Source organism: Gossypium hirsutum, chromosome A06 (genome assembly GCF_007990345.1).
Source record: "Gossypium hirsutum isolate 1008001.06 chromosome A06, Gossypium_hirsutum_v2.1, whole genome shotgun sequence".
Classification (NCBI taxonomy): Eukaryota; Viridiplantae; Streptophyta; class Magnoliopsida; order Malvales; family Malvaceae; genus Gossypium; species Gossypium hirsutum.
Window position 1 is genome coordinate 11,223,356 of NC_053429.1, and position 138,004 is coordinate 11,361,359.

Below are 138,004 nucleotides of genomic sequence, written 5' to 3' on the forward strand. Positions count from 1 at the left end.
GTTACGTGCGATGAAGGATTAGCACCCTCGACACGCCCAAAAAATTGGTACCGAATTGATTAGTTAGTGTCTTAATGTCGAAAATTAAAAATCAGGAAGGGACTTGAAATACGATCTTTTCTATTAATACTAATTTTAAAATTCTTGAATTAGCTTAAATCGATTTGTTTAAAGATTTCCTTATCTCGAGATATCGGAGTATCACATCCCGTAAGTTAGGACACAATACCATGAATTCTCGAGCACAAGGTCGTCTTTTAATTTAAATTGGAAATCCGTGCATTTCAAAACTCAAAAGGATATTTAGCTATTTAGAACCAACAAGAGAACCGAAACCCCGTAAGTTAGGGCACAATTCTTCGATGTTCCAAAATGCGAAACATTGCCTTATTTATTGAAATTAGTAAAAACATGAATAAAAATCTTTAAAGTAATGAACAACAGAATGATATAAAATAGGCGGGAGACAAAAATAAACGAGTTGGAAATACATTGAAACAAATAATAAATATGCCAACAATATTAAAACAATAACAATGCATGCGATATATTAAACGTAATAATAGTATCCAATGTGAAATAAAAACAACGAATATATACATAATAAAGATATTAAGAGTATGTACGTAAAATATATATATTTATAAATAGTAATAGTGTTAGAAATATACTATATATAGTGTTTGAAGTATATACATAAAATAGTGAAAATATAACTAGTAATGTTAAGATATATATAATATATACATATGTATGAAATAGATATAAAAAAAATATGTACATAATATAGTGTAAGAAATACATACATAATATAATTAAAATATATACATAAGATAACATGTAGAAAAAAATATATATATAAATAATATAGTATTAAAAATATATACATAAAATAGTATAATATATATATACGTAATATAGAATTTAGAATATACCTAATATATTAAAAGAATATATATAATATAATATTAAAAAATATAATAATAACAAAAAAAGGGAGAGAGTGGGTGATTTCCGGCCACCGTCGGTGCCACCGTACACGGCAGCCGGACCTCAAAAAAAACTTTTTCGGTAAAAATGGGAAAGCTTCCTCCTTTTATTTTTACTTTCGTATAAAAGAAACAAAATAAAACTGAAAGGAAAACAATAAGCAAACAAAGAACTTAAAACGAGAATAGACCAAGAAACCTCTTTTGCTTTGATATTTGATTAATCTCCAAAAAAAAAACTAGCCTCTCCAAAAACTAGCCTTTACAATAACTCTTCTCCTTGATTACTCTCAAAAATCCTTTACAATCACTTTTTCCCCCAAAACTTCTTCCTCCTTTTAAATACAAAATATGAGAAGGCTTATATAGCCATTTACCAAATATTTTTTATTGTTTATGTCTTCATTTGTAGGTACAAGTGGTGGTGGAGCAAATGTGGCTAATAGAGTAGGTGGTGGAGCAAGTGTAGCTAGTGGAGTAGGTGGTGGAGCAAGTGTAGCTAATAGAGTAGGTGGTGGAGCAAGTGTGGCTAGTGGAGTAGGTGGTGGAGCAAGTGTGGCTAGTGGAGTTGGTGGTGGCAAAGGCTAGGATTTAGTTGAGAAAAGTTTAGGTTGTAGGCTAGGGTTTTTTTATTTTGATTTGGGCTTAGGGTTTGGGCCATTGGGGTTTTGATGTAAATTGGGCTTTGGGTAGTTAAGATTTTGGGTTTTGGGTTTAATTTTGGTGGGTTAGGTAAGGTTAAATTGGGTTTTGATGTAAATGGATTAAAATTGGCCTACAACAACAGGCGTGTGTCTCAGCCGTGTGTGATACAAGGCCAAGTGACATGGTCGTGTGTCCACTGTATCTTTAATTTGCACAAGACAGAATGCTCACATGGCCTAGCACACAGGCGTGTGGCTTGGCCGTGTGACCTAAGTCAGAGAGTTACACGAGTATGGACACGGGTTAGGACACGGTCGTGTGCTCTTATTTCGAATACCCACACAGCCTGGTCACACGAGCGTGTGTCCTCTGTACTTTTGAAAATTTTAAATATTTTCTGAAAAATTCTTTGAGTACCTGATTTATTCCCAATTTGTTTCTAATGTGTATTTTGGGCCCCGAGGGCTCATATATAGAACAGTATGTATGATTTTGATTGATTTCTGATATGAATATAATATGATGTGAAATTTCTGTCTGTTTGTTCTGTAAACTCTAGTAACGCTCTGTAACCCTGTTCTGGCGACAGATTCGGGTTAGGAGTGTTACAAGAAGTGATTTCCAAACACCCAGTTCAACCGACTCTCTAATTAGATGCCCAAGTATTTCCATGCAAATAACGAAAAGATAAGGAGATAATAAATCGCCTTGTCTTAATCCACGAGTAGGCTGAAAAAAATCTATAATAGCACCATTCCAAAGAACATGAAATATCGATGTAAACACATTATTCAAAATCAAAATGACTAGTAATGAAGGAAAATCGACCTCCAATAGGGATTCATTTAAAAAGTCCCACCTGATTCTATCATATGCTTTCTTAAGATCAATTTTCAGCATCATCCCATACTTAGTACCTCAAAAACCTTTCATTGAGTGCACCATTTCTTGCTCAACCACTATATTATCAGTTATATATCTATGCAAAATAAAGCTTGCTTGGTTCTGACTAGACAGTTTCACCATTAGAGACCTCAATCTATTAACTAAAATCTTCGTAATAATTTTATACATCACCGTTCATAAGCTTATCGGTCTAAATTGAGAAAGCTTTTCAGGATTTTGAGACTTGGATAACAAAACTAGTAAAGTCCTGTTAAGTTTAGGATCCATATCTTGTCCTGCCAACACCTACTTAACAAGATAACAAACTAACGGCTTAACAACATCTCATTGGGACTGAAATTTTTTTCCTGAAAACCATCCACCCCAAGGGCTTTTAACGGAGCCATACTAAAAACCGCCCTTATTACTTCATCATCAGAAACCGTCAATAATAAATTATCCAACTCAATAGAAGAGATTTGGCGAAATTTACCATGACATGGAAATACACCAATAACCGAAGAGTCTTTAGTGTAAAGATCTTTAAAAAAATCAATATGATTCTTCAACGCCTCATAATCGAAACACCAATCATTTTCAGTCATAAGACCCTCGATTCTATTTTTTCTCCACCTAGTCAATGTTTGACTATGAAAATAGCTCATATTTCTGTCACCATTCATAAGCCACATAGATCGAGATTTCTGAAACCACAATAACTCCTCGTGCTTTATAACTTCCTCTATTTCTTGACGGAGTACCAATTCTCGACAACGGGGTCTAAAAGAAATTCTCCAATCCAAAATTCTTTATACCCAACTTAACTAAAAAATCAGCTTCCGTTTACACACAAAATATTTCCATATACTTGTTTATTCCGCTCCTGAATTATCTCCTGAAAATGCTCCAAATTTGTACTAATATCCCCCTCATTACTCCAACTATCCCTTACCAGGTGTCTAAAATCAACATGTAACAACCAACTAGCAAGACAACGGAATGGCCTATGACTTCTGTTGAACAACATTCGTAAAGAGACTAGAATTGGCCTGTAATCAGATTTTTTGTCTATGGAGGTTTCAACAGAATAATCAAGTACAAAGGAAAACCACTTTTCATTACAAATAGCTCTATCCAACCATTAAGATAAATTTCCTTAACACCAAGTAAATTGATATCTGATGGCACCCAAATTCTGCAACCCATTATCAAACAAAAATTCACAAAACCTTTTACATCCAACCCTTAATATAGTAGCACCACCTACTCTTTCGGAACTATCAATGATCAAATTAAAATCCCCAGCTAAAATCCAAGGACTAACCAACAAAATTGCCAAAGACTCTAAAAATTGCCAAAGTTTTCATCGCTGTGTTGGTTGTAGACTAGCATACACAGCTGAACAAAAGAAATTATCTGAACCTTGTTTACCACTGACCTTCAGATGTATAACCTGTGAGTGAATATCGAACACGTTGACAAGAAAATTATCATTCCAACAAATCCAAATACCACCAGCAAACCCATTAGCTTCAACCTGAAACGAATTAAGATACCCAATTTTAGAAATAGTACCATCCACTCTAGCTCTACTAATGCAAGTTTCAAACAAGCAACCTATATCAGGAGAAAAGTCTTTTCTATATTCATTCACTACACTATGGAAACGGGGATGTTCAACTTCTTAACAGTTCCAACAAAAAATCTTTGTATCCATAAAATCAATAAAGACAGCAATAGAACAAACCCTGCAAACAAGCAACTAACTCAACTGTTGACCTTGTCATAACAGTCGCTCTCGTCTTCCATAACCTCCTCTCCTGATAGTTTGTCTTCCTCTATCGGTGTTTTGTTGGCTCTTTATTCCAAATTATGAACTAAGTCCTTCATTTCTATTGACAGTTCCACTGTATCCTGAAAAAAGCCACCAAATCCATCATCCGGTGGTTTATCTCGCGACCTATCCCCTACATTATTAACCTCTAGAAACATATTCAAATTTAGCCTTGCTTGATTCCTCAAAATTAGAAATTCCATTCTCTTTCCTGTTAAGTGAGTCTGAACTTTGATTTTCAACTATTCTAACCATCTTATGTTTCCCCTTGTCCATTTTAGCCGAGACATTTATAGATTAAATAACAAAATTCTCCAAATTGTTGACTACTAGTTTAAGCCCTATATTGGCCCCATCATCAAAGATTCCATTACCAAACATGGGCCTAAAACCTTTGCCACTATTTGATGGTCTTAAAGGCCTAAACCTTTTTTTCAACCCAATTTCAACAACTACTTTTTTACCCTTGGCATGTCGATTAGTCTTACCCATATTAATTAACCCTAATGGCCTTTTAGAATCTTGCATACCAGCAGCCCTTATCAACTTAACGTTACCATTTCTCTGATTTCCATATTCTCCTTCATTGTTTCCACCAATTTTGGCTGAATCCTCTCTCTCAATCTCCACTAATGTTGAAAATTTAGAACCCCCACCATTTTCGCCTGAAATGTCATTCTTTCCCTCCCCCGAAAATCATCATTTACCTTTTTTCCTCCTCTCTACAATATGCACAGCCCGAATGGTTCGTCTTCAATCTTCCGATAAAACCCATATATTTTTTATATTGGTTCAGGATAGTTTGCTCTTTTTTCCATCATCAGTGCTTCAGCCCCCGTACAAGCATTCGAACTATGTTCGAAACGGCCACACTTGAAGCAAATATTCTGTAGAGATTCGTATTCCACATGTTGTAACCTTCCATTGATTCACACTTTTGACACCAAAGGCTTCCTCAGATCTACACTCATCGCTAGCCAAGCGAACCATCCCCGACGAGCACTGACAATATGAGCATCTAATTTGACCACTATTCCAATCGACTACCCAATTGCTCAAAGATGACAATCTGAATAATATCCTTTAGGTAAACCTAGAATCCTAATCCAAACGACTTGATAATCAGCTTCATTTTGGGCTGTTGAGAAATCCGATTACCATGGACGAACAACTAGGTAATGTCTATAAATTACCCACAACCCCCAACTAAAACCCTATTAAAATCCTCCTCATCATAGAATTTGATCAGAAAGAAGTCATTTTCCTGACCCATCATTTGGATCGGATATTTAGGATTCTACAGTGGAGAAATCATATTTAACAATGTGTTAAAACCCTATTCTTCTGCCCAATAGCTTCACAATAGTTGTCCTTGCCATTTTATAACCAATATACTCCTGAACCCTGTTTGAGAACATTATCGATGAAACACCCTCAACTACCTCCGTAACCATATCCCCGTCCAATAGTGCAAATTCCTCCTCCATGAAAACATTCTGTGACAAAGTCAATAAAGCCCCTATTAACATTGATTTATACAATACCTTAATATTATCCGAATTTTGAACTTTCTGTCCATTCTTGTTCGTTGTTGGATCATTCGTATCTGGCAAAAAATCCAATCTTGTACGAACTTTTTTAGTCGCCCAACCTACACCGCTGCTTGAGCCCGAAGGATTTGCACACACCACAAAATATTTAAAATACTATTTTTGTCACTCAAATATTTTACAATTAACTCTTTCTTTTTTAAAAAAAATTATTTTCAATAAAAATTTTAACTCTTTATTTCTTTAAGGTGTTAATTATTTAAATTTTGAAAAAAAAAGTATCAATCTTTATTTTTTTGCTATATCATTATATTTTAGATTTTTATCGCTTTATTTCTTTTTGATTTCTAATAATCTTATTTTTAATTTCTATTTTTTAGATGACTAGGAGTATTTAATTTTAAATTTTTTGGATATATTTTTTGAAGTATTAGATCTTAATATTTTTACTTTATTATTAGATTATTATTGGTTTATATTTTAAATTTGTAGTAACCTTTTTCTTTTTCTTTTTCTTTTTTTGTTACATCACTAGGGGTATAGGAACATTTTTTTTACTTGGTGAAATAAGCTTGTTTTAAACAAATATATGATATATTATTGGTTAAGACTTTAATTATGATTTTATGTAGAATATTGGTATTTTTTGTATAACTTTTGATTTAATTTAATTTAATTTTTATTATAAATTATTTATGTAAAGACAAATTAGAAAATACATGTAAAATAATTAATTTCATTTCCTTACCACATAATTTAATTAAACAAGAGATAATAGATTTTCTCTCCAAACAAGAGATACTTTCTTTTTCTTTAATTATATTTATCCAAACATAGATTTAAATTAAGTTCATGTTTTAAAGTAAATTCATGTTATACTGTTAAAATTACAATTAAAAGAGTAGGAAATTAATCTAATTACAGCGATTCAATATTTTTCTCATACTTATTTAAATATATTAATGTATTCTACTGTTAAATATTTTTTACATAAAACAAATTAGAATCTTATAATTAAAGTACGTACATCCTGGAAAATACAAATATTACAAAAATAAAAAATTAATTGCTAGTGAAGTTTTAAAGAATACTGCACAAGTACAAGGAGTAGTAAAAAAATTTACATAAATCACATTTTCAACCCTTGTTAAGTCATGTATCAAAAAACAGATAACCAACATGGAGTTTAACTAAAGGTTTTCATTCAAACCCCATCATAGGCCTCTCACAGCATTTCAAAGTAACTTACGTACGAAGTTTAAATGAGAAGGGAGCCTTCAATATAAGAACCTAATGAAAAAGAGAACAAAGGGGAAATCCAATATTCTTGTCAAGAATTTCATATTCAAAAACATATAGAATAACTATCACACAAGGATTTTACTCAAGGCAGCAAAATCCATAGACATAATAAGCAAAAGTCGAAAACACCACCAAAGATCCACCATAACAATTATATTCGAAAATTCCTACACTACAAATTCGTCCTCTGTCACTCCTCCCTACTTGCTATTTAAATACGAAAATTTTTTTAAAGATAGCACAGATCCAAATGGGAGTGAATGAAAAAGCAACAGAAATTGTTGATAGCTCTGTGGCAAGGGAAACCCCTCTATTCAAATGCATCATCGTCATCATCTGGAAGGGGCTGACTGGCTGCCGCTGCAAGCTCAGCCTCATGCCTAACAACAAACCAACCAGTTTTTCAATAGAATGCGGATGCAAATAAAAGATAAATGCAAATTCAGTTTGCTGGGTTATCTTACTGTTGCTGTGCAGCCAAGTCAATGTGTACTTCCGGAGGAGCAAGTGCAGGAGACTCCACGAAGTGGAGATTAGGATCACTAGAATCATCAAAACAACACCAATTTTAGACATTGATCGAGGCATCAGCATTAAAACATTAATTGCACAACAAATACAATGTTATATATTACCCTGCAAGCTTCCTAGCAAGGTACAAGAAAGGTTTCTCGAAATTGTAGTTACTCTTGGCCGAAATTTCATAGTATTGCAGATTCTTCTTCCTGTGGAATGTGACTTGCTTTGCCTTGACCTGCCTGTTCTTTACATCAACCTTGTTTCCACATAGAACAATAGGAATATTCTCACACACTCTGCATTACCAAAAAAACATTGTTACACAAAGCTGTTACACAAAAACATCAATAATAGGTAAAGACCGTCATTTTTAACACACCTGCAAAGATCCCGATGCCATGTTGGAACATTCTTGTATGTCAACCGGGCAGTTACATCAAACATAATTATGGCGCATTGCCCATGGATACTGCAACACATAAATAAGAAAAAGTCAGAAAAACAATCAAGTAAAACTCAATATGATGTTTCTGCAATACCTGTCAAAAATAAAACAATAAACAAGAAGGAATAATATGAATGATATTTGGTACACTGCAGTAGAGTTTTTTAACTTACAGAAGCAAGATCAAAGGGTTCACAAGTGTCTTACAAGGATATAGTAAAATATTAAAAAAGACAAGTAGCAATTTTTTAAGAATGCTTGTGGAATAAAAAAAAATACACTGCAAGTGCACCAAATACTAACACGAACAAGAATACATAGCTACAACATCTTAGGTTCGTTCATAAAAGAAAAGGACATGTAAAAGTTGAGGTATAAGCCATTGGGTACAAAGAATCGAAAATGCATCCCAAAGCCTTAGCTAAAAGGAATTACTTCACCACGTTTATACAAAAAGGTGCAAGTAATAGAATCACTCACTAGTAACCATCTCTGAGACCACCGAACTTCTCCTGTCCAGCAGTATCCCAGCAGTAGAAACGGATTTTGCCACAGTTAGTGAAGAAGTCCAAGGGATGAACCTCCACACCAATGGTTGCTGTACAAAGATAAAAACACTTAAGTAACCACTCAATCAAGCACCTCATGCATCAAACAGGACTAGCGCCAGAAAACAGTGCTTGTTAAAACACTTACGCTCGTATTTCTTTTCAAACTCTCCAGTTAGATGCCTCTTCACGAAGGTAGTTTTTCCTGCAACCGTCACAGAAAGTTCAAGCAAAGTCCCAAACAATGTGCTCACTTAAACAAAATAAATTACTTTTTTAATACTAAAACAAAAGCAAAAGGCTAAAACATATACATCTAAGAGATCACAAACCTCGGAAATGAAAGCGTATTAAATACTCTTTTTTTACTTTATTTTATAAAATTCAAAATATGAAATTATCAGCGTCAAATAATAACGATTTGAAAAGAACATAAAGTTCGAATTTCCGACAATTTCATAAACAATCAAAATCAAACGTATTGAATTAAAACCTTACAAATCGAATCTACGAGTAAAGAAAATGGAAATTACCAGTTCCTCCATCGCCGACGATAACGAGCTTGAAGCTTGGATAATCAACTGTTTGCTGGTTCGGCAAAGCCTGCACCACGAATCAAGGGGAAAAAATAAAGATCTATCTTGACACTAAAACCCTAGATTATAGTTGAGATATAGAAAACAACCAAAAAATTAAAAAAGAAGAGAAAGAGCGAGGGGCTCACCATTGATTCGGAGGTGGATAGACAATAGAAATGAATCTACAAATCTTGCGTTTCTTTGGCGAAAGTAGAGCGAATCGGAGTAGTGTGATTTGGGAGACGGCGATAGCCAAAGCGTTTATAAGAGCGAGGGATTTTGGGAGTCTAAGCTCGGCTTTAAAATGACGCAACTCTCTCTGCCGTTGGATTCGATTACTTACCCATCTTTCCTCATCTCGTATCGACCGCTGGATCATGTTTCCCTTGGGGTCCACTTGTAGTATGCCGCGTTACTGCCCTTTTCCGGTTTTTGAGGGAGTGGATGGTAATTTGGTAAATATTATGTAGTTTTCTTCTTTCTTTTGTTTTTTTTTTTTTTTGGTTGAGAAGAAAACAAAAACAAATTACGTAGCGGTGCCATCTAAAGGACACCCAGCTTCATCTCCATGCAGTAGCCGGCGAGGGAAAAACTTGTAACCCAATTTCGCGTCCTTTAAACATTGCCTCAATACCATCATCAGCGACACAGTTACCTTCTCTATACTATATATATGTTGAATCTTCACTTCTCCGCCTCGTTTGAGGAAAGTCGCCAGCGATGGAAGAACAGCATTATGATGCAATGCTTTACCATGGCCATTCAACAAATGCCTACAGTAACATTATGAAGCTCCAAGATCACCTGTGTAGCACCCAACTCGAATGCAAGCGCTAAGCCATCATACACACGCCATAGTTCTGCCTCCACAACCCAACACATCCCGATACTCCTCGAGAAGCCTATCATCCATCGGCCAAGACAGTCACGAATTACCCCTCCAGCCGCTGCATGTTATCCTCAATTCGGACTGCTCCACCAGTTTTCACCTTGCACCGTCTCACCACTGGTCTGTCCCACATAATTGATCATTCATTGTGTTGACAATAGGGATTTAAATTATAATTACGGTGGTATTTTCAGTCAAATCACGTTTATTGCGATTACGGACATACTGCTGGCTATCGCAACCATTGCGAGCATAGCGGTAGTTTTTTTTGTTTCAAATCTGCACACCTTACTGTAAAAAGTAAACAATTTGTTATGAACTAAGGCTCCTTTTGTTTCAATCAAAATAATTTTCAAAAAATAATTTATTTTTTTTAAAAATTAATATTTTCTAGTGTTTAGATAAATCTGTATAAAATATTTTCTATTGTTTGGTAGATTTCTTAAAAATATTTCATAAAAGTTGTTTTCAATTAAACAAACATACATATGAGATTTTTTTTATTTTTTTATTGTTTAATTGAATTTATTTTTATCTATAATTTTATTTTTTACATTGTTTTTGCATATATTAAAAATATTATGTTAAATTCAGATTCATTATAACGTCATTTTTTAATTACATGACTACTAAGTAAGTATTTTTTTATTTAAAAATGTGGCATCAACAAAATTGACAAAAAAAATTAAAGATGTCAACAATTGGACTTGATTTTCAAATTTGAAAAGTAAAGGGACTAAATTCTTGAAAATAAAAGTACAAATACTAAATTACAAATCTGTGAAGTGTACATAGACTTATGACATATTTTAACCTTTATACTACAAAACATTTATTATTAATATATTTATAATTGTAATAAATATTTATTATTAAAATATTAATATTGAATATTTTCAATAATATGTGAATAATATTATTTAAATTTATTATTTTTAAAATTTATTATTAAAATAAAATTTAAATATTAAATAATTTATTAAAATAATAAATTATATTTATTATATTAATAATTTATTATATGACTAAATTTAAATAATTAAATATTTATATTTAATAATATTGAAAAATATAATATTTTAAATATTTTTAAAAATAATCACTATAATAATATTAAGCTTGATTTAAGTTAATTTTTATATAAAAATAAAATTATCTATAGATGAGCTCTTTTTTGGGAAAATAACTTACGCTTTTCAAAATGGTAAGTCATTTTACAGGAAAAAGGGTTTATTTTACCTTGACCTGTAAGTTATTTTCCGTTAACCAAACTATTTTCTGTGAAACAAACATAGGAAAATGCAGAAAATATTTTCTGCAAAACATTTTACATGTAAACAAATGGACCCTAAGAGAATTATAAATTTAACAAGAGAAGAATAAAAAAAATAAAGAAAGAATGTTCAATTTTCACCTTCTTTTTTTGGATATCATAATAAGTTTGTACATGCATTTTATTTATAATGCTTCGAGTAGACAACATTAAGGTACCATATAAATAATTTAGATGTTACAAAATAATGAATTTAGGGGTTATGAATACTCATTCTTTAGGAGTTACAATATGATAAATTTGGGGGTATGGATATCCTATTTATAGGGCTTCAAGTACCATAAGTTACAAAGTATTAAGGACCATGTAATGACTCAAAATTCATGGGCATCGAAAAAGTACAATATCGGGCCTCGGTCTTAGTAAACTGAGTTCGTAAAAAATTATTAGAAATATTTATGAGTCTAGTAGTGAGCTTAATTAAGTTTTAATCAGATGAATTTAGCTTAATTAAGAGTAATTATGAAAAAAGATTAAATTGAATAAAAGGTAAAAGTTTAATTATAGATTAAAGAAAAACTTAAGGGGCTAAATAAGAAATTAGACTAATTGCTTAGAATGAGGCGGGTTTTTTTTTGACTATTTTTTTTAGGGGTGCAACACGAGGACTTCCCAGGAGGTCACCCATCCTAGTACTACTCTCGCCCAAGCATGCTTAACTGCGGAGTTCTAATAGGATCCGGTGCATTAGTGCTGGTATGATCACACCCAGAATGAGGCGGTTAATGAGTATAAAAATCTTAAGGTTTTGTTATTAATCTTTTATTATAATAATTATTATTAATTATTGTAGAGACGTAAAAATTTTAGCTTGGTCGCTAATTGTGGCGATTTAGTGAAAACTTGACAAACTAAAATTTGATTTTAAAATGAAGAGGGGAGTCGCCACCGATCTTTTTTCGAGGTGTGATCGGACACCTAGTGAATCATCTTCTTTTGAAAAGACATTCATTTTTTAAATAAAAAGAAGGCCGAGTTTAGGTCTACGTCAAAAGCCAGAGAAAAATTAAGGTTCAGGAGTCGGTTACGCGCGAGGAAGGTATTAGCACCCTCGCGACGCCCAAAATTGGTATCTCGTAAAACACGCGTTGTCTTGATTTTCAAAAATACAAGCTCAATGTAAGATCTAATCGTGATCCGTTTGAAACATAAGAAATTTTTAATCTTTTGGTTTTTTGAGAAGGACATACCGTTTTAACACGAGTCGATTGATGTTCACCCAACATAGCGATGAAATCGGCGACATAGTGTTTAAATCGGTACGTTGCCTTGCTTATAGAAATAAATAAAAAAACATGAATAAACATTTTAAAATAGTGAACAACGAGATGATATATAAAAATGGGCGGGAAACGAAAGATAATAGTTAGAAATACGTCAAGGCACGTAATATATATGACAATAATATTAAAGACAATGAAAATGCATGCGATACTAAATGTAATAATAGTATCAAATACGAGAAAACAATGAATATACATATGCAATAATGATATTAAGAGCATGTACGCCAAAATACATATATATATATAAATAGTAATAGTGTTAGAAATATACTATATATAGTATTTGAAATATATACATAAAATAGAAAATATATATAACTTGTACTATTAAAATATATACATATATATTGAAAAATGTATGTACATAGCGTATATGAAAAAATATATATACATGATATAATATGTAAAAATATAACATAATATTCGAAATATATACATGACATAAAAATACAATATTAAAAAGTATATACACGTAAAAAATGCATATGTAATATAACATTTAAATATTTACATAATGTATACATATTGGGAATAATGATATATATAAAAAAATCCTATTACTAAGATTAATGACAATAAATAAGGATAAAAATATATAAATGAAGTAGTGTAAAAAAATATATGGCTAATAAAAATAAAAATAGAAATAAAAATATACATGATAATATATAAACATATACTATATATAAATATATACTAGAAATGATAATAATGTATATAAAAAAAGCTATTCATACGCTATATAGATACATACACATATACAAATAATGATGAGGTTATAAATATATAATGGTAATAGAATTATACGTAAAATAGTATAAAAGATAAATAACTAATAATATTAGAATATAAATATAACAATACATGTACATTGTATTCATAATATAGTTATAAAAGTATATATGTATATACGCAATATAAAACTTTTAAAATATGCCTAATATATCCAAAGAATATATACAAATATATGATATAGTATTAGGAAGAATATATAAAAAAAGAAAAACTATTAATAACGATATATAATATGTATACGTATTAGTATTAAGTAAAAATAATAATAATGAAATACTGATAAATAAAAACAATAATAATAACAATAATAATAGATAAATAATATTAAAATTAAAGTAGAATAACGAGAAAAGGTGAAAAGGGACGAAATTGAATTTAAAAACTAAATTTCGGGGCCAATTTACAAGAAAATGATGAGGAAGGGATTTATTTGAGCGCGCATAAAAATGTGGGGGGCCAAAAGGGCAATTTGCCCAAAGTATTTAAAGCGATGCACATGGCCAGGGGCTAAATTGAAAGGCTCAACAGAATCCAGGGCCGAATTAAAAGAAAAAAAACCTGATTGTAAATGCATGAAAAAGCGGAAGGGCTAAATGCGCAAATAGCCCTTCTGTTTAAAAAACACGCGGATCCTGATCGGAGCGGGCGGGTCGGCCCGACCCGGGGTCAAAACAACGTCGTTTTTATGTTAAACAGGGGGGACCAAAACGCACCGTTTTGGTCCCCTATAAAAGATAATTTTTTTAAATTTCATTTAAGAGGGGAGAAGAGAGAAAAAAAAGAGAGAAAAGGATTGGGAGAGGGAACCCGGCCCCAGGGCCAGTCACCGGCCGATCGTCGGCCACCGTCCGTCGCCGGCCACCGCGGAAGTTCAAAAGGTATTGTTTTTTTTTAGTTTTTTTTTTAGTTTTAAAATATATATATTATGTTTATATTAACAGAAAAAATAAAGAAATATGTGTATATATATATGCGAAAATCGGAAAAAAAAATAGAAGAAAAATTAAAAAATTAACCTTTTTTCCGTTTGCTTTTGTTTTCCTTCGAATACTCACTATTGCTTCTGTATTTTTAGATTGTTTAAGTCTCAATCTATGCTGCTTGTGAATATTGATGGTCACTATTTTTTTATTTTTGATTGCCGAATCCCTTTTACATTGATTTTCATGGCTTTTTATAGCCTTACAATTCCATTTTCTATTAGTTTCTGTCTTGTCTGATTGCAGGGGATGGGCAAACGGTGGAGACATGACCGGTTGGTGATCGGTGTTGCAGTGCTGTCAGAGGGCAGATGGGCAAGTGGCTGAGTCGGCTAGGGTTTGTTAGGGTTTCGGTTGAGAGCTAGTTAGGGTTAGGGGTAATTAGGCTAATGGGGTTTGGGGCTTCTATAATTGGGTTTTGGGTTTTATGGGTTTGGGTAGGTTTTAGTTATTGGGTTTGTTGTATTGGGTCTTGGGTTTAGGGGTTTAATTGTAATGTATTTGGGCTGAGTAGTTTATGAATGGCCCAAAATTGGCCTATAACAATTATTATTATAGTTTTCTATTTAAATATTATTATTATATTATGAAATAAAATAAATTAAGACAAGTGTATGGTGGTAAGATCGTACAAGTGTAATAATGTATATATATACATTTGTATATAATTATTTATTTACTTAAAATTTAAGTTAAAATATATTTATTAATTAAATAATTATATAATAAGATCTTTGTATGATAAATAAATAAAAGAAAGACAGATGGATGATCATGATAATATACAAATGTAAAAAAAATATTTCTATGTACAATTGTGATATATATATTTGTTATTAAATAGATATTTATTATAATTATTATAGTTTTATATTAAATTATTATTATTATTATTATTATTATTAAAATGAAGACAATTGTATAATGATTAATGGTACATGTGTAAAATATATATAAATACACTTGTTATAAAATAAAATATTTTCTTATAATTTAAGTAAAAAATATTTATGAATTAAATATTATTATATTATATTATTATTATAATGTATTATTATTAAAACTATTAACTAATATATATATATATGAAATAAAGTAAAATAACAAAAGAAACAAAAGGAGAAAAGAAACACAAGCTTTCGAAATAGGGAGAAAGGAAAGAAGAAAAGAAAAATAAAAGGAAAAACTAGGGTTTGAAGGTTTAAAGCTTTAATTGGTAAGTTAATTAAGTCCTTTTTACTTAAATTTGATGTTTTAGAAGTTTTAGAACAAAGTTTTGTTGAAATTAAGTTGAGGTTTTGGAAGTTTTTAGGTTTTTGAACATAGTTCATGTTGAACAAAATAATGAACTAGGGGTTTAATTGAATGAATTTTAAGTTAGAATTGATTAAAGGATTAAATTGTAAACTAGATTATAAGTTTCGTGTTGTAGGGATTAAATTGAAAGAAGTTTTAAATTAGGGTTTTATAATGAACATTAGATAGTTAAGTAGAATATGGAAGGAAATTGAATAGAAATAAAGTATGAATTGAGTTAGAAAAGTAAATGAGTTAATTAGGATTAAATTGGAATTAAGGTATAAATGAGATAGAAATTCAATTATTATTATTAATTAGTGCTGTAATTGATAGTGTAAATTATTATTTTCGTAGCTAACAAGGAATTCGAGGCATCGGCACACAAAGGAAAGGAGAAAGCTATCGATGACTAAAACAAGAAATTCACGGTTTGTATTACTATAATTCAAACTACTATTTATTAAATGTTATATTTAAATTTATGTGTATGGTAGTAAAATTATAGGGTAAGTGTCAATATTGAATTAAATGAAATTGAGATGCAGTATGATTATGCATGAATATTTGATAGTATATTGTTGGAAAGTGGAAAATTATATCGAATTGAATTGTACATTGAAAGTGAAATTGAAATTGAGAAATGATTTGAATATCCTATTAACTAGTCAGGCTGAGTCGGTTATTGTTGGCATGCCATAGGTGTAATGACCCAAATTTTATTATTATCGAAAAGTGAATTTTCTGGTCTCCATTTCTGAAAAATGGATAATAGATATTTACGAAGTAAAATGAGTGGTTAATTAGAGTTTAATTAAATGAATTTAACTTAATTAAGAGTGATTAGAAAAAAGGAGTAAATTGAATGAAGTGTGAAAGTTTAATTATAGACTAGAAGAAAATAAAAAGGACCAAAAAGGTAATTATGCCTAATGTATTAATTGAGGCGACAATGAATGAAAAAATCTAAGATTTTCTTAGATTAATTGATTAATTTATTATTATGATTTTTATTATTAAATTTATATTATATGATGAATAAATTAAATAAAGACAAGTGTATGGCAATGATTTGATACAAGTTTATAAATAAAAATACATACATTTGTAATACATGTATTTAATTATTAATAGATATTTATTATTAAACAAAAGATATTTATTAATTAAATAATTATATTATAAGATTTTATATGATAAATAAATTAAAAGTTGACAAATGTATAGTATATATGGTGACATTTGTAATATTAATATATATACATTTGTAAAATATATGTATGTTTACTTATTATATAAGTATATTATTAAGTTATTATATATATATATATAGTAAATGTTATTATATATATATATATAGTAAATGAAATAAAAGAAAGAAAGGAAACAAAAGAGAAAGAAACAGAATAGCAATAGGGAAAAGAAGGAAGAAAAGGGGAAAGAAAAAGAAAAGGGAGAATTAGGATTTGGAAGCTTCAAACTTTAATAGGTAAGTCAATTTATCCCTTTTTTTACTTAATTCTGATGTTTTGGAAGCCTTGGAACAAGGTTTTGATGAAAATTAAGTGGATATTTTGAAAATTATTAGATTTCTAGATATTGTTCATGATGAATAAAATGATGAATTAAGGGCTAAATTGATAGAAATTCAAGTTAGAAGTGAAATAAAGAATTGAATTGTAAAGTAAATCATAAGTTTTGAATAGTAAGTACTAAATTGAAAGAACTTCAAAATTATAGATTTATGATGAAATTAAAGAATTGAAATTAGTTTAAAGTGGAAATTGAATGAAAATATTGAGTTAAATGTGAAGAATAAAGTTAGTCTTGGTTTACAGACTAAATTGGAATTTAGGCAAAAGTTGGATAGAAATTGAAATATTCACTATGAAAATTGAATGGTAATGTATTGATAATATTTAATTGATTTCCGTAGCTAGTGTTGTGCCAAAAAATAAGCCGACAAGGGATAGCTCGAAAATTACGGTTTGTATTTCTATAATCCAAACTTAATACTTAATTGTTGAATTTATTACTTGATAAGTATAGTAAGTATTTAAAGGTAAATATTTGAATAGGAATAAATATTGACTGGAATTAAAGAGTGAATTTTATTATTAATTGTTATATTTTGAATGAATGTTATGGTAAATAATTAAAGTGTGAATTATTGGTATTGTGTTTATTATTGAAATGAATTGATTTGAAATTGTGGTGAAATAATTATGAATAAGTGTTTATTGTGGAATTTGATTATATGTTAATAAAAAGTGAATTGAATTATATTGAATTGTATTGATTTATTAAATTATGTGATTAATTGAAATATATACATATTGATTGAAAACCGAAAATTGGTTAAATACCCTATTAACAGTATCAGGCTAAGTCGGGTATAGTTGTCATGCCATAGGATTGAAAGTGTTCAGGGATATTCCGACTTTGTGTCGATGAGACACTATAAGTGTCACCTTACTGTTACTGTTCCAGATTTGTTCTGATGAGGTACTCTGTGTACCGTAATGCTATTGTTGCTGTTACTGTTACTGTTACCATTACCGTTACTGACGCGGTGTATTCTGGCTTCGACTGATGAAACACTGTGTGTTATCCCGGTGTGTGCATTGGATCCACGTATCCGTCCATGTCCGAGTCATGTTAATAGGGGTAAATAAATGTACTGAAATTTGACCGCTACTAAATAATCGACTGTTACTGAATCAATGACTGTTACTGAATAACTGACTACTACTGAATAATTGACTGATATTGAATAAACGACCGTTACTGAATAACTAATTATTACTGATGATTGACTGTTACTGAACAATAAAGATCAATTGATTGTTACTGAATATTGGACAGTTACTAAATATCTAAATGATACTGAATATTGGTTGAATGATAATGAAAAATCGATTGATATTGAACAAACACTAAAACTGTATATATTTTATTGAAATTGATTAATAAGTTAAGAACTTAGTATTATAAAATGAAAACAAATGATTGAACTATTAAGATTATTAGATTTAAATCTCAAAGTTCATTGGTATTTGATTTATTACTGATTTAAGTATCGGTTTATAGAAATACTACTGAGTTCATACTCAGTGTATAGCTTGTTTCCGTGCAAAGGTTAGGTTAAGGCCAGACTATTGAACCAGCATCTTAAGCCGATCCAGAACTCAATAAGGTAAAGCATGTTAATTGTTGATAATGGCATGTACCTAGGATGTCTTAAGTGTGTTATTTTGCATTGTGATTGTAATAGTGAAATAAGTAAATTGACAATTGATAATGATACAAGAAAAGTGTTTTAAGTAAAGTATTGGATAATATATAAAATGTGTTTGGATTGGTGTAGTATTGGTATTTGTATTGGTTGTGGTTTGAAATTTGCAGGGTTAGCTAGTAAAGTGTGAAAGGTTCATTGTTGAGTCCACACGGCCTGGTACACGGGCATGTAACCAGACCGTGTGAGACACACGGCTTGCACACGGGTATGTTGTTAGGCCGTGTGTCCACTGCATCTAAAATGTTACAATTCAGTATGTCCAGGTTTTTTCCCCACGGACAGATACACGGGCTTGTATATCAGCCTTGTGGATGACATGGTCTTCAACACGGGCGTGCGATACGGCCGTGTGAAAATTGCACTAGATTCGAATTGGAAAATAAATCCACAAGAGCTAAGTACACGGGCATGTGACTTGGCTGTGTGAAATCAATCTATTCATGGGTAACAAGTCAGAGAGCTCTAAGGGTAGAGGACACGGGCGTGTCCAGGCCGTGTGAGCCACACGGTGTGCCCACATGGGTGTGTTATGGAACACACGGGCGTGTTATGGAACACACGGCGTGTTATCTAGACCACACGGACGTGTAGTACTATTCATTAAAGGAAATTTTAAAATTTTACAAAAAATCGTATAAGCTCCCGATTGAATTTCGATTTATTTTTATCTTCCAATTCGGGTCTCGAGGGCCCATTACAGAGATAGTAGGGCGAATTCTTGAATTGCTTAATAATTATTTTTGTATTATTCATGTTTGAACTGTACTGACCGGTAATACTCCATAATCTTGTACCAGCGACGGTAAAAGATTAGGGAGTATTACATTTAATGGTATCAGAGCTATTTAGGTTTAGTAGATTCTAGGACTAAATCTAGCTTGAAATTGAGTCTAAAGGTACATGCCATAGTTGAGTTGAAATTGAGTTGGGTCAGATGCTAATATATTTGTTTGTTTCTGTTTTATAGTTGAAAATCTTAAATGAATATATCAATGATATTGATAATGAAATGTATACTAGAGACAAAGAGTCTCGTGAATTAGATAGAAATTAAATTGGTAATATTGAGTATTAACTCAATGAGTAATTAATTACTGAATGTTGACTGATGAAATAACAGAGAAAGAGATTGTACATAATTATTTAAAATTATAACTGATGCTCTTCAGTGAGTAGAAGAAACTATATCTGCTACGACATCTACCCCTCCTGTTTCTCAATCGATTCTCGAAGTGCTTCAAGGTACAGAGCTTGTTTGAACGGGTAAGTTATCTGTTGTTAATACTCCGTAAATATAGTGTGCAAGAATTGAGAATTCCAGCTGAAAATGATCTTAAAAGAACTGAAATTTGGTTAAAGAACATTATCAGGGTTTTGAATGAATTGTTTTGTTCACCGAATAAATGTTAGGAATGTATGATATTTCTATTAAAAGACTCAGCTTACCAGTGGTGGAAAATGCCGATTTATTTTGTGATTAAGAAAGGGTTATTTGGAGATTTTCCAAAATGAGTTTTGAAAGAAATATATATATCAACCAGAGATTTCTTGATCAGATATGTGAAGAATTCTTGAAGCTTAAACAGAGTTATATGACTGTAACTGTGTATAAAGGGAATTTGTCTGATTGAATAAATATACCAAAGGGAGTATTCCGACAGAAACTGTAAGGTACAAGTGGTTTGAAGATGGTTTAAATGAAGACATAAAGTTGAAGAGTTTAGTAAAAAGGAATGACAGATTGAAATGGAAATTAAAACTTCAAGTAAAAGATTGAGATACCGGATGCTTCAGTCCAAGATCTTGAGCTACATCTGTAGTAGGTAAGGAAAATGTAGAATAAAAAGTGGAACATGTGTTGAATATGATCCTTTTGATTATTATCCTAGTGATTGTTTGAAGAAATTTGAAAAGGATACTATTTAAACTTCAAGACTAAGTAACACAGTTACTAGAGGTAGATCACCCTGTAACCTCAGAAATATGAGTGATAGTTGAAGCGTGACAAAGGACTTCACTGAAAAATCTAGAGAATGAACATCAGTCAGGGCATATGTTAATTATATATAAGAAGATTTATCTCTACTGGATGTCATTACAAGTATTTTCTTCTTTATTGACACTGGTATGATTATTCTAAATTGATCTTGGTTTGACTTATTCCTATGACTGCATGAATTCAGTATTTGCTAAAGACTTGCCTGTTGAGTTCACTGAATTATGGTGGAAGTATCAAATTTTCTGAATTAGTATTTATTGGCTGATAAGATCTGTAGGAACTGTTTGATAATGATACTAGGATACTGTTTTCTTTTCGATTTGATGTTATTACTGTTTGATGTGACCTTGAGAATGGAATGGTTAATTCTGTATGATGTTGTGGTAAATTATAAGCAAAGTATATTATTTTGCGAAGTTAGGATGATGAAATTTTTTGTTTTGAATCAGAGAAGATTGAATGATTTACCTATTGAGATATTGATCATGTCAAAACAGAAATGTGCTGGAAAAAGGGTTATGGTACTTACTTTGCTTATGTATTGGATATTAAAGTCTTCAAGTTAAGGCTTAAATCTGTGGCAATAGTGCGAAAGAATTCTGATGTGTTTCTATAAAAGTTACCCAAACTACTGTTGATTGAAGAAGCTGAATGTGCTATAGATCTTGTGCTTGAAATGATATTGAAAAGCATATCTGAAATCAAAAGTTTTTTGAAACTAGTCGATTATTACCAGAAATTTGAAAACGGGATTTTTGGATGATATGATTACTATAGAAAGATATAGTATTGGAATGATCTGATAAATGTCAGCAATGTTTTGATTAGTTGAGAGCTCAGTTAACTGAAGCACTAGTTCTGGTTTAGCCCGAAATCCGATGAAGAAACTTGTAATTTACAGAGATAGCAGTATTTTGATACAAGAAAGTAAACTAATGGTTTATGTTACGAAAGGTTAGAATCACATGGGAAGAATTATTTGATACCTGATTCGGAAATGGTAGTTATTGTTCTTGCATTAAAAGATCAAGATATGATAATTAATTATCATTTGAGAAAGACAAATGAAGGTATGTATATTCAGAATAGAAAGCTTTGTTTTGTGTTATGAGCTATGAACATCTGACTGTTTTCATTTGAAGATGACTCAATTTTAGTTGAGATAAAAGTTAAACTGACTTCTTTACAACATATCTGCAAAGTTCAGAAACGTGATAACGAGTTACCGATTAAATGTGTATAGTATATAGATGACTTTTGATTAAAATTTTAGATTGGATTTGATGATTGTCTACTATTTAGAAACAGAAGCTGTACTAAAGAATTCAGAACTGTTACAGTCAGTAATGATATCATAATGGAAATGGGATAGAATTTTCATGGGTTTGAATTGGAATTATCTTTATCTACGAAAAGGAAAGATAATATTTGAATAATCATCGAAGGTATGGAAAAATCTGCATATTTTATCTCAGTATGAATAAGTTTCTTACATAATAATTGTTTGAAATATAGGTTTCTAAAATTGTCAGATTTCATGGTATGTCAGTTTTTATTATTTCTGATTGAGATACATGGTTTACATTATGATTCTAAAACGAGTATAAGAAGTTCTGGGTACGCGATAACAGTTTTCAGCATTGTATGAGGCTTCGTATGATTATGAATGAAAAATTGCACAGTATTTGATTGAATATGGTGAAAAAGGAATATGCAGAGTTGTTTGATTCGAGAAATCGAGGAAAAAGTGGAAGTGATTCGAGATAGTTTAAAGACGGTATTTGATTATCAGAAATTCTATATGGGTATTAAGTGAAAGAAAAATGATTGAGCTAGAATTTATTCAAAAAACAGGGAATACTGTCAGAAGATTCAAGATAAACTGAAAGCAACTTTTGACAGACGAAAATCATATGTGAATTTGAAATGTCGAGATATCGAGTATTCTGCTAATGATAAGGTATTTTTTTTTAAAGTTTCACAGTGGAAGAAAACTTTGAGGACTGGATGAAAAAGGGAAATTGAGCTCTCATTCTGTTGGGCTATGTGAAATTGTAGAAAGGTCAGACTGGTAACATATTGGTTGGTATCGCCTTTGAAATTACAGAAAATTTATAAGATTTTTTCAAGATTTGGTACTCAAAAGATATAGATCAGATCTTCCACATGTTACCTCGGCAAAGGATATTGAAATTTGAACTGATTCATTGTATGAAGGAAAAGAATCGATTGAGGTACTAGATTGAAAGGTAAAGTTATAATACTAAGGAAGCAACACATGAACCGAAAGAAACAGTGAGATCAATGAACCCCCATCTCTCTTTCAGGTAAATTTCGAGGACGAAATTTATTAAAAGGGGAGAAATGTAATGACCCAAATTTTACTGTTATCGGAAAGTGAATTTTCGAGTCTCCATTTCTGAAAAATAGATTTGTAAATATTTATTAAAAATATTTACGACGTAAAATGAGTGGTTAATTAGAGTTTAATTAAGTGAATTTAACTTAATTAAGAGTGATTAGAAAAAAGGACTAAATTGAATGAAGTGTAAAAGTTTAATTATAGACTAAAAGAAAATAAAAAGGACCAAATAGGCACAGCAATGAATGAAAAAATTTAAGATTTTCTTAGATTAATTGATTAATTTATTATTATGATTTTTATTATTAAATTTATATTATATTATGAATAAATTAAATAAAGACAAGCGTATAGCAATGATTTGATACAAGTGTATAAATAAAAAGACATACATTTGTAATACATGTATTTAATTATTAATAGATATTTATTATTAAACAAAAGATATTTATTAATTAAATAATTATATTATAAGATTTTATGTGATAAATAAATTAAAAGTTGACAAATGTATGGTATATATGGTGACATGTGTAATATTAATATATATACATTTGTAAAATACATGTATGTTTACTTATTATATAAGTATATTATTAAGTTATTATATATATATATAGTAAATGAAATAAAAGAAAGAAAGGAAACAAAAGAAAAAGAAACAAAATAGCAAACGGGAAAAGAAGGAAGAAAAGGGGAAAGAAAAAGAAAAGGGAGAATTGGGATTTAGAAGCTTCAAACTTTAATAGGTAAGTCAATTTAGCCCTTTTTACTTAATTATGATGTTTTGGAAGCCTTGGAACAAGGTTTTGATTAAATTAAGTGGATATTTTAAAAATTATTAGATTTCTAGATATTGCTCATGATGAATAAAATGATGAATTAAGGGCTAAATTGATAGAAATTCAAGTTAGAAGTGAAATAAGGATTGAATTGTAAAATAAATTATAAGTTTTGAATAGTAAGGACTAAATTGAAAGAATTTTGAATTTATGGATTTATGATGAAATTAAAGAGTTGAAATTAGTTTAAAGTGAAAATTGAATGAAAATATTGAGTTAAATGTGAAGAATAAAAGTTAGTCTTCGTTTAGGGACTAAATTGGAATGTAGGCAAAAGTTGGATAGAAATTGAAATATTTACTATGAAAATTGAATGGTAATGTATTGACAATATTTAATTGATTTCCGTAGCTAGTGTTGTGCCGGAAAATCTCAGCTAGGGAAGGAAAAGACAAAGCCGACGAGGGATAGCTCGAAAATTACGGTTAGTATTTCTATAATTCGAACTTAATACTTAATTGTTGAATTTATTACTTGATAAGTATAGTAAGTATTTAAAGTTAAATATTTGAATAGGAATAAATATTGATTGGAATTAAAGAGTGAATTTTATTATTAATTGTTATATTTTGAATGAATGTTATGGTAAATAATTAAAGTGTGAATTATTGGTATCGTGTTTATTATTGAAATGAATTAATTTGAAATTGTGGTGAAATAATTATGAATAAGTGTTTATTGTGGAATTTAATTATATGTTAATGAAAAGTGAATTGAATTATATTGAATTGTATTGATTTATTAAATTATGTGATTAATTGAAATATATACATATTGATTGAAAACCAAAAATTGGTTAAATACCTTATTAACAGTATCGGGCTAAGTCGGATATAGTTAGCATGCCATAGGATTGAAAGTGTTCAGGGATATTCCAACTTTGTGTCAATGAGACATCATAAGTGACGCCTTACTGTTACTGTTCTGGATTTGTTCCGAAGAGGTACTCCGTACCTTATTGTTACTATTACTATTCCGGATTTGTTCCGATGAGGTACTCTGTGTACCGTACTACTACTGTTACTATTACCGTTACTGACGCGGTGTATTCCGGCTTCAGCTGATGAAACACTGTGTGCTATCCTGGTGTGTGCGTTGGATCCGCATATCCGTCCATGTCCGAGTCATGTTAGTAGAGGTAAATAAAGGTACTGAAAATTGACCGCTACTGAATAATTGACTGTTACTGAATCAATGACTGTTACTGAATAACTGACTACTACTGAATAATTGACTGATATTGAATAAACGACTGTTACTAAATAATTGATTATTACTGATGACTGACTGTTACTGAACAATAAAGATCAATTGATTGTTACTGAATATTGGACAGTTACTAAATGTCTAAATGATACTGAATATTGGTTGAATGATAATGAAAAATCGATTGATATTGAACAAACACTGAAACTGTATATATTTTATTGAAATTGATTAATAAGTTAAGAATTTAGTATTATAAAATGAAAACAAATGATTGAACTATTAAGATTATTAGATTGAAATCTCAAAGTTCATTGGTATATGATTTATTACTGATTTAAGTATCAGTTTATAGAAATACCACTGAGTTCATACTCAGCGTACAGTTTGTTTCCGTACGCAAGTTAGGTTAAGGCCAGACTATTGAATCAGCATCTTAGGCCGATCCCGAACTCAATAAGGTAAAGCATGTTAATTGTTGATAATGACATGTACCTAGGATGTCTTAAGTGTGTTATTTTGTATTGTGATTGTAATAGTGAAATAAGTAAATTGACAATTGATAATGATACAAGAAAAGTGTTTTAAGTAAAGTATTGGATAATATATAAAATGTGTTTGGATTGGTTTAGTATTGGTTTTTGTATTGGTTGTGGTTTGAAATTTGCAGGGTTAGCTAGTAAAGTGTGAAAGGCTCATTATTGAGTCTACACAGCCTAGTACACAGGCGTGTGACCAGACCGTGTAAGACACACGGCTTGCACATAGGCATGTTGTTAGGCCGTGTGTCCCCTATATCTAAAATGTTACAATTCAGTATGTCCAGGTTTTTTCCCCACGGGCAGAGACATGGGCGTTTGTCTCAGCCTTGTGGATGACACGGTCTTAAACATGGGCATGCGATACGGCCGTGTGAAAATTGCACTAGATTCGAATTGGAAAATAAATCCACAAGGGCTAAGTACACGGGCGTGTGACTTGGTTGTGTGAAATCAATTTATTCATGGGTAATAAGTCAGAGAGCTCTAAGGGTAGAGGACACGGGCGTGTCCAGGCCGTGTGAGCCACACGGTGTGCCCACATGGGTGTGTTATGGAACACACGGGCGTGTCATCTAGACCACACGGGCGTGTGTTACTGTTCATTAAAAGAAATTTTAAAATTTTACGAAAAATCTTATAAGCTCCTGATTGAGTCCCGATTTATTTTTATCTTCTAATTCGAGTCTCGAGGGCCCATTACAGAGACAGTAGGTTAAATTCTTGAATTGCTTAATAATTAGTTCTGTATTATTCATGTTTGAACTGTACTGACTGTAAAGGATTAGGGAGTGTTACAATAAGATTTGGAAGAGTACGGGGTTTATCGGCTTTGCCGATCAGGCACTTTATGTGTCATATATTAGACACCTCGTGTGTCATATCAGGCACCTCGTGTGTCGCTTCAGGCACTTATGTGTCGTATATTGATCAGGTACTTTGTACCATTTTTGGCACAATGTGTCGTACTAGTGTGTTTGCATTGGAATCCGTGTATCCGTCAAAGTCGGTGTTTGTTAATAGGGTGAATAATCGAAATGTGAAAAATTAAATGAATTTGATTGATTGTTGATGGTCGCTAAACTAACTAAAACTTCGACTAAGGCTAGCGCACCTATCGAACAGTAGTATAATTATGGTGAGACCGAAAATATCGTATCCACTAGGACTAAAAGTACTAGTAATTACTATCTTTTTATTATCTAGCCTAAAAATTAAAGGAATATTTTTAACTAAAACTAATTATCTAATTAACTAAGAACGCGACAGAAGTAAAAGTTGGAAAATACTTTTTGGAAAACCTATGGAGAAGACAATACTCAATGAAGAATCCACCTAGACTTCACTATTTACTTCTGAATTAGACGATTTATTCACTTGACTTAATCCGTAGAAATCCCTGATTTATGTTATTATCCCTCTCGAGACTAAAAACAACTAACTCTAGGTTGATTAACTGAAATCTTTTTCAACTCGACTTATTGATTCCTTTATTAGATTTGACTCTAATCCGGCAGATTTATGTCGTCTTATCTCTAGGATTGTATGCAACTCCACTTAATTATGAAGAATCTACTATTAAACAGGGACTTTTGATCCACTGAATAAGCACATCAAAACCTGAATTAATATCTTGTAATATTAAAACTAGAATTAGAACTCATAATTAAGAATAAGAACAAGTATTTATCATATAATTCAAATAGTAATAAGATTCGTCCTAGGCTTCATCTCCCTTAAGTATTTAGGGAGTTTAGTTCATAATAATGGAAAACATCTTAAGATTGGGAAAACAACAAAATAGAAAGAACCCAAAGAACTTCTAAGGAAATTGAATGGAGATCTTCAGTCTTGAAGTAGATCCTGTTTCCGAGCTGATTCCAATGGCTATCCTTAAGTATTTTCTGCCTTCTACTCTGCGTATCCCCTTTAATCCTTTTCTAGGGTGTTTATATAGACTTTGGAATGCTTCAAAACCCTCAAACTTAGCCTTTTTCGAGTAGAATTAGACTTGGGCTCGACAGGGACACGGCCGTATGGCACGCCTGTGTAATGGTGTTCAGGCCGTGTGTAATTCTGACTTGGTTTTTAGTCGACACGGCCATGACACACAGGCGTGTAGCCTACCCGTGTGATACACACGGGCGTGTGGTTTACCTGTGTGAAAATGTCTAGGCCGTGTGAAATACTGAGATAAGCCTATTTTGTCCATTTTTGGCCCGTTTCTTGCTCTTTTCACCTTCCTATGCTCACCTAAGTATAAAAAATGAAATTAAAGGATTAGGAGCATCAAATTCACTAAATCTTATGATAAATTATCCAAAAATATGCCAAGCATGGGATAAGAATATGTATATATTATGACTTATCAATTGTACTATTGAAAATGTGAAAAAGTTGAATTGTGGATTGAAATTGAGATTGAAAATGAAAGGCATGAACTAAATGTTCATGTAGTGATTGAAATTGAGACATATGATTTGTGAATGAAATTGAAGAATAGCTAAAAAAAATTATATTGTTATTGTTAATTAATGAAAGTTTAAGAATGAATTGATATTTGAAAAATTGGATAGTTATATGCTTAATAATTATATTCCATTATTATTATAATTTGAATTATGGTAATACCACTGGGTATGAAGTACTCAGCGTACGGTTTTTTCCGTGCCTAAGTCAATAGGAGTCTAGAGTCCCGGTCCAGCATCCGAACAATCTCGACTCTTGCACAAAAATTTTGGTGATGTTTTCTTCCTTCAATGAAAGTGGCATGTACATAAGTGTTGTAATGGCCACTTTAAAATGTTTTATGATTTTGGTTGTCATAAATGATATTTGGTGTTTTGGTACTAAGTTAAATGAAATGGTTTGACAAATTTGGTAAGTTTAGTATTAAAACTTGGGAAGAAAAATGAATAAAGCTAGTTAGTAAAATTTATATGATTTTGTGAATGTAATTTGATTATATGGTTAAGTCAAAGTTATAGGCAAAATTTAGTTATATTTAGTGTGCAAATGGTTTTGGATTGGTATCAGTTTGAAACTTGTAGGGAAGGTTAGATATTTATAAATGGGTTATATTGAGTTAAAAAATTTACGAAAAATTTCTGGAGTACCCGAACAAGTCCCGATTCGATTCTAACGTGTGATTTGGACCTCGAGGGTCCATTATAAGGACTTTATGATTAAATCAAGATATGTATGTCATTTATTTTGAATTAATTGTAAATTGTTTGATATGTTCTGTAATGCCTCACAACCCTATTCCGGCGACAGTCTAAGGTTAAGGGGTGTTACAGACCAACATTAAGATACCCTATAAATGATTTAGGGGTTACAAGATAATGAATTTAGGGGTTATGAACATTCATTCTTTAAGAGTTACAATATGATAAATTTGGGGGGGTATGGACATTCATTTATCAATGGATTTACAACACTCCCCTTTAGATATCCATAATCTATTATTAAAAGTTGTCTAGTTAAAAACTTTATTAGGAAAAAACTCTATGGGATAAAAACCTAATAAAGGAAAAAGAGTACATAATCTATTATTACAAGTTATCTCGGTAAAAACCTTTACCAAGAAAACTCAGTGGGACTAAACCTTGATTAAAAGAAAAAAGTGCAACGTGTTTTTTGACTCCTCCTACTGGCAACATCACATTACATCTTTGAGTTAATGCATTTCAATCTTGTATAGTAATCTTTCAAATATTGAAATTAGAAATGCATTGGTAAAAGGATATGTTAAATTATCACTAGAACAAATTTGTTGAACTTCTATATCATCTTTCTTCTCAACATCATGAGTAAAGAGTAATTTTGGTGAAATATGTTTCGTTCTGTCACCTTCGATGTAACCACACTTTAATTGAGCTATACAATTTGCATTATCTTCGTATAAAATAGTTGGCATATTTTTTTTGTAAAGGCAAATTACATATCTTCTAGATATGTTGGATTAATAACCTTAGCCAAGCACACTCTCAGTTTGTCTCATGCATTGCAGTTATTTCTGCTTGATTTGAAGAAGTGGTAGTTAATATCTACTTTGTTGAACGTCATGATATGACAGTACTTTCACATGTAAATAAATATCCCATTTAAGGTCGACCTTTATGTGGATCCGATAAATATCAGTATTAGCATAGCCGACTAATAGAGATTTTGAATCATTTGAATAAAATAACCTCATATCAATGATCTCTCTGAAATAACTAAATACATGTTTAATTTCATTACATATCTACGTGTTAGAGAAGAACTAAATATTGCTAGCAAGTTTACAACGAAAGCTATATCAGGTCTTGTGTAGTTCGCAAGATATATCAATGCCCCTATGGCAATTAAATATGGTACTTCAAGATTAAAAAACTCTTCATCATTCTCGCAAAGACGATTATTTACATCTAATGATCGTACAACAATCGGGGTACTCAATGGATGTGCTTTATTAATGTAAAATTTCTTTAAAATCTTTTGTAATAGCCCGATTTTAGGCTTAGTCGGAACAGTGGTTTCGGGACCACAAATCCGACGAAAAAAAAATGTAATGGCTTGAATTTTCAGAGGTGTCGGAACGGTGATTCGAGATCACTAAATTCGACAAATGGGTAGAAAATATTATTAATTTAGTAAGTATAAGTTAAATATGAAGTTAGGAAAATTTTTGAAATAGTGAATAGTGCACTAGAAATAAATATTAAAATAATTAGAATCGAAATGAGGTATCAAGACCTCGGGGATTTTAAACTGAGCCATAAATATTTTTATAAATATTTATGGAGTGTTAAAAAGTTAGTATTAAAGTTTCGTTAAGAAATTTTAAAGTTCCGATAATTAATTGAACAAAAAGGACTAAATTGTAACAAATGCAAAATTTTGAGAAATGATTAAATAGCTTAAATGATAAAAGGAAGAGGGCTTAAAAGGCAAATAGACCCAAGGTCTATTTGGGCTGGACGGCCGAGGCATGAAATCAGCAAGAAAGTAAGGAGAATTAAGGGCAAAATTGGAAAATTGCAAATTTTGCTTAATAAAGTTAGGACCCAAGTGGAATTATCCAGATTTCTCTTCATTTTTCTGAATTCTCATCAGCTAAAACACCATGGAAGGGCTTCTTCAAGCTGGTTCTTCATATTTTTATTACAAGTAAGTTCAATTCTTGACTATTTCTTGAAATTTTTGTATTTTTATGACTTTTACAACTAGGCCCACTTGTTAAATCCATTAGTTTTTGATTTTATGAAAGAAGTTGAAAGTTGATATGAATATGTGCTGGAAGTATATGATGATTTAGCATGAAATTAGAGCTTTAAATTGTTCATATGCTGATTTTATTGAAAGAATTGAATAGAAAGTGAATGTTTGGGACCTAATAGTAAAAGAGTTTGAAGATAGAGTTATATGTGGAAATTCTGAATTTCAATAGTTGTGTAACAACTTATAATGTCTAGTAAAGTACTAATTGAGAAAATTAGATTAATTGAGGGGTTAATTGAGAAAGGACCGAATTGTATAAACTGTGAAATTTGGGGCAAAATGGAAATCAACATTTTGCACTAAAGCAGTTTTGGACAGCAGCAGTAGTGTAACTTTGAAAAATCACCAAAAATTGTAGAGATTGAATTATAGGATGAATAAAATATGAAACTAAAGCTTATTGAGTCTAGTTTCTTATAAAAGAAATGATGTGAGCAATGGAATTGTAAATCATGAGATATAATAGATTTTGTGAGACAAGGTCAGAATGAATTCGGGTTCCCCTGTTCTGACTTTGGAAAATCATTAAAAATTGTACAAAAATGATTATGAGTTATAGTTTATATGGTTAGAATCCTTAATGAGTCTATTTTTATAAGAAACAAGCTAAAACATCATCCGAATTCTGTACAATGAGATAATTAATTTTTAGTGAAGAGTGGTCGGAACTGTCAGACAGCGAAACAGGGGAAACTTTAAAGAATAAACTGTACTATTTGGCTGAACCAAAAATTATGAAAATTTTATGGTATAAAGATATGTGAGTCTAGTTTCAGGAAAAATTAACGGATCTTAATTTGGAGCTCTGTAGCTCCAGATAAAAATAATTTAGTGACTCTGACTCGGATAAACAGCTTTGAATATACATGTTAGTGAATATTGAAATTATGGTTAATGTTGTTTAAGTGTGTTATACACATTAAGGATGTGGAATGGAGAGGAGGAGGAGGAAAATTGGGAAATATATGAATGATTCGTGTATAAATGGTCATATGTTTGATTATAACTCATAAACGATGAAATATGAATGATGCTTATTTTTGTGCATTATTGGTCATGGTTTAAGCTCATGTGTGAAAATAAAGTTTCATAGTATGTGTGTATGGTATATTCAGTAAATGATTTGGCATGAAATAATACCATGAATGGTTTATGAATTAACACATGTTGGTAAGCCTGATATATGAATAAATGATCAAATTGAGCGGAACGCCGGATTTGAGTACTTCTGATCAAGTGACAAAGTGATAAGTGGTAGCTTTAGCTACACTTATCTGATCAAGTGACAAGTGGAAAGTGATAAGTAATAGCTTCGGCTATACTTATCTGATCAAGTGACAAAGTGATAAGTGATAGCTTCGGCTACACTTATCTGATCAAGTGACAAGTGAAAAGTGATAAGTGATAGCTTTAGCTACACTTATCTGATCAAGAGACAAAGTGATAAGTGGCTACACTTATCTGATCAAGAAACAAAGTGATAGGTGGCTACACTTATCTGATCAGGGACAAGTGATAAGTGATCATACGTAAGACCATAGTTATACTATGGCAAAGTGAAAGTGAAGTACTCAATTTTCCGTGACCGTTCCCTAATTTGATTAAGGATGGTAAGTGACAAATGGACCCAAAAGAATTAAAGTTAATGGATAAGTGGTAGTGTATTTATATCAGGACGATATTGTTATTCAAACTAAAGTGATATTTTCATTGCTAAATTGAGAATTTCATAAATGTGTTATTGAATGGTATAATCAATAAACATTGAGTTAAATGGTAAATACGTATTAGTTTTGAATTTGATGTCATTGAATTGTACGTGAATTAAATGGAAATTTCTAGTGATATGATTTAAATTATGAGCATGAGAAATTGCGAATTGAATGAAATGGAAATGAAGCATTAAATTGCATGAGTATGTATCGGGTCTCGCAGGCCCTAATTATTATGATTATAATATTTTGAGGATATATTGTGAAAAGTTATAGAAACATGTTAATTATTTTGAAAGTTTTAATTTTGATGAAATTTTATAACTCGGTTAAATACGTTTACAAGTGTATGTGTTTTGGTAATGCCTCGTACCCTATTCCGGTGTTGGATACGGGTAAGGGGTGTTACATTTAGTGGTATCAGAGCTACGGTTTAGTCGGTTCTCGGACCAAACGTAGCATATGTGAGCCTAGCTATACATGCCACGTTATTACTCTTGATGATGTGATATCTCCGGGCTCTAACGAAATTGCTTTGTTAAGACAGAGATGATTTTCAATCGAGCTATTTTCGATAATGCTAAAAATGATATTGAGATAAATGAAATATGCTCACGTTATGTTGGAATTTGGAAAGGTAAGTATAAAAATTTGTGATATGGATGTGTTCATGTATGAAAAGAGATGACTATAAGTTAAAAAAAAAAGTTTATGTTGTGACAAGCTCATCCAAGTATGTTGGTGATTATATAATGCTATGTGCTCAACATATTTGATTAAGTGAATATGATAAGCAAATTTACTTAAATAGATGGAACGTGTGTATGTACATCTGCTTGAATAAGTGAAATTAGTATGTTCATATGATAGAATCTTATGTTTAATTGTTAAATTAAAGATAATAAAATATTTTGTTTTATGTCTAAACCATGAATATTATAATAGTATGAAAAATTGAATTGGAAGTCAAATTGAGTAGAACGCAGGAATGAGTACTTTTGTTCAGTGATATGTGATGAATTGACGGAAAAGACCATGGTTTGACCATGGCAACATGTGAACATGTGATTATGTGATTCCGTGTAAGACCATAGCTGGGCTATGGCATCGGTAAGTGATATGTGTGATATGTGATTCCGTGTAAGACCATAGCTGGGCTATGGCATCGGTAAGTGATATGTGATTTCGTGTAAGACCATAGTTGGGCTATGGCATCGGTATGTGATTTGTGATTACGTGTAAGACCATAGTTGGACTATGGCATCGAGAAAACGAAGTACTCAATTCCGTAAGACGTTCTCTAATTTGGCAAATGTCGGTAAGTAAAATAGAAGCCAAGTATTGGAATTTAATTAGATATTAACGTTGAGCTTGAGTAAGTAAATTCGTTGTGTGAAATTGTGAGTGACAGAAAACATTTGTAATAAATAGATGTGTTAATTTGCTTGGAATGAATTACGTGGTTATGATGGTATTACATTGATGATGAATACAAAATCATATATATATATGTATCTATGAGAGCAAGTTGAAAGATTTATGACTTCACCATCACCCCCTTATCAGTATTGTTCTATGACGAAAATTATCTTGATGAGACAGATATGTTTTTCAACTGAGTTAATTCTAATAGTATAGAAATAAATACTAAAATGTTTGAGTGAAAATGTATTGATTATGAGTTGAAACTCATAAAGGTATGGATCAAAGAATAAAACATTTTTTTATTGATGAATGTTATAATTATACAAGCATATGAGTTATGATATTTGGATTATGATGCTATATAGAAATTTTGATTGTGAATTAGTGATTTGAGTTAGAATTTTGTGTTGAGAACAAAAGTGATTAAAAGCAAATGTTTATTAAATGCTTTGAGAATGTGAACTTAGTAATGAATTGGCTATTTGTGATGGTATGTGTTATGCGCATTTATGTGTAAGATAAATTTGAGGCTTTACTACACTCACCCCCATATTAGTAAAATGTTACAATGAAATTTGTGAGATTTTGGTTGAATAAGCTTACGAGTGTAGTGTTACAGAAGTTCGTGTACGGGAGAATAATAATGTGGTCGGAAAAGTGAATGAATTAGAAAATGAGGACAATATAAAAAGAGAGAAATATTTGATAGTTCTGAAAACTACTCAGGTTATCAAAATGGATATCATTCTATATGGATTGTAATTTTTCGATACTTTGTGTAGCTTCAGATGCTGAAATATCGCTATCCTGATTTTCTTATGAATCTATGTGATTATCTGTAAAAGATATGAAAATCCAAAATCATGTGTGAATTTGAAATATACTGTGGAAGTAAATCATTAACCTACCATCTGGTAAGATTTTCGGGGACGAAAATCCCTAAAGGGGGGGAGAGTTGTAATAGCCCGATTTTAGGCTTAGTCGGAACAGTGGTTTCGGGACCACAAATCCGACGAAAAAAAAATGTAATGGCTTGAATTTTCAGAGGTGTCGGAACGGTGATTCGAGATCACTAAATTCGACAAATGGGTAGAAAATATTATTAATTTAGTAAGTATAAGTTAAATATGAAGTTAGGAAAATTTTTGAAATAGTGAATAGTGCACTAGAAATAAATATTAAAATAATTAGAATCGAAATGAGGTATCAAGACCTCGGGGATTTTAAACTGAGCCATAAATATTTTTATAAATATTTATGGAGTGTTAAAAAGTTAGTATTAAAGTTTCGTTAAGAAATTTTAAAGTTCCGATAATTAATTGAACAAAAAGGACTAAATTGTAACAAATGCAAAATTTTGAGAAATGATTAAATAGCTTAAATGATAAAAGGAAGAGGGCTTAAAAGGCAAATAGACCCAAGGTCTATTTGGGCTGGACGGCAGAGGCATGAAATCAGCAAGAAAGTAAGGAGAATTAAGGGCAAAATTGGAAAATTGCAAATTTTGCTTAATAAAGTTAGGACCCAAGTGGAATTATCCAGATTTCTCTTCATTTTTCTGAATTCTCATCAGCTAAAACACCATGTAAGGGCTTCTTCAAGCTGGTTCTTCATATTTTTATTACAAGTAAGTTCAATTCTTGACTATTTCTTGAAATTTTTGTATTTTTATGACTTTTACAACTAGGCCCACTTGTTAAATCCATTAGTTTTTGATTTTATGAAAGAAGTTGAAAGTTGATATGAATATGTGCTGGAAGTATATGATGATTTAGCATGAAATTAGAGCTTTAAATTGTTCATATGCTGATTTTATTGAAAGAATTGAATAGAAAGTGAATGTTTGGGACCTAATAGTAAAAGAGTTTGAAGATAGAGTTATATGTGGAAATTCTGAATTTCAATAGTTGTGTAACAACTTATAATGTCTAGTAAAGTACTAATTGAGAAAATTAGATTAATTGAGGGGTTAATTGAGAAAGGACCGAATTGTATAAACTGTGAAATTTGGGGCAAAATGGAAATCAACATTTTGCACTAAAGCAGTTTTGGACAGCAGCAGTAGTGTAACTTTGAAAAATCACCAAAAATTGTAGAGATTGAATTATAGGATGAATAAAATATGAAACTAAAGCTTATTGAGTCTAGTTTCTTATAAAAGAAATGATGTGAGCAATGGAATTGTAAATCATGAGATATAATAGATTTTGTGAGACAAGGTCAGAATGAATTCGGGTTCCCCTGTTCTGACTTTGGAAAATCATTAAAAATTGTACAAAAATGATTATGAGTTATAGTTTATATGGTTAGAATCCTTAATGAGTCTATTTTTATAAGAAACAAGCTAAAACATCATCCGAATTCTGTACAATGAGATAATTAATTTTTAGTGAAGAGTGGTCGGAACTGTCAGACAGCGAAACAGGGGAAACTTTAAAGAATAAACTGTACTATTTGGCTGAACCAAAAATTATGAAAATTTTATGGTATAAAGATATGTGAGTCTAGTTTCAGGAAAAATTAACGGATCTTAATTTGGAGCTCTGTAGCTCCAGATAAAAATAATTTAGTGACTCTGACTCGGATAAACAGCTTTGAATATACATGTTAGTGAATATTGAAATTATGGTTAATGTTGTTTAAGTGTGTTATACACATTAAGGATGTGGAATGGAGAGGAGGAGGAGGAAAATTGGGAAATATATGAATGATTCGTGTATAAATGGTCATATGTTTGATTATAACTCATAAACGATGAAATATGAATGATGCTTATTTTTGTGCATTATTGGTCATGGTTTAAGCTCATGTGTGAAAATAAAGTTTCATAGTATGTGTGTATGGTATATTCAGTAAATGATTTGGCATGAAATAATACCATGAATGGTTTATGAATTAACACATGTTGGTAAGCCTGATATATGAATAAATGATCAAATTGAGCGGAACGCCGGATTTGAGTACTTCTGATCAAGTGACAAAGTGATAAGTGGTAGCTTTAGCTACACTTATCTGATCAAGTGACAAGTGGAAAGTGATAAGTAATAGCTTCGGCTATACTTATCTGATCAAGTGACAAAGTGATAAGTGATAGCTTCGGCTACACTTATCTGATCAAGTGACAAGTGAAAAGTGATAAGTGATAGCTTTAGCTACACTTATCTGATCAAGAGACAAAGTGATAAGTGGCTACACTTATCTGATCAAGAAACAAAGTGATAGGTGGCTACACTTATCTGATCAGGGACAAGTGATAAGTGATCATACGTAAGACCATAGTTATACTATGGCAAAGTGAAAGTGAAGTACTCAATTTTCCGTGACCGTTCCCTAATTTGATTAAGGATGGTAAGTGACAAATGGACCCAAAAGAATTAAAGTTAATGGATAAGTGGTAGTGTATTTATATCAGGACGATATTGTTATTCAAACTAAAGTGATATTTTCATTGCTAAATTGAGAATTTCATAAATGTGTTATTGAATGGTATAATCAATAAACATTGAGTTAAATGGTAAATACGTATTAGTTTTGAATTTGATGTCATTGAATTGTACGTGAATTAAATGGAAATTTCTAGTGATATGATTTAAATTATGAGCATGAGAAATTGCGAATTGAATGAAATGGAAATGAAGCATTAAATTGCATGAGTATGTATCGGGTCTCGCAGGCCCTAATTATTATGATTATAATATTTTGAGGATATATTGTGAAAAGTTATAGAAACATGTTAATTATTTTGAAAGTTTTAATTTTGATGAAATTTTATAACTCGGTTAAATACGTTTACAAGTGTATGTGTTTTGGTAATGCCTCGTACCCTATTCCGGTGTTGGATACGGGTAAGGGGTGTTACATCTTTTCCGTATAAGTTGACTGATGGATATGAGTTTTATCTTTAATATGTTTGATCTATAGAATGGGACAAAACTTTGTTTTTTTCAAGATCTTTCATCTTAAAATCTTTCTTCAAATAATTTACTATATTTTGAAGCTCTTCAAGGTTCTAATAATATTTAAATCTTCAATTTTTTCAAGCTTCCAACAATGGAAACTAAACCAAAGCTTCTTAATCAACAATTTTAACACTTGGGCTAGCTAAATTCAACGTCTTTATAACATAGTTTAACAAAAATCAAAGGAGAAAACTTATAATGGTGATGGGTAAGAGTTCAAATGTTTTTCTTTTAGTGTTTCTCAATTCGTGATGGAAGGTAGAAGATGAAAAAAAGAGATAATGTATCTTTTAGCCCTTGAACTTGGCAAATAAGCCGACATTGACCTTTTAACTTTTTTTTTATCCACTTTGATCATTGAACTTAAAAATTATTTTTCATTTAAGCCCATTCTGTTAATAACCATGAAAAAAAAGGATAATGTAACTTTTACCTTTAAAGTTGACAACTAGATTCACTTTAGTACTTGTACCTTTTTTGGATCTATTTTGATCCCTGAACTTGAAATTTTTAAAAGTTTAATGATGTGATACTTTGAGTTTGATTTTTTTTTTTGGATAATGATCAGATACAATCTCAGAGTGTCATATTCAGTATTTCAATAATCGAACCCATGGTTGAATAGGTTAGACCATCAGTTCTCAATTCAACCAGTTCAATCAGTTTGACCATAGAACCAACCATAATTAAAAATTCTTAAAAATTATTAAAATTTTAAAAAAAAAAGTAAATAAAAAGATAAAACCGGTTTTACTTGCCTTTTTAGATTTTTATGAATATTTAATTAATTATTTGATTATTATTGATTCGATGGTTGAATAGAGAATTGGTTATCTAACATGTTCAACCATTGGTTAAGTTATTAAAACACTAAATATGACATTTTGATATTTTAACACATCATCATTTAAAAGTTTTTTTTTTTATGTGATGATGTAACGCAATCTCAAAATGTCACATCATTAAACTTTTAAATTTTTTCAAATTCAATGATCAAAATGGACATAATTTTCAAGTTCAAAATAGACTAAAAAAATACATATACCAAAGTAGTATAAATTAAGTTAATTTTATTTTGCTAAATTTTTAATTAAAAAATTAATATACTACTAGAAATTTTATCACATGATTTATGAAATTAAAAAAAATAGTTTAACTTGTCAGTAAAAGAAAATTGGAATAGGTAAATACATCATCTTAATAATATTAAATTTACTCCAATTGCTTATCATGATATTATCTTTTTTCTATAGTACAACAAAAAGTTATCAAGTTAGTGAAAAAAAATTCAACATTAAAATTCAATATTTTAAAGAAATCTTATCACACACATATTCGTGTAGAAATCACAAATTTAAAATATGAATGTGTATTTAAAAATAACATACAATAAATTATGAAACCTATGATATGAAATTAACTAATAATAACACATGAAATTTGGATATTACTCAAATGAAAAGGCATAATGACTTTTTTAGCCCCGAAATAGATGAAAGTAAATATTTGTTAACTTTGATGATGTGGCATACCCACGAATTGCCACTAATTATTATTTTAAATTTTAAAAATATTAAAAAATATATTTTTATATAATATTTTATAATAATTTTAATGATTTTTTAATTTTAAAAATAGTTTTTAAAATTTTTAAAAATCAATTAAATGTAAGATGTGTCATCCACGTGTATGCAATGTCTGTAAAGTTTAAAAAATATTAACTTCTCTATTGATTTTGAGGTGATTTGATTAAAAAAAATAAGTTTAAAGGTTAAAAAAGACAAAAAAAAATAGAAAGCTAAAATGACTTTTTTATAAAGTTGAAGGGCAAAAAAGTCATTATGATAAAAAGAATTAGATTAGATTGCTTATTATGGAATTGTATTAATCTTGAGTTGGTGTTGAGTTAGTTTGAGACACCAACTCAATCAAATACATTATTAATACTAGAAATATTATTACACGCGTGAGCGTATGAAAACCACAAATTTAGAATATAAGTGTGTATTTAAAAAAAGATATAATTAATAGTAAAATATATAATTTGAAACTAATTAATTATAATAACATATGGAATATATACAATATTTAAAATAAAAATAGATTAAACTATTGAGTAAAACAAACTAATGGAGATAATAATTTATACATATTAAAATTAAAAAAATGTATAGAACATTTTAATATAAAACCTTGAATGAGTGATAATTTAAAATTTTACTAATCCAATTAACATATACATATTTTAATTTAATTCGTTAAAAAAAATTAAAATACAAAATTAAAATACTCTTAGATAATATAAGCGATTCGATTGAGGATCACACCGAATTAATAATAAAATACTTAATAAATAGTATAAATGATAACTTATTATTTTAATATCCACATTTACGTAGCACGAAAGAAATCAAAGAAGAAAAACGCCATACGAGAATTCATGGTAAAGAAGTTCAAACCTGATATTTCAGCATTTTTCCAGAAACCATGAAGAATTGCTTAACTGGATGTTCTTGTCGAAATATAGAGAAGTCGAGGATCGAACCTGCCTCAATCTACTTGATTGCCTATTACCAATCAACATCAAATACTTTTAATTAGTCATGACCCTAAATCTTTTAATCTTTTCAAGAATATACAATGGCCATGAAACGTAAACCTATTTTACTAAGGTGTTGGGCCAATCTAACATTATAATACCAATGCTGCAAATATACTAATATGACAAAATAGATTAAGCCAAAATGGAGCTTTAACGGCCGATGTTCATTCAAAGGATGAGAGGGCCTCACGGCATTTTTAAGCAAATTACATAGGAACGGAAATGGGAAGATGAAGAACCGAATGACAATGAGAGCAAAGGGGAATTCCAATATTCTTCTCAAGAATTTCATATTCAAAAACATATAGAGTAACTATAACATAAAGATTTCACTAAAGGCAGCAAAACCCATAACAACAAAAAGCAAAAGTCGAAAACACGACCAAAGATCCACCATAACAACAATTATATTCGTAAAATCCTACACTACAAATTCATCCTCCGTCACTCCTCCCTACTTGCAATTTAAATACGAAAATGAGAGAGCACACATCCAGACAGGAGTGAAAATGAAAAAGCAGCAGAAATTGTTGATGGTTCTCTGGCAACTCAAACCCCTCTCTATTCAAATGCATCATCATCATCATCTGGAAGGGGCTGACTGGCTGCTGCTGCAAGCTCAGCCTCATGCCTAACAACAAACCAATCAATCCAATCAGTTTTCAATAGAATGCGGGTGAGAATAAATGATGGATACAAAATCAGTTTCCAGTGAGGGTTATCTTACTGTTGCTGTGCAGCCAAGTCAATGTGTACTTCAGGAGGAGCAAGTGCAGGAGACTCCACGAAGTGAAGATTAGGATCACTAATATCATCAAAACAACACCCATTTTAGACATTGATCGAAGCATCGGCATTAAATCATCAATTGCACGACAAAAGCAATGTTCTATATTACCCTGCAAGCTTCCTGGCAAGGTACAAGAAAGGCTTCTCAAAATTGTAGTTGCTCTTGGCAGAAATTTCATAGTATTGCAGATTCTTCTTCCTGTGGAATGTGACTTGCTTTGCCTTAACCTGCCTGTTCTTTACATCAACCTTGTTTCCACATAGAACAATAGGAATATTCTCACACACTCTGCATTACCAAAACAACATTGTTACACAAAGCTGTTACACAAAATCATCAATGGGTAAAGACTGTCATTTCTAACACACCTGCAAAGATCCCGATGCCATGTTGGAACATTCTTGTATGTCAACCGGGCAGTTACATCAAACATAATTACGGCGCATTGCCCATGGATGCTGCAACGCATAAATATTTAAAACGTCAGAAAAACACTCAACAAAGCAATAACTAAGTTTCTGGGATGCCTGACAGATATAAAACGATAAGCAATAATAAATAGGTATAACATCTTAGGTTCATAAAAGAAAAGGTCATGAAAAAGCTGTAGTATAAGTAAAAAAAGAATTACTTCACAATGTCAATATAACGATAATTTAAAGAAAAAAATTCATCAGCATTACTCATCAATGACTATAGATAATTCAACAATTTATAGGAAAAAGTACAAGCAATAGCATCACTTACTAGTAACCATCTCTGAGACCACCGAACTTCTCCTGTCCAGCAGTATCCCAGCAGTAGAAACGGATTTTGCCACAGTTAGTGAAGAAGTCCAAGGGATGAACCTCCACACCAATGGTTGCTGTACATTCAAAAAGATAAAATCACTTACGTAACCACCTAATCAAACACCTCTTGCTTCAAACAGGACTAACGCCAGAAAACAGTGCTTGTTAAAACACTTACGCTCGTATTTCTTTTCAAACTCTCCAGTTAGATGCCTCTTCACGAAGGTAGTTTTTCCTGCAACCATCACAGAAAGTTCAAGCAGAGTCCGAAACAATGCGCTCACTTAAACAAAATAAACTTTTTTTTTATAACTAAAACAAAAACAGAAGGTTAAAAAATATACATCTAAGAGATCCCAAACATATTCAGATCACAAACCTCGGAAATGAAACCGTATTAAATACTCTTTTTTACTTTATTTTTATAAAATTCAAAACATGAAGTTATCAGCGTCAAATAATAACGATTTGAAGAGAAAATAAAACGAAAATTCGAATTTCCGACAATTTCATAAACAATCATAATCAAACGTATTGAATTAAAACCTTAAAAGTCGAATCTACGAGTAAAGAAAAATGAAATTACCAGTTCCTCCATCGCCGACGATAACGAGCTTGAAGCTCGGATAATCTACAGTTTGCTGGTTTGGCAAAGCCTGCACCACGAATCAAGGAAAAAAATAAAGATCTATCTCGATACTAAAACCCTAGATTATAGTTAAGAAACCGAGAACAACAAAAAAAGAAGAGAAAGAGCAAGGGGCTCACCATTGATACGGAGGCAGATAGACAAGAGAAATGAATCTACAAATCTTGCGTTTGTTTGGCGAAAGCAGAGCAAATCGGAGTAGAGCGATTTGGGAGACGGCGATAGCCAAAGGGTTTATAAGAGCGAGGGCTTTTGAGAGTCTAAGCTCTTTACTCTTAGACCCCCCGGCTTTAAATTGACGCAACTCTATCTGCCGTTGGATTGGATTACTTCCCCACCTCTCCTCATCTCGTATCTACCGTCCAATCATGCTTCCCTTGGGGTCCACTTCAATTATGCCGCGCTACTGCCTTTTTCCGGTTTTAGAGGGAGTGGATGGTAATTTGGTGAATACCATAGGAAAGAAAGCAAGGGTTTTCTTTTTTAATTTCTTTTTCCTTTTTATATCGTAGATAGAAATGTATGCCAGCTCAAGCTTAATTTCAAAGCAAATTCAAACCTTCTTTTCTTTTTATTTTTTCAATTTCCCCATTTCAGTTATTATATAATTTCGAAAAAGAGTAATACACTCATCAACAAAATGTTTTAGATAATCGCAAGATATATTAAAATTTCAAATCCATATTTAAATTTACGGTTTAAAAGTAATATTGTTCGAAGTAAACAATCACCAACTTCTTTAAAATAAACAATAAAACGGATATTAAAAATATATAAAAACAAATCTTTTAGTTTTAAAAAACATTTTTAATGAAATAAATAATAAATCATACAATTTTATTTTCGTTTTCCAAAATATATATATTTAACATTTTAACTAAACACCTGTTCTTTAATTTTTTTTAATATTTTAAGAAAACAAAAACTGAAATCTAAAAGATCTTTCAAATAATATTATTCCAACTAAGCTTTAAATATCCATTCTTTTTTGTTGCTGTAAGGTGATTAATCTCTCGAACAGGGGCGGGTGTAGTTAGAGAGGTTGGTAGGCGTTTTAGTTACATTAATTTTTTTTTCTCAAATTATAATTTTGATAAAATTTTGATTTAATTATTTAAAAAATATAAAGATATAAAGCTATTAAAATGATGAAATTAAATTTTTACGATCCTAAAATTTATAATTTAATTTTGATCCCTCTTAAAATAATTTTTGGTTTCATCCCTATTCTTCGACACGAATATTTCCTAAAAAAAATAAACAGTTGGACTATAAAATAAACTTCATTCTCATGAAATATATACAAAAATCTATTGATTGTTACTATAATATTATTTTTTTAAATAAAATTCTAAGTTAAACAAGAGACTTTCTAAAAATTCACTCATAACCCAATCTAAAAGCTTTTTTAAAATAAGACTTGATGAAAAAAACAAAGAAAGCAAGAAGCCTTACCAATGAGATTGGGGGACATTCATCGGAAGTAGTAGAAGAAACATCAAAATATAAAATTGCATGAAGAGATAAAAGGAGGATAATCCCATTAAAAACAAGTTGTATGAGATAAAAGTGGCTCCAACTAGATAATGAACCACAGGACAAATATTAAAATTGTGATTTCAACCACAGGCATCCTGGATTAAAATATCAAACTCAAAAATGTTCCACCTAAGCATAATCAATGCATTTATAACCTCTTTGCCAAGAATACATAGTCAACATTCAAAGATCATAACCAATATAAAGCTTATCCTATAGCCATAACGTCCATCATATGGGGCTCCAGAACAGTATGATAGAAACCTAGTGTAACTTTTCACAAAGCTACCAGTATTGTCTATAATGATTGCTCCATCGACATTGCATTTTACCCTCTCCGCAGACAGTTTCTCCCAGACCACAAGAGCTGCTATATGCATCGTACAGGAATACTGCACCCATTGAAAAGTCCCCTGAGTGTCTTTCCAATCTTGCAGAAATTGTTCAGCAAACAATATAATTTTAGAAGATAAAACTTGTATGGAACCGTAACTCTATGCAATAACCACTCAATCTCTGCAATTAGCGTCAGCACTAGATGTAAACGAAAAAATTATGGCAGCAATATTCCACACTTGGACAGCTTTAGGACACTAGAGACTAACACGATCGAGACTCTCAATTGCACCACATCTCGTATAACTAAGATCGATATTACAACCCTTGTCCATTAATCAACTTTTACATGGAACAAATCGGCATAAACATCGCCACACAAAATCTTTCACTTCCGTAGGTAGCTTTAAATTCTAGGTTTTCTACCAAGGACATTCGATAATATGTTTCAAAGTATTAGTACACTACAGGAAAATAGACTTTTAGCGGCGCTTTTAGTGGCTTTTTACAAAAAACGCCGCAAATAATAAACATTAGCGGCGTTTGTCTGAAACGCCACTAAAAACTAAACTATAGCGGCGTTTTTGGCCAAAACGCCACTAAAAACTGGTCAATAGCGGTGTTTTTCGCCAAACGCCACTAAAAGCTTATCAATAGCGGCGTTTTAATCCCAAACGCCACTAAAAACTGATCAATTGCGGCGTTTTTATCCCAAACGCCACTAAAAACTGATCAATTGTGGCGTTTTTCTCCAAAACGCCATTAAAAACTGATCAATTGTGGCGTTTTTATCCAAAACGCCACTAAACACTGATCAATAGCGGCGTTTTTGGTCCAAACGCCGTAAAAAGTTGAGCAGGCATTTTTTAGTAGGGTAACCGACACTCGTTTTGGTTTGATCTGATTTAATTTTCATATTATTTTCTTATTTTTATTTTGAATTCAATTCAATTATTTTCGTATTTAAAGCTAACTTTATAAAAAAATATAAACTACACTATTCATCACTTAGCTATGAAAAAGTTTCATTTTTGTTACTTAATTATGAAAAGTTACAAATTGATAACTAAATTATTTACAAATTTTTATTTAAGTTACTAAGCTGTTAAAATCGACGTTGTATGGCTTTCTGTAAACCCTTAAGTCTTAAACATTAAACCCTAAACCTTAAATTTTAAAACATAAACCATAAACACTAATCCATAAACTCCAAAACCCTAACCCCCCCAAAAAAATCATATGGATGTTGATGTGTATATATATAGATATTAATGTAAAAGCTTATGTTTATAATAAATTGTGGAAGCAGTACTTAATATTGATTAAATTTATTTTTAGGTTTAGGGTTTAATATTTAAGGTTTAAAGCCTATGGTTTAGGGTTCAATGGTAGAATATATTTTAAGTTCATGGTTTAGGTCGGTTCAATGGTATAGTATATGTATTAAGTTAATGGTATGGGCCGGGTTTGTTATCTTGGATTTGGGGTATATTGTTTTAAATTAGTTTGTTGTTTGAGGTTTGGTATTGTTTTAAAGTATTTAAGGTTAGGGTCTTAATGTTTAAGGTTATAAGGATTAGTGTTAGGGTTTAAGGGTTAATTGATTAAATGATGTTCTGGTTGAATCTAGGTTTTGGAGTGCTCGTAGTGTGGTTTAATTAAATACTTGATCTCATGTTTATACATGTATTTACGATGTATATGTTTATATTCCCAGATAATTTAAAATACTTTAATTAAATACTTTAATTAAGTACTTTAATTTTAATATGCAGATAATAATGCCCGTTCTGCCATAAATACCCCCTTATTTCGCTGAGTGGACTTCGCCAATGGGTTTGAGTCAATGATTGGAAAACTTCCTTTTCTCGATCTTGATTTTGGTAGAAAAACCTAACCGATAGTTGTTAGGATGAATCACACGTGGGAGAGATATGAAATCTCTGAGCAGACTTAAATCCCTTACTTTGCCATTCTTTCCAAAATAGGATTTTGCTTAATATCATTTGGATGGACTCAGATCCTTTCATGTAAGAGAGTCTTTGATGGGCTTTGAATTTTGATAGATCCAGCGGGCCTTCTTGCATGGGATCACTTCTTATGGGTTCGTAGAGAATGATTCTGATCTAGTTCATGGCCTATTAGAAGTAGAAGGCGCTCTGGTGGGATCCTCATGGACAGAAAAAAAAAAATTATTTTATGAAATGTAATTTTATAAGTATTGGTCACACCTAGTTAAAAATATTTTTAATAAAAACCCAATGTTTTAAAAATTTTCATTTTTTCTCAAGGTTGTCAAGTTCATTTTTATCATAAATGGTTTTGAATATATATATATTTTATTTGAATTCATTTCATGTTTTAAATAATTATTAGAAATTATTTACCTAAAATTTAAATATTAAATATTTAAATAATAATTATTCAATATAATTTAATTTTTTTCAAATTAGATATATTGTTTGAAAGTAAACAAAATTAGTTTAAAAGGAATTTAAGAAATAATTAAACTATTAAAATTTAAATGCATTAGTGGCGTTTTTGTAAAAAACGCCGCAAAAAAATTTCAAATAAGGCAAAACGAAGTCGTTTTATGATTTGTGTGTAGAGGCATTAGCGGCGTTTTTACAAAAACGCCACTAAAAATAGAGAATTAGTGGCGCTTTCGTAAAAAACGCCGTAAAAACTGAAAATTAGCGACGCTTTTGTAAAGCACCACTAAATGTTTAATTGAAACCACGTCGTTCCAAGTGTGATTTAGTGAAGTGATTACCTTTAGCAAAACGGCGCCGTTTTTGTGTCATCCTTTTCATCATTTTCATACCCGAAACCCCTAAAATTCCCCAAATCAAAATTTTCTTCTCCCCTAAATCGAAATTGCCCCTAAACCCTAAATTTCCCACACTCTGCATTTCCCACTCCTCCCCTCTGTATCTAATTCTAAGCTTCTCTCACTCTCACAAACTTGCTTTCTGCAAATATCAAAGGTTTAGATCTGAGGGAGAAAAAAACACCCAGAAATCTTTGCTGAAAGGAAGATCTAGGTATGCCTTAATTTTTCTTCTTTTGGCTTCTTTGTTGTCTTTGCTGCATTTTCAACTGATCTTGATGTTAAACAATGTATGCTTTATTTTATGTGCTCTGTATGTTTACACCCATTTTGCTTGATATACTAAAGACCGATTTCTTCGATGCAGATCCCCATCCCGAAAATATACTGATCTGTAAAGGTTCAGAGGTGAGTTGTCTATCTTTTTTCATTTAAAATTTTAAGTTCTATTATAAGCTTCTTTCTGTAGAATTGCAAAGATGAAATAGAATTAAGAGATAAAGAATTTCAAAAAGAAAAACTTTGTGATTTTTCTTTTTCCATAAACATGAAACTGCTAGAATTCAAGGGAGAAAAATGAAAACAAGTTTGCCACTGTTTCCTCCTTAATTATAATAATCAAATCCCTCTAAATGCGCAACCTTCATACCTTGGAAATATTTTAATGATCCTAGGTCTTTGATCTCAAACTCCTTAGCAATTACTTCTGTTAGGTAGTTGATTTCTTTAGTATAATCCCCAGCAACAAATGAAGAGGCCAGTCTAGATTGGTTGCTAGAGATAGCAAAACCGAAATAATATTAAATCTTTGTTTAGCATTGCATTTCAAACTTGCTTTTCAAGCCAAATAAGCTTTTCGACAACATAAACCAACTTGTATATTTGTCAAGAATTTGACAAAATAATTTGTCAAGAAATTTTAAAATATTTTCACCATTTTAAATATAAAATATTCGTTTTCATATCATAAAAATTTAAAATTAATTATATATAAGTAAAAAAATAGAACACTATTTGGTTTTGAATAATTGCGATTCTTAAACTTGTATTTCATATCGGTTCGAGTCAGTTTTCAATTTTTTGGTTTTTCTTGCTCAGCCATAACCTGAATCAATTAACATGCATGAGAATGTGAAGTTGTTTACTCGGTGAAACAACGGAACAAACATTTCATGCCACTAATGCCAAAAATGCTTACAGTAAAGAATAAAGTACGAGCAAGGAGTGAACCATCGCCAATGTCGGCATCAGAACAGGACGTACTTCAGTAGGATTCAGTTTCTTCATACTATAACCAACACAGTGTTGGCCAGGTCAGATTCGGTTCAATACCAGAAAAGATGGAATAATCTTCTTACTGAATTCATCAAAATACTAGATGCAGTGTAACTAAATTCATAATCCAAAGTTTCAGTGGTTAAATTTATAATGTTGTAGATTAGGTCTGATTTGTATTTAAATGTCCTAACATTCCTTTAAGGGTAACTTTAACATAAACCAACTTTCATAATTTTCATAATTTAATATAAATTTATTTTGTAACTTATACATGTTATTATTACAAACAAGCATTTAATACTATTTAGATTTTAGTGTTTCCAAAAAATTTACATAAACATTAAAGAAAATTTTTTTTACCATACTTTCCTAAATTTTATGGTTAATAAAACTATGATCATAATTTGTTTCAATTAAGTCATTTTGTTTAATATATATTTATATTTTTAATAGTTGCACCATACGTTGTATACTCCTTTGAGGTTCTTTTATACCATTTCAATATGTCAATGCCTTAGCAATTGATGTCTTTATACGTTGTAGATTTAAATCTTTTATTGCCTTGGTATTCTTTAGTTACGACTGTAATTATAGATAGGATCAGTAATGGCTTTCGCATCTGTTTCCTTGGTGTGGTTCAAGTGCAGGCATATAAAACTCATTGGAGTGCCTCTTTTCTAGCAGTTTGGCATCAAATTATCAAATTAAGGTATGTACTGATGCTGATAATCAAGCAAACCTTATGCTAAGTTTGCAACCTAATTAGATAACCATGGGTTCCATAGCAAGACAGCCAACCCTTGAGTTATATTCAAAGTTTTAAATGGTAGGAGATTTTAGTATAATTATAATATAATTTTTTTTAGACCAACAAGTTTAATCGACTATGTTGCGTCCCATTTTTTAAACATTTTTTTTAATTTTGCCTTTCACTAAAGGTGTTAGTTAAACCGCTTAAAGTTGATCCAAATCCTATCATATCAAATAATAAAATAACAAATAAATAAGTAAAAATTTTGAGCAACTCATCATTAAGAATTGCGGTGGTGCAAAATTCTCATATTGGATGGCAGATTCTTGTTTCAAGAATTTGTCAGTTTTTGAAGCTTCGCAAATGTGATGAATTTTGTATACTTCAATATGAGCTTGAAATTATATTTAAACCATATGATATAAGCATGCAAAACTCAACTTATTTCCATCATTTTTCATGATTCCTGTCTCATCTTTCTTCCTCATTTTGCATTAATAAAGTGTTTGATTGGATCTGCAGAGTACCCTTTGTTAGACATCGTTAAATACATGAGAGTACTTTTGGAGCCGTTGCTTCGTTGAGGACCACACAGGCTAACACTCAAACCACAGGTGTGAAAACATTTAAACCTGGACCAATTTGATGGCTGTTTAGTTTGATAATATGTGATTGTCCTGAGGAACAAGATGATAATAGCAATCAATATTATCTTTGCAGGCGAAGAAAGCTAAACTGGTGAGGTAGTGTTCATTTCAAGAAAATTAATGAAGGCATTCAACTGAGCTAGTTTAGCTTATTTGATTTTTATAAAGAGGTTAATTGATTCTATTATACAACATTTATTCAGCAACTTAAATGCTGTGTTTTCATCTGCATGAATTACCGAAGCTAAATCCGGGATCCTTACCATCTAATTACAACAAAATTAATTAAAGTTTCTTTAATTTCCGCAGATTATGTAATGTTAGAAAGTGTATGGTGAAAGGTGAAATGAAACAGAATTGGTCATCCACTCAAACCTCACACCATTTTCATTGACCATCAATATTCCATCAGCTTTGGTCATTGCTTTTACGTCAAGAAATGCCACACTTGCTTCCAAATTCTTCTTCTCTCATATCTCTATCTTTATCTATAACTCCCTTCTTTTATGTCCTTTTTTTTCTCTCTCTCTATATATATATTTAGCAACTTTATAACTAATTACAAAGTGTCATGTGGCATCTTTATATATAAAAAAACATATTCTTTTATTAAATGTATATACAAGTTCTAGGTACTATCGAGCATATGTGAATTGCATACTTTCTTGGCTTATTTATATGCATTTTCATGTTCAAATAATTAACAAATAATATTTTCCTGACTCCAGCTTCTGTTTCCTGGTGATAGTTGAGTAGCCCAGCTTGTTGAAATTATTAAGGTACGTTTTAGTTCAAAATTCTCATCATTAATAGTTTCATCATGATGATGTTGGAAAAATTAATCTTCTGGGGCTCCGATTTTGTACAGATTTAATTGCTGATTTTCCTTTCAAATATTGGATCGTCTTACTTACTTCACATTTGCCATCTAGTTTTCTACCTTATGTTTTCTGTTATCTGCCATTCAGTTTGCCATGATCCTTTTTTGGGCCTAATTTTATTTCCATGTTCTTTTGTAGAAATTAGTTATCCACAAGGTAATATTTATAGATATAGCTTATTTCTATTTTTTTTTATATTTGGTTCAACTTAATTATTATTTGATTCAACTTAAGTATGAATTAATTTTATTACCATGTAACTTGCTTATCCATTAAAATTACAACAATATAGCTGACCTTCTCTCCAACCTTTTTTTAAATATTTTAATGATTCAAAGTATATAGGCTGGAAACCTGACGGGTTGCCTTATATCGATCTGTAAGATATAATGGATCCTCCCTAGGTGTAACAACGCCACATATGATGAATCTTAAAAAATTCAAAAAGACTTGAAAAAAGTTCTATCGAGCTCATTTACTATTGAATATTTATTACCATGTAGCTTGCTTGTCCATTAAAATTACAACAATAACTGACTTTCTCTCCAACCTTTTTTTAAATATTTTAAAGATTCAAAGTATATAGGCTAGAAACCTGACAGGTTGCCTTATATCGAGCTGTAAGATATAATGGATCCTCCCTAAGTGTAACAACGCCACATATGATGAATCTTAAAAAATTACTATATTCAAATTACTATTTTTTTAATAATGTTTGATTTTAATATTTAATAATTTTAAATGTCTTTAAAAGTTATAACTATTTTTTATCAAAATAGTATTAATATTGATCATTACTTAAATAAATTACATAACTTACATAACTCATATAACTTACATAATTTACATAACAACTTACATAACTCACATAACTTACATAATTTACATAACTCACATAACGTACATAACAACTTACATAACTTAACTAATACATTTAGTGTAATCTAATAATTTCCTTAAAAGCATATAGTTTAAAGTTCAAATTTCATAACTTACATAATCTACGTAACTTACATAAAACATAAAAATATATCATATCAAGACTTACATAATAAACAACTTACCTGTGTAATTTATTGTCAACTTTAGAATTCAAGAACTACGAAATGGATAGGAGTTGGATGAAATTGTCAAGGGTAAGCAACGCCTATCGAAATGGAGTACAAACTTTTATAAATTTTGCATTTCAAAATGCAAGCCAAGAGAATATGATTCTTTGCCCGTGTAAGAAGTGTGGCAACATCGATTGGCATACTCGTGAAGTTGTCTACGAACATCTAATTGTTGATGGCTTTATTTGGGGGTATAAAAAATGGATTTTCCATGGAGAGTGTACATCTAGTGGAACTTCTTCAACGATTAATCTGACTTATCCTGATACTGATTACCATCAGTATGTTAGACAAGATGACATGGAAGGTATGTTGAGGGATGCATTTAATATGCACAGTCATGGTGAGCAATCGTTTCCACCTGACTTTATTGCATCCGATGATTGTAACATTAGTGGAAATGTTTTTGGCGAAACGGGAACAAGTGCACCTTATGAGGAGCCAAATGAAGAAGCGGCGAAGTTCTACAATTTACTTAATGAAATGAATGAAGAACTTTACGAGGGATCAAAATATTTGAAATTGTCCTTCTGCATTCATTTATTTCACTTAAAATGTTTGGGAGTGTGGACTGGAAATTCTTTTACAATGCTGCTAGAGTTTCTGAGAGAGATGTTTCCTTTTGCAAAAATCCCCCAATCTTGTCAAGATATGAAGAGACTAATAAAAGATTTGGGCCTTGGGTACGATAAAATTCATAGTTGCCCAAATGATTACATGTTGTACTGGAGTGATCAGAAGAACCAACAGTGTTGTAATGTTTGCGGCAAGTCTCGTTAGATGAATGGGAATACAGAAGATGTGAATACGGATGAATGTGGGGCACAGTTAAGAAAGAAGCCAGTCAAGGTTTTGCAATACTTTCCCCTAATACCAAGACTTCAAAGGCTTTTCATGTCGTCAAAGACGGCTGAACCTATGAGGTGGCATAATGATCAACGGACCGATGATGGATTATTAAGACATCCTGCGGATTTTTTAGCTTGGAAATCATTTTACTTGAAATTTTCAAGCTTTGCAAGCGATCCTCGAAATGTGAGGCTTGGGCTAGCAGCTGACGGCTTTAATCCATTTAAAATCATGAGTACTTCGTACAATACTTGGCTTGTGGTGCTTGTTCCTTACAATTTGCCTCCATGGATTTGCATGAAGCAATCTTCGTTTATTTTATCAATGATTATTCCTGGAGAGAAAGGTCTCGAAAATGATATTGACATCTATTTGCAGCCACTTATTGAAGAGTTAAAATAATTATGGTCGGGTGTTGAGACATATGATGTATTAAGAAAAGAGAACTTTTATTTACATGCAGCTTTATTGTGGACAATTAATGATTTCCCGGCTTATGCTAATTTATCAGGTTGGAGTACTAAAGGATGTTATGCTTGTCCTTGTAGTGCTGCGCAAACTTGTTCGAAGTGGTTGTACAATGGGAAGAAGTTCTCTTACATGGGCCATCGTCGGTGGTTAGATGGAAATCATAAATTTAGATTTCAGAGGACTCTATTTGACAGTACTGAAGAGTACAGAGGAGCTCCTCAGCAGACCGTTGGATCTGAAATCTTGTTTATGTTAAAAGATATCAACTTCAGCTATGGGAAGATGAATCAACCACCTAACACGAAATCAAAGAGAATATCGAGGGATGAATCCGATGATGAATTTGACGAAGAGGATGATCCTAATGAGGCAGACTTGTGGAAAAAAAGAAGTATTTTTTTGAGTTACCTTATTGGGAGCATAATATTTTACGCCACAATCTTGATGTCATGCATATTGTGAAGAATGTCTGCGAGAACATAATTGGGACAATTTTGAATGTCGATGGAAAATCAAAAGACAATCTTCAGAGTCGACTTGATTTAGTTGATATGAGAATTCGGCGTAATCTTCATCCTCAAGTATTTCCAAATGGGAAATATCGGTTGCCGCATTCTATTTTTTCAATGTCAAAGGAAGAGAAAGAGGTGTTTTGTATAGTGTTGAAGGATATAAAGGTCCCAGATGTGTATGCGTCAAATATATCTCGATGTGTGAGTCTTAAAGATCGAAGATTATATTCATTTAAAATCACATGATTACCACATCTTGATGCAAGATTTACTTCCAGTTGCTTTACGATGCTGCATGTCAAAAAATGTGACGTCCTGTATAATTGAACTATCCAATATAATGAAAGCTATTTGTGGCAAAGTTTTGGATGTTGAAGAACTTAAGAAAGTACAGGATCGAGCTGCTTTGACTTTATGCAATTTGGAGAAGATCTTTCCACCTTCCTTCTTCACTATTATGGTGCACTTGGTAATCCATCTCCCTCACGAAGCAATACTTGGTGGACTAGTTTTTTATCGATGGATGTATCCAATAGAAAGGTGCTAATTTATTTGTCAAGTATTTATTTATTCGCGTCTATACATTTAGTTACAACTTTTGATAAATATTGTATATCGTGTTTAGGTTCCTAAGCAAATTGAAATCTTATTGTCGCAATAAGCGTTATCCAGAAAGATCAATTGCTGAAGGCTACTTGGCAGAGGAGTGCATGACATTCTGTTCTAGATATTTAGAAGATGTTGAAACACGATTGAATAGACCAAATAAAAATGCTGGGCTCAATGATCATAACTTGGCCGAAACTTATTTATTCTAAAGTTATGGAGAACCAATCGGCAAAGTTGAAATTGCAGAATTAAATGATATATCGTGGATACAAGCACATCGATATGTACTTTTTCACCACGATTTAGTTGAACCATTACGCAAGTAAGTTCTAAAATTTCCTCACATATTTGTCGTTTTGATTTGTTTATCTTCTAACCAATTACACTTGTTTTTAACATAGTGAGTACAAACAAATTTTGAGATCTCGTGCAAGCTCTCGAAGATTGCAACATCGAGAGATTATTAAGTTATTCACAAAATCTTTTCATGAATGGTTAAATCAAACGGTATGTAACTAAAGTTAATAAGTTACATATAATCCCGAAATTTAGTTAATTATTCAATTTACTTTCGATTCAATATGTTTGGAGTGGAAAGGACGTCAATGACGAAGTTAAATGGCTTTCCCAAGGTCCGAACAGAATAATAAAAAGATATAGTGCCTTCCTCATCAATGGATACAGATTTCATACAAAGTATCGTGAGAGAATGAGGAGAACTCAAAATTGTGGAGTTGTTGTTAATTCTTCAATTACAAGTTATGCTAGTGCTAGGGACAGTAATCTGGTTGAGGGTAATGTGGAGTATTACGGACTTCTTCCCGACATTATTGAGTTGAATTACTATGGCAGATGGAAAGTTGTCTTATTTCGGTATGATTGGGCTGATGTTAATACTGCTCGAGGAATTAAAGAAGATCAATTTGGTTTTACAATGTTGAATTTCTCTCGCTTGATTCACACTGGACAACAATTGATGGACGAGCCATATGTATTTTCCTCTCAAGTGAAACAAGTTTTTTATTCGAAAGATCCAACTGATGAGGGTTGGTATGTTATACTTCGGAACACCTTAGAGACTTGTTTGAAATGGGTAATGGAAGTAGAGATGACATCGTCAAAAGATCAGAAACATTACCTTTTCTAGAACAAAACTTAAATGAAAATATCCCTAGTACTAATACACAACATCAATGGGTTCGACATGATGTGGATGAAGATATTTACGAATAATGATGTAGTAAGATTTTACAATATTTTAATTATATGTAATATTATAATTTTACTCTTTGTCATGTTATATAATTTAACTATTTTATATTTACTACTATTGTTGTAATTTGTTACTAAAACTTTAACTATTTTATGTGTATTGCAGGAAAAATGCGTAGAAGAAGAGTACGAGATTTAAGTATTATCCAGAATACTCCAAATTCTGAAGAAAGAAATAGTGAACAGCAGACAGTTGTTGGATCTTCGAATGTGCCGGAGACACTTGATGAGCCTAAAGAATTTCAAAGTAATGTTATGTTCATTTTACATGTGTTGACTTTTATTATTGAATTATTTGTCAATTTTAATATAATAATAGTATATCATTTTTCAGCTGAGAGTGGTGGGACGCGCAGAGTTCGAGGACGAACGCTACTTAGAGATTTATACGACTTAGATCCTATCGAGCGTGTTAAAGTAAGTAGAAATACTCATGGTCAGCCTGTTGGATCTGAAGCTCGACTTTTAGCAGGCTATTTAGGCATTTCAGCACGAAATGCAAATATGTTGCCCATCAACTACGAATCATGGCATCACATGCCTGATAGCAACAAAAATCAGGCTCTCGCTAATATTAAGGTAACAAAATGTGAATGCAATTTATAATACTTTGGTTTAAGTTTCATTTATATTTACATTTTAAACTTATGTTTTTTTAGGAGAGATTTGCCTTAGAAGTCTCCGATGATTATATCAAGAAGGCATTAGGTAAAAGATGGAGAGACAATAAAAGCACTTTAAAGAAACAATATTTTAAGAAAGACATAAGCCTCGAGAAAAAAACTGAGAAATGTTCCACCGGGAATGCTGAGGTATCAATGGGAAGATGCGGTTAGATTTTGGAATTCAAAGAAGGGAGAGGTATTGCGTATTTCCAAACTCTTATATATAGTGTTTACTATATACGTAATAATAATTTTATTATGTAGAACCGTGAGCGAGTTGGAACAAGCAGCAGGAAAAAATAAAAATTCAAGCACACGGCTGGGTCGAGAAGTTTTACTTCTGTAGCTGAGGCCGAGGTATTATGAATTTATTAATTCTTTCAAATATTAATAACTTTCTATTATTAAATAATATTCTTACTATTATATTGTAGGAAGTCAAATCCGAACAAAAAGTTGGACGCCTTCAGCTTTTTGAGATTACGCATAGGAAGAAAGATGGATCTCCTATGACATCCGAAGCGGGAGAAATTATGGTATATTCACTTAATAATATTTGATTTATTTTAAATATTTATAATCTTTAATTATAATTATTTAATTCAATTCATCATTAGTAGTTTTAAATAATTTTGTTAAGTTATGTTGCATTCCTTTTTATTATATATTTCGTTTCTAACTCTTTAATTGATTTTTTAGGAGAAACTAAAGGAGAAGAAGGCAGAATATGAAGCGATTGCTTCGAGTGATAGTTCTGTTAATCTTGAAAACATTGATAACAGAATTATCACTGAAGTTTTGGGTCCTGAAAGGTACGGTCGGGTTCGATTTCAAGGATCTGGTGTTACCCCGACCCAATATTTTAGATCCGGCTCCCAGCAATACATGCCTTCCGGAAGTCAAGCTCAAGCTGAAGTTCAGAGGTTAAGAGACCAGATAGCTCAAATACAAGCGAACACGGTTGAGCAAATTGCTGAGGTTCAACGAAAATATGAAAAACTCCAGCAACAACTTAGAGCGGAGGCAGCAGAGAGGGAGGCAGCGGCTGCAGCGAGAGAGGCAGAGGCACGAGCGATGGTAGCAGAACAGAGCAAAAAGTACGATGACCTCCAGCTACAGCTTCAGCAGATGATGCATATGTTTTAGCAATCGCAAAAGCCGCCGTCTTAGACATTAGTTTTCTTATTGTAAGAATGTTTTTAAGTTTTGTCACGTTTAACATTATTGTAAAAATATTTTAAATTATACTTTATTTATTAATTATATCATATATCTTTAGTTAAAATTGAAGTATCATTTAGAATTAATGTTTTTGGTTGTATTTTTTATGTTAAATTTGCTGTTTTTGGCTGCATTTTATATTATATTTGTTGTATTTGGTTGGATTTTAATGCAGGAAGGGTTGGATATTGGTGAAAAAAAAAATTACAAATCTGCCAAAATTAGCGGCGTTTGTAGAAAAAGCGTCGCTAAAAGCCTTGACCTTTAGCGGCGCTTTTCCCACAAACGCCGCTAAAAGCCTTGACCTTTAGCGGCGCTTCTCCCACAAACGCCGCTAAAAGCCTTGACTTTTAACGGCGTTTTTTTTCAATAAACGCCACAAATTTTTGTGGCGTTACCTATAGCGGTGTTTTTTTGCGGCTTTTTAGAAAGCACCGTTAAAAGTTTTAGTGGCGCTTAAAAGCAGCGCTAAAGGCTAAAAAAAGCGCCGCTAAAAGTCTATTTTCCTGTAGTGGTAGTCGTTTGCAAAGCTAGAGTAACCCTTTTTTACTGAAATGTAATACCAGTTGATCATTTGATTTATCCTAAGTAGGGCTATCCTCTTGAAAAGAGCTCACTGACTATAATAAATTCCATACCCATTAAAGGAGCCGGTTCCATGAAAAATTTAGCACCATCAGGCAACAATGGATCGTTATACACTAGGATATCAGTACCATTCTCCAATCTCCATCCGATTCCTTTCACAAGCAAATTCTTGGCAGCAAGAGTACTCTTCCGTATAAGCGAAGGATTGTTGCCAATTGCTTCTTTATCACTTCCTTAGGCCATTGTTGCAAGAAGTATCCTCATTTCTCCATCAAATCTTCTTTTCTTTCAAAACCCCAAAAAATCCAATTTTCTTTTGCCTTGAAAACCACCAAAAAGAGGTTATTTTCCCATGTAGTCTTGATGAGCGTGAAAGTAGGCATTGGAGTAATGGACACAAAGCTTGGAATGATGAGTTAATTTCAAACTGATGGCGTAGTTGTTTCAGTCATTGTTGTTGGTTCTAGAGAAAGAAAAGTCTGTTGTAGTTTATCTGTGGCTTTTTTGAGTCACATTAGCACCATTAACGATTAAATCTATCAAATGAAGGTTAATGGAAAATGCAATATAATTTGTTTTAATCATTGAAAGTTCAATTGTATACATTTTCTTCATAAGAGATGAATTGAATTTTTTTATTGTTTTTTTTCTTTTACTTTTTAGCCTGAATTTTAATCATTATGCAATTGAGTCTATGTATATAACATAGATAATTAGACAAAGGGTTAGTACATACGAAGATATCTAAACTTATATCTATTTAGTAATTAAATTTTTTTTTATTTAACTAATACCTAAACGTAAAAATTACAAGTCAATTTATATTTATTTTAAGTACTTAACTAACATCATTAGAATACGTAAAATGACTTACTATTGGTCGATAATATTATTTCAACACTATATAAATATTTTATCAACTAAAAAAATAACAAGATGAGTTACCAATTTCTACTTAAGATTAGGTGTGAGTTGAAGTTAAAAAGAAAAAGGGTAAATTACATTAACAGTCACTCAACTTTGGAGTAACTGGCAAAACAGTCACATGGGTTTCATTTCAGTCACTCAACTTTGAAAAAATAACAAAACAATCATTTTAACCATTTTCCATTACAGACGTAACGGAAAAGTGACATGGCATTTAACAGTGGACTAGCTGTCATTTTAAACAGTCATTTTTAACCCTAAACCCATTTCAGAGCCCTGGGTAGTAGAAGAAGAAGAGAAAAAGAAGAATAAGAGAAAAAATGAAGAAGAAGAGGAAAAGAAGAAGAGAAAATGGAAGGAGTTTTGTTCTGCAATAAAACTTGAAGACCGTAAACTAAGAATTGTTGAACACTTTGCATCACAATTGTAGGTAGGAGTACATAATGAGATAGAACTTGAAGACTATAAATTAAGAATTGAAGATGCAAAGAATGCAACATTTGCTGCCATGGATGAAGGGATAGTACTTGGTGGTGGTGCAACTTATATACATTTGTCAGAGCAGATTCACACAATAAAGAATTCAATGGAAGATTCAAATGAACAGATTGGTGCTGATATTGTAGCAAAAATATGACTCTATTTTGGAGTCAACCATCTATTTGCATGTATTGAGAAGTTATTGTCTATTGATTTTTCATTATCTTTTTGGTCTTATTAGATAGATCATGGATTAAATTTTGACATTTTTGTATGCTGGCCTTACAAACTGCTGTCTCTGTTTCTGGGGTAGTTCTAACCACTCAAGCTATAATAGTAGAGAAAATAAAGACACCCAAGCCTGTTGTCCCTCTTGCCTTAGGAATTAGTCCTTGAAAAAAAGGGTGTAAAAGAAGATACTGGTAGGTTAAAGCTGAAGAAGAAGCCAACAAAAGTTGTATTTGCAATGGTTGAAACCAAGCTGAAAACTGGTTGGCTTGGTTCTCGAGAACCAAAATGCATTTATCATGTGCCTCAAATACCATTGTACATGAGTGCCTACTAAATTGCTTCCTTGTAGCTGCAGTACATTGTATTTTTCTTGCATCCCCAACAACCAACAGTTCAATTTTTTTAGCTGTTTGTAAATTTTATCACTATCTTATTAGTGTTAAACACTTTGCATCACAACTATAGGTGGGAGCACATTTGGATTAAAAGAAAAAGACCCGAATTTAGGAGATGATAAAAGATAAGGTTGAACGAGAAAGGAGAGAAGAACAAGAAAAAAAAGCATAAGAAGACAAAGATTGAGGCAGAAGAAGATGAAGAGAAAGTTGAAAAGAAAAAGAAGAAAGAGACAAAAAAAGACCAATCATCTTTTCTTTTCTTTTTGACCTTTTGACTACTCGTCCAACGTGGCAAGTTAACTGGCCACATCAGCTAATTAACTGGCCACGTATCAGCTAATTAACTGGCCATGTCAGTTATCCCCTTGAGCCTGTGACGAAAAATGTTAATGAGTGACTAATTTGTCACTTTTCAATAACGTTAGTGACTGTTTTGTTATTTTTTTAAAGTTAAGTGACTGAAATGAAACTCAGATGACTGTTTTATTAACTACTCAAAAGTTGAGTGACTGTTAGTGCAATTTACCAAAGAATATAGAGTTACAAAGTATAAGTTTAACTCTGTATAAAAGTAAAAAACCTAAAACACCCTCCCAAAACGGTGGGCGACTACAAACAAGAAAAAGTCATAAGCAAGACTTACGATACGCTACTCTAATTTCTTTCATCCAGATCAGATCATCGCCAAACCCGCCATCTTCAGTTCCCGCAGAACTAAATTTCCTTTCAAACCTCTTAAATTTTACTTTTTATTCAAACCCCTCCATGGCCTCCCCTTCCGATCACTCTAATTCGTAAGTCTTTTCGAAAATTCTCCATTTTTCTTAAAATTTCCCCCATATGTTTGTTAACTATCTTTCGTTTTCTTCTTTTCTGATTCTCGCCACTACGTTTTAATATTTGTTTTTAATATCTATTCACAGGGAAGTTGTTTATAGGAGGCAGAACAAAGGACCCCCTTTCAAGTTCCTAGTCCCTTTAGTCTATGCCCCTGTTCTCCCTTTAAGTAAGTCTACAATCTCTCTTGTCCTCCCTTTTTTGGGTGATTTTGATACCTGGGTTTTGTTTTTCAGATATAAGTCTTTTATGGGTTCTTAATTCTTTTTGCCTTTGTCAGTTCGACTTTCTTTGAGGAAGAACCCAGTTTTAAGGGACCGGCTGTTTACTATTGTGTTGGCTGGGGCTTTTATTCATGGTTCTTATTTGGTGTATCCTTATTATTTTTACCTTATTTTGCTTTAATTACTGTACCTGATTGTTGGTTCTCTGTTTCTCCCCCTTCCTCTTAATCATTCGTGCTTAAATTGTTGAGTGCCTGCTACTGCATATTCTTTTATGTGCTCCTAGTCTTTATGTAAATTGGAGAATCTTGTTCCATTTTCTATGATCTGAACGCTGTATGGTGTACACTTACATCAGTATTCCCAGTTTTGACTGTTTACAAGTATTGAGTTCAATGATGGCATGTGTGTTGTCTAATAAAATTGGTTCAACGCTAATGTATTGATAAATCACGGACCTGGGTATTTGGCTGAATGATAGATGCATGTATATTCCAGCTTTAAAAAGTTGGCTTTCCACATGTCTTGCAATGATGTCTACATGTAACTTATTATCAATAGGACGTCATTTGTTTTCAACAATACATGTGTCTCTACAATGCATCATGCAGGTGTTGCCTTTGAGAGATTAATTTATTTGATTGTAAAGAATGGAGATGCATATAAGCAAGATTGGGCTTTCTATTTGGATTCTTTATGCCTCTGAAGAATTTGTTTGGTGAGGAAAAATAAGGGAAAGCATTAAATCATCAGTACATTGGTTTCTCAAATGTTTTAAACTGAAAATTGATTCCCGTGAACTCCAATTCGTTTCATTTATTGTTAAGAGTGTCATTGCTTCTGGTTATATAGGGATTTTTTTAAAGAATTTTTTATAAGGGGGTAGATGTGCGGTGCAAGAGCCAAGAAATATGAAAAGATCATATTTTCTCACCAGTAGTAATGAAAATAGCACAAGTAATCTAAATGTTAAGATTCATGCCTTATGCTTATGCTGTCAGCTAAAATAAGGCTCTATAACCAAGCGGACGATGATTGATTTCTATCTTACGAATCTAATATGCCTTCGTTGATGTTCTGTCCTTCGGAAGCAGTGCATTCTATTTTTAAAAGTCATTCTACAACCTATCTCGCGTCACTTTAAGTTGCAAACTTATAATAATCACATTTGTAAAAGCAATGCCTTTGTGTTCCCTATTATTTTGTGGTGAGGCATCTCTCCAAGAGAAGGAAAAGGTTTAATTGTACTGTGATATCCTCGTTTTACTTATTAAAATGTGTTTCAAGGGAATGTTTCTCTTCCTTTTAACTGAACAACAAACAAGAAACGTAAAATGCATTTCAATATAGATGTGTGAGAACTGTGCAAGAGAGAGACATGCATTGAGAATTACAATATTGACTCTCTTAATTGTTCAATTTATTTGACATTTAACTTACAGCCTTGTTTTGCTTAATATTAATTATATGCTGAACATTTTCTATATATAGAACTTGTTCACTCTGCCTCCTAATAAAATTGCATACTTACATGCTACATGAGATAGAAAATTTACCAGTCATCTTTCTTTCTTTCCTTTCGTTGGGGATTGGGTGGTGGGAGTAGGCAATCGGGAAATCTATGATATGCCTTTTAAAAACATGTCACTCATATAATAATTCATGGTTCTACAACAAGCTAGGAAATCTGGAGTCAGTTTATAATTGAGTTTTGTTTTGTTCCATTAAATACATCTGCATTAGTTAACCTTGTCATTTAGTTATGCTCCTTGTTCTCTGCTTTTCCTCTTCTGGTTTCTTTTCCTTGATAAATTTGCAGTTCGGATCTATATGATGCTGAGAGCAAGTGAACATTGCAGAGTCTGGCTTGAGGAACTGATTACCCCTCTAATAATTATTCTTCTATTATGCCTTAGAACAAGCTTGAATTGTATTCTTCTCATTCCTTTCATTGTGGGATGATAATTTGTATCTCACAGTTATAATTAAGTTAGGCGTAAGATTTAAAGCTTCATATTACGGAATTAGTTTCAATTTTAAAGAGAAATAAGATTGAGTGAGCTGCTTTTTTGTTAAACTGTAATTTCTTTATCGAATGTGATAGATGTGCAGGTCATGTCTATGCATTAGAAGCCGGAACTACAATGCTGTGAACTCTGCCTGATATTACAAGGTGAAATCGTTAGGTTTTAACGTTTTTAAAGAGGGAAAAAAAAAAAAAAACTACCATCCATACATTCTTCATCGCTGACATGCATCATTATCAAGCAAGTAGTTATGTGGTATCATATACATGAATTGCTTTGCATCTAACTTTTGGGTGTGTAGGTTGGGTTTGAAGAGGAAAGGAAAACAAGTGGGTGGGTAGTTGTGTGGTGGAGCAGTGTTAAAAGTGGCCTTGGCATGATTCTTGCTTTCATTGTCACACGCAATTTTCATGCTTGAGAAATTTGCAAGTAGTACTTGGATCTTTTAAAGAGAAACCCTTGACGATGCCAAAGGGGTGTTCTTTGACAACCCTTTTTGTGTTTTTTTTTTACCTCTGGTGCTTATTTGCGTATGCAAGGATGGTTTGAAAGAGAAGGCAAAGTTTAACCATAAAAACTTAGAATGGACAAAGAAAGAGATGCATTATTTGCCGTTGAATTAAACGTGAAAAAAGAAAGCAACTTTATAGTTACATGATGAATCAAATATTATTTGACATGTTGGATTTTGATATGAATTTTTTCTGCTCTCCTCTTGTTTTTATCCCATCCCTACGAGGCAGCCAAATATAATGGGAACAATTGAAAGAGAACTTAGCATATTCCTATTTTCTTTTTGGGTACGAAGCATATACCTATTTTTGATACTTGAATGGGTCTTAGTTAGCATATTTGGAGAATCTTTGACGGCTTATCGACAACTACCGTGGGTCTGGGATCCCGAACAACAATAAAGCAATGCAACATCTTAACACCATTTTTAATCCTTCATTTCTTCACTGTTTTAAGAGCAATTGAAATCTGCAGATTAGGTCGTGACATATATGAATCAAATTCACAATTTACAAAATAAAGATTCATATCAGATATTCAGTAATTACACATCATCATCCTGGAATATTCATTATCTAACAAAAAAATTTCAGTCCTTTGATAAGAATATTGAAAAATGGACATACAACCGTAAAGAAGAAAATAAATAATAGGTACAAATTTTAGCGGTGAATGGCGGAAGAGTGCCATAGAGCCTAGCGATCCTTGAAATCGGAAGCGAGTCGAGAAGCGATGGATGAATGATACATAATGTCGTGAAATGAGGAGGTGGTGGTAGTCATCATACGGAGCTGCCTGGCCTTATCTTCCGTGAAGCGAGCCGGGGAAAACTTTGTTCTGGCCCATTTTTGTCCCACGTCCGTTAGCGATTCGACTTGGCGTCTTTGCTTCACCTCAGTTTTGTTATCGGAATCAATGTAGTCGGGGTCGGACGGTAATCCAAACAGCGGTGCCCAGCAGTTGGTCGGGGTAGATAACGTAGTAGTTCTCCGGCGGTCGGAGTCCGGCTTAAGGTGAGCAGGAATAGCAGAGGCGTGGGTTCTGGAGGGACGGAAAGTGAAAAGATGGGTAGCCATCAACAAGCGTGGGCTAATGGGAATAGCGAGAAATTGGAAGAGAAAGTGAAAAGTGAAACATGAGAATGAAGATGTTATATACAAAAAAGATGGCGGAGGTCCCCGTATGTTATATGATGGCGTTGACGATTTTACCCTCTTTGTTTCCCAATTTTTTGATATAGGAATAGGATTACCATTTATTTATTTAGCATTCTTTTTTCTTTTCTTTATTTAATTAGTTTGCATAAGATTTTTTTTCTAAAAGAAAGAAGACTTCAATAGTGACTTTGGACCACCAGGTTGTCTTTTATGTTTGTTCGGACTTAAATTTCAGTGGTGTAAGTCTTTTGTAATGTTATTTTGGTCTAGTTTCGATTATAATTGTATTTGTATTTGTTTGATTTACAATTTCAAACGAGGAGTGTAGAGAAAATCTTATAAACCAGCTTGCACCCCTCATCCGCTGTTTATGGGTTATGGTTTGGTTTTATGTTTAGCCTATTCTGTTCAACATCAAACATGTCTTGTGAGATATCTTAAGCAACCATTTGAGTTTAGAACATACACTAGATTACTTCATTTTCCTTTACATTCTTTGGTTTTCCTTTGCTCATTTAATTAAGGAAAACGTAAGATTGTTATTTGATTTAAAGAAAAAACAAATGCGAAATTATGAGCAAGAAGGCAGTATTTACTCTCTCACTAGGCAACTAACTTTCAAAAACGCATTCTTAAAACATGAAAGTATTAGATAATTGGGCCAAGGAGAGACCAAATAAAATTAAAATTCCAATTAAAACTTTTATCATACATTCGTTTGACACGGATTTAAATTGTTACCCTATCCCACCCTTAATAAATATTGTATAAAAACAATTTAAAAATCCAATGGCTTGATTCGTCGAGTGGCGATTGTGATGAGGGATGAACAGAACTGCAGTTCTCCTAGAGATGGTGATGGGCTTCTGATTCGTCAAGTATAGGAAGTCTCAGGTAAGGAAAGGAGAGGTGAACGGCTTGATTGAAGCTTAGGAACTAACATCATGTTTGATCTACTGTAATAGTCATTCCATTACTGTTCAATTCAGTGATAACTAGTGATTCCTTCATCTGATTCACCAAATCATTCATTTTACAGAATCGTCATTTATCTCTTATTACAATTTCTCCCATAATAAGCATTCCTCACCATATCCAAAGAATAACCTAGGAATAAAGAAAAAAATTAGTATGTCATTGTTTTTATCTTTGTTAAGCAAGGTAGTAAGTACTGTACTGGAGAGTGTATTGTTTTTGTTTTGGTACTAGTATATACCAATATTGACATATTTTGGTGTACCGTTTTGGGTTATTAATGTTTTTAAATGTTTTTTGCATATACAAATTTATAATATAAATATTAATTTCTTGATAAATTATATATATTTAAATATTCTTCACATATATATTTATATTCTAAATTTTAGTTTCTATTTTGATTAAAAATAAATTATATATTAGGATACCCAGTATGATTGCCATGTTATCTAGAACATTAGGGAGTTTGGCAGGTGATAGAATGCACGTAGGGAGGATATGAGGGTATATAATGGGAAGTGTGTTGAGATAGGACACGGTTGGAGGGTACAACACTGTTGGACTGATGGGAAGCTACCTTTTGAATTACGAAGATCCTCTAATAGGTAGGCTTAGGAGTATAGCATCTATTACCACCCTGCCAAGGGATCTTGACATAAGTTCTGACGTTATCCCCAATAGATTGATGGTCACATTATATTGGAAAACAACTGTTTAGCGACGAGTGGCAATGTGATGAAATCATGTTTTGGCCCAAATTATTGTGGCGGTTTCTGGGCTTAGGCCTAATACCTATTATTTATATAATAAAATTCTAAAAAAATTGTAGGTGGTTTTGATTTAAATGGTGAAGTTAAATTAATGAAGAATATGATGTTTTGGGTTTAAATATTTTAAAATTTTTAGATTTATTAAAATATAAAAAGATAGGTTCCTCAAAATAATATTTTTTTAAAGAAATAACTTCTAGTAATTAAATTAGGTGACTTAAAACATTGTTTATTAATGAAATAATTCATAATGAATAAGCTCACATTTAATGAATTTTATGAGGTCAAGCTCAAAACATATTGTCCCAAGTAACCATAGTCTAATTCGAAATAAAAATATTAAAATAGACAAAAAAATAATTTAATTTTAATAATTTGATTTAGAATTCGTATTCAGACTTTATATTTATTTCTATTTGATCGCAAGTCATTACGTATGGGCATATTTTACTTTTAATTTATTATATCTTGAAATTTATGAATTTTATTACACTTGTCAATTTAATTTTTAATAAAAATGAATGGTTATAGTTTGAGTTATTTCGACAATAAAATATAATGTTTTGCATTTAAATTGACCGTTTAAATGGGGTGTGACGTTTTATACATTTAATGAAATTTAAATATTTTAAATATGTAGCTTTAAACTTTGAGACAAGACGTCATGTGACAGTGGATAAAAACTTAAAAAACAGAAATTGCTAAGCCAATTTTAACATTCATTGAATCAGACAAATTCATGCAATTGTGGAGCAGGCGATTTCGCACGATTTGGCTTCCCTGTCTTAATATTAGATTGGCGGAGAAGAATCTATCAAGGAAAACACATGTTTTCCAAACGTTTCCAATATGTTGGATCATGAAATCAGTTTGGACCAAACTCCTGCCTTTCATCTTTGTTTTCTTTTATATAAATTGAATTTACTCTAATCCTTTTCAACTTTTCTTTTTATATAATATTAGGGGTAAAAATGGGTAATACGGTTTGAATACATATCAAATGAATGTTTGACAAGACCACCATTTTATTCAAGTTAAGACCCAATTTTTAAAATTGAAAGACATATAATCTTTTAAACTTTTAAAATTAAAAGACATTATGTATTTAAATATGTTTAAATTTATAATTTTTAAGTTTTTTCTTTTGTTGAGAAAGGGAACGATAATTAAATTAAACTAAATAAGAGTTTGATATATAGGTACCCCTGAGTATCATCTATAAGTAAATGGGCTAAACAAACGAGTGAGATAGAACACAAACAAAAATAGTCATTCACAACAAGAATATCCGAGGGAGAGGAAGGTTGAAAATTACTCCACAAACAAGCAAGTGCATCTGCACATTTGTTCCCCTTTATGAAAGACATGAATTAATGAGTTAGAACTCATAGAATAAAAGACATCTTGCAATGAGTAATCGGAGGAGAAAACAAAATATTAGTAGCAAAGCTACTTTTCATAAAGTGTATATATGTGGCAGCATCCACTTCTATCAGTAATCAAAGACCATTTCGAAGGATCCACAATTTCACTTCAACACTGGTTGCTCTCAAGATAAAAAGATAGGATCCGAAAATCCAATCCCTAAAATGGTCATGAATGAGGGTCCCTACTCCGGCCCTCCTTGGAGTACCAAGGGATGAGCCATTCATATTCAAGTTAAACTAGTTGTCTAGCAGAGGTTTCCAAGAAATAGGGAAAAGCTTAGGAGGGATGATAGGTGCTAAAAGTAACATGTTTTAATATTGTTCTTAATACGGTTCTGGGTGATTATTCGATGTAAATTGTGAATTTTATGCTCCCAATCCTTTAAATTCATGTTTTTATACTTAGGAGAGCATTTGGAAGCAAAATGAGCGAAAAACGAGTGAAAATCGAAAAATCATAGTGAGTTACAAGAGCCACACGGGCTGGACCCTTCCACACGTACTGGACACATGGGTTGTCACACGACCATGTGCCAGACCATATGAAAATTGTGAATCGCACTCCAACCTTGCGGGAAAATGCATTTTTTAAGTTTTTCGGGCATTTTTAAGACCTATTTATGAAAAAATAAGAAGAAATGAGGGAATTGTCATAGAATATTCAAGAAAACAAATTGAAAAACACCATTGAAGCTGATTCTAAAGCAGATTTCCATCAAATTTGAAGATTCCCTTTTGATTTCTTTGAAGATTATCATGAGTTTTTTTATTTCTTATGGTTATACTGTGTTTTAGATGTTTTCATTTGCTAGCATAAACTAATTTTCTTAATACCTAGAGGAGATAGTGCAATGAATTCACCAACACTCGCAACAACTCTCTGAACAAATCCTTCAAAGAGTCTAGATTGGCCAAAAACTAGGGCATTTCGACATAGCTAAATTTTCCAGGAGGAGAAGGTTAATACAATGGGCCAAGGGACTTGAGAGCTCCAAACCCATTTATTGGAGGGGATATTAGCTCGAATCCAATTATCCCAAGTATTAAAACAAAGAGGGATGAAATTAAAGTGAGCATAAATAGAATCTCATAATTGCTTTGATCGTTGGCAGTCTCGGAGGAGATGTTGAATACTCTTTAGGGCACATTCGCAAAGAGGGCACAAAATTGGGATATCTAAACCATGCTGAGCAATGAACTGTTTTGTTGGGGGAGCTTGGTGCCAACATTTCCAGAGTTAAAACTTCAACTTGAGGGGAAGCTTAGCTTCCTATAAAGAGGACCACAAGTGATTGCAGTTACGAGGAGAAATTGAAATCCGGTTGAGAGCTAGGGAATACGCATTAACAAGGGTGAAAGATCTAGAAATTGAAATCCGATAGCTATATTTTTCTAGATTTTATATATAAAAAAAATTCATAATTCATAAAAAGAATAATTTTTATCGACGAGTGATTAGTGGTGAGTATTCGATCGAGTCGAGTCGAATCGAGTCAAAAAATTTCGAGTTAGTTGAGTTGACGAATCCTATTTTAGCAACTGAACTCAATTTGAATTTTGTTCGAATCAGATCAAATTGAGTAAAAAAATTTCAAGTCAAGTTGAGTAGAGTTAACGAAACTTATTATTTATACTCAATGTTGTGTTTACATGACCCGATTATTTAACTAGTAAACGAAGTACAAAATTATTTAACTATATAGACAATATAATGATTTTGACTTTTAACTTAATGAGTAAACATTTATCAAAATAATGTAGTTTTGCCTTTTAATTTAATGGTTTTGACTTTCAGCTTTAAAAAAGGTAAACATTTATCAAAACGGTGTAATTTTGTTTTTTCTTATTCTGATTTTTGGATAAATAGAATTATATAATTCATATTCGAGTTAAACCGAAAAACTTAATTTTTTATTCGAGTTGATCCAAATAACTCGAACTATTTAATTCAAAATTTGAAAAAATTATCGAATTTTTCAAATCAAATAAGATTTTGATCACCCTTACGAGTGATATCAATTCAATAAATACTTAAAAAATAATATTTTAAAATTATTATATATAGGAATATCTGAATCAATAGAATGATAAAAAAATTAGCACAGCCGTTTGGACTTCAATATTGTAATGATCACAAGATCAATAAAAAAACAATACCTACAAGATCCGATTAACCAACCGACCTTCTTAATATAGAAAAAAAGGGCCTTCTTTGTATTCATAAAGTATAAATGAATGAATAATTAATTAGTCCACTAATGTGTTTACATGTCATGAATTTCCCCATATATATATATACACGTTGACTTTATTTCTGTAATTATATAACTTAATTCACATCTACATGTCGGAACACTTAAATAAACATCCATTAAATATGTATGGATAGCGTTTATTGTTAGAAGGACTTGTAATATTTTGTGAAATTTCTCTTCAGGAAGGAGATAGTCAACTCTTTTTTGCCTTTCGACTTAGAAAATTGGACAGCTTGAGAGGGCATGAGTCATATAGCCATGCTTGACCTTAATATTATTAATAATTTCAACAAATGCCAAGTAAATATATTGTAAATTCTAAAATTTTATAAATAAAAAAAGTTAAGTCTGTAAATCATACCAATTTTCTAATTTAAGCTTCGTATGTCAATGTATTGAAATACCTATTACTTTTTTGATTTAATTTGTCTAAAAAGGGGAATAAATGAATAGAAAAGGTGACAAATTACTTAAAATGTGACACTTATCAGTTCCTAAAAGGAAACCTAACACTTACCATATATGGAAACAACAGTGATAAAAAAAAAAGTTTCTCGCCTATGTGCATATTTATAAGTGGATAAAACTGATTTTGAATTAAGTTTTTAAATAAATTAATTTATAATTTATATTAGATGTCCACAAATTTATTCCTCTGACAGGTTTTTCATTAATCATTACAATTTTTAAAACTTTTTTTTTTTTGGATTTAAAAGAGTCACACACTGCTGTAATCTAATTTTATTAATTGAGTACTGTTGAATCGTGAAACTGAATCCTTTAAATTGATTATTCATTATAAATAGTAAGTAGATATGATTTGATAATAATACCAAACTGAGTCAGAAAAAAAAAAAAGGCTTATAAATAATTTAGAGATTTAAAACATTATAGGAAAGGGCCAGAAGAGAGTGCGTCTTTGAAGGAGAAGAAGGTGGGGGGTGAGAGAGAGAGAGAGAGAGAGAGAAGACATCAACTATGGATAGTCTGATTAGGAACAAAGGCGTATTTCGGGTGTCAGTGTGTGGACAAGAAGAGGTTGAACATCTCTCTAGAGAGAGTAGCCATTACAGTCTATCCACCGGCATACTTCCTTCGCTTGGTGCCCGAAGTAACCGTAGGGTCAAGCTCAGGAGTTCCATCATTTCTCCTTATGATCGCCGTTACAGGTCCATATAACAAAAACCTTCGTTTTTTTCTTCTGTTGTTTGTGATTCTGGGTTTTTATTTATTTATTTATTGATGAGCTAATTTTCATGATTCATTTTCATCACCTTCTCTAAAAGTTTTAGAACTCTGGGTTCTTCTATTTTTTTTTTTAAATTCCCTTAATGTTGACTTAAGGGGTCTGTTATGGGGGGATTACGATCATCATACGTATAATAAATTCCTTTTTTGTTTTCGGGAAAATCACGACATTGAATCTCGTAAAACTTGTTTTGGAAAATACAAAGTAAAACAAATCCATCTTATTTGCTGAGTTGTTCAATGTTATTTACGTCTTGCTTACACTTGTTCTTTAGCGAGAAAAGCAAAGAGAGTATTCTGTTCACAATATTCCATGCGACTATGAGGCTGATTTTTACATTAACGCCATTCTTTGGAATCTTGGCTTACTAAAGTTTCTTCCTTTTCGGGTTTTTATTTATTTGTCTTTCATTTTTCACTATTTTAATTTTCTTTCGGTCCTTGACTTTTTTTGCCTTTTGTTTTCTTGTTTGCCATCTGTTTTCTTCCTTATTCTTATCCTTAATATCGTTTATTTTATTTTGTTTTGTTGTTGTTATTAGTACTGTTATGGTTTTGTTATACTTGTTGTTGGGGGGTATATATGAAAAAGGACTAGTCTGACATCAGAATCTCTAATGGTGCTGTGGTTAAATGGTTGAACATATTACTGATACTACTTTGTTATGTTAATTTGTTTCTTTGGTTTGAAAGGTAATAAGCAAATTCAAAGTCCATAAAAAGGATTAAATGATGACTGGAATTTATATAATTATATTGACTCTTGCAGGGTATGGGAGACTTTTTTGATTATTCTGGTAGTCTACACAGCTTGGGTATCACCCTTTGAATTTGGATTCATTAGAAAACCAGAAGCACCACTCTCCATTATTGATAACGTTGTTAATGGATTCTTTGCCCTGGATATTGTCCTTACCTTCTTTGTTGCATACCTTGATAAAGCTACCTATCTACTCATTGATGATCCAAAGAAGATTGCTTGGAAATATGCTAGTTCCTGGTTGGCTTTTGATATTATATCCACAATACCATCTGAATTAGCTCAAAAGTTCTTCCCTAGGCGAGTGCACTCTTATGGCTTATTTAATATGCTTCGCCTTTGGCGTCTCCGTAGAGTTAGTGCCTTGTTTTCCAGGTATCACCTAACTCTCTAACTTCAATAATTGTGAGAGCTCTGTTTATTGTTCTCCACTTATTTGATTGTGGCATGTCTTATTGTTGCTTTTTCAATAGATTGGAGAAGGACAAGAACTACAACTACTTTTGGGTTCGATGTGCTAAACTTGTTTGTGTGAGTACAACAAAAAAGATACGAGACAATTAACCCTGAATTTTATTTCTATTAATGCAGCATTCATGAGGCTCTGGATGGTTCTTTTGCAGGTTACACTTTTTGCTGTTCATTGTGCCGGATGTTTCTATTATCTTATAGCTGCACAGTATCATGATCCCGGAAGAACATGGATTGGAGCATCTCTGGGAGAAAATTTCCTCGAACAGAGCTTGTCTATTCGATATGTGACATCGATTTACTGGTCCATCACTACACTGACTACTGTTGGCTATGGGGATTTGCATCCTGTGAATACTAGGGAGATGATATTTGACATTTTCTACATGCTTTTCAACCTCGGATTGACAGCATATTTGATTGGTAACATGACAAACTTGGTTGTCCATGGAACCAGCCGAACTAGAAGATTTGTGAGTGACATCTTTATAGTTTATCTAGCTAATCAACTAGCTTCGAGTTATTTTTTCTTTTCGATGTGGGTGTGTTAACTTTTGAGTTACCTTAGTTCTGCTATTTTGTTCTTGCCGATATTGGATTTTCTTTGATAGTTTTATTTGTGTTTTTGGCTCTCAGAGGGATACCATTCAAGCTGCCACAAGTTTTGCTCAAAGAAATCAATTGCCTCCCCGCCTGCAAGATCAGATGCTTGCACATTTATGTCTGAAGTTCAGGACAGATTCGGAGGGGCTGCAGCAGCAAGAGACTCTCGATGCCCTTCCCAAAGCCATCCGATCAAGCATTTCACATTATCTTTTCTACTCTCTTATGGATAAGGTGTACTTGTTTCGTGGCGTTTCTAATGACTTACTTTTTCAGCTGGTAATACAGTGGAAACAATGCTTATGCTTTTGTACTGAAATTCTCTTCTTTAGTTTTCTTCTTTTCAATATCTTTATCCATCTTTATGAATAAATGTCTTAAGGTATCAGAGATGAAAGCTGAATATTTTCCTCCAAAAGAAGACATTATCCTGCAGAATGAAGCACCTACAGATTTCTACATCCTTGTCACCGGTGCTGTGGTAAAAAGCCTTGTTTCTTGTTCAAATTTCTGGTTATTCCGTTTCAGGATTTATGATATCCTATTGAAACTTAATTTTGTTTCTCAAAGTAGTCACTGATGTTTTGTATTGCTCCCCAGGATCTAGTGATTCTAAAAAATGGAGTAGAACAGGCAAGTTGCATTGCTCAAACACTAGCCTTATCGATCAGTAATCGATTAATGGATGCCAACTGAATCAAATGCCAACTGGTTTCAGGTTGTTGGAGAGGCAAATACAGGTGATATCTGTGGTGAGATAGGTGTACTTTGTTATAGACCGCAGCTCTTCACGATACGCACAAAACGATTGTGCCAACTACTACGTCTAAACCGTACTACATTCCTTAATATCATTCAGGCCAATGTTGGAGATGGGACCATAATCATGAATAATCTCCTTCAGGTATACCTCATGTACTTAATGATATAACCTGACTAAAATAATCCAATAAATTGCTTTAATCTTAATGTCATTGAACAATGTAAGCAGTAAATTATCAAAGATTGTTCCATTATGATGGAATGGGGAAGGCCTCATGAAGAAAAAGCTTTTTACATGTTCCGAACTATTGAAATTCTTTTTTGGGCAGCATTTGAAAGACATGAATGATCCAATTATGCAAGGAGTCTTAATCGAAACGGAAAACATGCTAGCTCGTGGGAGAATGGATCTACCTCTCAATCTTTGCTTCACGGCACTCCGGGGAGATGATCTGTTGTTGCATCAGCTGTTGAAAAGGGGGCTTGACCCTAATGAGTCAGACAACAGCGGAAGAACAGCTCTGGTTTGTTACACTCTTCAGCTATTGATTTGGTCATCTCCTCAATTCTTTAGTACTGCAGCAGCGCTAATCTTATTTTATTTTCTATAAAATTAGCATATAGCAGCATCGAAAGGAAGTGAGAACTGTGTTCTTCTTTTGCTGGATTATGGTGCAGATCCTAACGGCAAAGGTACTCTCCAGTCTGTCTTGTTGAATTTTGTTTTCCTCTAGGCAATTCTTGCGGTTCTTAGTTCATTACTCTCACAGGTACCCTTGATAGCTAATGTGGAAATTCTTAACAAATATTAAATCATTGCATGCACATCAGTTACTTGTCAATTCATTTTAACATTTATTTATTTGTATAATTTAGATGAATAATGGTGTTAAGTGTTGACTTCTGCACATGCTAGGGGGAAAATAATCATATTACCTATCCAAACAAATAAACAAACCCCATATGTTGATTTATTAACCCACATTTCACCTCCAAAACTGAAAAGCTCTTCTACTTTGATGCCGGTTTCCTAAAATAACTAAGGAGTTAAAAGAAATGTTTTACTTTGCTTTATAATGTCTGGTACAAATACCTTTTGGGTTTTTTTTTTCTTCTTTTGTACAAATGAAACTGCAACTTGAGATAGGGGAAGAGCTGCAATTGCGGATGTTGGGATTTGAACCCCAAACCTGTTGGATGTCACCTTTCAAAGACAATTGTATAAACCAATTGAGCTAAGCTCCGAATTCTGCTCTTCTGGTTTTAATATTGCCCAACAACTGTTTGATATCATCCTCATTTTTTTAAGTCGGTTATTGTTCTAACATGAAGTCATATATATATAAATATAAACAAAGAGCCCAAAAATGTCAAACAAGATTATCTTGTCAAGTGTTTTTATAGTTGACTTTTCTGTTTTATAACATGTCACTGTTTATGAATCTATGGGTGTAGGAATTCATGTTTGTTACTTCATGATATAAATTTGCACTCGTCATTAGACAGAACAGCCAAAATACTTATTTGGTTTGAACCTTTCAAGATACTCGGTCAACCGTTTCTTCGAGCAATAGGAAATGCTTTGAGTTTTACTTTATGATTCCACTGATTTGTTTGATTTTTATGCAGATTCGGAAGGAAGTGTCCCACTATGGGAAGCAATGTTAGCTGGCCATGATAAAGTGGCCCAACTGCTGAAGGATAACGGGGGAAACATCAATGCTGGAGACGTAGGCCACTTTGCGTGCACTGCTGCCGAGCAGAATAACTTAAACTTGCTCAAGGAAATTGTTCGTTATGGGGGCGACGTCACATGCCCGAGGAACAATGGTTACACAGCTCTTCATGTTGCTGTTTGTGAAGACAACATTGAAATAGTCAAGTTCCTTTTGGAACAAGGTGCTGACATCGACCAACCTGATGTTCATCATTGGACCCCAAGGGATTTAGCTGAGCAACAAGGACATGAAGAAATAAAGATGATATTTGAACCAAGTAATGAAAAGAAACCCCAATCTGTCATGTCGGTTCCAGAGAAGCAGCAAACACGTTATCTTGGGAGGTTTACGAGCGAGCCGGTCATTCTGCCTGCAGCAACCACGGAAACAGATGGATCCTGGAGCCAATCCCGTCCGAGGCGTAGGACTAGTAACTTCCACAACTCTCTGTTTGGGGTAATGTCATCTGCACACAACGTGGAGAGTGATTTATTGCTGTCAGTTAATCAACCCAAGGCTGTGAAGCATTCTGTTGTTAACTCTGCTAGAGTGGTAATTAGTTGCCCGGAAAAGGGAGAAACCACCGGAAAACTCATTCTACTTCCGGGGAGCTTTCAGGAGCTACTTGACATTGGTGCTAAGAAATTTGGGATCTTTGGTGCTAAAATTATGTGCAAAGGAGCTGAAATTGGTGATGTTGAGGTGATTAGAGATGGTGACCATCTTGTTTTTGTTAATGATGGTGAAATGCTACAAGAGACCAACAACCAAAGCTCCTAATACGATGCGTTTTCATGGACCATAGCTGCACTTTCTTCTTCCAAGTTCCATCTTATATTATCCTGGTTGAGTTTGAGTACCGGATATATGTTTGTCCAACAGGGGTATATTCAAAATTTTGCATGTTCTTTTCATATATTCAAAGGATTATCCTCTCATACCATGTCCTAACATGTATTAAAATAATCCAAGTGAGGGATACAAGTACTTGAGGGGAAAAAATGAAAAATCAGGAAACAGGGGGTTCCACTGGGCGGAGCTTGAGCTTTACTTTGCAATAATATTTATAAACATTTTACATTTTTCAAATTTAGAATCTGAAAAATCTGAGCTTATACTTGGTGCGTGCACTGAATAAGGTTTTGTAATTTGTAAACATATCCATGCTATGTCAAGATGTCCAGCTTGGTTCAGCCTCCATTACATTATTTGAACAATTATTTTACATTTTCAGGTTGTACATTCTTGGATGCTAATGCTAATGCTAATCCAGAAGCTTTTTATATATATTTTCCTTGTACGCAGAATTATTTAGAAGGTTCAAATATCTCTCACAAACTTTCATTTTGTTATATTCGTGCTCTAGCTTGGATACATGACAGCATGTGGAATGACCCATCACCTTGTATCTTTAGTAGTGACCATCTAGTTGGCCCTCGGTGATGACTGTCCGATTGGTCATACGTGATTAGCCACTCACTTTGGGTCTCCAATAGGCCACTTGCTTTTATCCTCCAAAGGGACCATTGAAGGACCACCAATGCATAACAATCTCGTACTACTATAGCAAGGAGAATGTCAAGATAGGACCATATAGTACTACGCTTGACGACAACTGACATGTAATGGTCTTGCCACCTAGTCGACCACCCAAGTAACCTATCATTTGTATTGTCGGTGACATGTAACTACTAGACAAAGGGACCCCCTATATATACCCCTACATACAAGATATCAAGGATCTTCGTCCAAGCATTCCCACCTAATAACTCAGTGTTCTTCAATCTTCCCCACTCCTTTCTCCTTTCTCATCCTCCTCATTTCTTAGTTCTCTCCTCTGGCTCTTCGCCTATCACAAGTGAACCAGCTTCATTACAACCTCCATTTCCTCCTCATTGTTTCCTCTACTTCTAATTCACTTTATATACAATTGGTATGATAAGCATGGACCGAAAACCATGGCTCATTCTTCAGCTGATATACTTGTTAGTCAAGAAAACCTTAACCCAGAGCTCCTTCCATCCCAAGCGCAAACTCAACCACATGTGCAAATCACCAAAGAACCACTTTTTAACCTTAACTAAATGCCCAACACCACTCTCAACCTTTACCAGGAACCTCCTCCATTCTCCCTTGAGATATTTACTGTTATCCACCCTACTAACTAGTTTCCTTTTTCACTTTGGTGGTATACTCAACCTCCTTAAGGCAATTCCACCACCACTTTTGTGGACCAAACCTCTCCACACCCTAACTTCAGTTCTCAACAACAGTTCACTAAGATGCAAGAGGAGATGCAGTGCCCTGAGGCTTATCTATTTGAGTAGCAATGCCTATATCAAGAATAACAAGAGCGTCAACACCTGTTAGACTTAAAAAATGCTTAAAATAGACAGCTAATTAAATAGTTTAATGTAGGTAGGGACCCAACCAGACATGACACCAACCTTAGGAGGAAGAAACTGCCTAATTCATTCTCTACAGACAACAGGGTCAAAGGTAACTTGATGACCCTCTGATGACAATGTTTTCCTGATAGGTTCTCAAGGCAGAGGTCTCTGTGATAATGACACCCTTTTGGAAGAGTAAATGTAAGAATTGAAGAAAGAATAATTATACGAATTCTGAGGGGAATAATGTTGGGAAATGTGCCCACATTGTAGTAAACGTTTAATTATTTTCTATATTTTTGAACAATGAATGAATAGATAAAGTTAATTTCACATTTCACTATTACGTCTTTTGTGTTTCTGTCTTTCATGTTTTGCATGCATAGCGAAATTGTGATAAACAAATATTAGCTCATTGATTGTCTAAGTTCAAACTGATGATAAGTGGCACTACAAGAACGTTTACATTACGAAAAAGATAACTTACTTCACTAGATAATCTAAATGAGTCCGTAATCCCGTAAAAGAATTAAAGTGAGGATTTGATTCAAATACGTAGAAGGATTATTATGTCATCTATAGTTCCAATTGGGGGTATGACTAGTCTTGGCTACCGGAGCAGTTGACTCTACAGGTAGAGACATAGATGTATTCATTAGAAGAATGATACATTGGACTAGACCTAAGATGAATTAATTCTGAATCCATTTGTAAATTAATTCACTTGTGACGTTCATGGTGTGATTTACCTAAATCCTGAATTAGTCACTGACCATGTGTTTGTAACTCATGTGCTTGGATATAAGTGGAAGCTTATATTTAAAGATGATCAAACCCATAGCTGGTATGTAACATCCCAAGATAAGGCTTGAAAGTTTTAGCCACACTAGTGAGAGTTCGTTGGTGCTTCGGCGAACTAAGAGTTTCCCAAACAAATTCCAGCAAAAAAGTTCAACAGTGTTTTGGTAAACTGATGCTCGTCAGAAGGATTAGTAAGAAGTTTGATAAAAGAGTTTTAGTAAGAATCAGTAAGCAATATATGCTAAAAGATACAATGGGATTTTTCCAGATTCATTGAAATCATGTTCGCTAGTTTGTTTGGTAAGCTGGAGTTTGCCAGTCTGTTTGGTGAACCAGGGTTCGCCAGGTAAGTTATGAACTAGGGGTTCGCTAGTCAAAGTCGAAGTTAGACTCAAATTAGGAAATAAATATATGATGTATCTAGGAATACTTTTTGTGCAAGTAACACATTTCCTAAGCAAGTAGGGCATCCTAAGATTTCTAGGAGACTTAATGCCTATAACTACGACCCTTATTCCATGAGAATTCTCTCATCGATATTATTTGTCAAGTCTCTATTTCGAATTAAGTTCATAGCAACCAAGGTAAACTTTTATCTTGTTAGGGTTGTTTGTATAGAAAACTAAGCTCGCCTGCATATGTGAATTCTATAAGCTTTGCCTGTTTAAGTAATTTGTGTGTCTATATGTGTTGTGAACCAGTCGGACCATCAATGAACAATGGTAAAGGCAAAGCTAAACTCGTTTAAATTCTCAAGCTTTTTTTTTGCTGAGTGGTTTAGAATTACCATGTGTGTGCAAACTGTTATATTTCTTTTTTTTTTTTGAAATTTTTAAGGTTTCCAAACTAAGCTCCAAGAATAAGTTTTTCTGAAACTTTGTTTTTAAGTTCAGACACTTTTTTTTTAAAATATGGCTTGAAGTCATGTTTTTAAAGCTATGTTTTAAAAATAAGTTTTACACGTGCTCCTATAAGAGCTTATGTTTTGAGATGTATTTTTAACATGCAGTTTTATAAATTGTGTTTTTACTCACTTTGGTGCGAGCTCTATGAGCAAGTGTTTTCAAGCAAGCTCTTTATGCGAGCTCTATGTGATAGTATTTTGTGCGTGCTCCTTTTCGAGCCCTTATGTTGGATATAATGACATGCCATAGAATTGTGAGTAATCACCATAATTTTTCTATGATTTGGGCGTTGAAGCCTTGGGACATGTGAAAATAAGGGAATGTCGAGCTATGCTCTATTCAATGGGACATGTTAGCGTACAGAAGAGTGTTTAGCTGATGCTACACTTAAGAGACATGTTTAAAACTCTTTGAGTCATTCTGAGGTGTTATAAGAAGATCCACATTATCCAACAGATTCTGATAAGACAAATATGGGCAATGACATATCTTATGTTCCTTTATCATTCTGATAAGACAAGTATGTGAACATATTTCATGTTATACAAGATTCATTTTCAAACAAGCTAAGTTTTCAAGTATGATTTTCTATAAGAACAAATGAAACTATTTTTACAGACTTATATGTTTTTCTGACAAGCAGGCAAAACGGAAAACTAGGTCTCACATATTTACGATGAACCCAGCTTGTGACATGATTTTCAGACTAAGTCCTCTTTTTATTTTAAACTCTGTGTTTTAAGCATACTCTGCTAATTCCTAATAATTCACTAAGTTCGCAATGAACTCACTCACTCTTCTCTTACTTTGTAGGTAAGTAGGTCGTGAAGGGCAATGGCGAGGTAGATGACTTGGCGAGACTCATACCTGAAGAGATATTGGCGAACCTAGAAAAATAGGCAACGGGGTTTTATTTATATGAGTTTAAACTTATTACGATTTAATTCAGTTAATGGAACAATTTCTTTAAATTCTATAAGTTTATTTTGCTTTTGCAAACCATGTCTTAAAATATTTAATTAGCTTTTCATTATGAATAAAGTTGATGTTTTTCATGCATAAGTGTTACGTTGTATTACTGTAACTCTTATCAAAATATGCGAGTCAAATTTATTGCTAGGTACTGTTTTTTGTGACCCTTGTATGTTTGCAAACTTGAAGAAAATTACATGCGTACCCTTATTAACAATAGCTTTACTACTTAAAGAACCCATGTAAATTGTGCGAACCCATATGTTTATGTGAACCCTATTATAGTATGACAACCTATGCATGCACGATTCTTTTGTTGCAAAGTTTTTTTACTTAACAAACCTATATTACTGTATGCGAACTTAGGTTGATGTGTGAACTCATACTTTCTGTGTGATGCGAACTTACGTTGAAAGTTGCTATGCGAACTTATGACTGAGTGATGTTTGTAAACGTTTAAAATGTTGCAGGCTGACATGCAAGCACTTCCTCTATTTGTTCAATAAGCTTGCATGATTTATGTTATATGCATGATGTTATGACATTTCGCTGTAATGTGTGAAACTTAGCACAACTTCCATGTTGTGAATCAGTAGTGTGTTGGAGGTTAGGTTGGGAGTTAACAGATAGTCACTCTAGTGGCTAATATGGCACACTAGATTCAGATTGAACTTACTTGGCCAAGTTTGGGGTGTTACACAATATATTAGGTACATGACTTGTGTATGGCATGGCTTTACTAACAACAATAGAATTCATAGCTCGATTAAAGAGTTAACAATATCCTCTCATTGACATTAAGTGGATTGATAAATATGAAACGTGGACACTGATAACTCTTGAAAAGAGTTATATTTTATACCTTTAGATCTAGCTAATTATCTGTGCTTAGGTACTTTTAATTGCATTTTAAGACAGTCCATTAGTATTTTTCTTGTTTTAAACTTACATTAGGAGCTTGAATTGTACTTAAATATTAGTTCTTTTTAATTGCTTATGGAAGGGTTGTGTGTGATAGTGGATTGGTAGGTGCAGCATGAGGAACAAGAAATAAATGAGTGAAGGTTTGCCAGGGCAAAAGGTTGGACAGTTTGTCAACATGAATGCCATGACAATGCTGGGAAGATGTCTAGTCAACATTTAAAGCTAATCGATCTTTCCAGTTGAACTTGTACCAGATATAACTCCCTGAAAAAGAGGGAAGAAAATCAGGGACTGTTGGATTTACCTAGGGAAAACGATTATAAAATCCAAAGGAGGAAAACCTAAAGGAGGCGAAAAAACAAAAAGAAGATCCTGAGGTAGAAAAATAAAAGGTAGCAGCTGATTAGAGACGAGAAGAGGAAGACGAATGCAATCCCTTTCATCCACCACAGGACACTGCATCGCTGGAGTGTGGGCTGGATAAGAGGAAGCTATCTTCTTGACGTTTTTCCCTTATTTCTAGATTACTCTTCGTAAATTGATTTAATGAAAACGATGTTGAATAATATTTTGGATTTGAATTTTAATTGCCAACACATGAGCTAAATCTTATAGGGTTGAGATTACTTGATGAAATTCTTATTTTCTTTAATTGCTGAAGCCTAGATCTGCTTTAATACACTGTTTCATTCAATGGTTCTTTACGAAATTGCATGTTTACAAACTCTAGACATAGATGGATGTACAACATGTTCATTACATTAATCAAATTCTGATAAGGTTAGGTTAATGAGATTGAAATTGAATGATATGAGCAAGTATTCGATTGAATACTTGTAGAAGCCTCTAGACATAGAGCAACGTTCATACAAAAAGAAAACAATACAGTTTAAGGTACCGTGCTGAAGGCCTATATACATATATCACTTAAGGCAAGGTAACTTAAGGCCTTGTTCTTGAAAGAAGCATACCATTTTAGAACTCTTCTAGACAGTAGATTGCGTATGATTTTGTCGAGGCATTATTGTTAGTAAGGGTATATTCTTAGTAATCCCGACCTTCTAAACAATATCATAAACCCTCTATCCTTTGCCATAGTATCTTCACTATAGCATTTTTAGTTGTTTACTCTTACGTATTATTCACGTGATTATTCTCGAATTTGCCATTGCATTCTTATTCTTGTTTTGTCATAGCATTTCCATTATTTATTAGTTATTCAAATTACACACATCATTATTTCTTCAAATTACCGCTACATTCTTATCACTATTTTTGTCATAATATTAATCATATTTCATTATAATAACTCAACCATTTTATACCTAACCAATCCCTGTGGAGACGGTCTTAATTATCACTTTATTACTTGATTCGATGTGTATACTTACACAATTCGCATATCATTTCACACGCGACAGACACGGGTTGCTTGTTCTCGAACAAATAATTTATCACAATCATTTGTTGACAATGATCATATTAATTATTAAGAAGACGCAATGGTGACCATGAGATAAAATATAATTGTGATAAAATATGATTGTATTGAGTGAACAAATTTAACTCAAAGGAATCAAGGATATCACATGAGGGTAACACACATGACGAGGTCATTGGACAAAGTAGTTGGATGAATTACTTTTGTAAAGAATATACAGTAAGGAGTTTTCAATCATGATACTTTTTGTGGACTGACTCCATGATTAAGTAAATTGTGAATTATCAAAACGATGCTTCTAGACATAATTGCAATTACTAGAGCCTAATTGTATATGTTCGATTGATCCTTCCGCTAGCTTAACAAAAGCTCAATCGGAATGCATTTGAATTAGAAGAAAATTCTACGACTTTGGAAATAATTTAATTGAGTCGATTTACTCAATGTGGAATTAAATTAAGCAGTCGTGGGAATTGTTCGACTTGAAAATTTGGATAAAGAATTTTCTTAAAAAATTAATTTACAAAATATTAGTAATGAAAATTAATTTTGATCAAGTAAAATTAAATTAATCAAATAAATTTAAATAAATATGATATTTTTAAAAATTAATTTTCAAGTCAGACAATTGGCATAATGGGTAATTAAACTTGAAAATTAAACTTGAGAATGAAAATTGGGCCCGAAAACCCAAAATCGAGACCGAGACCTAAAAATTGATTGAACTAGGCTTGGTATGTAAAATTGGGTCAACGGTCCAATCGATGGCTAGACCGGACCAGTTGAGTCGTCATTAGCTCGGATTGAATTGGCTTGTGGTGTCGTGAAAGTGTCGCACCTGTGATGGCATCACCAGACACGACGGTGTTGGTGGCAACAATGATAGCATTTCGATGGCCAACAAGTGGTCCTTCAACAGTTGAGCAGTGGAAGAATTACACTCTTACTGAGACTTTATTGGATAATTTGATTTTAGATTAACTATTCCAAAAATAATATTATTTTAATAATTTTAATATTAAATTTAATTTAATATTAAAGTGATTAAGTTTAATTATAGTTGAACTCTCTAAACTTTCCATATAAAAAGAGAGTCAATAGTCATTTTTTTTGCATATTTGAATTCAAAAGAAAGTTGTAGAGACAAAATTCTTTAAAGAGATCATTTTAGAAGATTTCTAGAGATTTTTTTTTGTTATTTACAACTTGACCTAGAAGTATAGAGAATTTGCGAAATTGCCCTACTGGTAATTTTGTGAAAATTTTTCTAATTCGAAGCGAGCTCATACTCAGCAAATGTGAGCTTAAAGATAGCGAAGAAGACTACTTGATTGAAGCATTCATCCTAGACGAATAAAAAAGGTACAATTTTGATTAAATGTTTATTACAGGATATGTCACTTACTTTAAATAAGGTTAAAGGTACAATTTTGATTAAATATTTATTACAATTTTGATTAAATGAAGCGTTCATCCTCGACGTCGTAACGTCACTTACTGTGTTGGCCTCGTCGAGATGACTTGGTTTCTTGTCTCGTCATGACATTATAGGTCTTTTCCTGTCATGATGATGTTCGAGATAGGTTGATGTGGAACCTTCAAGAGGGAAAAGAAAAGCGAAAGTGGTCAACGAGTAACCAAAAACTCTGGTTTGTACATTTATGATTTATGGTCATATCAATTGATTGCATTTTCATGTTATATGTATATGGGAATGTTAAGGTGAGTATACAGTGATAAATTGAACTATTAGATTGAGATTGAATGTGAATTGCCAAGATAGAGGATTAAATGAATAAAATGTAAAATAACATGAATTGCTTGAAATATGATATATGTTATGAAGTGGAAATGTATTGAATGATATGAGATATATGTGACATGTTAATAAATTGGATTGTGATAGTGAATTTGATTGAGAAATGATATATGTACTAGATTATAAATAGAAGTGAACATTAGTACCCTATTAACTAGTCGGGTTGAGTCAAATATAGTTGGCATGCTATAAGACTGGTTTGTGTATAGGTTATGCGCTTATGCACCAAGATGCACTTCATGTACCAATATGCACTTCGTGCACCAAGATGCACATTGTGTGCCAAGAATGTACTTCGTGTGCTAGTATGCACTTTGTGTGCCAATATGCACATTACGTGACAGTTACCCTACTTTGATTTATCTAATGATGCACTTTGGTGCCAGTTTAGTGTGTTGGTTGGATAATCCAAGTATCCATCCGAGTTAATAGGGTTTGTAAAATGTACAATTGGTAAACAATATGAATGTGATATCAATTGATGCTATTGGGCTGATTTATGTATAAATGTGATTGGAATACTGGAATTATATTGTTGATTAAGCAAATCAAGTGAAAACGAGCCCTGGGACAGAAGTGAATACAAATGATTCGATAGACTCTAGAAATGAGTTAAATGGTATGAAATCAAAGTAAAAGAGACAAGTTTCATGGAACATGAATGATTTGATGTTAAAGACATATTGTAAAGATGCATAAATGAATGCTTGATTTTCGATTGATATAGAATTTATATGTATTGAATGATTGTTAACTGTTAAACAAGTTGGAGTTGGTTATATATGTTACAATGTTGAATAGTTTTTTTTCTTTTTTCTTTTTTGTATTGATATAAGTATGCTACATATACAAATTGATGATTGAAAAGGCTTGACACTTTGGAACATGAATTGGTTGGATATTAGATGTATATATGCATATTTTATCATGAACCACACTGTTAATTCTTTTGTTATATATATCTTGAATCATGAATGTACCATTGAGCCTTATTGCTCAGTGTACGATTTGTTTATTCCATGCGTAGGTACATGTATTCTCGAAGCCTAAGGAAAGTAAAGTTAGCATCCAGACTGCCACAATAAACTCAACTTAGGTTTGTATAACTTTTTTATTATATCAATGACATGTACTTAGGAAATTCTTGGTCTAACTTTTGAGATGGTCACCTAAATGTTCCTAAGTTCTGAATATATATAATGGTTTTGGTCATGTATGGAATTGATATTAATGGCTTGAAATGGTATTTTATACATGTCAATTATGTTGATTGGGAAAATTGGGGTATTAAGGCCAAATGTTATTAAACTTGTTAGGTGGAAAACCTTGAAAAACAGAGGATTAGTAGTTTGCTATAGATGTTGCAACTTCACATCTTGAACGTTGTGACATCAAGCCATCATGTCGTGACGTCCTTAGCTTGAAGTTACAATGTTGGCCTTGTTTTATTTTGAAAACTCTACAATTTGGTCCTCAAGTTGGGAAGTTTGACTACTATTTTCAATTCGCGACACTATGTCGTGAAAGTCACGACAGCCACTTAAAATACTTTGGAAACTTTTCAATTTAGATCTAATTCAATCTTGGGTTGGTATTAAGCTTTCATAAGCTTGTACATGAACCGAAAATGATTATATATTGTGTTTTAAGTTGGTAATACTTGTAACTAAATGGTTAATGATGAATTTTTTTTAAATTCAGTCATAATTGTTCTAACTACAAATATAGCATCCCGTAGCTCAGCCCCGACGATCGAGTCGGGTATGGGGTATTACAACACCAAATTGTTGATAGGTAGAACCAATAAGGAGGAGAAGGCTATGATAGAGGAGGTTCACCCTGGATTGGGGCTGAGAGTTGTTGTTCTTGGTGAATTAGAAAATAATTAGAGGGATTGGTTTAGGTTGGTAAGGGGAAGAAGGTTCTAACTATTTTCTTCTTAGTCTTCTATCAAGTTTTGTGGTTGGATTTATATATGAGAGACAAAGGATTTTATGCGTTTTTGGACTTGCTGACAACAAATTTATATCTTGTCTCATTGCAGTGGAAATGATATGACATTTTAGGTCGATGATATGACATCTTAGGATAGTTGGATAATTAATGAACTTGAGACCCCATGTGCACCTTGCGAAGGTGGTTTAGGAAGGGTTTGCTACGAAATTGATTAATACTTAAGGTTCAATGGACATAAGATTTGTCTAATGGAGACATATGCATGGTATGTAGATCACCTGTTAAGGACACGTGTAGGGGACATGAGAAAATGGTATAACAAGTTGTTATTATTATTATTTTGTTATAGTTTAAGATAAATGTACCTTCGAGATGAGATAAAATTATAAAAGAAAAACACCTTAATGAAATAATATATGATTAGCTAAAACATAATTTTGGGATCAAATTAATATTATTAATTTTAATAATTTTAATAAAACTATAATTATTTTATAAATTGCTAATGAAATAAAAAAATACAAGTAACTTTAAGATATTATCATGCATAAATTTATTTTTATAAATACACGTAAAACATCCCGCTTATAAAAAAATTTATTCCATTATCCTCTAAACAATTTAATGAATTGCAATTCAATGAGAGAATCATACATTCATATCAATAGTATGAAACTATCAGAGAGAACTGTACTTGGCTTTTTTATAAAAATAATATGAATTTTTTATTAATTATAAAAAAAACCCATTTTCTTTTATTATGTACGTAAATGACCTGAAATGAATAATGAAAGTTGGTAGAGCCAAAGTGATTGGAGCCACTCACTTGCCACGTCAGCCAATCATTTGTTGCTAGAATTAAAAAATCAATTTTTTGGGTGGAGCCCATCTATTTGGCGTGACCTGTATAAATACTACTCCAATACCAGTACTTTTGAATATTTCGAAGGCCAGAAAATAAATAATAGTGGTGGAGCCAAATAGATAATATGGTGGCACCAACACCTTTATTATGTTAGAATTTTTTTTTAAAGTGATTTTTTTTAATGCAACCAGGGATATTTATTAACTTTAAAAAGTAAACATCTAAAAAATGAATAAAAATAGACTAAAAAAAATAGAATACTCTAGGACTAAAAAATAAAAACGCCTGAAAACTTTGATATCCCCATCAGTTGTAAATGGCCTGTCCCCCACCTTCCCTTTTCCAAAATGTCGATTCAGTTTCAATGGAGGTAAAGCAGGAGAGAAAATAAGAACGTTTTTGATGAAGGGACTCTCAACACCCTCATTCTCTGCGATCCGGCGCTTCATGTCAGTCTGGCTCTCGTGGTCGGTCCAGTTCCGGTTGGTGTGTGGCATTCCCAGGAACCGCACCAAGCAGGTAAATCTCTTCCTTCTTTCTGAGACTTGTTCTGGCAATGATATGGGCTAACTTATTTTAAAACTAAAAGTGTTAATTTATTTGGTGGAGCCATAGATGGCGTGACCACCATGCTGCAATTAATTTTTTTTTAGTTTTGTTTCAAAATTAGTAAAAAATGAATTTTTTATTTTGGTCGAGCCACCCTTTTTTGGCGTGACCAAATGACTATATATACACCAATGAAGTTCAGTTAAGGTGAAGAAATTCTTTTAAAATATTATTAAGTTAGAGAATGAATGGGAAGGAGATCAAAGCTGATTTTTATGTTTTTGTGTTTCTGTTTATTTAGAAAATTTTATAATTTGAAGGTATGTTTTATTTAACGATAATCTAGAGAAGCTCCAACACCTACAAATTTAATGATCCTTTTCGAAAGTGTATATTTGATTCTTTAATTTCATATGCGGTGACAATTTCAAGTAAAAATAAGGGCCTCGGTTGCCAGTGATTTATTCGGTAACGAGTTCAAATTGTTTATGTAAGTCTTTTTGTTGGCTGTAGTAGAATGATAACAGGTTCAAATTGGTTATACAATCAATGGGTGAGATTATCAATAACAGGTTAGTCTTAAACAAAATTGAAATCATCATTTGATTATGTTTTATTAGTATTAAGAAAGTTGCTCATGTTGTCGTTAAAATTGGTCGTTTATGTTCCTTCGTAATTTTTACGCTTCAAATTTCAACATTTTTTTTAAATGTAGGAAAATGTAAATCATGTACAAAGTAAGTTGTATGAAATTATTTTGGAATGTTGCCAATGTAAAATTATATTTTGTAAAATATAATGTAACATCTTAGAAACCGAGTTAGAAGAAATTAAGTTGGAAACCAAGAGTGGTCATCTCTCGATTTTGAGTTTAGATTTTGGAAAATTTTTGACAAGTGAATTGATTTGGTTCAGTGGTTAAGTGTTTTGGTTATATGTAAGGTTCTGGGTTCGAATCCTACCTCTTGAAATTTTGCTACTTTTGATTAAATCTTTATCTTTGGACATGTCAGTTATAAGTTAAATTCAGCCAATTGATGACAAGAATGAGCCTGCTAGTTTGATGGTTAAGTTTTTGTGTACTCTGTGGTCTGGTTTTCAAATCGTTGTGGAAGCAGTAGGGAATTGTTTTTTGAATTTCTTTGTATGGGAGTCAGTTTTGGGTGCTTAATTAAACCTCATGGGTTGATGAAATTATTTTGTTTTCTTTTTTACTTTTCATTTCTATTTTATGTCATTCCTCCGTTCTTTATTTATTTTTCTTCGTTTTGGTTCTTCTCTTCAAACTACCTTCTTTTTTACTATGTTATGTCGAACTAATTTTGTACAGAGTCTGACTTCTCCTTCTAGTTTAGTTCATTGGCCGGTAAGTTCGATTTAAAGTTTTGGTGTCGAAAATTTTTTGACATAACTTCGATTTTGGAATGTTAACTTTTAGTGATTTGATTGCGACTTAATCATTTGTTGGAAAATTGCTTGTCGTTTAGGGACAAGAACTTATCCTTGTTGCTTCTGCTTCGAATTCGTATCAGATGGGTACCAAAAACCCAACTTTTGTTCCAAGTTTAGTTGTCGGAAAACAAATTGTCGACGCCATGGCCATGCGTCAGGCCATGTGGTAGGCCATGTGAGCCACACGTGTGTTAGGCCGTGTAACTCATTGTTCATAAAAATTAAAGGCACATGGGAATGTGCTCAGGCCGTGTGTGGTTATGAGATGTGCAGGGTTTACATGGGCCAGTGACACGGGCGTGTGTTCAGGCCGTATAACTCAATGTTTGCGAATTAGAATCACATGGGCAAGTGACATGGGTGTGTGTCAAGTTGTGTGGGACACACGGGAAAGCACACGGGCGTGTGGACCATTATTGGAATTTTACTCTCGCGCCACAAGCTTCATTTGAGATGAATGCAAGCCTACTGTAGGGTCCGTACGATCTGAATTAGACTATACAACTTGATATCTAATGATTTGATGATGAACAACTTGTGAACTGTACGTATGTCTGTTATGTTAAACCTAAGAACGTAGGATTTGTCAGAACATAACGTGCTATTGTATAATGTATGCGAGTTATCCATGTATGATCTATATTCTGTTAAGTTGTTGGTACTGATTCTGATTTATAACTATGCATGTGACTTTATGGCAAATATGATATTTTGTTAAGTTTGAAAATCTGTTTATAACGCATGAACTCCTATGCCTATTGACTCTATTACTGTAAGATAGTATGACTTACATGCTCATCTCACTGCTTATATATATGCATGCCATAACACATTGCGTGGGACTTGGGATGTTGTGAAGGAAGGAAGTTTCTGATTGCTTAATGGTCTGTATTATCTGGTGGTTTATCCACAGTTCTGTTCTGACAGCTTGGCTGTAATATAGTGGCTTGACCACATATATTTGATCTGGCAGTTTTAACTACAAATATTCTGGTGACACTGTCCACAATTATCTGTTGGTGTGATTTGGCTGGGAGAGTTCTGAGGGAACTCTATTTTGGTGTGTAACAGAGTTGGTTAGGATGTTTTTTTTTGATAAATCTGTATTTTGATCTATTTGAAAAATACTGCATCTGCATGAACATACATACTCTGCGTAGCTCTATTCTATTCTTCTCTGTTATGTTCTGCTCTGTCCTGTTCTGGTTGGTTTGTATTGTTCTATTACATTAGCATTATGGAAATCTCTGGGATACCTGATTTGTTTCGTTCTGTTCTTATAGTCGTTATTATATTCTCCGTGTTACTCTGATTTATGTATTATGTTTTGTTAATTGTAATTGATGTTGGTTATACAATAGGCTTTATAGCTCACCCTTGGTTTATCTTTGTGTCTTCAGGTAAGCCTCTGACTTAGGATCGGATGGCGTATGAGAGCTCAAATTATTTTACAATAATGTAAAAATATTCCTAATCTTCAGGGTTGGGAATATGCTTTTGAGCTCGTCTTAATTTTTGCTAAATTTGTCAGTAGTTAATAATTTTTAATGCACAACTACAGAATCACTCAAGTCGACAAAACGGATTTTGGTTTTCAATGTTAAACTCCAAAAATATTTTCTTCCACGAATTAAGTGAAGTTTTGAATGTTTTCTGGATAATTACTGAATTAGTTTTCGATGTGTTGATGTAACTCATCTAGATTTGGTATTAACTTCTAGGTTGGGTTTGAGGTGTTACATATAATTTTTGAATTATATATATTAATAGTTATTTGAAATGTTGGCAATATAAAATAATTTTCATTTAAATTATTTTTGCAATGTGAATTAACTGTTTGACAAGGCGTGTAACTAAAAAAATAGAAATATAAGGGCAGAACTAAAAAGGATAAAGGAAAAATGAAAGTTTGGGAAAAATGAGAAAGAAAAAAAAAGTGGTAATAGGAGTTGGCTGAAAAAAAAGAATGAAAAATGGTATTTACGCATAAAATAAAAATAAGGGAGATTTTTAAAAAATAAAAAAAATAGGACCAAAAAATAAATAAATGGATAAAGATGTCTGACTGGTCCACCACATTAGCCGCGTAAGTAACATCAGTGATGTGGCAAGTCTGGAGGTCAACTTGGCTTTTAATGTTTAGGAAAACGCACTTATCTAGCTTGAGGTTGCCTCCTTCCCTTAGCTCCTTATTAGATATAAAAGGGGGATGGGCCCTTGGTTTGGTCCGCCATATTTTAGAACTAAAATTTCAAATAGAAGAAAAGATGAAAAGCAAATTAATTTTTTTATTAGTTCTAATCTAAGTTTGTTGTGTTTGTTTTAGTTGGTGTTATTTGAAATTCAAAATTAATAAATACGATTAAGGTATGTAAACTATATATTTTGATGTGCATGTATTATATTAAAAGTAGTTAATAAATACAATTTGTGCCGGACATTTCACAACGATTTGATGATGTCCACGGTAAGACCAATAAGGGAAAAGACGGAGCGGATTGGGCTGTGGAACATCAACTATATATAGTACTATGGAACACTCGGTTCAAGAGGCGACCTCAGATACACTCTTGTATGTTTGACTTTAGTCCTTTAGAAGAGTACATACATTGGTACATGGCCAAATAGCGCTTTTTATATATGGTGGGGAACTAATGATAGTAACAGATCATGGGTATAGATGAGGGAATCAACCTATTGTGGAGCTCGATCCTAAGATCCAACCTCCGAACCCACACCTTTCATCGGATCAATGGGTTGACGCTTTTGGGGAAGGGTCCTACAGCAACACATATCACTTGGAGATGAGCAGTTGCAGTTCAAATTACTATCAATCACAATCACCAATGATGTTTGATATGTTTGGATTGACACTTATCGATGATACTATGTAGTCCACCCTGCCTCTGGCCACATTCGATTCGATGCCTGATCTTCTTGATGTGTTCAATACAGCCCAACATCCACGCCGCCAACGGAGGCCCATAAACCGTTACACCTCGAATGACGATACCACTCTTAGTTCATTCCAATTTTGATACCTATAAATTTTAAGTGTTATATCATATTTGTTGAATTAATTTATAACTCCACATTTGTTCAACTTATTGATTTTTCTGTATAACTTATAATATCCTTTTAAAATATTAAAAGTTGTATATGTGTTTACAATTATTTAAAAATATAAGCCAATTTTAAATACAAACTTAACACTAAAGACTTTAACTAACATTAAACACTAATAGTTTTGAATTAAACTTAAAGAAAACAATTCATTTTCAAAGTACCAAGCATGATTACAAATTTTAATTCCATAATACCATAAAAAAATCGAGTACAACATTCAATTTCTTCCAAACTGTGAAGATTGGCCAATACAGATGTTTCGATAAGGACAGTTACTCCAATTGTGGCTACATGTTTTGTATATGGTGCAACGCTTTAGTTTGAACTCTTCTTTAACATCCATGTCACCACGAATCCTCATCGTCTCCAGTCAACATAGATGAAGGTATTTTCCATGTTGATACATCCCGTAGTACGGGGAACTCGTTACCTCAAATACATAATGTGCGTTGAAGTGTGTACACATAATCAATATATTGTTCGACATTCACATTGAATGTTGCACACGCTGCAACCACTTGCGCACATGGGTACTAAAGTGTTTGGATCCCTATGTGACGGTCGATGCACTTTGTCACTTGAAAAGTGTCCAAGTTCCAAGAATATAGTTCTACATTCATCGAGCTCACCCTTCGAGCGTTGTCTTCCATGGCATTCCTAAAATTTTTAATGTACATGTGTCCGACCTCCAACTATTTTACTTGTCTCAACTATATTTTTGGCATCAAGATTACCAGAATGTAAAATGTAGCTGAGAAAACTGATGAAATTGGCAAGTGACGCGTACGCTTCATGACGGAGTTAACCGCCTCAACAAGGTTGGTCGTCATATGACCATATCGGTACCCTTCATCAAAACATTAAACTTATTGCCACGACTCTATACTACCCAACAATTGTTAGAGAGAATGATTGACCCCCACCATATTAGTCTTCAACCTCGCCAGCCTATGCCTGAATCGGTTTGGCTCTAGCTCGTATCCTGCATATGTATTTCGATAAAACATGTTACCATTCTTTTTAGTAAATGGACTCAAAATATTTACAAATACAATTTCAAATACAATATTTTTACCCATGTTCACAATTTGTTTGCGTTAACCTTTGTTCTTGTACTCCTTGTGCAAGTTGACAGCGATGTGGCGAATGTAATAGATAGACCTCCATGAAACCTTGGAATGCCGAATCACAGTAAGAAGACCCTTGGATCTTTCAGAGACAATGAAAATGTTATCTTGTTTGACAACATGCCTCCAGACATACTCCAGCATCACTGAAATCCACCATTGAAGTTCATTGTATAATTTATCCCAGTTGTCGTGCAACTGCTCCATGGCCATTTGTTTCATCCACCATGCTTTCCTGTACGACACTCTGTAATGGAACCGAGCTTGCATGTCTGTAATTAGGACTAATACATGAATGATTGACATATCTTTCATCAGCGGCTTGATACAGTTGTAGGTACTTTTAGCATCGACGCCCTTCTAATTTTCACATTTTCCACTGTTGAGTCCTCTATATAAATGTAGCTTTAACTTGCTAGTCGTACCCTTCGTCAGTCCTCCAACATTCTCTAACGTATAATGTCGGTGTAAATTTTGTGACATTGTAATTAATCGACACCTTCATATGGTATTGTTTGATGGCAAACACTCAATACATCTTGTTCTCAAATCGTTTCCCAACTAACAACTCTTCCAATTGCTAATTTGACGCCAATTTATGAGCAAGGACTATATCGGTGTACTCGAGGAACTCGGGTGCATGCACTGCATTTGGATTTATGCTCAATATGTGGGCCCCAAGGTCATTTCATAAAATAATGTCATGACTCGAGTTTCTAAAATAAGTTGTGAACATCTTCAACCTCCTATGGGCCTTCATTGTCAATATAGTCCGGAATCTCATCAAGATTAGGGTCACTGAAATCTTCAACATCGTGATCAGAATCTTCATCATTGTTGATGATCGTTTTATGATTCACTAAACTAGACTACAATCACGACAAAGGCAAGCACACCTATCGAATGGTAGTACAGCTATGGTGAGTCCATAATATCTTATCCACAATGACTAAAAGTACTAGTATTAACTATCTATCTATTATTTAGCCTAAAATAAAAGGGATTTGTTTTAATCTAAAATTAACTAAACTAATTAACTAATGAACGCGACAGAGAGCGAATTGGGAAAAATACTTGAAGAAAACTTATAGGGAGGACAATACCCAGGAAAAAATCCACCTAGACTTCACTTATTATTCTGACTCTGAATCAAACGATTTATTCACTTGTCTTGATCCATAGAAATCCCTAAATTATGTTAATATCTCTTTCGAGACTAAGAACAACTGACTCTAGGTTGATTAATTGAAATCTCTTTCTAATTAAAACCTCTATCATCGCATTAACTTGATTTATGGATTCCCCTATTAGATTTGACTCTAATCCGACAGATTTATGTCGTCCTATATCTAGGATTGCATGCAACTCCGCTTAATTATGCTAGATCTACTATTAAACAGGGACTTTTGCTCCACTGAATAAGCACATCAAACTTGGAATAATATCCTGAAAATATTAAAACAAGGATTAAGAACAAGAACAAGTATTTATCGTGTAATTCAGATAATTAAATAATAAGATCCATCATAGGTTTCATCCTCCCTAGGTATTTAGGGAGTTTAGTTCATAATGTAAAAGGAAAACATCTCAAATTTAGAAAAACAACAAGACATAAAAAACCCAAATAAACTTTGAGAGAAATTTGAATAGAGATCTTCAATCTTGAGGTGGATCTGCTCCTGAGATGATTCCAATGGCTTCCTTCGAGTAATTTATGCTTTCTACTCTGTGTGTCCCCTTAGGTCTTCTTCTAGTATGTATTTATAGACTTTTGAATGCTCAGAAACCCTAAAAATTGGCTTTTTCTGGGTGTTTGGGAATCAGGGAGCGATATCGACACGGATTGGCACATGGGCGTGTGATTTACCCGTGTGGATCCTGAAAACTCTGATTTTGGCCTATTTTTCGCTCCTTTTGTTTCCAAATACTCTCTTAAGTATAGAAGCATGAATTAAAGGGATTAGGAGCGTCAAATTTACTAATTTACATCATTAATCATCCATAAATACATTAAGAATGGGATTAAAATATGTTACATTTATGGTTTATCAATTGTTGAACCCTTCTTCAACGTCTGCATCGGTGTCTATCACCTCCGGATGCATTTGTAGATGGGGATCCGGGGAAAGGGTTGTTATATGAACTCTCACAATAATTTAGACTTTCAGACATTTGCGATGTCCCTCCACAATCTGACTGATCTGTCCATATGACATTAAGATCAAAGTTAAACCTGCGATGTTGACTTATTGGGCCGACATTCTCAGCAAGCTTGAAATCGGCTAACTCAACTGGTTGGGGGTTCTAATTCGCAGTCGACAACCATATTGTCATCATAGTGCCCGTCATCATCATCTAACAGTTGCATCTCTTTAAATTCCCACGGATCTGTAGAGATTGGAAACTTGTAAAATAATTTGGACATCGCCCTTCCACAACAGATAGCTATTTTCGCAATGATCTTTCTTTTCATTTGTTCCAGCTTCACAGTTTTATTGAATCACAACCTTACTCTCTGTCGACATTGAAATACACAACCAACATCACCCTGTACAATTTCTCAACAAAAAAGAACTTACACCAAAAACATTGAGTTATTCATCTTCACCACAATTTCTGAGCTCTCCTAATAAACACAACAATTTCTCTCTTTTCTTCTTTTCAGGTTCAACTGTTACAAGAGTGCAATTTTTTTTATATATAGCACCACCAAGGTGGTCAAGCCAAAGAGAATGACTCTACCAAAATAAAAAAAAATCATTTTTTAATTAAAAAATAATTTAAAAAACTTCAAAAAAATAATGGCAACATGGTGGTCACACCATTCTCTATGACTCCACCATAAAATAATAATTTTAGTTTTAAAATAAATAAAAATCACTTTAAAAAAATTTTGACATAATAAAGGTAGCGGCACCAATCTATTTGGCTTACCACTACTATTTATTTTTTGACCCCCGAAATATTCAAAAATACTAGTATTGGAGTGGTATTTATCAAGTCATGCCAAATAGATTGGCTCCACCAACTTTCACTATTCATTTCAGGTCATTTACGTACATAATAAAAAAGGGTCATTTTTGTAATTAATAAAAATTCGGGTTATTTTTATAAAATAACCACTGGACTTCTTTTTTCTATTTTCTTCTTAATTTAATTTTAGAAAACTGCACTCAAGGTCATTAAATTATTAGTAAGTTTATATTTTGGTCATTTAGTAAATTTATATTTTGGTCATTCCACTTCAAAAAAGTTATAAAATGATCATTAAACTATTCGACAGTTTTTATTTGAGTCACTAGAATGTTAAGTTCTTTTCTTTTTCTTTTTCTTTTCTTTTTTTAATTTTTGTTAGTTAGCTCCAAGTTAATCCTAGTTGATCAATATCTATCGACGAATAAAAAAGCATACCTTAGATCCTAGTTGATCTCATGGTCAATGTCGGAGATCATAGAAGATAATTATTTGGATTTGGTTCGTAAATTTGTGACATTCAAAACTGTGTCATGAAAAAGAAAGTTGAACTATAGAATAGAAGAGAAATGAGAACTTTCAATTGGTTAATATAGGAGTGTTGTTATCAACCCAATGACTTAAATAAATGATAATTTTCAAATAGTTTAATAACCATTTAGTAACTTTTAAAATTTGAGTAATCGAAACATAAATTTTTTAATAGTTTTGTCACATTGAACTTAAAGTCTCAAGGAAAAACTATTTTTCAGTCACGATTTTATATTGGAGGAAACCAAGGGAATATCAATAATTTATGTTATTAAATTTCTTAAATATTTTTTAAATAATCCATAAACTTTTTAAAATTTTAATTTAGAGGATATTATGTGAATTTAAACCCACAAGGGCTCAATTACTCTATATTCCTGATCCAATGACAAAAATATTATGTTGTAAAAATGAGAATTTAAATTGGATTCTAAATCTCATTCCTCTCTCTTAAAAAAAGTTATAACAAAAAGGTGTTAACTGAATTAATACTAGCTATAAAAGTCATTACATTATGATTGGTACCACGGAATGATTAATTTTTTATTAATTTTTTTTCTAGAAAACAACCATGATATAAAACTGTTATCACCTTGGTGGCAACGTCTATGGAAGTCTTTCAATAAGAGAGCATTTGCATTGCTTTACGTCAAGTCAAGGGGAAGAAGCTCTTTTCTTTTGGTAAAGTAAGGGCCAAAATAGTGTCGTGTTGCGTGTCGGAAGCTTCTAAATGGCAGGAAGCACACGCGAAAGAGAAACCAGACACCTCCCCTTTTTTAAAAAAAAATTAAAAATAATAAACACAAACAAACGTACGTTGATGTACAACGAAGTTAATTAATATTTACCAATGAAAAGAATCTCATAACATCAATCATCAATATGTTTTTGCCGTGTAAAAAATCCGTCCAGGTACAATATTACTGAATTTCCAGATTTATATGTTGCTTGCTTCCTTGCCATTGCCTTGAACTCAGTATCCATTTATGAGAGACTTGCAAACACCATACAAAACTAAACTCTGCAAGAAGCGATAAAAAAGGAAGTTATGAAGTTTCAATATCTGAAATGAAAGAGTAATTAATTTATAAAGGAAGAAGATTTTTTTTTGGGGGGGGGGGAGTACTGACTGTTGGAATTCAATGTTGATGGAGTCCAGGGGTACATTGGTAATTCCGCCAAAAGCAGTTTCGGAAAGGACAATGGTGGTGGATTGAGCGGAAGGTGGGGAGAGAGCGGTAGGAGCATAATCAACGATCTTGACCTGGATTGTTTGGTCGGGGACACAAGTCCCTGGCTGGGAAGCACTTATGCATCTCACCAGGTATTGCCTTCCGCATGATGCTCCATTGTCCCATATCCCATCTCCTGCTGCTGCGAACAGATTGCTTGATGGGAACTGGGTTTGATCGTCCCCAAAGCACGCCGTAGCTGCATCCCCATCATCATTTAATTAAAATTACAAACAGAAACTAGCACACACTGTGATTTGTGTAGATTTTATTTTTCATGCTTGGGTTGGGTTGGTACTCACGTAAATATGGAGGGCTATACTGGGCAGCAGTCCCAACATCACCATGGCAGACGTGGAAAAACTGGGAAACTGAAAGAAAATAGCATACAAATGGAAGGAGTAATCGTTTCTTAAAATGCATCATCGAAACGGAAAGAAAGCAAGTAAAAAAGGATTATGTTTCAATAAAAATTTGGTAGCTCATGTCATGGCTTGACTCATATATATGAAATGTCAATCAATGCCAACTAATGACGCGGAATTCTACTGATTATTTATTTATTTTCTTGCACTCATCTTCTTAGTGAATTTAATATAGACGTGGATGGTGGGCTTTGACCATTGACCCATTCATAATTAAATTACCTTCTTATTTATTGACTTTGTGAGTGAGATCGTACGCTAGAAGCTCAGTTCACCACTTGCAATTTTCATGCTTCAAAATATAATGAACTGAACCTGTGATATTCCAGGGGTTAGCAACTTTTGACCACATTGTTGAATGTCACAGGCGGTTCAACTACCCCTAGTATAAGTTTCACATGTCACAATTTGATGATTTTACTGCTCTCCTCAATACTTAAAATAAGATTCTATTTTAGGACACAACTATAGAATCTTATGTTACTACTTTAACGGAGTCAGCTGCCTGCCTCCATTGTAAACCAAGCGCTGTATGTATTATCCACAACTCTGCAAGTCAAACCAAGTTGTTCATTTAAAAAAATAATAATAATCCTCTCCTAGCAACTCTGAAAGACAGCCTTGTCAAGAAAGCAGATGCATGGTACCAAGCAGAACGACAAATTGTGTACTAAATAGTCGATACATTGTTTTTTGAGTATTGGGATGAGGTTTACACATGTTCCATCTTTCCCCAAAACAAAAAAATGTAATCACTTCCAAAGCTTCCGTAAGGACATGTTTTTCTCGGTCTCCTTTTTCATCACCTTCGCCACTGCCATCTCAAAATCTTCTTGTGTTACATGGACTCTCCTTTCCCTCAATGCAAACATCCCTGCTTCTGTGCATACCGCCTGCCAAAATAAACAAGACCAATTCATCATAAATACAAAAGTTCCATCAAAGGCTTCTAGCATAACATTGAAACATATGAGATTATATTTCATAATTGCATCGCTTGAAACATAAAAAATCTTCAAACTGAAGATTGAATCATCTCTCTATTTGCTTAAGAGGTTAGAGACCTAGAAGAAAAGATGCTATTCCCAGCTTGCCACAATATTCAAACTCAAAGACTATAGTTTCTGTTTACCCAGTAAAACCGGGCACCCTTAAATTAACCGAGTATCTGTAAACATACCTTAAGCTCTGCACCAGAAGCACCATTCATCTTCTCTGCAATCTTCTTTAGATCAATCCCTCGCATCAAGTTCATTCTTCTAGAATGTATTTTTAAGATGTCCAGTCGAGACTGCATATAATTGGACACAAAACATAAGTACCAATAGCGCTGCAAGCTCTCTAAGAACAGAGAAATTCAGGTACAACTATAGGCAGCAAACCACTGCCATTTTATGATTGCTCTTATTCCCTGCAGATTCTTCAGGACACCCAGAAAAGATTGATCACAATGACAAAAGAACCTTAACAACTACCTCACTGAAACTTTTGCCCGTATAGACAAAGTCTAAAATGTCAAGAATCTTCTATTTCGTCAGTGGCAGAGCATTCCATGAACAACAACACAATAGGAGATTAAAAAAATCATTCATGTAAGGAATCGCCAACTGCCAGAACATGACAGAGGAAGTTGCTAGACAGTAACTTTAGTAGAACTAATGCAAAACTTGACACATAACACAATAATGCAATAATTGAGAAATGAACTCATCAGAGTGCAATATTTTCAGTTCAAATACAACCCATGCATACCTTTTATTCTTTAAAACATATGTAAGAACAAGGTAGCAATGAGGGAGTGAAGTTTCTATGAGCCTAACCTAAAAAAGATTAATGGCACTAAAATGCTCACAGGAACATAACAATGAACGGCAAATGCAATGTTAAGTACCTCCTCATTGGGATTTGGAAATTCAATCTTCCTGTCAATCCGTCCTGGCCTAAGAAGAGCTTGATCCAAGATATCTATCCGGTTTGTGGCCATCAGAACCTGTTCATCAGAGTAAGTTAGGAAGTAAAAAAAATGTCAGTATGCAAACTACAAAATGGTCTCCCTAATTCATTACATTAGTACTTCAGTAAAGTAACTAATACACTACCTTGATCTTGTTAGATGCTTCAAATCCATCAAGCTGGTTGAGAAGCTCCAACATGGTACGCTGCACCTCGCTATCACCATTTCCACTTCCAGATTCCATTCGAGCAGATCCAATACTGTCTATCTCATCCATAAATATAATTGATGGAGCATGCTCTCTGCGAGAAAATGAGAAGGAATCACTTAAATAAATACAAAGCAAAAAGACAGTTTGATAGATAATCAGACAGAAGCAACCCTACTTTGTGTTTCATGCTACAAAATATCTGGCTATTTGCTAAAGCATAATTCCAGATAATAAGTTTTGCCTTGCTAGTATCTATAAAATGATCCGCATTTTATTGTTTAAAATTAAGGACACCAAACAAGGAAGAACTTACCTGGCCATAACGAAAAGTTCTCTAACCATTCGAGAACCCTCCCCGATATATTTCTGAACTAATTCAGAACCAGAAACCCTGATAAAGGTACAATCAGTATGATGGGCCACAGCTCTAGCCAATAGTGTTTTTCCTGTACCAGGTGGTCCATAAAGCAGGACACCCTATAATTTATGACACGGAGCAAGATTTAGTTTTACAGTGAAATCATATGAGAAACAAATCAACATAAAGATATCACTTGGCAGAATAATAGTACCTTTGGCTGGGCTATTCCAAGGCTTTCAAACAATTCGGGATGTTTAATTGGAAGTTCGATAACCTACAAATTATACCAATAGGTGTAAAAAATTAAACCAACCCACATATGCATATGAGATTAATAATGAACCATAACAGTAAAAAGAAAAAAAAAAACAGAAAGTGATAATCCATAAATGAACAAATCAAGCAAGTTAAAAAGCAAACCTCTTTTATCTCTTTAATTTGTTGATCAAGACCACCAATCATATCGAACGTAGAATCTGGAACTTTTTCAACTTTCATAAGGTTAACCAAAGGGTCTACTTTGCTAGGTAAGATCAGATGGAGAACATAGCTGTCATTACGCAGAGCAACTCTTGTTGATGGTGTGATTTTTGTGATATCAATATTCTTGTCAATATCGACAACATATTTTCCTTCTGGATGGACCTAGAGAAGAAATTGAAAATATTGTCCAGTAAGATTGATGACACTCTAAATCACACCATAGATTGCTGAATTAGAAAATAATTAGTTCCAGGATTAAATACTGAAACATCAAGTTTTCTACCTATAACAAGTTCCCATTAATTAAGTCAAAGAGAGCTAAAACTGGAGGCATAAAAGGATAACATACCTTGACTAAAACCTTGTTTTTACCCATAACTTTCACAACCTCACCAACATAGGATCCAGGCTCCTGAAGCAGCTGCAGTTCCTCTCTAAGCATTCTAACTGTCCAATGTGCAAACATTTTAAGTACTTATATAACAAATAGACCATAAGAAGCAAATTTAAGATAAAATTATCTTAAAAGTTCCACCCCTGAATATCAAGGCTCTACAAATGTGTGTTTCCAAGTTTACGCTATAATAAAGAAGAGGCTAAAAAGAAGGCCACATAACCACCAGCACAATAATTTCAGATGTATAAGATGCACCGTCCAATTAAAAATGCAATGATAGTCAAATACGCACACCCTTTCCAATCATAAGTATACTAATCTAGTAAACAACAAAGCATGTGGCAACATATATAGAAGATCATTACACATCAATGACAAATAATGAGCACTGGTATGAGCTTTCTATTTCAAACCCCACATAGTTTCCAACCCTAGAGAAAAAGAAAATTGGATTTATGATGTATATTTTATTGACAAGATAAAATGACGCCTTCTTCTTGCAGTTTTTACTTGCAAAAATCGAGGCCTTCAAATTTCAACAAAAAATTTGCATAATCTACTATCAATTCTAGTTAAGAATTTTAAAGATGTGCTGAATCAGAATACATATTTCATTGAAATAACCAATAATTACTCTTACATCTAGACTAGAACAGAATTAAACAACTCCAAGTCCTATATAATCCTTTGTTCCGCTGCTTTTTAAATTTATCAAATAAGACAACACAACCCCCAAAGTAGCAAGCAGATAGAATCACCGCTTTAATTTCTACAATTTACCAAATCAATAACATTCATCTTCCCTTACTAACCTCAATTCAACCATATATCACCGTTTTCTCACATATTAAATCACCAAGATAACAACTTCCCATAAAAATCAACAAAACCCTAATCACATATCGACAATCTCAAACAAGCCAATTTGTTATTCTTTTTAAAAAAAAAAGAAACTAAGAAAATAAATGGAGGCAAACCAAGAAATATTAGTATTAAAGTACCTCGAGAATTGAGCTCGTTGCGTTGGGCTTCGAGTCGGTTCAAATTGTGGGTTTTTTGGCGGAGATTGAGCTGGAGCTCGTGGATGTGTTGAAGATAGTATTGTCGGAGGCCCTCCCCTTGCTTGGCACCGCTCTTGGCGGTGCACATCTCTTCCGCAGATGCCTGTTGCTTCCTCTCGATAGCGACCGTCGCCATTTGAGTTTGCTTCTAGGTTCTTGATTTTGGAAACTACAATGGCACTCAGATACTTGGTACAAGGGGATTTTTCTTTGACAACAAGTTTTGATTTGGAATTGGAATTAAAATGATGTTTTTGTTTGGGGTTATATATGCAATTTACGAAGTCTTGCCTCAGTTTTGGGTGAAATATTAATGGGTTTCACGGTAGTTGGGCCTTGTCAATTTTCTATTACTAAGGACTCGGTACTTGATTTTTAAAAAAAAAAAAATTTACGATCGTTTTCGTAGTTTTATTATTGGTGTTTGAATTGTAAAATAAAAATAAAAATAAAAATCAGGTGCATTCATATTATTATTATTATTTACTAAATAAGTATTTTTTAAAAAATAAATATTTCGATGAAAAATCTCAAAAGAAAGAAAAAAATAAATATTGAGTTAAATTAATATGGATCAATAAATCCATTTATTACATCTCACCTTAAAATTCAATACATTTAAAGAGTTAGGACTAATTCTCTATTCGGTTGAAAAGTACTTTTCAAAAATAATTTTTAATAAAATTAATTTTGAAAAGCGTGATAAAAAAATACTATGAAAAAAATATGATTTGTGAATTTTTTTTTATATTTTTATTATTGTTAAAAATTATGATTGGAAGTTAAAATGTTATATATGAAGTTAAAATGAAGCCAGTCTGCAAAGAGCTCCCCATATGAAAATCTGCGGACAAAAGCAAATATCAAGATCATTATTAACCTTCAAGGCTCGATCCTCAGAAAGGCACAACACCCATCCCATCTCGATGAACCTGGCCAGCAATGCAATCTCTTCGATCCAAACAAGATCTTCATCAGCTGAGACATCTTGCTTTGAGAGAATGCGACCCGACTGATTTGCTCCATCGCAAACATGGCAAAAGACGCAAACCGGTAGCCAACCAACGACCGTCGTCCTCGACAACAAACCCATCAATCTAAGGCTGTAGAAGAAAGCTTTTTAATGACCGTTAAACTACCACCTTCTAATATGACATCTTGATCATAAGTGAAAATTATAGCACGGATGGCGAACAAAGCCTCAGCCGCGAAAGGGGAATGCACATCCTATACACGAACTAGAGTCATCTCAGCCATACCCGAAGCGGCACAGAAAGTCATGTCAAAATTCACCTTGTAGATGCCAGAAGGTGGGGGAGTCCACACTTCAACACGCGGAGGGTGTCCAACAGTGGGAGCAGTGCCAACAAAGGAATGATCCTGAAGGTGAGACAATATCAACTTAACAATCTCAATAAATGAAAACAATTTACCCTCATGGACATACAAATTACGAGCTTACCAAAGACACCAGATAGTAACTGAAATCTTCAAGCAAGTCAATCTGTTCATATTTTGGAAACAATATGCAAACCGCGCAAGTATGAGGGCATTCAAAGCAGATGTGGGGAACTGTCTCAGGAGCGAAATGACACAAGCTACCCGAAATAATCCGCCTAGCAGACAGCGCAACTTTAACAGGTACAAAGCCTTTGTGGAATCTCCTAACTGTAAGCAGAATCTTCTTAGGGAGTTCTAAATTCCATAACCTGTTATAGAAATGTTGATCCATACGATCCTGCAATGTATTAGAACTAAAATCCAGAAGCACCTTGTAACCTGAACCAGACACTATAGACCCCCGAGCTATCTTGCTGTCAGACCAGAAAATCATCCATGCCTATAATAAGGTTTGCCTCACTAGCATCAAATAGGTAAGTCAGCAAATCCACTTTCCAAACCAGAGACCAAAGAAATAGAGGGGTCATGTTGAACTGTTTGCACTTTGCAGGTAGATGGGTGAGGGAGCCATTTATCGTCAAAAATATTTATATGATGCCCAGTACCAACCTGACAACGAAGACCCGATTCCAACAATCCACGGGATGACCAGATTCTTCGCCATGCCAAAGAAGGACCACTAAATTATATCACTTTTGTCCATTTCTATACTTGAAATTTTATTTTGGTACAACGGGTTTAGTTCAAAACATATCACATGACACAGCCAATTAGAACAGAGGCGGATTCTCATTAAAGTACGCCAGAGTTTTTGAAAATTTTAGTTATACCCTTAAAATTTTAATTAACCTCCTAAAATTTTTAAAAATTATTATTAAACCTTTGAAAAATTTTAAAAATTTCTATTAGGCTCTTCAAACTTTTTTTTTTAAATTTTCGTAAAACCTCTAAAAATTTTGAAAGTTTTTACTAGACTTACCAAAATTTATGAAAATTCTCACTAAAACCTTCAAAGATTTTAAAAATTTTAGTTAGGCTTAAAACATGATGTGTGTCATTTATGTGTATTAAAATGATATATATAATCTTAAAATTTATAGAAATAATATATATATTCAAAATAATTTATAAAAATAATTAAACATTTTAGAGAATTATTTATAAAAAAATAATGAAAGTCTTGTCTATTTAAAAATATAAATATTTATTAGGATTAAATAGAGTCAAGAGTGCTCTCTTAAGTTTCCCGAAGAAATAGTGAATATTGTGGTTGGGAAGAAGACAAGCGATGATTCGGAAGCAATAGATGATAGAAACGAGATCGCTCTTTTTGAAGAAGAGCTAATTCAATTAACAGTGAAAAGTTCATTAGTTACTCCATCTGAAAGTCCGACGCTGATTTGTTCAGTTTGGACAAGGAAATCGTACAACCCAGACAGTCTGCGAGCGCAATTAAGTAGTATTTGGAAAACAAAAAAAAAAGTTTGAGATTATTATTGCTGGTTAGAGTTTATTTACAATTTCCTTTGAAGATGAGGAAGATTTAGAATAGATTTTGGAGGGATGCCCATGGTTCTTCCGGAAACAATTAATTATCTTCGACAGATTAAAGCAACCTGTGGAGCACAATAAGATTCAACTGATCTTCTCTTTTTTTTGGTTAAAGGTTGGCCCGTGCCTACCTGAATGCGATAAGAAAGATTTGATACATGCTATTGGGTCTACCTTTGGAGGAGTAATTCGAGCCGAGATAAAGGGAGATTTCTACCGAATCAAAGTTAATTTGAATATCCAAAAATAGTTAAGAAGAGGTATCTTTGTCTCTCTAAATGAAAAAGGAAAAATCTGGTTAGCTTTCAAGTATGAAAATCTCCTAACTTTTTGCTTTGGTTGTGGAAGGATGGGACATGGAGTAAAAGAAAGTTGGGAAATACAAACGGGAAAATGTAGTAAAACAGATGAGGATTATCCATTCTCGATAACCCTTAAGGCAGAATCTCCCATAGTTGGGAAAAAAAGCTTAATGGTTGGATCACTGATAAAAAATCAATGCAACAATGTTTCTACATAGGTGAAGAAGAGGCGAATACAGCGGCTGTGCTACCAGCGGGAGCAACGTTCTTGACTCGCCAACCGGAAAAGGAAGTGGTTTTGAAATAGGACCCTATGAATAAAAAAACGAAAAAATTGCAGGAACTTTCTAGAGATAAAGATGAAATAAATTTGCTGCTGATATCGCCTAAAAAGGGGAAAGAGCTTCAAGAGATAATGACAAGGAAATCTCAGCAAAAAACTTGCCTATAAAAGGGGAGGCATAAACAAACAAAAATTGCCACAATTTAGAAGTTGTTTCAAAAGAAAATTCTATGCAAGTGAGGCTTACAAAAAGTGGTGGATAGAGTGGATACAGGCTGGAATAGTAATGAGGAAGACCCAAAAATAAGATATACACCAGTGGGCTCCATTAGCCTAGTTGAATCTCCTAAATTGGGCTACAGGAAGAAGAGTTGGCGGCGACTAACCAAAAGGGAGAAACGTGATTCATTTATGGACTGTTAGATAAATGGAAAACATAAATTTGAACCAGAGACAAAGATAATTTCAGAACTGAATGTTGAAGATACAACTAAAAAAGCTAAATACGGTGACAGAAGTCCAGGAGGATATACAGCAAAGTTTAAGTCTCAGAGTATTAAAGAAGACAATGATGAATTTGCACAAATTAGATCGGTGGCTGGCAAATGGTTAACTGGCCGGGAACAATAAAAATTCTATACTGGAACATCCGAGGATTGGGGAATTCTCGGGCATCTAAAAGTCTTCAATATATGTTGAAGCTTTATAAACCCCAAATGGTCTTCTTAATAGAAACAAAATTGGACAGTATTAGAATGGAGCGATTACGGAAACGATGTGGCTTTCAAAATGGAATGGATATTTCATCGAATAGGTTACGTGGTGGATTAAGCCTTGCCTGGAATGGTAATGATTTGGTTCAAGTTTATAGTTATTCGAACAATCACATTGATGTGTCGATTAATGAAGGAAATATTCCGTATAAGTGGCGGTTTATTGGGTTTTATGGTAACCCAAATCAATCAAACAAACATGAGTCATGGAATCTACTTCGCCGATTAAAGTCTAATAGCTCCTTACCATGGTGTGTTTGTGGAGATTTTAACGAAATTATGTATGCACATGAGAAAAGAGGAGGAAGAACAAAAGATGAGAGACAAATGGAAGAATTTCGAAATGCTCTGGAAGATTGTGGTCTGGCTGACATGAGTTTCAAAGGGAAAAAGTTTACTTGGGAAAGGGGCAATTTTGCAGACACAAATATCAGAGAACGACTTGATAGGGGAGTTATGAACCAAGAGCGGCTAAACCTGTTCCCTGAGTATGAAGTCCAACACTTAACTCATTCTTTCTCTGATCACTGCCCAGTCCTCATCCAGACGATGTCAAATGTAAAAAGCACTGGAGGTAATATTTTTAGATTCGAATCTTGGTGGGTCACTGAGCCATCGTGTGAAGAAATCATCAAGGAAGCTTGACAGAAGCAATCTGGTAACATTTTGAAAAATTTTGAATATACCTAGTTGAGCTTACAAAAATGGGCAAAGGAAATCAAAGGGAATCATGAAAGGAAATCGAAGATTCGAAAAGGAAGACTGGCCGAACTTGATAAAAAGAATAGAGATGATATCCTTGCTGAGATCATTTGTAACACCCTTAACCCCGTCCCGTTACCGGAACAAGATTATAGAGTATTACCAATCATTACAGTACATTTGCACATAAACAAGTATAAATGCAATATATCCATCTAAATATAATTTTAATGGGTCCACAGTACTTTACAAGTGTAATTAAAACAAACCGAGATTCGATCCTAAAGCTTAGTAAATTTTTCGTGAAATTTTAAAATTTCTTCTTTTGAACAGTACCATACGCCTGTGTGACTAATTTAACATGTCCGTGCGGCATGGGACACGCCCGTGTCCTCAACCCATGTGCAACACTGACTTTTAAACACGGCCATGACACACGTCCGTGTTGCTTGCCCGTGTACAAAACTGACTTTAAGACACGGCCGTGGCAACCAAGGCACACGCCTGTGTGACAAACTATGTGAACTCAAAATAAACCTTGTATTTTAAAAATTTACCAATCCTGTAAATTTCAATTTATAACCAATACAGATATCAATATTAAACCAATCCAAACGCATTTTATATATTATCTAATACTTAACTTTAAACACTTATCATGTATCATTATCAATTATCAATTTACTTATTTCACTATTACAATCACAATCCAATATAACACACTTAAGACATCCTAGATATATGCCATTACCGATAATTAACATGCTTTACCTTTTTGAGCTTCAGGATCAGCTTATGATGCTAATTCGACGACCTGTCTTTAACCTAACCTGTGCACGAAAACAAACCGTACGCTGAGTATGAATTCAGTGATATTTCTATAAACCGATACTTAAGTCGATAATAAATCATATATCAATGAACCTTGAAAATTCAATCTATTACTCCTAATAGTTCAATCATTTGTTTTTGATATATAATGCTAAGATCATGTTAATCACTTTCGATGAAATGTATACAGTTTCAATGTTTATTCATTATCCGTCGATTTTTCATATTTATTCAGTAATAACCTGTGATTAGTATCATTCAGACATTCAGTAGCAGTCCATTATTCAATAACAATTAGTTTTTCAGTACTTTTATTTACAATTCATTTGAGTAATAATATTATTCAGCTTTCATTCAATATTCTGTACCATCTCATTTCAATAACAGTCAATATTCAATAGCAGGCAGACTTTAATACTTTTCATTACCCCTATTAACATGACTCGGACCTAGACGGATACACGGATCCAACTCACACACCGGGGATAGTATACAGTATTTCATCGGCCGAAGCCAAAATACACCGTAAGGGTAGCAGTAACAGTAACAGTAACAGTAGCGATACACAAAGTACCTCATCAGAACAAATTTGGAACAGTAACAGTCAAGTACGGAGTACCTCTTCGGAACAAATCCGGAACAGTCATAGTAGTCGACATATATAGTGTCTCATCGACACACAGTCAGAATATCCCTGAACACTTCCAATCCTATGGCATGCCAACTATATCCGACTAGCCTGATACAATTAATAGGGTATTCAATAAACTTTCAAATTTTCAATTTTATTTGTAATTTAATTTCAATTCAATTTAATACATTTTTCCATATCAATCCACATGCAAATCAATTTCAATGCAATATACATTTTTCAGTTTTCCACTCAATATTCACATATTCTATTCAATATCAATAATCACTAATAATTCATAAATTTTTTATTCAATTCAATACCATAATAACAATAATAATAATAATAATAATACTTACCATTCATATAAATAATAAATTCAACAAATAATTATTAGATTTGGTTTATAGAAATACAAACCGTAGTTTTCAAGCTAACTCCTGTTGTCTTTGTCTTGTCCTTGCTTAGTCGAGATTTCTCGAGACAACGTTAGCTACGAAAATTAAAATAATTATACCATTAACTTTCAGCACTCATTATAACAATTAATTGAATTTCTATTCAATTTACACCTTATTTCCAATTTAGGTCCTAACTAATTCATTCACTTTACTAACTTAATTCATTCTCCATTTCTATTCAAATTCCATCCAAACTCAAATTTAATTATTAAATTTTCACCTTATCTCATTAATTTCGAAATTTCCTCAAATTAACCCCTACAACATAAAACTTATGAATTACTTTACAATTCAATCCTTATTTCATTTCTAACTTGAATTTCTATCAATTTAGCCCTTAATTCATCATTTTATTTAACATAAACAATATTTAGAAATCTAATAATTTTAAAAATCTTAATTTAATTTCATCAAAACTTTGTTCCAAAGCTTCTAAAACATCAAAATTAAGTAAAAATGACTAAATTGACTTACCTATTAAACTTCCAAGCTTCAAAATCCCTATTTTCCATTTTTTCCTTTCTTTTTCTCCTTCCTTTCTTCTCTGTTTCTTTCTATTCTTTTTCTTTTTCTTTTACTTTGTTCTATTTTATATATAATAATAATAATAACTTATATAATAAGTAAATATACATGTATTTTACAAATGTACATATACTAATATTACACGTCACTATACATACCATACATTTGTCAACTTTTTATTTATTTTTCACATAAAAATCTTATAATATAATTATTTAATTAATAAATATATTTTATAAATAATAAATATATATTAATACTTAAATACAAGCATTACAAGTGTATGTATTTTTATTAATACACTTGTACCCAATCATTACCACACATTTGTCTTACTTTTATTTATTTATCATATAATATCAATTTAATAATAATAAATACATTAATATTTACTTAAATAATAAGTAAATACATACATATATTACAAATGTGTGTATTATATTTATTACACTTGTATTTTATTTTTACCATACACTTAGCACTCTTTTTGGCTTATTTACTCATTTAGTCCCTTCAATTTTCTTTATTCTATAATTAAACTTTCACACTATATTCAATTTAATCCTTTTATCCAATTATCCTTAATTTAAGCTAATTCACTTAATTAAACTCTAATTAATCACTCAATTAACTTCGTAAATATTTATTACGAATCCATTTTTTAGAAACGGAGACCTGAAAATATACTTTTCCGGTAACGGTAAAATTCAGGTCATTACATCATTGATGTGAAGATAGAATTAAATTGGGAGATGGAAAAGGAAGAGATGTACTGGGAGCAGAGGGCGAGATCGAATTAGCTTAGCTAAGGGGACAGAAATACGGCTTTCTTCCATAGTCAAGCGTCCCAAAGATGCAGAATAAATCGTATCCGAGGGATGGAGGATAAAGAAGGTATTCTCAAAACGGAAAGAAGAAGATATGGAAATCATAATAAGGAGCTACTTTATGAAGCTATTCGAATCTAAAGGAGTTGGTAATACAAATCACCTACTCTTAGGTTTTCGCTGCAGTATTTCTGACAATATGGATCAAATGCTGGCTAAAGATTATAAAGAGGAGGAAATTTTTGAAGCAATAAATAGTATAGGGTCGACAAAATCTTCTAGACTTGATGGATTTTCTGCAATCTTCATTAAAAAATTTTGGCATATTATAGGGAGGGAGGTAAGTGATTTTTGCTTGGAAGTTCTTAATAAAGGAAAATCTCTTGATCTTTTAAACCATACGAATATCGTGCTAATCCTAAAGAATCCCCACCCAAAAAGCCCATCAGAATTTAGACCAATTAGCATTTGCTCCGTCTTTTATAAAATAATTTCAAAATCTATAGCAAACAAACTACAGAAAGTACTTGATTTTTGCATCGATCCAGCTTAAAGCGCCTTTGTATCGGGTGGATTAATTACAAATAATGTTCTTCTTGCATATGAAATTCTACAATCTATGAAGAATAAAAGGATGGGGAAAAAAGGTCTGATGGCTCTTAAGATTGATATGAGCAAAGCCTATGATCGGGTGGAATGGAATTTCTTGGAACAAATGATGGCTAAAATGGGATTTTATGAGTCTTGAAGTTAGCTTATTATGAGATGCATCAGTACGGTTTCGTATTCAATCATTTTGAATGGAAAGTCAGGGGAAGTGTTTCGTCCAGAGAGAGGCCTATATCAAGGGGACCCTTTGAGTCCTTTTCTGTTCCTTATATACAGTGAGGGACTATCTACATTATTAAGACTTGCAAGCGAGGAAGGAATGCTGAAAGGAATAAAGGCGAGTAGACGAGGCCCTCAGATTACTCGCCTTCTTTTTGTAGATGATTGCGTGCTGTTTGGGGAAGCAAATGAAAAAGGTGCAAAAACTTTTGGAAAGATCTTAAAAGAGTACGAAGCCTGTTCGGGACAATCCATTAATTATGGAAAGTCAACAGTTTTCTTTAGCTCAAACACAACTGAAATGATTTGTTTAGCTATCTCAAATAAATTGAGGGTGAAACGAACGAATAACACAGAAAAATATCTGGGCTTGCCAAATATGGTGGGAAAGAGGAAAAGGTTAGCATTCCAACACCTTAAAGATCGAATTAAAGCAAAAATTAACTGTAGGAGTTCTCAATTACTATTGCAAGGGGAAAAGAAGTTTTCATTAAATCTGTGCTACAAGCAATTCCAGCATATACAATGGGATGTTTTTTATTACCGAAGTCAGTATGCGTTGATATGGAACAAATTATAGCCAAGCATTGGTGGTAAAAAGGGTTCGGGAGAAGGGGGATACATTGGTAGTCATGGAATAACTTATGTGAATTAAATGAATTCAGTGGTCTTGGTTATTGTAATTTTGCAAATTTTAATTTAGCCCTCTTCGCAAAGCAAGGATGGCGATTAATTGAAAACCCCAATTCTCTTTTAGCACAGACGTTAAAGGCCAAATATTATTTGAATACTGATTTTCTAAACTCAAAGCTAGGAAACTTACCTTCATATACTTGGAAAATTATATGGGCTGCAAAAGGCCTTTTGCGGACTGGATTATGTTGGAGGGTGGGAAATGGCCGAAATATAAGTATTGAAGAGGATGTCTGGGCTCCGAAGGATGAAAATCTACATATTCAAAAAATAGTAAGAAATCAGAATTTATTGAAGGTAGCAGACGTGATTGATAGCAATGCTAGATCATGGAAAACAGAGTTGATTACAGATACCTTTTCCATAGAAGATGCTCAGAGAATACTCCAAATCCCGCTTGCTCACTCCCGATAGGACAACTTTATGGCTTGGAGAGGCGAACCAACAGGCGAATATACAGTCCAAAGTGGGTACAGATTACTCTTTCGAGGCAATTCCATCAATAATAATAGATACAAGCCAAATGAAAACAGGAAATGTTGCAAAAAAATGTGGAATAGTGACCTCCCCTCAAAATTAAAAATTAGAGCCTGGAGAGCCACTCTAAACTACCTTCCTACACTATCAAATCTACGCATTAAAAGACTAGCTAATGACGCCGTCTGCCCGAGATGTCAGCAAGGTGTGGAGAATATGGATCACGTCTTTCGAGAATGCGCTACTTCAAGGGAAACATGGAATAGCTTAAAATATGACTGGCCTGAAAGAATAGCAAATCTGAAATTTATGGAATGGTTTACTTGGATCATGCTAAGCAGCAGTACTGATATCTGTCGATCATTTCTATGCACCATTTGGGTTATCTAGTCGGCTAGAAACAAATGGATTCACGAGGGTAAGAAAATGTCAGGGACAGAGACGGCAAGATTCAGCTTACAGTACTTACAAGAACTAAATAACATTAAATGGGAAAAACTTGCCTTTAGCCCGATAAGTGCAGAATGGAGGCCTCCGATTCAAGGTATCTACAAAATCAATTTCGATGCAGCAGTGGACCTTAAAACACAAAGGTCATGTTCGGGACTCATAGTCAGAGACTGGAAAGGGAAAATCCTAGCCACAAAAACCATAAATCATGAGAATATACCTTCGAGGTTTGCAGCCGAGTCTGTTGCATGTTTACAGGCAGTTATCTTAGGAAGGGATCTAGGATTAAAGTTTGTTGACATTGAAGGGGATTTTTTGACAGTGATAAAAAAAGCTCAAACTAAGAGCATAGACAAGTCGGTAATCGGCGTAGACATTCAAGACATTCAAGAAATGTGCAAGATTTTCTATGAAAGTAAGTTCATTTATGTACGAAGAAAAGCAAACGAACAAGCGCATGATCCGGTATCAAAAGGCTTAAAAATGGTAGAAAAGACTTACATTATTCACAGACCAGTTGCTGAGGGCGTCACAGAGGCAGAAATTGATCGAGGATGGGGGTGAAGAATTCCAACAGGTGGATGATTTAGAGAAGGAACCCTAATGAATACCAGTCTTTTGTCCTTCTCCAAGAGCTGTAAATGAAAATGAAGATATTTTAAGAAGATTTTTAGGAAATAACAGCTCATTAATGTTGGGTTGTCTTTTCATGTCTTTTATTATTTTTGTTTTGCAAAGAGTGGCAGGCCCTTCGTGGCCAACAGGCCGATTTAGTTGAGGATTCTGTTTATTTTAATTTATCTTAATAAATACAACCTAATTTTCTTTCAAAAAAAATATAAATATTTAAAATATGTTAAAGTTGTAAATATTTATAAATCAAATAAAAATATATAAAATATTATATGTTTTGAGATTTCCTTTAAAGAAGATAACAAAATAAAACAATTTTGATTAAGTAAAATTTAATGCTTATATTTGAATAATTGAAAACATGTTAACGAGGCTTTGACATATTTGGATTTTTTTACATTATTCTATGTTTAATTTTATTTAAATCCAAATTTAGGATATATTTCTATTTTCAACTCATAGTCATTCATATTAAATTTATTCTAATTCTGATTCCTATAAACTTCTAAAATGAAGAACAGAGAAAATGATAAGTGGGAGATTTTTTTCAAAACAATGGGGGCCAAGTGGAACTTTCAGCATCCTTCCGCTCAGTGCGGATAAAGTATATACCATCTTTTTTCTACCTTAAAAATAGAAAGTTGGAAAAAGTGGATTAAGGCAACTGGAAAGCCAGCCTATAAGATGACATCCATAGCAGGTTCCCCCCTTGCGCCTTAGCCACGCCCCTTTTATATTCATTGCTCTGTGCCTGTATCCCATTTGTTTCATTTTTCCCTCTTAACGTTTTCGCATCAGAGCCCGGATTCATTAATCATAGACTCTTCTCACCTGTATTAAACTACCGCCATTCCTTTACATTTTGATCCCCAAAAGAAAGGGAAAAAAAAAACCCAATTTGTCTTTTTTTATTCTTTGGGTTTGTGTAGATTTGTTAAGGATTTTAAGGTTGTTCTCTTGTTTTGTTTTGTGATCAAAAAAGGGTTTTCTTTTCTTTTGTTTTTTCTCCATTGGTGTTTGGTTTGTAAGTAGAAGTAAAAACAAAAAAGGGAAAGAAGGAAAATGGACAAGAAAAAGATTGCGGTCCCACTTGTATGTCATGGCCATTCACGTCCTGTTGTGGATCTCTTTTATAGTCCTGTCACTCTAGATGGCTTTTTTCTCATTAGTGCCAGCAAAGGTAGTTACTATTTAGTATTTATTTGGTCTCTGATTTTTGTTCTTCTGTAAAATGCATTATGATTTTGTTGTTTATTTATTGTCTCTGGAAAGGGGTTTATATACAAGTAATTGATTGTCTTAAATCCACTTTTTAATCCCTTTCTAGGCTTATTTGTAGTGTATATTTGATTGATTTGATTATATAAATCATTATATGAATATAAGTGGTGGCTATTAGTACATTATAATGTTAAGACCTTAATTTTTCATAGAACAATGAAAGATATGTAGTTCTTTAGAGGGATAAATCGATATTGATCTCAAGCTCGTAAAAATGATGCTTTATTTGCCTGGTTCAGATTCCAGTCCCATGCTGAGGAATGGTGAAACTGGAGATTGGATAGGAACGTTTGAAGGACACAAGGGTGCAGTGTGGAGTGTTTGCTTGGATACAAACGCTTTACGGGCTGCTTCTGGTTCTGCCGACTTTACTGCGTAGTTATTCATTCTTGATCGCTTTATTTGCTATATGTTTTTGTACTCTAAAAGTTGTTTGTCTGTTTTTTTATTGTTTGTGATTGCATATATATGCAGATTTGGTATATAACACGGGAGGTCTTTGAACATCTCACTATAAATTGCCGATTTGTAGTGCTGCTTTTCTTGTGCCTGCTCTGTACAATTTTCTATCTGCTGTTGATTATTGATTCTCAAATAATACACTATCACTTAAAAGTGGACAATACTTTTAATAATGGTTTGCTTACCCTACGTAACTGCTCGTGCTTCAATCTCCTACTGCTATAGTTTGAATTGAGATATTTTAACTTGGAATCTTGGACGGTATATGTTGTTTCAACTGCTGTTTCTTTATGGGGTTGTTCATTGATAAAAGGTTGATAGATCTTGTGAAATGCCATTTCTTTTGTGCAGGAAAGTGTGGAATGCACTAACAGGTGACATATTGCACTCATTTGAGCATAAGCATATAGTTCGAGCTTGTGCTTTTTCTGAGGTAAATTTGTTGCTTTTCATTCCGTTTAAGCTTTCACTTGGATGAACTAGTCTAGTTGATACATGGTGGAATATGGTAGGGCAAATTAAAGAAAGATATGGTGTTAGAAATGTGTACAGCGTATGTGGGTTCGTGAATCATCGTTCTTTTGATAATAGGATATTTATACGATATATTAGGCAGGTTGTTGAACAGCTTTCTAGGTTACCCTTTTTGTCATTATTACTATGTGAAAGTAATTTTAATTGCTTACAGATAACCTCTGTGGTTCTTGTGAATAGTACTGATTGTTTCTAAATGCAAGCTAGTAGTGCAACATTTAATGGCTTCTCTTGATCTTTAGTCTATTTGGTTGCTTTGACAAGGAAATTTAAACTATGTTTTGACTTCTGAAGGCCTGGTCAACATGCAATGAATTTTTGTCGCAATTATCATAATATTTTTGTTCATTTTGTTATTCTTGTAAGGAATTTATTAGAATACGAAGGAACCTCTACCTTCTCTGCTATTACAGATATAGGTGGACCATTTCTCCACTATTAAAGCCGTAATTGTTGATACTATCATATTAATATGGAAAATCATAAATAAAGACATTCTGAATTGACTTGTGTAAATTTGTCCATATATGAAGTCATACTCATAGGAATCACGGTGAATGTTGGGATTATTGAAAAGATAGTGCATTGTTCTATCTTATCTGAAAATAGCACTAGTTTTCAGTTTTTCTTAAAGGCCTTTTGCTCATCATTAGTTAAGTTCTGTTGTGGAATTGTTGATTTCTTTGTACCCAATATTAAAATTTGGTCAAGAACTCTAATTGTTATTGCCTGTTTTACTTCTTTACTTCTTGCTTGTTATTCACCTCATTCAAGGGTTTCTGATTTTGTATCAGGATACACGCCTTCTGTTGACTGGAGGAATAGAGAAAGTCCTCCGTATTTATGATTTGAATCGTCCAGAAGCACCTCCGAGAGAAGTAGACAAATCTCCTGGATCTGTCAGAATGGTTTCATGGATGCATAGTGATCAGACGTTATTAAGTTCTTGCACTGATATGGGGGGTGTCAGGTATCCATCTCCCTCGTTTGGAGGTTCTTTCATTTAACTTCTGTCGCATATGTAGTTCATTGTTCTTTAAAAGAAAGCATTTTGCTTGCTTTTGTTGTTATTTACTATCGATTCCTATTACATGTTTGGATACCATGACACTTAGTTGGAGGGTTTGAGACCAAATCTTTGGATGCATGAATTTCAGTGGACAACAGTTTTAACTTTTGTATGTAAGCTTATTTCAGAGGGAGGGAGAAAGCAGAATAGCACACGACATATAAGTAGTTGCAGTCCAGATGCTTGCCTGCTTGTTGATTCAGTAAATTTTTAGTTAATTTAAAGCATTTTTACAGGGTATATAACTGTGTCAAATTGATCTCATATGTTGTTATTAACCTAGTGTAATGTTTGTCATGGTTATGGCATCTTTGCCCTCTCCTATTTCTGAATTTCTTACTGGCTGTACAGATTATGGGATGTAAGGAGTGGTAAAATAGTTCAAACACTAGAGACCAAGTCACCTGTGACCAGTGCTGAAGTGAGTCAAGATGGCCGATATATGACAACTGCAGATGGATCTACAGTTAAGTTCTGGGATGCAGACCAGTAAGTTCCGACTTCAACTGAGATTGGTCTGATTGTTGTGCTAGAATATCTACTCTTAATTGATCTCTGCATTATGCCTTTACTCAGCTTTGGGTTGGTAAAGAGCTACAACATGCCTTGCACGGTTGAATCGGCTTCATTGGAACCAAAATATGGAAATAAATTCATTGCCGGAGGAGAAGATATGTGGGTTCGTGTTTTTGATTTCCACACCGGAGATGAGACAGGTATGTTCTCAAACGTAATATGTGGCTTTGCACAATAGATTTGGTGCTTGAATCCACATGTCATATGTGATCTCATGTTTTTAGTTTCCATTTTTTCCCCATGACTGATTGACATCGGGGGTGTGCAGCATGCAACAAGGGTCATCATGGTCCTGTACATTGTGTACGTTTCTCACCAGGAGGGGAATCATATGCCTCAGGATCCGAGGATGGAACCATCAGAATATGGCAGACAGGCCCTTTGACTGATCATGAAGAAACCAAATCACATGCAGCAAACGGATCAGTTGGAAAGGTGAAGGTATCAGTGGAAGAAGTTTCGCAGAAGATTGGGGGCTTCCATATTGCAGAAGAGGGCAAGACCAAGGAGAAAGAGTAAACAAGAGGGTGATAATATCGAGCAGTCTGCAGGCATAATTGCATTCAGCCAACATCTTCAACATAGTTTTTCATATCAGAATTTCTTTTCTATTTTTGTATAAATTCTGGTTTTGAATTTGCTATATATGTAAACTTGGACTAATGTTTTGTAAAAAGTTGTAATGACATATATACTTTAAATTTATGGTGTTGATGTGATCACTCACATCCAAGGACTACATTATAATGTCTTATTGCTTGCCAAGTCTCTATCAGAAAGCAATGGATTTATTATTAGCTCAGGGAGCGTTTTAGGATAAAATTGCATGTTCCATGGTCAGTTGGCCGCAGCCCCTGATGAGTCCAAAGATCAAATTTTAGAGATGATAATCGTTCCAAGGCATGTGGAGACTAAGTGTGGGTGCATAAGCTAACTTAATCAACCACAGTTAATGGTCAAAGCGTTGGCTGCATAAATCAATTGAATTGAAGATCAACCAAATTTGAGTTATTTCTCATTCCAATTCAATCTCTGGATCATACGATAAAATCTTGATACATATCCCAGGCCTCTCATGCAGTGATATCGGTTTAAAAAAAAAAAGCTCTGATGGTTTTTCCATAACACCCTCAAATCAATGCATCCCTAATTTGTTAAACATTAGTAATCCCACTCAAGCTATACTTGAAACCAGATATCTAAATGCAAGATTTACTTAGTCAATGCTGAAACTACCACTCATTATGTTATGAAAATTTTACCACAACAGCAGCAAGTCTGGAAATTAGATGGATGATACCTTTGGAACATCAACTGGGAAATTCTGGATCTCATCCATCCATGGGTTTTTCTCCTTTGCTGGATTTACGGTCCTCAAAGCTTTCCATACAGCACTGTTGCATTTGAATCCAGAACCAAATGCTATTTGCCATGTTCTGTCCCCTTTCCTAATCCTACCCTTAGCTTCCGAATATGCCAATTCATACCACAGAGAACTGCTTGAGGTGTTTCCAAATCGGAAGAGAGTCATTCTTGATGGTTCCATATGCCATTCGGAGAGCTGCAAATTCTTCTCCAGTTCATCCAAAACAGCTCTTCCTCCAGCGTGAATGCAGAAATGTTCAAAAGCTAGCTTGAAATCTGGAATGTAAGGCTTGATCTTCATTTTGATAAGCTTCCTTCCAACCAATGTAGCAAAGAAAAGCAGCTGCTCGGACATCGGAAGAACCAGAGGCCCCAATGTGGTGATGTTGGTCTTTAGAGCATCACCAGCAACTGCCATGAGATCCTTTGACAATGTAACGCCAATCTTTCCTGCAGAGTCTTCTTCCTGTGTAACACAAGCAAAGCACTTATCATCCGCGCCCTTGTGAGTGCGAACAGTGTGAACCAATTGGTATTTGGATCTTCTTCTGTCAGAGCGTTTGTTAGAGAGCAGTATTGCCGCGCCTCCCATCCTGAATAAGCAGTTTGAAACAAGTTTTGAGCGATCATTTCCAAAGTACCAGTTCAAGGTGATGTTCTCCATGCTGATAACCAGTGCATAGGAGTTCGGATGGACTTGAAGTAGATTCTTTGCAAGATCTATTGAGAGCAAACCAGCACTACAGCCCATTCCTCCCAAGTTGTAGCTTTGAATATTCCCTCGAAGCTTGTAATGGTTGATAACCATGGCAGACAAAGATGGCGTTGGATTAAACAAGCTGCAGTTCACAACCAAAATTCCAATGTCTTTGGGTTTTATGGAGGTCTTAGCCAAAAGTTCATCAATAGCACCAAACATAACAATCTCAGCTTCTTTTCTAGCTTCTTTCATTGATGGGTTAGGTGGAACATTGAGGACAGCCTCTGGAAGATATGTCTCCTCGCCAAGCCCGGACCTTTCAAGAATCTTACGCTGAAACTGAAGGTTTTCCTCTGTGAAGGTACCGGCCAATTGAGACCGATCCATGAAGATCCTTTTGGGGCATTTCCGAAATTCATCCGGTTTATAGCAAGCAAAGTTGACAAGGTAAACAGGACGAGGACGAGTGAGAAAGTAGAGAGTCGACAAGAAAACAAGAAGAGTCGAGCAGATGATGACAGAAATAAGATTGTATTGAAGATGCTCCCAAAGATCATAAAGATCCTGGATAGAAAATGTTGAGAGTTGTGCAGTGATTACAACTACAAGAGGGGAAAGGAAGAGATACATTCCATGGGTGATCAAGTAATGGTACCCAAGCTTCACATATTTTAGCTTAACTGATTTCTTAAAATCAGGTAGCTTCCGAGACGATGATGGGATCAATGGTTGCTCTGGTTTTGAATCAGTCATATTTTACCTGTTAAACACTAAACTCATTGTATTACATCAAACACAAAAATGGGAATCAAAAGGAAAAGACAATTCAAAACCAACAAGAAAGACAACCGGCAAAACAAATAGAAGGTAAAATTAAGCAACAAATGTTGGGTGTAATGGTAAAGCACAATACAAATCATAGAGACATATTATTAGGAGGGACGGCCACAAACACCACACATAGACCATAAAACGGCATGAAAGATTACCAAAAATAATATAGAAGGTAAAGTCGAACCAGAACTTTTTACATGGTCTCTCTCCTTTCCTTTTCCTAGATAGTTACTGATTTTATCCCTAATTTTGGCCAACGATTTTAACCCTTCTAAGAGATGAACTGGGTTTTATCAGCATTATGCTCATATAAAAATCGCTTATGAACTGTAGAAATCATATTTATGAATGAAATTAAAATTATCTGGGAAAGTAATGGATAGAAAAATAATGGCGGATCCTTAACCCGGAACTTTACACCTTAAAAAGCTTAAAATTCTATGTTCAGTACGATAAAGTGCATGCATTACCAAATCAAAAGAATTTCACATCAAATCTAACTACGAGTTCTGCAAACCCAGATCAGAATTTCACATCAAATTCTTAAAATTGAACAGAGACAAATGACAATGGGGAAATATAAAAAAAGTACAGCAAAAAAGAATAAGAAATGCACATTGAAACAACATAAAAAAAAAAACAACAACAACTATTAAAGGAAGTTAATCAAAAGAACCCACATCAAGAAAACTGACCTTAATGCCCAAAACCCAACCAAGGTCACTTAAATCTATACAGGAACGGCCTCGGAGAGAGAGAGAAAGAGAAATGATAAATATAAAAACGACTATATAAAGTACCGGTATTAAGCTGTGCTTGGTTTAAGAAATTTAAATATTTTAAAAAAAATTCATCTCAATTTTATTTCTTACACTTTTATTTTAATAATTTTAGCCTTTAAAAATGATTGGGTTTCTTATAATAATTTTTTCAGACAATTAATTTATTAATGTTGTTATATATATATATATATTTACTTTGATATCATTGAACTTCAATCATATCATATCATATCATATCATACGCGAGTGAAAGTAATTAATTGATATAAATATTAAAAATATTTTTAGTTGAGATAATAAATTGAGAGAATAAATTTTACATTATTTTGAATTCAAATCTCACTACATGTATATATTTTTTAGATTTTATATAAAAGTCTTCAAAATAATATTTACTTCTTTATAATAAAAAAGAAACTTTTAATAAATTCATAATTGAGTTAAAATCAAGTCGAAAGTAAAATTAAATCAATCAAAACTTTAAATATTAGTATAAATTTTTAGATGAATTTTATCTAATTTTTAAAGTATTTAATTTGTGGGATCAAATTCATTCAAAGTATATATATATATATATCTTATTCGCCTATGTATTAATAATTTGTTTAATGACGAGTGTAGTTTGTTTTGAGCTAAAAAAAATCACAAGAAAAGAGTTCCATAAATAAAAACCAAGGGGCCATACGAATTGCATGTTACCCCGTGCCAAATTGGCCTTGTTTGTTTTATTAGATGGCACTTTCCATAAGGTTTTGGTGACATAGTTACCAAGTGGAACCAGCATTGAGTTGTTTTTTAATTTATTTGTATACTTTGAGACATGGTTGTAATAATATTTTGAAGGCAAGCTTTTCATCCATGCAACAACTAATGGCTCTCTTCACCATAGGTTTTACTCAAATGCTCTCTTCACAGTTGCTACTTGAATGTGGATGGTGGGGTGAGTTAAAAGAAAAAAAAACACTATATTGAGGGAGGCATCTAACAATCCTAAAATGTCTTTCAAGGAAAAAATTGCTCAATTTTCAACAGTACCATAGTCTATCGATAATTCTTTTGATTATGAATACTTCAAACTAAAGGATGTGATGTGATAATTGGAATTGAGGATGGAATCTCATCCATAAAGTTCTCAAATAGGGTCCATGGTTAATGGAGAAGAGTATGTCTCAAACAGACATTATCAAACTCTTGTGGAGAAAAATCAATTTCAATGCCTCATTGATCAAATGCTACACCCTATGGAAGCTAATCCAACTCTTCCAATTAATGGATTTAGAGAACAAATATTACTTAGCAAAGTTTTGATTGAAAAAAGATTATATGAAAGTGCTTTCAAACGACCTTGGAATGATCTTTCGTCAAATATTTAACAATGCAACCATAGGCTCTATTGTGTTCAACTTCTTAACCATATTCACATTAGCTTGGATTTGTTTGTCAGGTTTAACGAGAGCTATGTACAAGAAAGCATACTTAACACAATTAGTGATATTACTAGAAAGGTAATCCAAATTGACTATGTTAGATCATGGTTGTGAGTTAAAGAGTGAAGATTTTTCAAAATTTTGTGAAGAATGAATTGATCTGCCATAATTTGTTATGGCAAATTAAGCTCTTTTCGCTACTTAAGGAGCTTGTATTCAGGTCATTTTATTTCTTTTATGTCTATTTTTATAATTATTTAGTTTTAAGTTTACATTGAACAAATCGAGCTTTTGTATTGTTTTATAACATTTTAGGTCGATTCGAGCCTAACAAAGAACTAATTAGTTGATTGAATGTGTAAGACAATAACTTAAGTTGAGGAGTCAGTGGACTATCATGGATGATGCAACATTCAAGGAGGAAGTCGCGACATTCAAGGAGGAGGAAGTAATGAGTTGATTGAGTGTGCAAGACAATAAACATCCCACATGCTGACCAATCAGCTTATTTAGCTGATTATTTGGCTTGCAAAACAGCCCTTGAAGTTCCCTTGAAATTGCATTCAAACCCCTTCACTTATCAAGCATTTGTAGATTTGCCCCTAGCTAAATTTAGCAAGTTTGGAAGCTTCAAACTTGCCACACGTGTGGTCGGCCATGGGGGAAGTTATTGTGTAACGTCCACGTTTTAACTCGGGCTAGGTACAGTGATGGATCGAGTCAAGAATTAGTATAAAATTTTATTTTGAAATATAATAAATAAGAATTTTGAGTATTAAATTAGGAAGTATATAGATCTAATAAGAAATTAGAGAAAAAAGTACTCTTTACATAGGAAATTTTAAAATAGATACATTGATGTAGTTGAAAGAAGAAATACATTGTTGTGGCCAAAGTAGGAAAAATATTAAGTTAGGAGATATATAATAGTAGAAGAAAGGAAGGAAGGATTAAAAAGAAATTTAACCAAAGTGTTGTATGAGTCATACTAGGAAATATGAAAGATGAGGAAGGACAAAGTGGTAATTAGCCAAGTGGATATTTATTAGGTGAAATGATGATGGGTAAAAATAAAAAGATGGATGGCTTAAGGACTTAGTAGCAATTTGACCATTTTAATTAAAAAAGTGAGATATTTTAGTGGAATGGTGTAGAAAAGTGGAGAAAATATGAAAATATATCATCTTTTCTCAAACACAAACTGTCACTACTTCTTCTTCTCCCCCCAACTTCTATCCAACTTTTCTTTTAATTCCCTACATGTCCTTCCATCATAGTTGAACCATCCAAGCTTCAAACTTTTATTTTTCTTTGAAATTTCCTTAGTAAAAATCAAAGAGCTAAGGTAAGAAATGATGAAATTATCATACCATACATGTTTATTTTTATTAAATAGTATAGGAAAGTCACTTGATTGTTTTTTTTAACATATAAATGTTATATGTTTTATATGAAACTGAAGAGAAAGAAAAGAAAGGAGATGACCTAATTGAAGAAAAAGGGAAAGAAAAGGCTAAAGAGTGAAGGAAGAAGAAAATACATCATCTCAACCTTTTTGTTGTAAGCACTACAAGATTTTTAAATTATTTTTATTTAAATACTTATATTGTAGTATGAAATTACATAGAATAGAAATGTAAAATATATATTTAAATTTGTAAATAGATAAAAAAAAAGATTAGGTTATGAAATCATGAAATTTGTAAAGAAAATTATAGGTGGAGAATATGAAATGGTATATTGTTTGAGCACTAAGCAATGATGTTGTGGCAAAAGTATATGTGTGAAAAAGGTGTGATATTTGTGATTTATGAAATGGGGGCTAAATTGTAGATGATAGAGAAATGAGAAATCTTTTTCGAAATATTTAAGTAAATTATTTAAATGTATGAAATTCAGCTTTAATGCCCAAGTAGACGGAATTTAGAACTACTAGGATATTAGTGGCATGCCATTAAGGGACCCTAGCGCGCTCTCCGATTATAAACACATTAGTGCTCTCCATTTAGCACATTCATGCTCTTTGTTTAATACTGCATAATAATGCACCTCTGTATTTGTTCCCTATATCCGGTGTGTTCTATAAAGTCTACTTTGGGCTAAGAATATGAGTTGTGAACAAAAGTGAATTATCAATGTGTTGAGGTAAGTTTCATAACTTACAAAAGGTAAGTTAAGTTTCATTAAAGTAAGGTATAGTTGAAGAAACTTGTATGTGTGTAAATATGTATTAGTTGAATAAGTTTAAAATATTATGTTATGTTTCATTTATTTCATTTATCTATTTAATTCTTGTAGTGCTTACTAAGCCTTCACCGGCTTAACGCGTTTATTTCTAATGCGTAGGTACAGTTAGACTCGAAGAGGTAGAGTCGGGTTAGGAGATCTCTCATCTCATCACATCCTCAAGAGCTTCAAGAGTAGGTACCATATTTTGAATTAAAATGACATATACATAGGTAGACCAAATGTGTTCCCATGTGTGAGGGACTAAAATGCAAACTTTTGAATTTCTATATATTTTGAGTTACTTGAAGTATTTGGTCTATATGAAATGAATTATTGAAACTATAAGTATGTTTGCAAATGTGGTTTGGTAAGTTAAAATACTATGTATAAATGTTTAAATCAAACAGTATCTAGCCAAAACCGTTTTGGCACCAAATGTAATAGTCTTATACTGGGTCTGTACGATTGGACCGGGTATAAGGGAGTTACATAATGGCTGCTAATTTTTGATATTTTTAGCAGCCTATCCAACTTATAAATACTCCCCTTGGCTGCTCATTTCAAACACACCTCTCATCCTTTTATTCTTCACTTCTCTCTCATTTTCTCTCTTCAAAACTCTTCCTTTGTTCTCCATTTTTCTATTCCATTCCCTTGTCGATTTCCCCTCCTGAAAAAGAGCCCTTCAACTACCATTGGTAGCAGTGTTCAAGTGCTTGTAGAAGCCTCGGTTCAACAAGAACAAGTGGAGAAAGAGGAGCGGAGCAAATTAGTCAAGCTTCGAAGAAACACTGGATTTGATTCTAGTTCCTTATCCTTTAATTTTTATTGTTGTTGTTATGAACATGTCTATGAATACTTGTTATGTTGATATGTTTAATATAATTAATTTAGCTTAAATTTAATTTGTGTTAGGTTGATTGCATTTCGTCTACTTAAGTTAATAAAATTATGTTTGTGTTGTAATAGGCCTTGGTAAGTTGTTTGATTAAGTAAAACCATGATTAAGTTATTCTTGCATTGTAATTGTAAGGTAACTAATGAATTAATTATTTAATCGTGTTGAAATTTTAATTAATTGACACAATATTTAATCAATGTATGTTTAATCTTCTAAGGTAGCTGAAGGTTAAATTAGTGACGGTATTAAATGGTACATTAGCCTTGCATAACTTGTAAGATTATTATGATTAAACTGTTTCAAGGTAGGAATACATTGTTACCTTGCTTAATTTTTTATATGCTTATGAAGATTAATTAATTGTTTGAATTGACATTGGAAAATGTTCAAGAGATTATTTAATTTAATAGGTATGTATGAGTAGTAGTTAGCAAATTACCAAGGTGCCTTGAATTTATTCGTAACAACATGAACATGATTTTAGTAATTTTAAGTTAAGAAATATAATTAATCTAACACAATTATGTCATCTTGATTAAAATCATCTTTTGAAATCGTGCATTGGAACTTGTATTTTTATTTTATTTTGTTTTACTTAGTTAAATTTTAGTTTTTAATCACTTCCTCAAAATCAAAATATTTTTCTTCACCAAAGTATTTTAATTGCATTCATAAATAATTTTCTTGCATAGTCCCTATGGGTACGATAACTTGACATTTATTTGTCACTTCATTACTCGTTGCGATTGTGTACACTTATACATTTCCATCATTCCAATGACAATAAAGATCCCAATATGCAATTGGTCATTGAGTATAAGCTAATAGGTGAGGATGAAGGACTATTATTCTATGAGGAGAATCTTCATCCTCAATTTTTGAAGAAGCAAATGGTAAAGTAAAAAGAGATTTGTTGTGAGCCTAAAATTAAATGAGTGATATTCACAACTATAGGGGTTTTAAAATTCCTTTCAAAGCTGTAATAGAGGGTTTAGTCTACTCTCTTAATGAAGAGACAAAGGGTGTCAATGTCGACATGGTGGAGAATTAGCAATTATTGACACGACTAATGAAATGGAGCGAATTGTGATGGAGGATCAATGATGCATGTGTTCTCTTTTCTCTTTTTCTTAATTTATGATGAGATTTAGAGCTTTTTTCTAGAACTATTAGAGGCATGGCCATCTCTAGTTTATAGAATGGTTAAGGAATAATGTAAGGAACACAATACTAACCTATTGTTTTTATTGAAGCTAAAATTAATGGTTTTGCAACAGCCCGGTTTTAGCTAAATCAGAATAGTGGTTTTGGAACCAAAAATTTGAGGTCGTAAAATTATTTTAATATTATTTTTGGTGTTTATAGCATGTGAATATATATGTGTGAAAATTTCGTGAGCTAATTTTATCGTTTAATAGCTCAATTTGAGAAAAATGACTAAATCGCGTTAAATGCAAAAGTTGCATTCTATTTGATAAAGGTGTCTATTTGCTATGGCTTATTAAATGTGAAGTCCTTATGTTGTAAATAGACCATTTGAATAATGGATGGACAAATATGCCTATAGTTAGTGGAATTTTAATGTTTGTTCATCAAGGGTAAAATGGTAAAATGTGTATTAAGTATAATAAAATAAATACAAAGTTAATTTGTGTTCATATTTTCTTGCTATCAACAGGAATTAAGAAAGAAAAGAAGCCATTTTAGGGCTTTGATATTTGGCTAGCATATTCTTTGATTAAGGTATGTCCTTTGCTCAGTTTTTTGATGATTTTTATGTTCTCATGATCGTTGCTTCGAGTACTATCTAGCCCGTGCTTTAATTTTTAAATTTGTTGATGAATTTGTGAAGTGACATTGATAAATGCTTGAGTTCTTGAATGTTTGATGATGGAACATGAGTATTTGATGATAGATTATTATGTTTAATTAAGTGATTTTTGATAAAAAAAATCTTATTGTGGATTAAATTGTGAAATTGGAAAATTTAGGGATCTAAATGTGAAATAAATTGAATTAATGGGCTTCCAGGGACTTAGGAAAATTCGGCCTTACATGAGCATATTAAAATTTGGTGTATTTTGAGTTGTTTTGAAATAGGGACTAAATTGAAAAATATGAAATATTAGGGGCTCATGTGCAAAATGCCCATTTATATATTCTTGGGTGAAATTTTTTCAATTGGTGATTAAATAGATTAATTCTGAATACATATAGAACATGAAAGAAAGAAATCGGATCTAAACCGAGGGAGATTGAAAGTTGTCGAATAGTCGATCCAGTCCCTCTATTCGGACTATGAGGTAAGTTCATATGCAAATAAATGCATTTAAATTAAATTATATGTGTTTACTTGTCATTGAGTTATTATGAATGTTGAACGAGTAATTACGAGCAAGAATCTACTAAGTTACGACATCCGAAAGTCTCGTACGAACCTTAGGAATAGCATTGGATACGAATGTCATGACATTAGGTTACCGAGATGTGATTACATGTAAGACCATGTCTGGAACATTGGCATTGTATTGAAATTACGTGTAAGACTATTTCTGGGACATTGGCATCATATTATAATTTCGTGTAAGACCTTGTCTGGGACAGTGACATCGATATGTATTTACATGTAATACCATATCTGAGATATGGCATTGTATGTGTTTATGAGATTTCTGAGTATCCTTATCGATTTTGAATGGTTCAAATGGTAAAGTCAAGTTGAGAAAGATTATGTGAATGAGCTAAGTGACTCAGGTACGTATGAGATTCATACGAGTATTGAAAATAGAAGAAATAGAGGAAATTACATATGAAATTGAATGAGTATTCAATGAGAAAGGTTTGAGAACTTGAATGTGTTTAGCTATGTTTAACATATTCAAATTGATATGTATATCTTCATATGATAGCTTTATTTGTATATGGCTTACTAAGCTTTTTAAAGATTACTTCATGTGTTCTTTCCATGTTTTATAGATTATCAAAGCTAGCTCAGACATCGGGGATCATCGAGAACCATCATCACACTATCGACTACTTGTTGGTACTTTTGGACGATTGTAAATATGGTATATGGCATGTATAGGCTAGTGAGTAGATGATATGTTTTGTTTTGGGATATAATATAGCCATGAGATTTGGCTTGCTTTTGGTGTAAATGTTGGTGTGGTTTTGGTCATTTAAGTTGGCCTAAATGATGTGCATAATGCCTTATATATATATTGGCTTGATTTGGGAATGTTGGTCTTAGTTGTTGATATAGTTTAATGATGTGTTTTGTGATATGAAATAAATGATAATATGATGAATTAATGTATATAGAACTTATGCAAGTTGTGATGATTTTGGCATAATGATTTGGTAGGTTTTGAATGTGGAATTGAGTAGTTGAAAGGTTGATGATAGATGGTATGATATGTAACGCCCCCACGCCCGAGACCGTCGCCGGAGTCGAGTATGAGGTGTTACTAAGCTTAATTTAACATTTTTAGAACTTTGGATTATTTGTTTCTACATTCACAGCTTTTAAGCTACTTGCATCACAGTCACAAGAAAAATCATATCTCCAGTTACGAAACTTGAAATCAAGATCCGTAAATTTTTCCTAAATCTAGACTCATATACCTATCTACTAATTTTTTTCTAGAATTTTTGGTTAGGCCAATTAGTACAGTTTATTAGTTAAAGTTACCCCTGTTTCAGGACTTGACTGGTCTGACCTCTGTTTACTACGAACCACATTTCTCTCTGTAAAAAATTCATATGACTATTAGGTTTGTTTCTCCTAAAACTAGACTCAATAAGGATTCTGAGGATACAAAATAAACCACCTAATTATACCTTTACAATTTATGGTGAATTTCTAAAGTAGGAACAGGGGAATCAGAAACTGCTACGACCCTATTTCACTAAAATTCAAATATCTTCTAACATATAATTCCTTTACCTGTTTCATTTGTTTCATGTGAAACTAGACATAATAATATTCAATTTGATATGTAATCCATCACCAAATTCAATTTATATGATTTTTAGTAAATTTTCAAACTCGCGTCAGTGTTGCTGCAGTATTCTGTTTATGGCAAATTTCATCCCTCTTATGAGTTTTTATGCACTAAGTATCTTAATAATTTTCCTTAACATCAAATATAATCTAAACTAACTATTTTCATAATTTATCATTATCAAACATTTCCTCAACCATTCCATCACCATACCATAAGATCATTTACACAAAAAAGGTATATTGTTATACATGCCATACTTAAATTTACAAGCCATTACCAAAAGTCTTCCGGATAGTGTGACTGAGCCTTCGACCTATCCCGACTCCTGAGCTGGCTTGTCCAAAACTACAATGAGTAAGAAGGAGGGAGTAAGCATAAATTCTTAGTAAGTTCATATGCAAATAATAAGTAACATAACAGACAGTCATACCAATCAACATTAGCATGTATCACTAAAACACATATCACATTTTTAATCATTTTTCATCATCTTATTACCTTATCATGGTTGTATCAATACTCAACCCGAGGGTTAAATACATACCTGTCCAAAATATCCATTTCACATCACTTACCAATACGTCTCTTTACATCTCGAATATTCCTCTATTTGAGTAGAACTTTACCCGTTGAACACATCGGAATATAATTCGGATACATGGATAATTTGCATATAAGTGCCACATATTCAATCAAGCAATCATGTAACCCGCCCATAAGCGAACTCGGACTCAACTCAACGAGCTCGGGCGTTCGCATCCATAAGTGAACTCGGACTCAACTCAACGAGTTCGGATGCCTAGTTACATCTCACGAACTCGGACTCAACTCAACGAGTTCGGACATTCGCATCCATAAGTGAACTCGGACTCAACTCAACGAGTTCGGATGCTCAACCATCCTAGTGACATGTCACTTGTATCCTAATCTATTCCTAAGGTTCAAACGGGCGTTTTCCTCGATCACACATCTTTGCCGTCTTCCACGGAATATCGAAATCGGTACTCGGTAACAATTATATTTAACAAGTAGCTCACATAATTTACATATTATTTTAAATTAACCACAAAGCATACATTTCATAATGAAATTCAGCATAACACATAATTAATATCAATAACTTAAAAATAACAATTATGCTACAGTATTTACACATGAACTTACCTTGGTACCAAAAACAAAGATTTTGCAATTTAGTCCACAATCTTTTCTTTTCCTCGATTGAGGTCGATTCCACGTCTTTCTTGATTATGGAGCTTGGAAGCTTGAAACAAACCCTAGCTATGGAGAACCCTTGAAATTTCGGCCTAATGAAGAAGATGGACAAAAATTGGCTTTTAATTTTGTTTTTAATTCATTTTAATAACTAAATGACCAAAATACCCTTACTACTAAACTTTCCAAAAATTCCTTCCATGTCCTAATTTTGTCCATGAACTTAAAATTGGTCAAATTGCTATTTAAGACCTCTTCATTAATATTCCAAAACAATTTCATACTAAAAACTTCTAGAATGCAAGTTTTGCAACTTATTCGATTTAGTCCCTACTTTCAATTTAAGCACTTTAGGCATAGAATTTCATCACGAAATTTTCACACAATCATGCAATCATATCATAATCATCAAAATAATTATAAAATAATTATTTCTATCTCGAATTTATGGTCACGAAACCACTATTCCGATTAGGCCCTAATTCGGGATATTACATGATATGTATGTGAATTGGTATATTTTGGCTGACTATAAGTGTGTGGAAATGGTTCCAAATTGGTTGTTATGTGTGCACGAGTAAAGGGTGGCAAATGGGCTTTGCAAATGGCCTATTTTCGTCTACACAGGTGTGTGTCTCAGCCATGTGCGATACAAGGTCATGTTACACGGCTATACGTCCTCTGGAGTTCCCTTTCGAATTAAGACAGTATACCCTACAGGTTTGACACGGCCTAGACACACGGGCGTGTCTATTGGCCGTGTGTATGGTACACGGGCTGGCACATGGGTGTGTGGCTAGCCGTGTGGCCAAGTTAGTAACCCTTTCAGTTTTTCTACTGCCATGGCACACGGGCGTGTCCTTGGCTGTGTGGTGAAGTTAGTATGTATGCCCTGTTTTCACACGGCTTATGACACGGGTGTGTCTTATGATCGTGAGAGGTACACGCCCTGTTCACACAGGCATGTGACCTTTGAAAGTATGAAAATTTTCTATGTATCCCAAAGTTTGCAAATGTTATTGGTTTTGTCCCGAACCTCTTTTAAGCATATTTTGAGGTCTCATAAACCTATATAAGGGACATTGTGAATGATTTATATGGACTTTGATTATGATTTCTTAGATGTATGAGAATGATGTGTATTGATCGGTAATGCCTCGTAACCCTATTCCGGCGATGCATACGGGTTAGGGGTGTTACATTTAATTGGTACCAGAGCTATGGTTTAGTCGATTCTAGGACTAACGTAGCTTGTAAAAGTCTAACTATACATGCCATATATATAAATTGCGATAGTGTGATAATTCCTGACAATAAAAATGTGTTTTTATATAGCAAATGGATCTCGATTGAGCCGTAGCTGATGATATGGAAAGTAATATGCCTACTCCCGCTTAAGAGGCAGAGTCGGCTGATTTTAGGCCGATTACGAGTAGCCACGAGGGAGAGGCTAAACTAGCCTTCTTTCAGATGATGAATGAATGGTTCATACAGTACATCCGGACAAATTCGACTATTCAACAACCTCTACCCCCACCTAATCCTCCACAAGTCCCTATTATACCACAAGCTGTAAATCTGATTCAATTGAGTAAGCCTCTGGTTGATAAAATTAGAAAATATGGGGCTGAAGAGTTTCGTGCTACTATTGATGATGATGCTGAGAGAGCTGAGTTTTAGATCGAGAATACAATACAAGTGTTTGATGAAATGTCATGCACTCTTGATGAATGTCTTAAATGTGCTGTTTCACTTCTGAGAGATACGGCATACCATTGGTGGAAAACGTTGATATCAGTGGTTCTGAAAGAACGAGTCACTTGGGAGTTCTTCCGGACTAAGTTTAGAAAGAAGTACATCAGTTAGAGATTCATAGATCAGAAATGCAAAGAGTTTCTTGAGATGAAACAGGGTCGTATGTCTATTACGGAATACGAACAAGAATTTGTGAGATTAAGTCAATATGTACGAGATTATGGAAATAAAAGATGGCTTGAATAAAGATATCTGCTTGTTAGTCGGGATTATGGAAATAAAAGAGTTTGTTGTACTTATCGAACGAGCGTGTAAAGCTGAGAAACTCGGGAAAGAGAAAAGAAAAGCCGACTCAGAAGCTAGAGAGGTACGAAAAAGATCATCGAGTAAGTCATTTCAGTTAGCATCAAAGAAGTTCCAAGATGATTTTAGCTGTTCAAAGACTACTGTGGGTTTTTCTAGACGAGATCGAGGCAGACCACCTGTGAGTTCGAAAGCTACCTCAGTAGCTAGTGTTGGTAACATCAGATTTAACCGATCCGAGTGCAAATATTGTGGTAAACGCCACCTCGGTGACTGTAGATTGAATTATCAGGCCTATTTTAAATGTGGATCATTAGATCATTTCATTTGTGATTGTCCTGAGTTGGTTGAACAATACATAGTATGGAATACAAGGCCGGGTAACACTGCAGCTAGAGGTAGACCACCCAGAAACACGAGTAATGTAAGTGGTAGCCAGAGAATGACTAAAGACACGACTATGAGATCTGAAGCCCAAGCACTTGCCAGAGCCTATGCTATTTGCACTCGCAAAGAAGCTTCATCTCTAGATGTTATTACTGGTACTTTCTCTCTCTATGATACTACTGTGATTGCATTGATAGATCCAGGATCAACTCATTCTTATGTTTGTGAGACTTTAGTATCCAGTAAGACTTTGCCTGTAGAGTCTACTGAATTTATGATTAGAGTATCGAACCCCTTAGGCAGATGTGTCTTGGTTGATAAAGTATATAAGAACTGTCCATTGATGATTCGAGATTCCTGTTTTTCAGTCGATATATTGTTGTTACCATTCGATGAATTTAATATAATTCTAGGTATGGATTAGTTAATATTGCACGATGCAATTGTAAACTGCAAATGGAAAACTATTGAATTGAGATGTCAGAATGATGAAATATTTCGGATTGAGTCTAATGATTTGAATAGTTTACTGGCAGTGATTTTTTCGATGTTAGCTCGGAAATATGTGAAAAAGGGTTGTGAAGCTTACTTTGTTTATGTACTCGATTCTAAAGTGACCAAAAAGAAGATTGAATCAGTATCAGTTGTGTGCGAATATCCGGATGTGTTTCCTAAAGAGTTACTGGGTTTGCCGCCGATTCGAGAGGTAGAGTTTGGTATTGAGTTAGTGTTGGGAATAACTCCTATATCGTAGCTCTGTACAGAATGGCACTGACCAAATTAAAAGAGTTGAAAGCTCAGTTAGAAGAATTGATAGATAGGAGTTTCACACGACCGAGTTATTCTCCTTAGGGTGCACCAGCTTTTTTTGTGAAAAAGAAAGACGAAATTATGAGAATGTGCATCGATTGTCGACAGCTCAATAAAGCAACTATTAAGAATAAATATCCCCTGCCACGTATAGACGATTTGTTTGATCAGTTGAAAGGGGCTACAGTGTTTTCAAAGATAGATTTGAGGTCGGATTACTATCAGCTACGAGTTAAAGATTCTGATGTGCTGAAAACCGCTTTCCAAATGAGGTACAGACATTATGAAATTTTAGTTATGCCTTTTGGACTAACAAATGCACTTGCTGTTTTTATGGACCTAATGAATCGGATCTTCAAACCGTATTTGGATCGATTTGTTGTTATGTTTATTAATGATTTCTTTATTTATTCCTGTAATGAATCCGAACATGCTGAACATCTGAGAGTAGTGTTACAGACTTTGCGAGATAAGTAGCTATTTGCAAAGTTCAGTAAATATGAATTTTGGTTGCGCAAAGTTGGTTTTCTGGGACATATTTTTCAGCATCGTGTATTCAGGTTGATCCGAACAAGATTTCTACAATAATAGATTGGAAGCCTCCAAGAAATGTATCTGAAGTCCATAGTTTTTTGGGACTCGCCGGTTATTAGAGATGATTCGTAAAAGTTTTTCTATGCTTGCAACCCCGATGGCGAGACTGCTACAAAAAGATGCTATGTTCGAGTGGTCAGATTAGTGACAGAAAAGTTTTGATCAGCTGAAAGCTCTTTTGACTGAAGCTCCAGTGTTAGTACAACCAGAATAGTTAACCGACCCAAAATAACATTAACTGAATTAACCGACCTTTCAAAATTTTTAACCGTTAACCGAACCGATTTTTTTTCAAAAAAATTAACCGAATCGAAAATTATATGTTTTTTTATTTTGGTTAAAGTAAGTATAAAATTAACCGAATTAATCAAATTAACCGAATTACCCGAATTAACTGAATTATTTGTATAAAATTATATGTTTTTTATTTTTATTTTTAGTTTTAGTTTTTTATTTTTATTTATTAAATTATTTGTAATTTTTATGATTGGGTTGGGTACTTAGGTTAATATATATTAGATTAGGTATTTGGCTTTATGTTGGATTGGGTTTGAGTGAATAGTGGGCTATTTATATATTATAATTTTATTTATTAATTTTTTCGGTTAAACCGAAAAAATTTGGGTAACTGACCAGTTTCGAATCGAATTAACCGTTAACTGAAAACTTAAAAAATTATTAATCGACCCCTGACCGAATTAATTCGATTAATCGACCGGTTAACCGAATTCGGTCGGTTAACCGATTTTTTTTTGTTTTACCTGAATTTTGTACACCCCTAGCCAGAATC

General features: G+C 33.0%; 9 protein-coding genes, 2 long non-coding RNA genes and 1 other non-coding gene across 14 annotated transcripts; 4 read left to right on the plus strand and 8 right to left on the minus strand.

The window, feature by feature from the left end:
* Window positions 1-7,216: 7,216 nt before the first annotated feature.
* Window positions 7,217-9,662, minus strand: LOC107962635 (GTP-binding nuclear protein Ran-3). The gene is made up of 8 exons (XM_016899093.2): window positions 9,442-9,662; window positions 9,251-9,320; window positions 8,866-8,922; window positions 8,650-8,767; window positions 8,104-8,193; window positions 7,841-8,020; window positions 7,670-7,747; window positions 7,217-7,585 (listed from the first exon to the last, which is right to left on the minus strand). The coding sequence occupies exons 1-8, from the start codon at window positions 9,442-9,444 to the stop codon at window positions 7,516-7,518; spliced, it is 666 nt and encodes a 221-aa protein (XP_016754582.1). The 5' UTR covers window positions 9,445-9,662; the 3' UTR covers window positions 7,217-7,515.
* Window positions 9,663-12,108: 2,446 nt separating this feature from the next.
* On the minus strand, window positions 12,109-12,227 carry LOC121230918 (5S ribosomal RNA). The gene has a single exon (XR_005928990.1). It is a non-coding gene; the product is annotated as a 5S ribosomal RNA (ribosomal RNA).
* A 29,118-nt stretch (window positions 12,228-41,345) lies between these two features.
* LOC107962636 (GTP-binding nuclear protein Ran-3) lies at window positions 41,346-43,818 on the minus strand. Its single transcript, XM_016899094.2, has 8 exons — window positions 43,433-43,818; window positions 43,251-43,320; window positions 42,843-42,899; window positions 42,621-42,738; window positions 42,242-42,331; window positions 41,982-42,161; window positions 41,811-41,888; window positions 41,346-41,714 (listed from the first exon to the last, which is right to left on the minus strand). The coding sequence occupies exons 1-8, from the start codon at window positions 43,433-43,435 to the stop codon at window positions 41,645-41,647; spliced, it is 666 nt and encodes a 221-aa protein (XP_016754583.2). The 5' UTR covers window positions 43,436-43,818; the 3' UTR covers window positions 41,346-41,644.
* Window positions 43,819-61,495: 17,677 nt separating this feature from the next.
* LOC107962637 (uncharacterized) lies at window positions 61,496-64,048 on the plus strand. The gene is made up of 4 exons (XM_016899098.2): window positions 61,496-61,704; window positions 61,834-61,916; window positions 62,028-62,118; window positions 63,791-64,048. Exons 1-4 carry the CDS (start codon window positions 61,676-61,678, stop codon window positions 63,819-63,821), a joined length of 234 nt encoding a protein of 77 aa, XP_016754587.1. The 5' UTR covers window positions 61,496-61,675; the 3' UTR covers window positions 63,822-64,048.
* A 971-nt stretch (window positions 64,049-65,019) lies between these two features.
* Window positions 65,020-65,726, minus strand: LOC107963275 (uncharacterized). The gene has a single exon (XM_016899835.2). It carries the CDS (start codon window positions 65,585-65,587, stop codon window positions 65,207-65,209), a length of 381 nt encoding a protein of 126 aa, XP_016755324.1. The 5' UTR covers window positions 65,588-65,726; the 3' UTR covers window positions 65,020-65,206.
* Window positions 65,727-71,966: 6,240 nt separating this feature from the next.
* LOC107962638 (potassium channel AKT1) lies at window positions 71,967-77,945 on the plus strand. The gene is made up of 11 exons (XM_016899099.2): window positions 71,967-72,267; window positions 73,116-73,481; window positions 73,580-73,637; window positions 73,730-74,050; window positions 74,214-74,459; window positions 74,563-74,661; window positions 74,781-74,813; window positions 74,899-75,084; window positions 75,272-75,466; window positions 75,560-75,635; window positions 76,572-77,945. The coding sequence occupies exons 1-11, from the start codon at window positions 72,077-72,079 to the stop codon at window positions 77,438-77,440; spliced, it is 2,640 nt and encodes an 879-aa protein (XP_016754588.2). The 5' UTR covers window positions 71,967-72,076; the 3' UTR covers window positions 77,441-77,945.
* A 21,157-nt stretch (window positions 77,946-99,102) lies between these two features.
* On the minus strand, window positions 99,103-100,333 carry LOC107962640 (EG45-like domain containing protein). Its single transcript, XM_016899101.2, has 3 exons — window positions 100,026-100,333; window positions 99,622-99,922; window positions 99,103-99,512 (listed from the first exon to the last, which is right to left on the minus strand). The coding sequence occupies exons 1-3, from the start codon at window positions 100,147-100,149 to the stop codon at window positions 99,506-99,508; spliced, it is 432 nt and encodes a 143-aa protein (XP_016754590.2). The 5' UTR covers window positions 100,150-100,333; the 3' UTR covers window positions 99,103-99,505.
* A 456-nt stretch (window positions 100,334-100,789) lies between these two features.
* LOC107962639 (26S proteasome regulatory subunit 8 homolog A) lies at window positions 100,790-106,319 on the minus strand. The gene is made up of 10 exons (XM_016899100.2): window positions 106,078-106,319; window positions 104,556-105,995; window positions 103,507-103,604; window positions 103,095-103,319; window positions 102,886-102,948; window positions 102,627-102,790; window positions 102,248-102,404; window positions 102,040-102,138; window positions 101,329-101,439; window positions 100,790-101,041 (listed from the first exon to the last, which is right to left on the minus strand). The coding sequence occupies exons 2-10, from the start codon at window positions 104,749-104,751 to the stop codon at window positions 100,901-100,903; spliced, it is 1,254 nt and encodes a 417-aa protein (XP_016754589.2). The 5' UTR covers window positions 104,752-105,995; window positions 106,078-106,319; the 3' UTR covers window positions 100,790-100,900.
* Window positions 106,320-109,835: 3,516 nt separating this feature from the next.
* LOC121230413 (uncharacterized) lies at window positions 109,836-115,294 on the minus strand. Of its 2 annotated transcripts, XR_005928402.1 has the most exons (5): window positions 114,780-115,294; window positions 114,554-114,678; window positions 111,510-111,582; window positions 111,078-111,197; window positions 109,836-110,457 (listed from the first exon to the last, which is right to left on the minus strand). It is a non-coding gene; the product is annotated as an uncharacterized lncRNA (long non-coding RNA). The 2 variants fall into 2 exon arrangements; XR_005928403.1 differs by lacking the exon at window positions 111,078-111,197.
* Window positions 115,295-116,570: 1,276 nt separating this feature from the next.
* Window positions 116,571-120,610, plus strand: LOC107962641 (serine-threonine kinase receptor-associated protein). Of its 2 annotated transcripts, none has more exons than XM_041115118.1 (7): window positions 116,571-117,163; window positions 117,504-117,639; window positions 118,078-118,159; window positions 119,055-119,230; window positions 119,681-119,818; window positions 119,906-120,045; window positions 120,130-120,610. In XM_041115118.1, the coding sequence occupies exons 1-7, from the start codon at window positions 117,046-117,048 to the stop codon at window positions 120,147-120,149; spliced, it is 810 nt and encodes a 269-aa protein (XP_040971052.1). In that variant the 5' UTR covers window positions 116,571-117,045; the 3' UTR covers window positions 120,150-120,610. The 2 variants fall into 2 exon arrangements, with proteins under 2 accessions (XP_040971052.1, XP_016754591.2); XM_016899102.2 differs by having other exon boundaries at window positions 116,626-117,163; window positions 120,174-120,610.
* Window positions 120,611-120,898: 288 nt separating this feature from the next.
* LOC107962642 (3-ketoacyl-CoA synthase 11) lies at window positions 120,899-123,639 on the minus strand. The gene is made up of 2 exons (XM_041115117.1): window positions 123,500-123,639; window positions 120,899-122,730 (listed from the first exon to the last, which is right to left on the minus strand). The coding sequence occupies exon 2, from the start codon at window positions 122,721-122,723 to the stop codon at window positions 121,191-121,193; it is 1,533 nt and encodes a 510-aa protein (XP_040971051.1). The 5' UTR covers window positions 122,724-122,730; window positions 123,500-123,639; the 3' UTR covers window positions 120,899-121,190.
* Window positions 123,640-126,203: 2,564 nt separating this feature from the next.
* LOC121230414 (uncharacterized) lies at window positions 126,204-126,675 on the plus strand. The gene is made up of 2 exons (XR_005928404.1): window positions 126,204-126,358; window positions 126,476-126,675. It is a non-coding gene; the product is annotated as an uncharacterized lncRNA (long non-coding RNA).
* The last annotated feature ends 11,329 nt before the right edge of the window (window positions 126,676-138,004 follow it).

Bases quoted from the DNA above. Each gene is read 5' to 3' on its own strand.
- LOC107962636 (XM_016899094.2), bottom strand. The intron at 42,739-42,842 runs GTAAGTGTTTTA...TTGAATGTACAG, and splicing joins GTTTGAAAAGAAATACGAGC to CAACCATTGGTGTGGAGGTT. The intron at 41,715-41,810 runs GTAAGATAACCC...GTTTGTTGTTAG, and splicing joins GACTTGGCTGCACAGCAACA to GCATGAGGCTGAGCTTGCAG.
- LOC107962637 (XM_016899098.2), top strand. From the start codon at position 61,676: ATGGCCTCCCCTTCCGATCACTCTAATTC. The intron at 61,705-61,833 runs GTAAGTCTTTTC...ATCTATTCACAG, and splicing joins CCTTCCGATCACTCTAATTC to GGAAGTTGTTTATAGGAGGC. The intron at 62,119-63,790 runs GTATCCTTATTA...ATAAATTTGCAG, and splicing joins ATTCATGGTTCTTATTTGGT to TTCGGATCTATATGATGCTG.
- LOC107962635 (XM_016899093.2), bottom strand. The intron at 8,923-9,250 runs GTAATTTCCATT...TGACGGTTGCAG, and splicing joins CGTCGGCGATGGAGGAACTG to GAAAAACTACCTTCGTGAAG. The intron at 8,768-8,865 runs GTAAGTGTTTTA...ATCTTTGTACAG, and splicing joins GTTTGAAAAGAAATACGAGC to CAACCATTGGTGTGGAGGTT.
- LOC107962639 (XM_016899100.2), bottom strand. From the start codon at position 104,751: ATGGCGACGGTCGCTATCGAGAGGAAGCAACAGGCATCTGCGGAAGAG. The intron at 103,605-104,555 runs GTACTTTAATAC...CACATTGGACAG, and splicing joins CAACGAGCTCAATTCTCGAG to TTAGAATGCTTAGAGAGGAA. The intron at 101,042-101,328 runs GTATGTTTACAG...TTATTTTGGCAG, and splicing joins CTTCTGGTGCAGAGCTTAAG to GCGGTATGCACAGAAGCAGG.
- LOC107962640 (XM_016899101.2), bottom strand. From the start codon at position 100,149: ATGATGCATTTTAAGAAACGATTACTCCTTCCATTTGTATGCTATTTT. The intron at 99,923-100,025 runs GTGAGTACCAAC...ATGGGGATGCAG, and splicing joins GTATAGCCCTCCATATTTAC to CTACGGCGTGCTTTGGGGAC.
- LOC107962638 (XM_016899099.2), top strand. From the start codon at position 72,077: ATGGATAGTCTGATTAGGAACAAAGGCGTATTTCGGGTGTCAGTGTGT. The intron at 75,467-75,559 runs GTTTGTTACACT...CTATAAAATTAG, and splicing joins ACAGCGGAAGAACAGCTCTG to CATATAGCAGCATCGAAAGG. The intron at 75,636-76,571 runs GTACTCTCCAGT...ATTTTTATGCAG, and splicing joins TGCAGATCCTAACGGCAAAG to ATTCGGAAGGAAGTGTCCCA.
- LOC107962641 (XM_016899102.2), top strand. From the start codon at position 117,046: ATGGACAAGAAAAAGATTGCGGTCCCACTTGTATGTCATGGCCATTCA. The intron at 117,164-117,503 runs GTAGTTACTATT...TGCCTGGTTCAG, and splicing joins TCTCATTAGTGCCAGCAAAG to ATTCCAGTCCCATGCTGAGG. The intron at 117,640-118,077 runs GTAGTTATTCAT...TCTTTTGTGCAG, and splicing joins GGTTCTGCCGACTTTACTGC to GAAAGTGTGGAATGCACTAA.
- LOC107963275 (XM_016899835.2), bottom strand. From the start codon at position 65,587: ATGGCTACCCATCTTTTCACTTTCCGTCCCTCCAGAACCCACGCCTCT.
- LOC107962642 (XM_041115117.1), bottom strand. From the start codon at position 122,723: ATGACTGATTCAAAACCAGAGCAACCATTGATCCCATCATCGTCTCGG.